The 143,137-nt window shown below is 44.1% G+C and overlaps 7 protein-coding genes and 2 long non-coding RNA genes across 11 annotated transcripts; 7 read left to right on the top strand and 2 right to left on the bottom strand.

The window, feature by feature from the left end:
• The first annotated feature begins 10,605 nt into the window (after window positions 1-10,605).
• LOC148841438 (homeobox protein Hox-C11a) lies at window positions 10,606-13,019 on the top strand. Its single transcript, XM_088916508.1, has 2 exons — window positions 10,606-11,314; window positions 12,787-13,019. Exons 1-2 carry the CDS (start codon window positions 10,621-10,623, stop codon window positions 13,017-13,019), a joined length of 927 nt encoding a protein of 308 aa, XP_088772634.1. The 5' UTR covers window positions 10,606-10,620.
• Window positions 13,020-24,025: 11,006 nt separating this feature from the next.
• LOC148841437 (homeobox protein Hox-C10-like) lies at window positions 24,026-29,242 on the top strand. The gene is made up of 2 exons (XM_088916365.1): window positions 24,026-24,829; window positions 28,744-29,242. The coding sequence occupies exons 1-2, from the start codon at window positions 24,073-24,075 to the stop codon at window positions 29,019-29,021; spliced, it is 1,035 nt and encodes a 344-aa protein (XP_088772491.1). The 5' UTR covers window positions 24,026-24,072; the 3' UTR covers window positions 29,022-29,242.
• Window positions 29,243-37,137: 7,895 nt separating this feature from the next.
• On the bottom strand, window positions 37,138-40,364 carry LOC148841436 (uncharacterized). Its single transcript, XR_016090814.1, has 3 exons — window positions 39,913-40,364; window positions 38,814-38,981; window positions 37,138-38,040 (listed from the first exon to the last, which is right to left on the bottom strand). It is a non-coding gene; the product is annotated as an uncharacterized LOC148841436 (long non-coding RNA).
• A 3,857-nt stretch (window positions 40,365-44,221) lies between these two features.
• Window positions 44,222-50,310, top strand: hoxc9a (homeobox C9a). Its single transcript, XM_088909319.1, has 2 exons — window positions 44,222-46,312; window positions 48,198-50,310. Exons 1-2 carry the CDS (start codon window positions 45,769-45,771, stop codon window positions 48,440-48,442), a joined length of 789 nt encoding a protein of 262 aa, XP_088765445.1. The 5' UTR covers window positions 44,222-45,768; the 3' UTR covers window positions 48,443-50,310.
• Window positions 50,311-54,019: 3,709 nt separating this feature from the next.
• On the bottom strand, window positions 54,020-58,027 carry LOC148841434 (uncharacterized). Its single transcript, XR_016091042.1, has 2 exons — window positions 57,933-58,027; window positions 54,020-55,283 (listed from the first exon to the last, which is right to left on the bottom strand). It is a non-coding gene; the product is annotated as an uncharacterized LOC148841434 (long non-coding RNA).
• On the top strand, window positions 56,956-60,400 carry hoxc8a (homeobox C8a). 2 transcript variants are annotated; one of them, XM_088915547.1, is made up of 2 exons: window positions 56,956-57,449; window positions 59,808-60,400. In XM_088915547.1, exons 1-2 carry the CDS (start codon window positions 57,110-57,112, stop codon window positions 60,107-60,109), a joined length of 642 nt encoding a protein of 213 aa, XP_088771673.1. In that variant the 5' UTR covers window positions 56,956-57,109; the 3' UTR covers window positions 60,110-60,400. The 2 variants fall into 2 exon arrangements, with proteins under 2 accessions (XP_088771673.1, XP_088771665.1); XM_088915539.1 differs by having other exon boundaries at window positions 56,956-57,545.
• Window positions 60,401-71,241: 10,841 nt separating this feature from the next.
• hoxc4a (homeobox C4a) lies at window positions 71,242-123,231 on the top strand. Of its 2 annotated transcripts, XM_088915527.1 has the most exons (5): window positions 71,242-71,387; window positions 71,617-71,717; window positions 109,489-109,531; window positions 120,627-121,488; window positions 122,089-123,231. In XM_088915527.1, exons 4-5 carry the CDS (start codon window positions 121,050-121,052, stop codon window positions 122,484-122,486), a joined length of 837 nt encoding a protein of 278 aa, XP_088771653.1. In that variant the 5' UTR covers window positions 71,242-71,387; window positions 71,617-71,717; window positions 109,489-109,531; window positions 120,627-121,049; the 3' UTR covers window positions 122,487-123,231. The 2 variants fall into 2 exon arrangements, with proteins under 2 accessions (XP_088771653.1, XP_088771648.1); XM_088915522.1 differs by lacking the exon at window positions 71,242-71,387 and having other exon boundaries at window positions 71,586-71,717.
• hoxc6a (homeobox C6a) lies at window positions 82,085-86,817 on the top strand. Its single transcript, XM_088917391.1, has 2 exons — window positions 82,085-84,628; window positions 85,548-86,817. Exons 1-2 carry the CDS (start codon window positions 84,229-84,231, stop codon window positions 85,850-85,852), a joined length of 705 nt encoding a protein of 234 aa, XP_088773517.1. The 5' UTR covers window positions 82,085-84,228; the 3' UTR covers window positions 85,853-86,817.
• hoxc5a (homeobox C5a) lies at window positions 88,978-91,530 on the top strand. The gene is made up of 2 exons (XM_088912512.1): window positions 88,978-89,546; window positions 90,557-91,530. Exons 1-2 carry the CDS (start codon window positions 89,027-89,029, stop codon window positions 90,769-90,771), a joined length of 735 nt encoding a protein of 244 aa, XP_088768638.1. The 5' UTR covers window positions 88,978-89,026; the 3' UTR covers window positions 90,772-91,530.
• Window positions 123,232-143,137: the final 19,906 nt, after the last annotated feature.

Here is a 143,137-nt window from a genome sequence, read left to right as displayed (position 1 = left end):
GACGTTTTGGGGTAACAGAGGAGTCGTCACGCAGTTTTTGTGTTTTACAACTTGGCCTGAAACCGGTTTTCAGAAATATTCACTAAGAATGTAGGAGGATTGCCGCAAGATTCTAACTTGGCATTGTATGACCAAGGAGAAACAGAATTACCTGGGGCGTATGGTACAGGCCATCCTATAAACACCGAGACGCACAATTCAACCCTCTCCAGGTGACCTCATCCACCACTGATTATAACAGCTGTAATCTTAGTTTCGGTAGAATTTGACAGCCAAAGAAAGAAAAAAGGCGACTACATGTTGTGAATACCCTACAGATAATGAGCTTGCTCATATTCATTGTTCTTGTGCATGCCTTCGAGAAGTTTCGGAAGGACGCTGTCCTCAGTATTTAGGATAGTATTTAGACATGTTTTCTGTGAGAATGTGTGCCAGAGAGAAAGTGTCTGAACAGGCACGCAGGTGTTGTAAATAAAGTTTTAGAGACTTTGCAGATGAGGCAGATACTGTTTGTTTGAGACGGCCTTGATACAGGCAGTGAGGTCCACGTGCGTCTCACCATTATTTCATATTTCTGGACTCATCACGCGCATACCACGCAAGCAAAACACACACACACACACACACACCCGAGATGTCTGTGCCGTCTGATGGTCAATACTTGCTATAAAATGGGTCTCCGGGTCCCTTTCCATTTAGACAGGTTTTACCACGCTATCACCTGCATTTCTTTCCATTGTTTTTTTCTGCTTTTTAACTGCACGCGGGGAACGGCGTAATGGGCATTATTACTGCCTAACCTTCTTTCCAAATCTCGTTTGTCTCTACCTTCTTTTCGTTTATTTTGTGTGTGTGTGTAGGGGGGGGGTATCCCTTGTGTGTTTACTACTGTCTGTGTGGGCGGGGGAGCCATACAAATTGAAGGTCAAGTTAGAGAGCTCCTTATATGGTGTGTCCCAGTGTCCACCATGGCGACGGTTTTGGAGCTGGACGCGAAAGACGCTTTTTTTACAAGTAAAGGGAGAAAAGCGAGGAAAAGAGATAGAAGCTGTTCTTGACGAGTCACGATGTCGTCTGTGTTTTATTTTGGAACAAAAAAAGAGACTGGCTTGTAATTTTGGTGGGAGGAAGGGACGAGAGGGGGGAGGAGGGAGGTGGTGGTGGGGGGGGGGAGTTTGAGATAGAGCGTGGCGGGAGAGGCGATTGTTTTCCGGGATGAGAATCCAAGATTTGATAGAAACCCTGTGAGATCGGGGATTCCGACATCAAACGCTACAGCGTCTCCACTTGATCCCGAAACGCGACAGAGTCTGAGCCGGGGAAGGAAATTAAACGTCATAAACAGAGCGTCGTTTAGGCCTTATGTTTTAGCGAGACCGAATCCTGTAGGAAACAAAGGAGGGTAGACGTGGTAAGAAAATCTCGGATACTATTTCCTAACTCGTAAATCTGTTTAACATCATATATAGAACAGAGGTGCATAAACACCCTCATTCGGAACTGAATTGGATTTTTTTTCTACTTCCTTCAAAGAACTACGATGGTTATACGGCAGTATTGACGTAGAGACGTCACGACCTAAACGTAGTCTGTCGGGTTTGTCCTTAAACAGAACACAGCGCTCCTGTGCGCTTGAATACTTGTTACATTACTCCTGCCTTCGCTGTCAGGGCAGCTCTTCCCGAGCTCATTGCACATGTTGTCTTGAACATTCCCTCCGAATGAAACAGAAAAACCGTCCTGCTTGTTTACGTGTGCAGTGACATACAGGTTAACCAGCACAGTGATGCTAGCTCTATCCTAGTTACTGCTGAGAGATTTTATTTTTACTGTTTACCTATTTTGAATGTACTCTAAGTAAATGCACGTGTACATATCTGTTTCTGTATGCAGGAATATATATATATACACACACATACTCACTTGTATACATAGGCGAGTGTGTCTGAAACACCAGTTGTGTTTTTTTGCGTTCAAAACAGACTCGTAAATCTACTTTTATATGTATCAATTTTAAAAGGAGTGAAATGAATTGTTTTGCCTAGCGTGTATACATATCTGTACGTTTGTATTCGTTTATTTATGGAGGTCTGTGGTATAATTTACTGAGCATTTGGTTACCATCTAACGCTCTACATCTGCAACCCAGAGAAGACACTTACGAATCTTTTTCGTGAGGAACAAAAAACGATTTCTACAGCACGATCAGCTATGAGAGAAATACAGTGAAGCAAAGTAGTTAGAACCCCTGCAGTCTGGTGCCCACGATCTGTGTAGCACAAAGTTCCCTACCCTAAACATGTGCTGAGTCAGACTCGGGGTTTTTATAGTTGTAATATTGCGATGCGTAATGTTGTAATATTAGGAAACTAGCACACTTACTGTACTCTTACAAGGGGAATTAGTCTCTTAATATATAGAAATATGCATCTTCGCAAATGTTAAGGTGAGGTGATGTGTTAAATGGTTAAGCACAACGGTCATTTATATCCGAGTTAGGGTCCTTATAGCTGCAGTTGGATTAGTCATTGTGAGGTTTAACTCCATTAGCTGTCGTTGTGTGGCTGTTGATAGTTGCACTGAGAGTTCAAAGGAGTGATTGAAAGTGTTTTCTGTCCTATGCGTTATTTCCAAAAATCAGTTTGAGCCTCTAGTTGCAGTTTTCGGGGGGAGTTGTATGAATAGTGAACATCAACACGATCACGGTGAACCAGGCGCAAACGACGTTTGGTCACGATAACTAGGCTTTGCAATCATGTTGCGACCCTGTTTGTAATTTCTGCCTTTGTGGAAAATATTGTTCTCTATTTAAAGGTGAGGGTGCTTTCAGGTTGAATCACGGCGTTTGCCAGTTTGTGCGGACTCTAGCAAAATTGGTTATAGATTTGCACTAAAACAACCGAAATGCATTTATCGACCATATAGTTTAATTCGTTTAATTCAAGGGCATTTGTCATGAATCAGGAATATTTGATACATCGTAGACCTATTTAGGTTTCAATGTAATATTTGCTGTATGCGTACACGCACACGTTCACTCGAAGCTTGTGTGATCTTTATTTCGCACAGACGTTGAGATGTCCAGAACCCTGCACTCAAACGTCTGGGACAGGAAAAGAGACGCTGCACGGCGGATGAGGTTAAAGCGAGCGAACCCAAATAAGGGAGTCACGAAGAAGAGATGATTAACGGAGGAGAGATTTGCGCCAACTTGTAATTCGCACCACGTTTGAGAAATAAAACAAATCAGTAATTGTGAGCTAAAGGAGCTGGTGTAGGAGCTCGTATAGCCAGTCAGCTGGGCTACAGAATCCTGGATTAAAACCTGGACACGGCCAGAGTTTTCCTGGGTTTCCTCCGGGGTGTCCCGCTTCACAGCGCAATTACCGGGAAATGAAAGGTAATTCTTCCGTGCTGTGCCCAGTTCCTCCCCCTTTAATTGTTTTTGGACAACAGAGATGGAAAAGAAAACGCATGTTAAACTTCCTTAACACGTTCCGGGTCTTGTGGAGTAACCTGTGCAGACGTGTCGGGTCTGAGTTTTGGGATGACTTTCTCTTGAAGGTGTGATATTTTTTGTTGTTGTCGTTTATCGTATACATCTTCATGTCTGCACAAGGAATAAAAAATCCTTTGCCGTAAAACTGCCAAATGGCTTTTAATTATTCTGGGTAGGCCTAACTCTGATCTGCTCATAAATGCTGCTCGTTAATTTGAACTGAACTGTACATTTAGTTAAATGTAGTTATATGCATGTGGTGAGATTAAATAGGTATCCAAAAATAAAAGAATGCAACCAGTTACATTAATTAAGAAGTTTGCAGTGCTGTTCTATCGCCGAAAGTTAATACTTCGCTATATTCGCATTTTACGATGAAACTTCTTCAAAAGTCTCAACTCCCCCCTGAACAAACATATTTTATAATATATTCTCTATGTTTAATTTTACTCTTCGTTATCGTTTTAGTTTGTTTCTAAGTTGTCATTGTGAAACCGATGGGCTTTCGGTTATTTGTGGTAGGATGAGGCGCTTTGTCAAGACTAGTCTCCTTGGGGATGATAAATCTGCAAAACTCTTCAATTTTCTCCTTCTATAACACCGGTTCCTTCGCAGTGAATCGGAGAGAGGGGTGTCCACAGAGGTGATTTAAAAAAAAATTAACAGTCACATTCATTAGTTTCGCACACACAGCTTAGAGTAGTAACTTTTTAGACACAGCTAGATTTTACATTTTTCCTATATCTAATTAAGACACTTTGTTCAGTTCCAGGAGAAGAGTTTCGTACTAGAGTCTGCATTCCGATACCTGAAGGCCAGAGATGATATTCGATATATATATAGAACATATATAAAATGCGAAAGATTATATATAACTCTTCTTTCTTTAAGTGAACATTAAATTTTGGGATAGCTAAAAAGCTGAGACTGGATTGATATGTGTATTAGATAGTCTATAAACTCCGATTAAGATTGTCATATCAAAGTACTTTGTTCTGGACATAGTTATAAATATTCTGCAATAGCATAAGACTGTTGGTGTAGCATGAGTCAATGTTTTAGTATTGACAGATCGGTCGGCTTTAGGAGAAACAGATTTTCATCATACACATGTCCTTCACAGATGTGATATAGAACGAAATTAAGTTTTTATTGAGTTGGATGTGTAATATATTTTCTATTCGACTCCTAATTGCTTTAATATTGCATGCCTAACTGCATAACCGAATTGACACAACCCAAAGTGTTTCTGCTGCTGAATGTCACCGAATTTTAACATATACGGCGGTTTAAACTCGGGACGTTGCAAGTGTTTGTAAATAAATCACTTGCATAAATAAACGCGAAACTACTGAATTAGTCCTTATTGAATATGATCTTTAATTTATAGTTCTTAATATGCATTGTCTAAATGTATTTTTAAATCACTTCCATGCTACTTCTGACAGTCAATAATAAACCCGCCATGTGTGGCCTACATATACATTCACGTGTAGATAATGTATACATACACGTAATGTATAACAGAAACATGAAGTACTGAAAACCTGTTTGGAGGTCTGATTCTGGAAAAGAAAGTAACTACAAAGTTCCAGCGTAAAACCGTCACAGCCTTGTGTTTATGAAAAAAAAAATCCGTCAGATTTTGGGCTGCTGATTGCAGATTGTAATAAAAGCATGGTGTTCGCCGCGTTTGAACACCAGCTTGTTTCGCTTTTAATAGTTTGCTCGGAGTGTTTTAATCCCGATGTAAAAAGAACAGAGCTGTCGGGCTGGAAAACGTGGCGCACAGGCAGAGCTCGGGCGCGCAGTTCCGTCCGTCTCTCATGCGCCCGAGCCAGTCTGTAAAGCTGCCGCTCTCTTGCGGTACGACGCTACATTAATTGGCAGTAATAAAAGTCTACGGCGCGAACGAAGCGAACAGTTTACAAATTCTACAAGCCCGCAACATTTTGCGCAAAGAACCGGCATGCACTCGCGACGGGGAGAAATTAAAAAAAAAAACAAAACTTTCGAGAAGGTTCCCATTTTAATCGTGACTGCTGTCACGGCCAAACTTTCGGCAGAAGTGGCTTTTCCAAGCCCCGCGTCTCGTGTGCGTGTCCGATCAAGCCGGGGCGGCGCACCCTCTCGTCCCTTCGCGAAATGTGGGTAACTGCTGGACGCAATTCCGTGATGCCACTGTTGGATTTTTTTTTTTCCTCCTTCAATTTCGTGGGAAGGGAAAGTGTGCGCGTCCCGTTGAAAGCGTCAGGCTGAAGCGGAGCGGGTGGTGTGTAACTCTGTCATTGCGTACGTCTGCTTGTGGCTTTTACAGTAAAACCAGCCGGTCAGCATCAGCTGATAAACCTGTCTGTCAATCTGAGTCTGTCTCTCCACTGGGTTTTTCTTTCTTTTTATACATTTGTATCTTGGCATTGCTGAAAACCTCTTTACCGCCCCACCCGCGTACATATATAATGTATTATACAGGCTAATATATATGTAACGAAAAGGCTTTTCAGTTTCAGTGTCTCCCCTTCATTTTAATGCTGCCCCCGGTTTATGGTCGCCAGACGGCTTAGGTGCGGTGCTTCAGACCTCAGTAAAACCAAGAGCCCTTTTTGTTGTTTCTTCAAACTGTTCACAGCTCATACAACCGCATTTAATAGCCTGGCTTACATCCACTTAAATTTATCTGGGCCATGAGGGGACAATAATGTTGCTCCTCACCCTTCCTGCACCGAAACCGGTTTCCTTTTTACTGTCACCGATTGGCCTGACATGAACTTCGCTGTTACCTGAAGGAACTTGGCTAGCTCTTGTTTTGGTCTGCCCTCCGGAGATCTTTTCATTTTCGCTTTCTATTTATTGTCTTTTTGTCTTTGAAGGGCCGATAAACTTCAGCGGGACTTTTTGGCGGGCCAGTCTCTGCATTTCATGACGTTTTACAGTCGTGAGCACAGCTCTGGGGTTTGCAGTGCGTCGCCGAGATTCCACAAACCCAGAGTCGTCAAGCCCTTTCTAGCCTGTGTCCGGCAGTGTTATCTGCAAAGCACAGAGAATGACAAACATTTACAGCACCGTTTTCAGGCTCTGGACTCAGGACACGCAAAAAAAAGGAGACCATCTCACCTTTGGAGTCTACCTGTGCTGGTTAGGATTAAGATTCTAAAGACACAGATGTTCGTGCGTGTCTCAAGTTCACAATCGAACTTGATTGGGTTTATGCAGCGAACGATGACGACCTGACAAAGCACCTAATCGCAACGTGAGATGAAATGGGCTTTAAATAAACATCTTGCATGAACGCATTTCAGGGTCCTTCTGCGAGAGTAACAGCTAGGCCCCGACCACAAGAACATATGTAAGCTTTCAAGGGGCGACGTCAATTTACTTATTTATTTGAAGAGCGCATAATTGTACAGTCATGCCTTTTTTTTCCCTTCTGTAGTTTTAACCCTGTGAATACTCTCCAGGCCGGTACAATGTGGATCACTGAAAGAAAATGAATAGCATGAGTAACATAACAGAACCTTAAAGGAATTTGATCGTAACGTGCACTTCTCTCGTTATCATGGCTTTTCGTAACGCGATTGAATTGTTTTTTTTTTTCAGAAAGAGACCTTGAGCTCACTTCGCTCTCACTTGCGCCCAGCGGCGTCCAGAACAGAATATTTTTTTTATTTATTTTTTTTGTTTACGAGTTCTACTGCTCTCCAGGTACAGTTTATGTTCGCGTTGACATCCAATCTAATCTCTTCCCTATGTGACGTGGAGATATAGAGATGTCGTTAAATACCGGCCTTATTTACAGTCCTACTTGCCATGAATATGGAATGCTCTTTCTATAAATTGTTTCGCACAGTGAGAGGGGATTTCTAGGGCTTTGTGGCGAATTTCTGCATCTTTTATATTCCAATAGTTAATGATCCCTATTTGCACCGCAGTGAAACAGCACTGCTGTTACTCCTATATTAAATCTAGCTGTAATTCAGCGGGAATTATACTTCCTACGGAGCGAAGCCTAATTAACCGAAAATCTATCCCAATTACGAATGCCTGGCTGCCTTGTTCGCTTCTTTATCAATGGCGTTTTTATTCATTTTTTGTTCAATACCCAATTAACCGTTGCATTAAACAAACATAAATGTAATATGTAAGTAAAACCTATCGACTTTGGGTGAGAAACGCAGAATGAACTGACCGCGAGGGGACATCAGTCATTGTATTTAGCTTGGTTTTTTTTTTTTTTGGGGGGGGGTTGGGATATTATGTTTATATATTTTCTTTTTTTACAGCCTCCAACTAAACTTGTCCTTCCTCGCTGTTACTCCGCTTTCCTCTCCTGTTTTCAGGAAGAACAAAGGAATCTCGCCTCACAGCAGCCATTCGACGTTTTATGGTAGTCGGGGAAAAGAATTTTAGTGGTCAAATTCAAGTGCTGTGTGTCTGGGCAGCTGTCTGCTTTTCTTTTTACTTGATTGTAGGAATCTCCCGGCCTAACCTTTTATCTGCAAAAAAAAAATGGAAAGAAGTAAAACGAGCTATCACCGATCTAGTATCAGTGACACAAACCTTTCTCGTTTTTTTTTTATTTTAAGACTGTGCGCGACCCCTGTTAATACTGACAAATATGTGTAATGCATATTAAATTGAGTGTATATCTCGAATACCACATTCCAAAGAAACACGGCAGGGGGAAATGTTCCTTGGAAGTATACAAACTGGAGTACAGAGAGGATTATGAACTAAAACATGTTGTTGTGTATACAGCGGTGTCTTGCGAGTACTTGGGGTTGATTTCCTGCCACATAATATTTTAATGAAGAGAAAACCTGGCGAAATAATTAGCCTCGTAAACAATTGCTAGTCTTATTAGTTTTACTTGGTATTAATATTGGTCTATAAAGCGCCCAGTAAAAAGGTCCTCTGACAGTTTAATTAAAAGTTCGCCCCCAAAGCTGTGTGAAGCGGTCGAAATTGTGTCAGGCGAAAACGCCGAGTCTTGCGTTTCAGAGCATTTATCTACGATTTCCTTGTTGAAAATGGAGCAATGGGAAGAATCCAAAATCTGATATGTATTGAATATTTGCAGGCATGAGTACGGGCAAATCGCTGGATCTCCAGGCGCGTCTTCTATCTATACCGCCTCTTTTAGTGTGTTGGGTTGAGAGAGTGATTTTGTGTCTGTGAGAGCACAGGTTATATAAATGTCTGCCGCTAAGAAGTCTGAGCTGATAGCTTATTTTATCTGCGAATAAATCAGACATTATTCGGCCAAAATTCAGAACTCTTTGTTTTCGCTCGGGTAGTTCTGCTTTTTCTTTTTTTAAAAAAAGGCAACATTGAAATGTCATGCCTTCGGCCACTTGAAATGATGAGAACGTTTTTTAAAATATGTTTTATGGGTTCTTGAACCTGGGAAACACGTTAAGAGAGTATGGTGGGGGCAGGGAGCTCAGTGAGTGTTGCGTTTTAAAAACACCTAAATATGCCTACACTTCACATGTTTCTCACAAGACCAATTTTCTGTCAGAATGGAAATGAGACGTTTACATACGTCTTTCGATCGCTGAGGGGAAAAAATTCACCCCAAACTGACAGAATTATTTAATTATTTTCATTTGTATTTAGTGGATACTCGCTTTCTCTGTTGTCCGGTGTATTTCGCACCCTGTCTGTCCGAAATACACCGGACAACAGAGTGTATTACACCAGACTGCTGTTAAGGCACCGTTGTAATCGTCTGTCGTCGTTTTAATTTTATTTACAGATGTTTAACAAAAATATTCCTTTAAACTCGACCATGGACAATGCGTCTATAATTTCTCTCGTGCCCAGGCTGCATCAGCAGGCTTTCTTACTCTAAATATGTGTTGTCCTCAGATAACTACCAGCGCAGATTTGTTTGCGATATGCATAACATATATATGTACGAGCAACACACATAGAGGAGAAAGTCGTTCCTCGTGTGTCTGCAAATTAATAATATTTGTGCAATGTTGTTTCGCACACCGTAGAGCAAATTAAACGGTTTGTATTTGTATAACAATCAACTAAAAATGTGTTGTTTACGTAAACCTGGGCTAAAGATCGAGAACGACGCGGCGGACTAAAGGCCTAACACACGTTAGCCTTTCAGAAGAGGCATTTTCTTTTCAGAAACCAAATTAAACTCCTCAAGTTAATAGCCGTGTTACGGAAGATAGATTACTTTAATAGCAGTCACTGATTTTATTTAGCATTACAAATAAGGCAGGCTGCATGTTCTCTTCCAACATTGATTGATAATAAACCCGTGCATTAAAGATTCAATGCGGTACTCTTATAATATTAAATATTAAAAAAAAATGGAGGGAGCTTTTTGCAGTATTTATTAAGTATTGACTGGAGTGCTCGGGTTAGTACAGTGATATATCTGGGTGCTAGTAGCACAGCTCATTGGGATGGCTGAAGAGAAGGTGTGGAGGGGCTGTGTGTGTTTTGAGGGGTATGGTGGTATTTTAGGGTAATCAGGGCACCACAACGGCAACACAAACTTGGCAAAGCCTACCCCTTTTGGGGTTGGAGTTTAGGAAGGTGGTAAAATTCAATAATCTTCACTTATGCGGCCCCTTTGTATGCGAGAGGATTTAAAGAAAGCCCATTGTATTTTCGTATTTTTTTTCAGCTGCATTACAAACACTTCCCAATTAATTTTGACATGAAAATCAAAAGAAACCGCTTGCTCTATCTATGAAATTCCTTAACATTGTGATGCGTGCTTGTAAATCTCTTTCACTTTGCAACATCGTATTTATAAGGGGGTGTTTTCGCTCTCTCTCTCTCTCTCAGCTTTGCTCGTCTCGGGTGCCTGCTAAGGGAGTTGCCTTAAAGAAAATAGGCAGAAATCTGCTATTGATTTTCATAATGCTCCTGCGGTGTTTTGAAACCAATCGTTTGAACCTCCGAGATCTTACCTAAGTGGACCACTCCTACGCATCTAAGTGTTCCAAATTGATATATGACAATATCTACTTTCGATCACGTGTCTCGGGGCGACTTAGACGGATAGCGCGTCATCTCGCCTTCCCAAATTTTCCCCTTCTGCAGTTCGATTCCAAAACATCTATCTATAGAGCCAGGCAACGGGGAGAAAGATGTTTAACTCGGTCAATCTGGGGAACTTCTGTTCTCAGACGAGAAAAGACAGGACTTCCGACTTTGGGGACAGAGCGGGCTGTGCCTCTAATCTTTATCTTCCGAGCTGCACTTATTACGTCCCCGAGTTTTCTGCCGTCTCCTCGTTCCTGCCACAGGCCCCGTCTCGACAAATCAGCTACCCTTATTCCACAAACCTTTCTCAAGTGCAGCCTGTCCGGGAAGTTTCTTACGGCTTGGACCCACCGAGTAAGTGGCACCACAGAAGCAATTATACATCCTGCTACTCAGGAGACGACTTGGTGCATAGGGAATGTCTTCCGCCATCCACCGTGACCGAAATGCTCATGAAAAACGAAAGCGTGTACAGCCACCACCACCACCACCACCACCACCCCAGCTCCAATCATCCGTCCACGGGGTTTTACTCCGGCGTGGGGAAAAACAACGTCCTTCCGCAGGGCTTTGACCGCTTTTTCGAGAGCGCCTACTGCGGCGCGGAGCCCCCGCCGGAGAACTGTTTACAGAAGAGCGAGGCGGGCAAGCTGGAGGCTGAGCACGAGCCCGGCGCTCTCCCCGGCGCCGCGGACGCGGAGAAGGACCCCGAGGATGAAGAGGAAAACACAAATTCGGGCTCCTGCGCCTCTTCCTCGGCCACGAAGGACGGCAGCGCTAGCAAAGGGAACCACTCGAGTAGGTATAGAGCCGTAAATGGGAAAGGTTAAGGGACTAGCCCGATGTTTTGTCGGTCAGATTTTATGTGGAGTTTTATAAGCATTCAAAGGATTTTATTATAACCTACAAAGCTCTTTCTTCCAACGAGAAGAATTTTTACGATGGGAAAATCGCTTTGAAAAAAACGGGATCTGATACACAGGCGCAGCTATCTCAGAGTCTGTGAAATTTTAAGAGCGCGATATTGTGACAAATGTTAACTTTGATCATGAACTTGCGTTGGGCATTTTAAGGGATTTTCTCGTTGGGCTGTCGAGGGTAAAAACCAATTGGGCAGAACAGTGCTTTTGGCGTCCTGTGAATTCCTGCGATTTTACCTCCAGCCGCCTGAGCGCAAACAAACCCAGAGCAGGAGGGCACAGCAGCGATATCGCACAGGCGAGACCGAACAATAAAATACACAACGTGGTTCTTTTATTGTAATAGAGAATCTACCCCCTGCTGTATCTTCAAAATTACCATTCACCTACCTAGCTAAATTCTCATTATATATAAATATGTAAAACCTACAAACCTCCACATTCGTTTAAATGAGAGGTGCAGTTTCTCTGTTATTAACACCCAATGCAGTTCCACCCGTGTGTACTTTACATTACTGCGACGTGTTTTACTGGGGTATCATAACTTATTCTCATTGCATTTACGGTCCTTAACCTTTTCAGTTGTTTTTTTAACGATTTCCACGTTACAAAGAAACACGCTTTTAATTTTTTACACTAGAGCGAACAGGCCGAAGCGGCTTGGTATAGTCTGATTCGTGTAGTAATGCATATAGGTCATTAAAACAATTGTAATAGTACAGCTGTACATTCTGCAGTCACTTTGTGTCTAAACCTTAGTCGGTCCATGGTCATTTCACCATGGAACAGTAAATGCTTTGGATGTGAAATGAAACGCCAAACCTAATTTGAATTTACCCATGAGATGGTAACAGAAAGAGCTACACTCTTCGTGAAATCTACTCTCACAATCTTTTTTCAAAATTTCGCTAAATAACACAGTGGTGCCAGCAATGGACACCATATATGTAGTATTGTCAGTAGTGCAAAATGAATAAAACCTCTGTCAGTGTTATTATGTTATTCACGATATGGCGCAAATAAATACACGACTATAGACGAAACACAGAGAAGCGTTCAATGGAGTCGAAGACTCTTGAATGTGAAGGTGAAGACGACCCAAAACCAATCACATTTTCTATTAAAATAGTTACTATAATCGTTTCCCCTCTTGTATTATTTAAAAGGCAGTTGGAGAGAAAGACAGCTCGCACGTCAAATGTCAGAGCATGTGCAACTCACATATGCCAAAATTGTGACATTTCTGAGCGCAAATTGAAAACAAGTCAGTCTGTGTGAAAGAAGCGAGGAGAAGCGCGAGACGGGTCTGTCCTTGACTTTCCATTTCCTGTTTGATTGTTTCCTGTGAAGGTACCCCTCGCACGCGGAAGAAGAGGTGTCCATACTCCAAGTTTCAGATCCGGGAGCTGGAGCGCGAGTTTTTCTTTAACGTTTACATCAACAAGGAGAAGCGACTCCAGCTGTCCCGAATGTTGAATCTCACCGACCGCCAGGTCAAAATCTGGTTTCAGAACCGCAGAATGAAGGAAAAAAAACTGAGCCGAGACCGTTTGCAGTATTTTTCGGGCAATCCTTTGTTGTGAACTCTAAGCATACAGAAATGCTAAACATCATACGAATTATTATTATTATTGGTATGAGTAATAATAATTTTCACAACAGCAGTTACAGTTACTCCTGTATCAGAAGGAAAAGGAGAAACATACTGACTTCGTCCAGCCTTGGACTGCGGAGTGACCAGAAAGAGTCGGGTTTTGTGTTTCTGCAATAAGAAATTGATCAAGAACCAGCAAAACGGGACAAGAACTCTGAGGTTTTTATTCAGAAAAATGTCAAAAACGACAGTTAGGAAAGCAGAAAGAGTGATCAAAGTGGAGACGCAAAATAGACAGATTTTGTATTTAAACAATTTGTGAATATGTGAATATACTTCATTTAGTACAGGCGATTCTTCACTCTCCTCCGGGTCCGCCATAGGGTTCATTGTTTTCATTATTCTAAATATTTTTATTTTGCATTTTATAAATATTATCTATAATATTGTAAGTGTTGAATGTGCTCAGAACAGTTTTATTTTTTCTTCGATTTTATATGTCACTTCTCCCTTCTCTCTTTCTTTCTTTCTTGCCTTTCTTTCTTAGTAAACACATTTGCTAAATGTTTCCATGTTAAATAAAAGTCTTGATCATTCTTGTATCATCCATTACATTGGAATGAATCCATGCAGCAAAATAAAATCGTGGCAGACCTGTATATTCTGCTATTACGAGGCCAGAACTGTGGCGTGAACAATCTGTAATAAACTCAGTCTTGTGTGGACGCTATGCAAAGTTACGTTTTTGATTGTATTTTGTTTTGGGGGCGTCTTTCTCCCATCAACCCCAAAAACAGATGAAAAAAAACAGGAACTGAATGATTCGATCCATTAACTTACTTGTTATTATGCTTGATCATGATATAACAGGGAGGCAACCACATTTGTTCTGTGCATTTTGGAAGATTATTGAACTATAAACTAAAATAATGTTTGGGTTTCTTAAATAAAAAAAAATGTTTGAAACAATAAGTCCAAGCACAACGTTTCGTCTTTTACACATTTGCAGAGGCAGAAGCAGTATGAATATTCGTGCCAGGCTGCAGCGACAGACCAGGGTTTCTTGGTTTTTGTTATTTTTCTCTCTGGATTGTTTAATTAGGTGGAATTTCTTTTTGACGATTTCCGTTTTCTTTTTTTCCAATAAAAGAGTGAATCCGTTTTGTCTTCCACTGTACTGCCCAGGCTGCTCATATTTCCACGAATCTAAGATGAAAACATGCAAGGCCATTTTTAAAAAAAATGGCTTTAAAAGCGAGGAAAGAAAACTACGAATGTCCGTTTCTCTCGGTTCTGTATGTAGCTATAGAACTATACAAGTGTTGTGATGTGTGAAGGGTTTTATTTTATTGCATTTTTGTACTGTCTCTGCAAAAATTGTGGGAAAAAAACTGCGATCCGAGTGTAGTGTTGCAAGACGAGAGTACAGAATTCAGTGCAAACCCCTTCTCTCGCCTGCGTTCTTGAAACCAAATCATCAAACAACAGAAACGAATAAAGCGCCGTCGCTGGCAAACACTGGGGTCTCGCGGAAGGAGAGCCTGTGCCGCTTTGATGTCTCTGGAAGGGAGACAAATTAAATAAATATGAGCAAATGTAATCGTATCACGCGTCGCTTAAACACACTCAAGACTACCACTACGGAGACAGTGATTCCTGACACATCACAGTCTCAATGCCAAAAGCTTGTCAAAGCAATCTTTCCGTTTAGGATGATTACTTACTATTGTTGCTGTTATCGTTGTTATTGTTATTATTACTGCTGTCGTAGTCACTGCTAGGTGACTAAGTCTAAGAGTTGTCGTAGTCTTAACTGTCTCACATATTTTTCTTTTTTATTTTCATGAATGACCAATGGCTTCGATCCCAAGCAACATTTGCATTGTTACCCAGTTTAACGTTTAGGCTCTGCATGTGCGTGCCCGTGTGTCCGAAAATATTCGAATCTGCAGAGTCAGCTTCGATATCCTTGGCATGTGTTCTCAAGGGAGATCCTGTTTGTGAAAAAAAAAACGGCGGAGGTGTATTTCTCCTGCTGTGTTCTACTGCGTAGGAGGCTACTGGCAAGAAAACTAAAAATAGGGAGCTTAAGAATAGAGTTTCTGCATGCAGACATTCTTATTGACACTGTTGCTGAAATGTTACCATTATTTTGTCCGTTTCCCTGTATGGTGTATATTTACACACACACTCTCTCTCTCTCTCTCTCTCTCTCGCAGCGAATTGCTCAGTTCGCCTTTGTTTTGTTTTTTTTTCCCAGGCAGTCTGCAAAGAATTAGGCGAGCGCTGTAATGCTGAATTGGTTTTCGTCCAGGTATGACCTCGATATTAAGGGAAAACACATTGTGTGCGCGCGCAAATGTGTGTGTGAACGAGGAACCTTCACATAGGTGCAACGCGCCGCACGGCGGGCCTGAAAGGACCCCCCCAAAAAAAAGTAGGAAGGAAAAAAGAAGGCCCTTCAGTTTTAGTGCCCCGGCTAATGTGATCGCCAATGACCATCTGAAGAACTCGTCCAGTCTAGACAAAGTCATAAAGGCAGAGGCACTAAAGAGTTGATTTTTCTCTCCCTCTCTCGCTCTCTCCCTCTGTCTTAATTGCGCCGTCTGTTCGGCGAGTGACTTCCGCAGTAAACAGTAAACAAGCAAGACTGTCCGTCCAACACCAGCAGACCCCCCTCAGCCACCACCCCCCCCCCATCCCCGCCCGCACGCGCACTCCGTCCCGTCCATTCCCCACTCCCAGACAGCTGCTCCTCACTTTGGGAATGACCACGGCAACTTAGAACTTGGACATCCAGTGCACACACACACCCCCATCGCCCGCCAACCCATTCCCACCCGCGCAGAGCTGCCAGGGACACCCGGGCTGATGGGACACGTGGGGCCTGATGTTCCTCCCGGGAGGGGGGCAGGGGGCCAGCCAAGACCTGAACGGGGACCGGAGCGGGACAGGCTGGGTGGCAGCGGGGCCGAGAGGGTCGTGCTGGCGGCGGCTGGTGCGCCTCATGGTTAAGAAAGGTTGGGTTGCGTCCCTGCCTTTGTGAAGCGTAAGTAATCGGGGAAACGTCTCCACCGCCCCCCCCCCCCCACACACACGCACACAAACACTCATATTCAATAAAAAAAAGGTTTCAAAGAAAAACATGCTTTCTTTTCCACGAAAATATGCGCAGCGGAAGCGCGTGTCCGTTTGCTGCGAGTCTGTACGACGCGTAAAACGTCGAGACAGAATATACCAAAATCTTAGCAAATGCTGCCTTTGAACTTCAATAAAGTCAAGGCCGTCACCTTTCACCCCCCCCCCCCCTTCTCCCTCCCGCCATAAAGCAGCATCAGGGAACGGCGGCTGGAGCTCGCGCGGCTGGGTACCCGGCGCTGCAGCACGCGGAGCGACCTCGCGGGCAGGTAAACCCTCCTGCGGCTGCCTGGGAGATCGCTGGCGCGCCCCGTAAACACGCTTTATTGTCCCTGTAAAAGTTTTCATATTTTCACGCATGAAAAGTTTTATAACTCGTTTGGCTTGTAATTTTACAAGTCGTGTATTTTCCGCGTCTCTCTGTGTGTGTATATATAAACAGACAAGGGAAGAGAGGCCTATATACAAATATTAAATAATAGTTGTAAAGGCAGGTTATTTCGTTCTCATGCCACGACACTTAACCTTTGGAACTCAAGCGGTGATGTATTAAAAAAGTTCACATTTCCTGAGAGAGAGAGCGAGCGGGCGAGCTCAAAGCAGGGAGAGGAAGATCAAGGCGGGGTTGGCTCTGATTGTCACACATACACACGCCCGCCCGATATCACGGCCTTTGTCTGGTGACGCAGGAGGCGATCGCGGTCTCCCGTGGCCAGCTCGGAAACGGGGAGAGGAAGCACGTCCAAGCCGAAGTAATTAACAGAATCAGGCGCGGCGTGCGGGCAGAGCGGTGTCGAGTGACACGCAAGGTGTGCTGACCCCCTACGCGCCGTTGACGTAAGCGAGAAGTTTGCGATACATAATCCGGGATGAGCCGGGAACGGCACCAGCGTGGGACAGACAGATAGACCTCGCATCCTGCCGCCTGACCCTTCCAAGCATCCTGCTCTTGGTGCGGCACAGTTCTAGAAGCCTGCCCCGTTCGCTGGCCGCGCTGTGGTGCCGAGGGCCTGAAGCTGCTGTCCCGGGCTGCTTCAGGAGGGCCGGACCGCGGGGATCTGTCGCCTTTCGCCGGAGGGGATCATGCGGGGACTGTGGACACAGCGAGATCCCTCCAGGGAATCCCGTGGTAACTGGACCTGGAAGTTTTGGGGGGCGTCGCCGCGCCGTGAGCCTGGAGTCTCAATGGCAAACGTCGCTTTTTCTTTGCATCTCTGTCTCGTTTTAATAAGATGTGACATATGTGTTACATTTAAGATATATAGCCACGTAGACAGACTGATTTATATTGGAGAGCAGAAACGTACCCATTACCGCACGTCAAATGCTGTCCAAGCAATAATGAGCCTTCTCCAACTTGTTTATGTGTTTGTGCGTGTTTCTGCGTGATGTGGCGTTTATTTATAAAGTGGACGTAGGTGTGATATTAATGAAGGCGTCTCGTTGCGTTGGTTACGTCTATGCCGGGACAGAACCAGCACTACCGCTCAGGCAGAGGTATATATTCTGCACCCTTTGTGTGCCGAGAATCACGTGAAAATGTGATGTTTTTTCCGCTCTCTCCTGTTCTGTAAGATGGCGTCGATTTGCTGCGTGTGGGGGAGTGTAGAGGTGTTCATGCTTGTGTGGGCTTTGTGGGTGGGTGGGGTCTGTCACCGTGGAACCTGCTGCGGATTACTCACAGCTCTGAACAGGAGGACTGGATGTAAAAAGAGGCCATTCTAGATGAACGGAAAGATACCTGATAGCGCGACAGGAGGTGCTGTCCTCTCAGTAGTCGGAATGAAACCCACTAGTGTTTTCTTGTAGATCCGTGGTTGTCTTTGAATGGGTTCTCCCGTTCTCGTGGGTGATCGTGACGATGTGGACCGACCCACAGGGACAGACGAGCCCTGGCTGGTGCTAAAAAGACTCCTTGTGGCGAAAACCATAGGTGCAGAAAGAATACGTGACTAAAATGAACGAAGAATGAGGGTGGGGGGGGGAGTTAAATTGAGAATGTATCAGCAAAACTCATTTGTTTCCCAAAACACGTCTCTTTCTCACCCCGCCGGTGCGGAGACGTATTAAAGACGGCGCTGTGTTCGCGCGCATATAAATGCAGGGCTATATGCAGATATACGCAGCCTCCTATGTAGGTGGTGAAAACGCTATAAATAACGTGTATGGGCTGCGTGTTGGAGTAATTTGTATGGCCTTTGACGATATTTAAATTTAATATAATACTGACGTGCTTATACATTACAGATGCCTGATTTATAATTATCTTTAAAACGGAACATGCTGCACGCATAAATTCTCAGTTGCGCATTGTCAGGACGCTGCAGTCCGGCGAAGTAAGAAAGCGAGCTCTGTACTACAGATAAGAAGGTTTTCGGTGGTGGGGGGGTCCGGTTCTTAGGCACCCCCGAGCTGAAAGCGGGACCTGCCCCAGCGCCCTGCTGTCAGATTGGTGTCACCGTACCCGGCATGCCCCCGCGGGCGCGTGGGCGGACCCCCGCAGCCGCTCCCGTGCCTGGCCGGCTCGCGGCTGTGCGTGGAAGCCGGGAGGCCCAGCGCGTGACAGGGACAGAGCGTGCCCAGTTCTGCCTTCCTTTCTTTAGTTTGCGTTCCGTCGCTTTGCCATAACGTGCACTCAGTAGAGATGGGCTTTATAACAGATCTCTAGGTCGTTTTTTTCCAGTTAAAGGCGTGCAACTAAATTATTATTATTATTATTTTTACATGGTATAAGGACTTGAGGACTTTGCACAACGCAGTTTTATTTGACTGCGGCTTTTAAATTCTCATCTGATTCGATGAGAAGTAAATGTACACCACGCTACTAGGTAAATACGCATGTGATGAATGCGGACATGTTCTTGTGTTATGCAAAGGCAAACCGGAATTCTCTGCGCCTTCTGAGCCCCAGTTGGGTGCAAACAATAATCTGCAGTTAATATATTTACTATATAAATATAGATAATACATACGTGGTGCTGTCGCTGTGGTAGCTCTTTGGGAGGTTATTTGAAATAATTTATTAACGCCGCAGAATTATGAGTTCCACTCAAAGAACATGAGGGTCAGCGTGTTCCTGCGTGAGAAGTGGTGGCCTGTGGTTTGGACTGGAGCAGGAAAATCCTTCTCCGGCTCTCAGCGCGCACGCATTGCATTGGCGAAGGGAAACCCCATCTCTATCGGCTTGTCTTCTTTTGCTTCTTGTTATAACTGTTTTAATATAATGTAGCCGATCGCTGTTCCATCGAGTGAGCTGTGTGACTTTCCCATAAACAGAAGCATTTTTATTGTTTGTATGTGTGTAGCAGATGCGGTTTTCTGAAGTGCGACTTAGCTGCAGTAAGCTATTTTGAGATAAATTTGAAATCAAAAATTGAAAATCACATTCAACGAACAAAAACGCAGGTTAAACAAATTTTTATATACATTTCGTGATATTTTAAATCTGCTGAAATAATTTATCCAGGATTTTTAATGCAGTTCTGTATTTTTTCTCTGGAGCGGAAATCTTCCCGTGTAATTGTTATTTTTAGAATAATAACATATAGAGTTATTGCATGATAGAATATTAATAGTAGTAGTGCCAGTAACAGTTGTAATGAATAGCCGTTAATGCAGCAGAATGGCAATTTATGAAAATCAAACATCAAATACAAATATTTCTCATGAACAATTAACAATATTTTAACAATAATCTCTTGTATCCACATCCAACATTCAAAGTGAATTTCGAGACAAAAAAGAGTGCGTTAGGCGGTGTGGGGTTTTTCTTGTGTCTGAAGAATGCATTAGCAGGGTACGAATTGTTATCTAGTCTCCAATCCGGGGGACGGTGGAACCAGGTGTGAGGGCGCTAATTGTTACTGAGAAAGAATTCTAAACTTGCAGACACAGTTGTACAGACCCGTTTTTTTCAGTTAAGCATAGTGGGGATTCAAAGCCGAGAAATGCTCTTTATGGACAATAAACTCTTCTCGGCTTTTGTGTTTATAACAAACGATCTTGTAAAAAGTAGCTCTCTATATGTTTGCGACTGTTCAGAGCCGATTTTCCATAAGTAGACTACAATAACCATACTTACGAAACTGTACAAATAAAATTCCAGGCTAAAAGCGATGGAAGAAAACACTTGTATAGATTATTTTAGTATAATGCAATTCGTTTTCAAATGCCCCGAGTCCATGCGTTAAAATCGTTTTCTTCGTAAATGTGCACATTTTTTAAATGCACAGTACGTGTTCAAGTAATGTTGTAGTTTTTAATAGAATTGGTTTGATTTGTACGCATTCCCCAAAACGAAAACATTATTATTATTATTATTATTATTATAATATTTTTTGTGATGATGAAAAATAATTGGGTTGGCCACTTGTAATCACTGCTTCGTTCTGGCAGTATTGTATCGGTTGTGACTCAGGAAAAGGCATAGATTCGCGTTTTATTGCAAATTCCCTTAGAAAAAAAACTTAAAAAAAAACAAAACCCCACCTTTACAAAAAAGTGTAATTATGCAATTTCTTCAGTCGTAAACAACATCTATTTATATTTATATAATGTTTTCGATACGTACATTTCCTGTATCTGAATTATTTTTAAGGATTAAAATCCTTCAAAATAGGAGACGAGACTCCAAAACTCTTTCTAATCCGTCTTTGACTTCATGCGCTCTGCCGCTCGCAAAATATTGCAGTTGCGTGCGATTTTTTTACTTTCCCAGTGAGGAAGAAAGGAGAAACGTTTTGATTTTTTGTAACACGTTTACACCCCCCGAAAAGAAAAACGGACAGCACGACAGACCAGAGAGACTGGACCTGACTGACGTGGCCCGAACCGCAGCACCACCGCGGCCCTCTCGAGCGCGAGCGGCTCCAGGAGTGTTGCGGCGCGAGGTCATTGTCGGTGACCCCCTCTGTCGGCGCCATTGAAACTGGAAACGGCACTTCCACGGTCACAGAGAAGCGCTGGTCCGAACCCCGGAGCAACACGAGAGGGTAGAATCGGACAGCCGGGGGGGCCGGTGTGTGCTTGTTGGGAATGGCGGGGGCTGGGGGGGGGGGTATCGGTTGAAAGACGTTCTAAAACGTTTTTTTTTTTAGTTGACTTTAACGAAACTTTAAAAAAAAACACAAGAAACTCAACATTTTCCAAAATAACTGAGCATCAGTGTGAGGGAATGAAAAGTCCAAACACACGTGCGCCTCTTGCAGTGCCGTTGCTTTCATTGTCTTCGTTTCCGGCTCTTTCCTTCCGTCTGTCCTCGGTGTTTCACGCTGTGTTAAATACACCAGGACACCCAGACTTCGTTCTTATTGCAGTATTGGGAAGCAGAGAGTTTGAGCCTGCAGCTCTGGAGGGGATCAGCGGAGCTGGGCTCCGCGGGAATTAAGTCCCGGATGAAGCGGATTTGTTCCCAGTCGCCTGTATCGCGTGTCTCGGCACCGAGTCATCTGTGTTTATTTAGAATTGCTGTTGGGGATTAAAACACGACTGAGCGCAAAACCGCGGCGCACAGACCACCGTTTCGAGCTCAAACTTCCACATTCACGCCAACATAGATATTTCATCCCCTTTCAGCAACGAGACTATTAGCGGTGATCAGGATAAAAAGCGTTTTCCGGCGTCTAAAAGCACTGCGGTAAAATAAAAAAAATAAATTAACAAATGAAACATACCATTATTATAGCTATTATTATATTTTAATTGATGCACACACTACTAATTAATGGCACAGGGTCGCCATGATATATTATTATTATTAAAATAAAAAAACAGTCCTGCAAAACGCCTAACTCCGGTGAAAGTTAAATTTCAGGTAACTCGATGGCGCGGAGTTGCAGGCTGCAGCTCCGAGGTCTGTCCGTGATGAAGCAGCCGGAGGTGGTGCACAGTCGTGCGGGCGGAGAAACCTTTGTGCTCGCAGGTATAATAATCACGCGCCACGGACAAGGACAGCAACCCAGGTCTCTGCACCGGCCTGGCTACTGCGCGCGGCGAGTCAACGACGGCAGCCCCTCGCGTCGAGCCAAGAAAGTTGAACGATTTTACACGAACCGTAAAATAATGTGTTTGTAAACATACAGGCCTTTTGCGGGGACACCAACTACAGGCTTCAATATCATGGGCGTAATGGCGACTTAATTACATGAAACTCATAGGCCTGGAGTTCAACGTGATCGTTCGCATCTTTGTTTCAAATTAAGGAGAAATTCTAACATTGGATTGCGAGTTTTTTTTTTTACTGAAAAATATTTATTATCCATCACTTCGCAATACATGTACCATGTTGTTTCAGTTCTAAATATGATTAAATTAACATAACATGTTTTAGGATTCGAAGAACGAATTTCCCGTCCTCGTATCTTGTATAAAGTACGTGATGTTTTTTTTATTAATTTTGAAAAGTAAGAAAACACAAAAGTCCAATGAATATATGAATCAGCGAGGTTTTGTAAAACAATCATACGAAAGGAGAATTAATTCATTCTCTTTTGTATAACTGAACGAACAGACAAGCCTAAATGAAAACTATTACAAATATTACAAATATCAAGGATGAGTTCACGTTTAAACCTCTTTACAATTAGGTCTCTCAGCATTACATTAAAAATAATTACATAATAAAAACGCACAAAAACAATTAAATTTGTTCCACAGATTTTTTTTTAATCGAAAAGAATAACATTATTAATGAAAATGTTAATAATTTCATGGAAATGTTTTTCATTAACAAAATATTAATGGAAACGGATATTGATTGCTTTTGATTAAAATAAAAAAGGTGGAGAAAGCATGAAAATAATTAGTGATTATGTAGCTAACACAAGACAGTAATTATTACTATTGTTCTGGTTACTTATAGGTTTTTCATTGTAAAACTTGAACCTGAAAATAAAACTATAACACTACTGGAATTGTAAGAATTCTAATGCTACTGTAAACGAGGTACATGCTAAATTTCGTACAAAAAATGTTTTTGCCTTAGCTTCTGTTAAATCTCTTAAACTCTCAGGTTTTTGTTTTAATTTTAATAAAATTGTAGTGTCCAGAAATGGCCATTTTCAAAATCAAAATAAGACACACATAAAAAACAAAAACATCCCTGAACTTTCTAAAGAATTGCTGCTCTTTTTACACACAATAATCAGCATATTTCAAGGCAGAACGTTAGTACATTTATCTTTGAATTATTTAGGAAACTTCACAATACTTTCGAAAAAAAGTACAGCGGAATGAATTTACACAGTCCAGATTTTTTTTAATGCGTTCAAGAAAGTTAATCTGTTTAAGGACATTACAATACGAACTCAAAAAGCAAGAAGGATATTTAGTTTGCATATTATTCAATAATGTAAGATGGTGTTTGGCTAAATAACCTGATTCAGCAGTAGTTTAATACGACTTTTTGTAGTAAACTTACGATGATTTTACCGACAGAACAGCGCTGGTTTTCCGTAGTGAAACAAGCCGTGATCGGATTTCTTCTCCGGATTCTTTGGAATCTGTGTTTTTTTTCCTCCACTTTCGATGTGAATTTGACATTCGCTTGCTTGTCGCGTGCTTGATTTACCCCTGTCGCCTGCGAGCTTCTCAACTGGTCGCGCGGCTCCGCTCGGGCCGAAAGCCTTTCTCTTTGTTCCCCGGCGGGAGGGTGCTTTTACCCCGCTCGGCTGGCTAGATGGCGCCCTTGCTCCACGCTGGAGCTCCGAACCGCTACAACTTGACCTCGCTGACGTCACCGCAGTCTGGAGCACCAAGGCCACTTTCAAAACCCCATTGGTCTGAAAATCACGTGGCGGGCGCTGTGCATCCATAATTATGTTGCTGATATTTTTTTTTGCCCCCCAAAAAGATGTCAGCTCCCAACTGCCGTAATCTTCCTCGCAGCCCTGACTCCTGAACCAACAATGTCATGTCCCAACAACGTAGCTACGGGGTCGTTTCTCATGGATTCTCTGGTGGGACCCTCCGCGTACCGAAGTGAGGGGTATTCGGCCGCCTCCGGGATGTACATGCAGGCGGGCGCCGAGTATGGCTGTACAGTGATGAGGAACTGTGGAATCCTGCCTTCCTCTCTCCCCAAGAGGGACGAACTTAGCCCGGTCAGCCTGCCTCTCGGCTCCTACCACCCCTCGCCTTACCTGGCGCAGCTGGACACGTGGGGGGGGGACCCCAAGGGCTCGTGCAGGACAGACCAACCTGTTGCCAGACCCTTGCCCTCCTGCTCCTTCCCGGCGGGCAACGTCAAGGAGGAAAGTATGTGCTGCATGTTCCGGGCGGATGTCAACGGGGCCAAGGGGCCGGCGGAACCGACCACCTACACCCGACTCGGGGCGGAAAGGAGCCCGCCAGAGCGCGCGGTGCCGGTGCCCGGCTACTTCCGCGTCAGTCAGGGTTACCCGGGGGAGAAGGCGCAGGAGGAGGGGGAGTTCGGCCCTGGTTTCCCCTCGGTGGGCAGCCTGGCGTCTCCCGGCGAGACCGCCGCGGGAGCCGGGGTCCCCGCGCCCGAGGCTTTCTCGGAAAACGGCGAGCACGACCGGAACTCGGGCCCCGCCGGCGTCAAGAGCGAAGACGCCGCGGCGGCGAAGAGATTAGCCGAACCCGAGCCGGAGCGGCTTTCCAAGACGGACAGCAGCACGGACATCTCGGACAGCGAAGCGAAAGGTAGCCGAACCCCCAGCGACAACAGACACACACCTTTACAGATTAGCGCCCTGCAGCTGCTGAGCGGAACCACCCGGCTACACACAAGTTTTACCTAGAAGACTGCATGCGAAAACTGTTTGAGCGGGGCTTATCGGGGGAGCAGTGTTATTAATATTTTTACATTCCGTAGGCCCACGTAAAAGGTCTAAGAAACCAAATGCAAAGCTTCTGTGTGTTCTCCCCTTTCCCTTCAAGTTTTTAAAGTTAAGGATACTGCTCTAAATCAAACGTCTTTGTGGTCGCGCGTCGTCTCCATGCGTGCAGTTACGCTAACTCTCTGGTTAATTTGCGTGCAACGAGGCGTGCTTTTCATCAACAAGGTGAGATACAGAACGCCAATACTGGGCAGGAGGGCCAGGAAATCTGCAACCGCAACCCCCCGTCCCCCCCACACACATACACACCTCCACTTATTGACAGAAAACCTCAAGACACTCGCTCAAGATCGACATTTCGTGGAAGCAGAATTATTATGGTTTGCGCGTTTAAAGGGAAATAAGGCGTTACGTGTTCGCTTTTCATATTATCAACACACACAGCACGATTAAAAGCACTGCTTTAAACGGAGCCGAATCGCCCGATAATGAATCGTGTAATTATAGGAGACGGGTCTGTGCTAATTCTCACCAAGGATGATGGAATTTCCCTATTCACCTCTAATCATCTTTTTATTTGACAGGGATAATGGCCGGCTGTGCCTACCAAGCACAGCGTGTAGAAAGCGCTAGGAAGCCCGCTTCACGGCTCGCAGGAGCGCGAGTAAATACAGTCGCAGATGACAGGGCTCGGTCTGGCTGTGACTGGTGTTACCGCGCTGTGAAGGCGAAGGGGCGATAACATGAGAAGTAATTGTGGTGGAGGAATCGGATACCACTGCAGGGGAACTCACCGGGGCCGGCTGCGGAATAAAACAGCCTTAACTTTTTTCACGCCCTCGGATACTTGATACCTTTATGTTTTCTGACGTGTTGCGCAAAAAAAAAAATATATATCTATATCTATATATTTTGAAAATGATCTGTCGCAGTCGAGGCAGGCCCGATACTCGAACCGTGCGTCTACATTTCACGATGAGAAGATCCAACGCCAGGCTCGGTCTTTCTCACATTACAAAGAAACGTTTCAGAATATCGACTAGGTAACATGCCATTTCCACCGCTGACGCAGAACTGATGAAAGTAAAAATCTGTGCTTTGGCTTTTATGTAGTATGTACTGGGGTTAACCGACACGAACTGCTATTATTCTATTCTAATATCACGTCCGTGGCGTTTGGGATGCGCTGCTCGATTCGCAGTAGTACAAGTAACACCAAGTATGTGGTTTATCCCTTTAAACAGCAGGTTTGTCTTTGCGGTTATTTTTTACGAGATCTTGGAAAGCGAATTCACAGCCAGGGCTCAATAAAAACAGAGGTGTGTTCTTTTTTTAGTGGAACTTTCTAATAATAAAAAGATAAGCCGTATTGCGTCAATACACGAAATAACTGATCAGCATTTTCAGTGTCTGTGAAATGTATGCGCATATATACGAACATATTAAATATTCATTAAAAAAAACTTTTTTTAAGAGGTTCAGTCATCTTCAATAATATTCCTCGAATCCCCTCAAAGCGATGCGTCATTTGCCCCACATTGAGCTTATGCTGTTGTTTATAGTCACTCGTTTTACTGTTTTCGAATGAAATATTTTAATTTTCTCGAAATAGCATAACGGAAAAATGAAATGTGCCAATTATGCTTCGAATACATAAAGAGAGAAAGCAGTAGACAAACAAGCAAGGTTCTGTGATAGCTACATGTGTAGCTATATTTGTTGTTGACTTTAGTGATAACGAAGTACAATTTTAATTTTAATATATCGATTAATTTGATTGAACATAATACGCACGAGTTACGCTCGAAATAAAGTCATAAAACAGGAAAACTGGGCTGTGAAACAAACTCACGCATAGACACAGTAAACAATACAGCCCAGTGTTCAGAACGATTCGGAAATTTTGGCACGCAACGCAGACCTGATACAATTGTGGTTTCAGGGCTGGGTTATACAGTAGTAGTACTGTGTGATAAAAATAGTGAGAAAAAGGAAAATGATTTTTATTGAACATGTGGTTTATAGTTTCAGCCTGCTGTGTCACATAATCCAGACGGGAAGTAAATAATACTTCGATAGAATCTCTCTTGGATTGTTTTTATGATATGCCTCGCGCTTAACAGTTCATATCGCCTTTAATGAGTGTTGTAGGCGAATTAACAGCTCATCTTTATGTGCCGATAATATTCACGAGGCGGGTATTTCTGCGACGAAGGAAATTATACCTTGTGAAGATCCTGTATTACAAAAAAAAAGTGTATCACTAAAATGTAAACACCATAACACACCCCGCTAACGGACACATTAATAAACCTTTAAAGAATCCAAATTTTTATATCGAAATCGATGCAACTACTACTGTATTATGTAACAATGCATGTAGTATATCAATTAACTGCAAATTCGTTAAGGCTTTATTTGAATATTAAAGTGCTATTAAAACCTAAAAGTAAAAAAAAAACTCCGTTAGATTTTTTGTTTTTCGTTAATGTTTGAATTGGAATGATTTAATAATATAACTACAACCTAATCGGTTTTTTTTTTATATGAGCAATATTAATACGTCACATTAATGGTTATTTTGTTAATATTTGAAAATCACACCCAGGGGTTTACTATTTGTGCAATTCCTGAAATATTAATTCCAGCACTATTCCATAATAATGCCTTAATTGTAGAACAGTTTGAGATTTCCTCACGGATAGGTGACTAGAATGTATGAATAGCCCGCGCGCTCTGCGTCTGCTTTGACGTTTAATTGAAAGCATTCGAATACAGAAGGATACGCCTGAAAATCTCGTTTAAAAACACCGACACATAAATTCTGCTCTTTGTTTTTTTGAGGGAAAGGGTAAAGTTGATAAAAATGGGGGTACTAAATGGTATTAAATTAAATGGGGGTAGGTATAAAACTAATTTTCCCTGCAACCAAAACGCGTACAGGCGGTTCCGATCCCCGATCACATCGGAGGAACTTGCTCGTTCGATCTTCCTGTCCGTCTGAGGGGAAAGTTCTGAGTCTCGTGACAACTCGCGGATGATTCTCCTCTGAAAACCCCAGAACGTCCGAGAAGAGCTCGAGACGGGTACCCGTGTCTGAAAAGCAAAGCCGCAGATTTCAGAGGAGGCAGACCAACATACTCCCCAAAATCACATTTTAATGTTCTTCCTCCGCAGCTGAAGGGCTTTTGCTCACAACAACCAAAACCATAATTTTACAAATTACGGACAGATACACAACCACACAACGTGATGGGTCGCTTTTAAAATATCCTTTAATATTTATGTGTAACAGTTATAAAATACGTGACTTTTGCGCATTAGCCCATTTTTTCACATCACATGTTTTTTTTTTTACTGAAATGGAAACATACAGTTCATTAAAGACATCAATGACATCTTTTAAAAACCTTAGAGCTTCGCTCGGAACCCCCAGCCTGCCAGGGGACCTGGGTGCAAGCTGGTGATGGGAAATGTGCGCGCCCTGCTCGCTCGAGCTGTCCCGCCGGCTGGGCGAGGGGACAGTGTCTGCTGGGCCGTCAGCCGGGTGTCTCGAGACAGGCCAGCAGCCTTTCCTTTCAGATTTCAAGGGCAGCCCGACACCGCGAGAACATCCGCTCTTGAGACGGATGCGCTTACACGCTCTTCCCGTTTGTGAGGCGTCTGTTTCTTGTTGATTTTTTTTGTGTGTGTGTGTGATTTAAAAAACAGAAACTCAAAATGCTGAGCCATTCGTGTGGGTGCTACATACGTCTCCGTCTTTGTTGTTCCCCGCAGAGAACTCGAAAGCCGAAAAAGTCACTGGAAACTGGCTGACGGCGAAGAGCGGGCGGAAGAAGAGGTGCCCGTATACAAAGCACCAGACGCTGGAACTGGAGAAGGAGTTCTTGTTTAACATGTATCTGACTCGGGAGCGCCGCCTGGAGATCAGCCGGAGTATTAACCTCACCGACAGACAAGTGAAGATCTGGTTTCAGAACCGGAGAATGAAATTGAAGAAACTCAACAGGGAGAGCCGAGTGCGAGAGCTGTCTACAGGTTACAGCTACACCTGAGAACCCTTCCACCGCTTCCAAACAACCACAACAACAACAGCAGCAAAAAGATTGAAATAAAAAAAAAAGCAGAGCATGCAGTTTACGTCGTCCGACAGCCAAAAACATAAACTCAGTTTTTGAAAATAAAACCGACGAGTAGCATTTCAATACAGAAAAAAAAATGGGCAGGTTCTCGAGTCAGGTGAAATATCTGTATAACCTTTCGATTGTTAAAGAAATATCTTTGTAAGGACTTTCTTGAAGTGTGGGACGCTGTTCTGACAGCGATACGAGTTTGAAAATGGAATTATATTGTTTGTGCATTGTGTCCAAAGTGAAAATGCGTTTCTTCCACTGTCTGTATTTAAAAAAAAACCAACTGATACACACTTTGCCCTGCAATTTCATTCATCGTGTTGAAATTTCTTTTATGTTATTTTTGTGGATGTGTTATTTGTAACGAGCTGTTGTTTTTTTTCTTCGGTGCACTATTTAATATGACCTGTTGTATTTGCATGTACTTTGCTTCACTGAGCAATAACATATCTGATATATATATAGAGCGAGAGAGAGAAAAGAAAAAAATAAAAAGACATTTTTTTTGTAGAAAATCCACTTGAATCAAAAAGACCGCACAGGGGATTTGGAAAGTTATTTTCTCCCAGGAATGTTCCTTTCCTAACCCGTTCCTGTTCCCCGCGCTCGTCCTTTATGGCTTTATGGGAGAAGGAGAGAGGGAGGGAGAGAGTGTGGGTGTGTGGGGGGGGGGGGGGAGAGAGATCGTGGCAGTTTTAATATAAGTGAGAGACCATAACGTTGATTTAAATATTATCCAGGTGACCACGATAAGTCAAGGTCATAAAACAGTAATGTCAGGACGGTCCTGGAAAAGCGCTGGAGGTGGTTTTTATGATCTGCAAATATAATGTGCCGCAGCAGTAAAAGATGCGTTAAAGGTGAGCGGAGGAGGGCTAATTCACAGCGCTCGGGCTGCGGTGTGTGGAATCGGGACTCACTCCGCAGGTTCTGGTATTGACGCGACATTTCATTTAGGATAGCGGCGCGCAACTCACAGCAATTGAATGGATACTGGAGACTGGAGAGGGACTGGCTGGCCGCCGCCGCCGCGCGTCCGGGGAAGCCGAAGGTAGGACGAGACATGGCGAATACTTTTTTCTCTCTCGGAGACGCTGAGGGCTCGTGCTGCCGGGGTTCTCTGCTCAGCGCCTCGCGCGTGGCTTTGATCAGCTAGCTGCAAGATTCTTTTTTTTGTGTGTGTGTGTGTCAAATAAACACCACCTTCGTGCACGGTTCCGCGGTGGCGGAGGACGGTGGGGGGAGATGCTCGTGGAATATTCCTCGCGCCGCTGGGAGTTTTTCCTGTGGCTGTTGTGCGATTGTGTCTGTGAGACTTTGAAGTTGGACGAGCCTTGCCTGCGTCTTTCCTAGCTGGTTGGCTTGTTTGTTCGTTTGTTTGTTTCGGTCAGCGTAAGAAAAAAAGTTGGGCTGTGCTGTCCCTGGGGTGTTCGGTGCAAGCGCGTGCAGTCTGATTTGCTTTTCCGTTGGCATAGCGATGCAGTTAGAGAGCGATTATTCAGAGCACGGAGGGATTACTGGCAGTGACTGATAGACACTTCCTCAGGTACGTGCGGGGAGTGAGACCGGGGCCGCTGACTGGCACTTTAATAGAATCAATCGCTTCCTTATTGAAATGTGTTTTTTTAATGATGCCTTTGCTGACTAGTAGTTTGGGGCTTTTTTTTTCCAGACGTTTGTGCGCTTAACGAAGCGTTCACTAGTCAGGCGGCGGAAGGCGAGCTTTTTTGGTCAGAGGCGATGTGGTTCTGAGAGGAAGGCAGCGACACTGTGACGAGATGAAGAAGCCGGGTAGTGCCGTACTCCGCGCGCGCCCCCCTTCCTTTGTCCATCTCTTTTTATAACTTCTGCGTCTTCCAACTCTTCGCCGGCGCTCCTCCTTCAGAGCTTGTCGTTCAGGCTGGCGGTGTATCAGAGTGACCCCCCCCCACCCCCCACCCGCACACCCCCCCCTCCCTCCCTTCACGTGCAGCTGGTGCGTGGTTTAGGTAGTTTCATGTTGTTGGGATTGACTTCCTGGCTCGGCAACAAGAAACTGCCTTGATTACGTCAGTTCGTCTTCATCAAGGGCGACAAGTTCCGTCACCTACACGATCCCAGTCCGCTACTGGCGGCGTACAACGAGCCGCGCTCCTCCGCGCCCGGGCGGGCGAGCCGTATCCCCTGCCCATCATCTCTTTTTATTTCTCTTTCTCTGTGGGAGAAGGGGCACTTAAAAAGGAAAGCACCAGCGAGAGGCGGTGGGCGCTCCGAGTCGCGGCGATCGAGCTGTACAGCAGCTAAAAACTCGCGGGGATTTCTGACCAGCAGCGCCTCTGTGACCGGAGCTGGGCTTTAAACAAACAGCCGTCAAAATGTCGTGTTCCCCCGTTGGAAACAGGCCGCGCAGAGTCTGGATCGCCTTTCATAGATCGTATCGTTAGGTGTGTGGTTTAGCATTGAAGACATGCACAAAAGAAAGAGATGTCCCCAGCCCTCACGGCAGCGGCTAGAGGAGGAATTTAGAGAGAGTTTGTTTACCAACAGCGCCTACAGACACCCTGTAATGTATGGGTGCTCGGGGGGAAATAAGTCTTATCGCACAGACAGTGGCAGCGCCACAATTGGCCTCCGTAGAACAGCGAAGGACAGGGGCGGATTAGTGGCGGCCAGCCGAGCACGGTGGGCTAGCGCGGGTCACTGTAGGTAGGAGGTATCCTGCCCCCCAGCACCGCACAAATCAGGCTGGAGCTAAATGCCACATCCAGCCGATTTCCTGCCTGCGGGCAGCCGTCTCGCGCGCTTCTCCGCCTGGCCGGGCGCGGGCGTAGGTGCGCTCACGCTCTCTTGCCCGCGGCTCGGCGGAGATGCCGCAGCCGAAGGGTGATTGTCAGTGGACCTGAACGGGAGTGAGTCACTGTTATAAATAAGCTGCAGAAACATCATGCTGAAGATTGATGGAACCTCGGCGCATCCATTTCTTTCTTTGCGAGGGATCCCAGCTTAGCTGGGAATCGTACAGTAATAGGCAGGCAGCAGGTACGCATTAGCAGTAATTGAAATTGAACAGTACGAGCACATTTCCCTGTCATCCAAAGGCACGCTCTCTCCTCCAAGCATTAGATGTCTATAAAGACAACAGTGAAGGATATATAACAGGACTTAATGTCGCAAACACAAAAATCTATATTATACATTATGAGGTGGTACTGTTATTGCTGAAAGAAGTAAAGTGTGTTCAGGTATAATGGACTGGTGGTGATGGAAGTGTTTCATATCTTGCAGAACACCCGACTTGGGTTAAATAAAATCTCAGTTGGACTCAGCCGGCTCTCATGTGTCCTTTCAAAAACAGGCATTTAACACAATAATGCCAGACACACACAATGGAGTGTCATCGGAGTTTTTGAAAGCCGCAAGGAACCATCCCCACGATTTAAAGCCACGTAACACCATGGGGAGTATAAATATGTCGCGTCTGCGAGTTGTCTCATTGCAACGGTGCACCTCTCCCCGCGTGCCGCCGCGCCGTGCCGCGCGGCCCCTCTGAAAGGTTCGGGTCTTCAGCGCGAGCTCGGTGTCAGCCTGGCTCACGAGTTTCAGTCACGGAAAGGAAAATCTCTTTCTCCCCTCCCCCCCCCCCCCCCCAAAGTCCAAGCAGAAACCGCTACCTTCAAAAACAGAACAATTACCTTCTGGTTATGCAGGCACTGCGCGGCCTATTGATTGAATGTCTGCCAAGGCAGAAATGTGAAGACGAGGTGGTTTGGGGATATTTCCGTCTTCTTTAGTGATATTAATGACGAGCGAACAGCACTAGCTAATTGTGAGAGTGTGTCATATATTTCATCTCGTGTATCACGAATGCACTGTGAATGTCAATGGGTGTCCCCTCGCAGAGGGTATTAGCGCGTTCATTTATTAAGAGTTATGGAATCCACAGAAGAAAAGGGACATGTTATGTTTGCATTTTATTGTCGTTGTTGATACTGCCTCAAGTGCTATTTATTTGACTGAACATGACATACGGAAATATCTATAGTGCATGAAAGATCTTTTTCTTGGCTTCAGAGGACACATGGCTGATATTTCTCTGTGCTTGCGTGGGCAGCAGCACAGAGATGTTGGGTGATATTAAGCAGCCCGGTTTGGCAGAGCGTGGCGGGCACCGTTTCTTTAATAATACCGGACTGCAGTGTAAGAGCGTCTTTTTTTTCTTGTTCATTTCAAAAGATGACATAATTAATCAAAAGCCAACAGACGCCTCCAAAATCCGCCAGGCACGTCGAGAAAGCTGCGGGCATTTTCTTCTTTTTTTACTTCAGCTGAGTGCTAAAACGATAGTTAAGTAAATCCTAACTTATTTTAAACAATAAAATACACTCGTGCCTATCGCCCTTTCCTCAGGTGCTGTAAAATTGCCTTTTTTTTGCAACCCGCGTCGTCTTTTGATAAACATAACCTGGAGAATTATCACTAGTAACTAATAGTATAGTAACTAATCGTTTTAGTAACGTAGTATTTGTAAATGCAGAACAGATGATCTTGTATTTATAGATGGGCTGGATTAGCGGGGTTCTTAGTATTGCAGTACTATTCTCATTGTGTCTTCAGCCCTACGTGTCTATGTTTTAAGTAATATCTGTAAGGTTTATTACCGAAGTTAAGGTTCTGTGACATGTCGTGTATAGTCCGAGAACTGTGTGCACACTGTTCCGATGCACGACGCTGGCAATCTGTAAGGTAGCCAATCATATCGCTTTTGTTTTGAGATTCATTAAAATATTTTAATGAAGACTGAGGTGTACACAGATGCACACAGATGAAAAATAAGATGGTATTAGACGAAATGGCACGTAGGAATAACAAGTATTCATTGGATATCATTGGATATTCGTCAGATTGTAATATCAGAAATATATTGGTATCTGATTGTATCATCGAAATGTTTGCCTTTCGGTAATGCTGTCGGCTGAAACTTGTTGAGAGAGCTGTAGAAATCTAAGCTGGTGTGGAAGTTGCGCAATTTTCTTAGCGATGCGTTTTTACAGATGTTTTGTATGTATTTGCCGCCAGTAAATGCAATCTGTTTTCATCACGATGGGCGTTCATTTTTATTCAAGCTGAGAAGAATTTCAAATTTCAATTTTTTGCATCATTATCATTTACAGCTGTTTTTCTTTATCCAAGTCGATATATGTACAGCTCCGTGTGCTCGTAAAGGGAATGTTAAAACCTTTTAGATGGTATCTTCGGGGGAAAAAACGACCTAGCGAGTTTTATATAAATATTAGACATTGAGAAAATACTCACTTCTCCTTAAAGCCATCTATAATAACTTTTTAAAGAGTTTAGCACCTAATAGTTAATCCACTGAGCTACTGTCGTTGACACCTCAGTATAAAGCACTCTAGACCAGATACACTTATGTACATCCCCCCAAAAGTTAAAATTCCATTTTAACTATGTATGGAAACCGCGTAAGCTATTGAACTGCAGAAGAACGCAATTTTTATATTTATATACTTTATATTTTAGTAGGCACAGATTTGTCCTCTCAGCACGGATAATTTGCCTCCTTTAAAACTAAAATATGCAGAGGATTGTCGAGTTGTGTTTTTCGGTGATCGGAAGAGAATAGAGTCAGAGCAAGGCTGGCGTTCCGACTCGGTGTGCATTTCTTACTCTACTACTTTACAAACCCTCTTTCTTCTTATTCGGGCTTATTTCCTAGCTCTGGTGGTGGGTTTTGTTCTATATATTTTTTTTTAAATTTCCAAAACAGATATTTTAATATAATTTTCAATTTTCGAAAACAATTTTTCCCCCCGTATTTCTGAGGACGGGAGCCACCGCGGACATTTTCGGAATCGGCTCTTACTCTTTTCCTGCTGCCACCCGAAACGCAGAACAGAAAAAGACATTTACTTTATGGTCGACCCATAAAAGCAAAGAAGAAAAACACACCAAACAACCCCAATTCTGTCAACAACCACGAAAGTGGCTGTCGCGTCATCATCACATCGTCTACCAAGGGAATCAATGTAAATACCTGTACATGTAACAAGAAAAGTGAATTTATATGAACGCACACACCATTTTAGGGCATTTCAGGACATAAAAATCTGCTCCAAAATCGAATCTATTGAAGAGAAAAATACAACAACGCTTTTTTAAAAAATACAGAATTGTGCTTGAGCCCTGTGTTTGGTGCTTTTATACACATTATGAAGTTATTATTTCAACAACAATCATTCTTAAACTTCCCATTATAGACGTTGAGCAGTACTCTTCCTGCAATGCAGTAGTCTGTATCATTCCCGGTGTCTGAAACGGGTCTCAGATGGCTGTGCTGTGTGTGAGTGTGTGTGTTTTCCTGTTTTTCCTGGACTGATGTTTGTGTGCGCAGAGGAGACAGTTGTCTGGAATCCAAAGTCATTTTCGCGCGGGGAACCTGCGCGAGCGGCTCTGAGGAATGCCGGGTAAACAAAGCCCAGCACGGCTCGCGGGCAAGCCGGGCGCGCGGCCGCTCGGGTGGGGGAGAAACATCGGACCCTCGCAAAACTCTTTCCCTTAGCTTCCAGCGTTCTCCGGTTTCGCCGAGGCTTTCAAATACTGTACCCCTGTCATTCATTTCGAGCAGCTCCGAGCCGATTAAACGCGTGACAGGCCGCTCTCTGTCTTTGAAGAAAATCTCCGGCTTTCGAGAAGCTAAACATTAATCCACAGACCTGTGATGTGTTGAAGATGGCGATACCCGCACTTTTCCGACAAGGAGTGGTTTTGAATTATAGTTACGTATTAGTGTTGCTCGTGTCGCTGTTTTGTTGGAATTTGAGTGGAAGATTATACTTGAAATTTACCCGGGATCCCTCTCTCCTTCCTGGTGTAATTATTGTTAATGTACAATCTCTAGGTTTTGTTATGTTCCCTTTATTGAAAAAAAGAGCCAGAAATCAAATTAATCAGAATCCCATTAAATTCTGGATGATAATATCCTGGTTTTCCTGGTTCATAAGATAATTGGGGATTTATTATAGATGAACACTGACGGGCTGTGGGACGATTAAGGGAATGAAATCGTTTAACTTAATTAATAAAACGAATCCGCGCGCTGCCGAAATAATTGAGGCTAATTAAAACCCTGCACGACTACAAAGCCGGACAGCTCGTGCAATCAAACCAGCTCATAACTTTCTCGCTTGATAACTCTTCGGAAATCGAGAGCGGCTTTATCGAGATCAGCTTTTTGTCCATTGTAAATATTCAAACCGCTCAGACAGTTGTGTTTGCTTTTTTTTTTAACGCTCGTCTCATCTTAGTCTGTGGCACAAAATCTTGAGCCGATCAGCTACCACGCCGGTAACGACGACTCGGCGAGTGCGAGTTAGTGGTTCTGGTTGTGGGGTTGGCGGTGTGTTATTTCGGGATCCAGGAAATGTAGCAGTTGGAATTTTATGTTGGTTATGAGTTCAAACGTTTATGGTAAAAAAAAATGAATATTATTCACTAATGTTTTTTGTTGTTGCTGCTGCTGTTCTGCCTTAGTATAGGACATACTGCGCAGGGTAAAGGTCTTTTCCAATAGGATTTGCCCCCCTTTTCTCCATTCTCCTCAGTCTCTCTGCGGTCAGGACGAGCTGCGAGTCACACAACAGCCACACAGTAGCGAACCACCAGCTACAGTGCACGCGCACGTACGCAGGAGCGCTACCGTGCGACCTGCCCGTGCGCACTGTGCACGAGCGAATTCCAGCGGGCGGGGAGACGGCGTTATTTTCTGTAGAGCGACCGTGTGACTTTCGCTACACATCAACTAAACACATCAGCAAGAAATTCCCTTTCCCATCGTATGGTGTGTTAGCACGGGACAGTGTGTTAGAGTTCACGTTCAATTTCTGACATACACACACGAAGAAATAATTATAAGAAGAATGTAACATCGTTTTTTTTTAATTAGCATAATCCCCTCAAATCTCTTGCAATTTCAAATGCAAAAACAAAACAAAAAACACATGAGCAGATCCACAGGGATAATTTTTTATTACGTTATGTGGTTGGTGGAATGTTGAACACACATATCAGAGTTGACGTGTCTGTGTATTGTCGATCTGAAGAGCGGCAGAGACAGGATAGTTTGTTTTTGAAATCCCATCACAATGTGAACTTGACAGTGCACATGTAATTGCAGCAGAATTCGATATTCCCATTCAAATAGCTACTGCTCATCGGATCACGTTCTGAACTGCCACACAGATAGAAGCGCTTTGTACTCATTTTATCTGCGATTTAACACACAACGCAGCTGGGTCTTATTTTTCTCTTCTGCTGGAACACGTTACCCGGAAGAGTTATTGAAGCGTCTGTGCAAAAGGATTACAGTGTTCATCACGGCGTTTTAGAAGTGACACTGGAGCATAAAGGCTAGAGATTCTGGCGTAGCGCGTCCTCAGCAAAGCTGTGGTGGGATTAAGTTGATGGACCGAGACAACCCATTCAAATTATGGCGATATTTATGACAATTAATAACAATGCAGAGTTGTACAATAATGGATTTGTAGTGTTTTACGAGGCACAAACGTGGGATCCACATCTAGGTAATCAGGGCTTCTGCATATATCACGCTAATGCGGAGAACGGGGCCTGCAAGCTAAATTACGGTGTGCCTGCGACCTCTGACTGCGGAGCCACGTTATCTAAGGTGAACACGCGGTGCCGAACTCAGGTCCTGCTCCCCAGTGGGTCGTTTCCAGCGCAGGTTCAGCATGCCAGCGCAGGCTCCGGGGTCGCGGTGACCTGAGACACGCTCAGGTTAGAGAGGGAGAGGTTAGCGGCAGGAAACCGGAGAAGGGCGACTCGGCCGCGCGAGGTTCTCCGGAGACACGCACCACAGCCCGCGAGCCGGCTTCAAAGGTTACAGATCCATCCGCCGCGGGCGGCTCCTAGACTTGAACTCTGCCTCCTAAAATGATTAAAAAAACACTCTAGTTTTCCCTTCTTGGAAAGTTATACGATTATAACTTAAAAAAAAAACATCAAACAACAACAGTAGCAATAATAGCGACATTTTTTCGATATGTATTTTTATTATTTTTGCCTATATTTCTGTTTTTTGAACTAGTGGATTTAGGCTCCGGTAATTAAATATTCTACAGATATTTGCATGGCGTGTAAATACACATAGGCCAACAACAATTATTAATAACAAAATTAAAATTATTAATAATAGTTAAAGGTGTTGTTGCAGATATTATTGTTCTATCAATATGATAGAACTGCTATCATATGTTTATCTAAGCGCTTTTCAAGAAGGTTAAAGTGCTGTGTAATCGCACAGACGTACACCAATACACGTAAGCGAAGTAAACAGAAGGAGAAATAAATTTTGGGCCTTACAGAAAAATAGAAATAGCATCCCGATCGCCCCATGTGTCGTATGTGTGTGAACTTTCAAAGAAAGTACGTTAAAAACTCCATATATCGAAATTGTGCTGGAATCGAGAAATTTCGCTTTTGTAAAATAATTTAGAAGCCCGAGGCGGGTCATCTCACAGAGACAGACTGATAAACTGTGTTCCACAGCCACAGCGTTTTAGAGAAAGGCGACGTTAGTGACCCATTCCTGAAAGAGGAACGCGACGCCAACGAAAGTCAGAAAACAATCATTTCTAGTTCCCTGTTGTATACACGCTGTATGCGATCAAGTTCGGTACACGGACGACTTACGGTTCTTACCCTATGGAATTAGAACAACGACGTCATCAAATTAGTGACGGAGGGTCTGAATACCGAGCCCACTGACCCCAAAGCCTAAGAAACAGCACGGGTCAGACCCAAAGAATCACACCCCGATTCCAGCGCGCATCGCTGTGCTCCCGGTTTCTGGTCTTTAATTAGCTGACCCTAAAAAGAGGACAACACTATTGTTAATAACTTCAATTTCATATTTTTTTTGCGCTGCATATTAGGTCATTTCCGGGCACATAAAAAAAAAAGTTTTGCGGAAGAATATGGTTAGCATGAATGAAAAATAAACACATTTTCGAAATATAAATTTATTTTCATACACACAGAGAGACATACATAGACTAAATACTTCCACACACGTGTATACATGCATCGGCTATGTTCGCGGTGACTCTGGATTACAAAAACGACGCTGATACACTTGTTTAGTAGACCACATTAATTGGCGCATTTATTGCTTATAAACCTCACAGCAGGCCTTCGGATTTTGTCACCAGGAAACCTTTCGTAATTACGCTGCATTTAGGACTTGTGTTTAATCACGGATCAGGAAGCGCTTAATTAACACAGACCGCGATCCCAGGACACGGCTGCAACTGAAATTCCCGAATTATCTTAGAAAAACAATATAATAACATTTACTAAATTTCTAATAATAGTGATATTTTAAAATAAAATAAACTGATTATGGACATAATTACCAACAACAGCGATAACATAACATAACAACAACAACAACAACAACAACAACAACAACAACAACAATAATAATAATAATGACATTTTTATATGTTTACAGCGAGACGGGAATTTACATGAAATCGCATTCATTTAAAAAAATCTGAAACGGAAATATGGTATAATAATAACTAACAAGAAATATTATTTGAAAGGGAATACAACTGGAGCCCAAGAAATACAAAGCCGTTCCTGCTGACATTATTGTTACTGTTATAAAAAGAGCTAATATTTCAGATCCTTCCCAACTGCTCTTTTCTTAGCGTGCTCGGTTAGTCTGCGTTTCCTAAACGGCTGCCCGGCTCGCATTACCAGACAATTATTATTTTATTATTATTTGAGAAAATACCGAAGGGAGGCCCCGTTGCTCCTCGCTGATTTCTGAAGAGCCTTAAATTTCAGTGGACAGTTCTCGTCCCGCTGAGCCGAGAAACGGGCGACGGGCGCGAGTGGAGCTGGGCCGAGCCTGTCGTCGCGGGGGGAAGTGGACTGCGTGTCCCACTGCGGGAGCCTGCAAGAGCCTGCGAGAGAGCGTCTCTCCGCCCCGGGGTTTCCTGAGTACTTTATAACGTACCGTTATTGCAGGGAGTGAGGATGGGATCCATCACGGGTGAGAATTTCATAAACCCTTCACCGCCAATAGGCTGTTCGCTGAGAAACGCTAACCCCCCGTGTTCGATCTCCAACCAAATAAGACACTTTTATTTTCCACGTTTTTCGTTAGTTTTTGTCTAAACGTCCGTAGTGTTTGCATGCGTGTGATTTCTTTAGGGGGGGTGGGAGGTGTATTGGAAAGGCTGTTTCTTGTTACTGCAGGAACTATCTTAAGTACAAGGTCATCTGCTAAGAGAAGTCGAGCCCGGAGTCCCGAAGTCCTCGTTTAATTCCTACATTTCTGTAGCGTTCGGCTAACAGACAGGGAATATTGCAGAACTGAAACAGTGCCTCATTCACAAACCTGCAAGCTCCCACTCGGGCACACCCCACAACACTGTGCGGGCATATATCTGAGCTATTTGGCGCTCATTTGGTGTTGTGTTTTATATATATATATGATTTTTGTTTTCTTCCTCATATTCGTGCCGTCGTTTATGTGCTATTTTTTACGTATCCTCTTCTTCGCTTAACATTGTCCTTTTTTTTCTTACCATGCTCTGTCTGGCCTTGATCGGTTTTAATTAACCTTGCAAAACTACAGGCTATGTAACGGAGCGAACTGCACAAATTCAAGACGAGGCTGCTCTCTCTCTCTCTCTCTCTCCTCCCCCCGCTTGCTTTAGAAATGTAAAACGGGGAGAGGCATGACATTAAAATAAGAAATCGAGATTTCTATGTCTAGAAATTGATTTCTCACGCCCCCGGATATCTCCGATTTGAGAAGCGTGATCGGCCGGGTGCGCGAGCCGCAGCTTGATTATATGATTCCCTCCGACAGACTTGAAGGAATAAAGACAGGAGGTCCTTTCTGCTGCAACTAGAGCCGTACATTCATGTTGCCGAACACACACACACGCATAGACGCGAAATAAACACTTCATAATCGTAAAGCGGGTGCAGTGCACTGCCAGTTCTCTTTATTGGTCATTTAATTAGCCCTTTACAACACAGGGAGAAGTCGATTGTAGTACACAGCGTTTGATGTAGTCTGTACATTACAGAATGAAAAGCAAAAACAAAATAGCTGCAGATTGTTACCCGTACTTTTCATTAAATAACGAAGAACGAAAAGGGGGCAAAATGACTTCCGGAGAGATAGATCAACGTTACGTTTAACAGGGTAAGCTGTTTTTAACGATTACAAGCATTAAACAGTCAAACCATTTCCTTTTAAAATTTTCACAACTCACAGAGGCAAATAAAACCCCCGTTTTAAATCCACAGCTTTTGCTGCGCTGCGCCAAGACGTCAGTTTGGCAGCGTTCTGTAAAGCAGTCCCGATTTTCCACTGCAATGAAACGCGCCGATTTGTTTCACATTGATCGTGGGTGTTTGTTTTTTTTTTTTAATTGATTGTAATAGAAGACAGAGGCCATGAAGCCGAACTTGACGCCGGGGTTCGTCCGCGCCAGCGGAGAATCCAGTGTCCGGAGTCCGGCTCTAGAGACCCACTGCTCCTCTCGGGCGGCCGTGCAGCGTTTGATGAGAAGCCTCGCTTGTCATACGTCCCTGCGCGTTCCCGTAACGTAATGCATACAGACCCCCTAACAACCAGCTTCCCGGCGATACTTCACCTACTTAAAACAAAGACACGGGCATAAAACAACTGCGAATCGCCGATCACGAGCGTGGAGGCTGCGGGACGTGAATTTGTTATTTCAAGAGAGAGTGGACTTGACTCCACGTCTGTAGCAGTGCCCTTGCGGGAGCCAGTCAGGCCTACAAAGATCGCAATGGAGGATTAGTGTTTTTAGTGCTAAATTGACCAAAACAGAGAGCTGTGCAGCAGGTATGCACGATTGTTTTCACGTTATTTTTTTAAAATAACGCGAGCAGTGAAACTCATAAACCACCACAACTTCCAGGGACCACGTACAGATATTGTAAAGCAATTCCAAGTGCACAGATACATTCGCACGCACTTCCTGGTCCAATATTCGTCTTCATCTACAATTCTTTATGCTTGTTTTTTGGTGACCATTATTGTGCTCCCCAGAAGCCCGTGCACGGCTCGCTCGGAACTGAAATGGCAGGACCTGACTACAGGTTGGGCCGCGGTTTAGCACGTTTTTATGCATCTGCGTGGGTATTCCTGCATTTGAGCCGAGACAAATGGACTGGAAGGATTTGTATTTTGCCTTTGTTTCCAGGTTTCATGTAAAATGTTGAACGAAATCATCAGAAATAGCGAACTACATTCTTCCTATAGATTTTATTGAGTTAAAGTCCTTGACGTTTATACAGAATGCTAGGACACAACAGAGGTTTTTTTTAATCTGTTTTCACTACACGAAATAAATATTGTTCATCTTACAACGATTAAATCTGACTTTTTTTCTTTTTCCAAACAACTTAAGACAGTGTTCTTCGAAAGTGCACAAGCAAACATACTTTTGCCTGAACACTTGAGAAACCCTTTGACGTCTTAAGGCGGACAAGGGGGACGCACGCTTTCGAAAGATATCAAGATGCAGTTCTGTCGTTTGAAACAATTTCTGCCAACACCGCTTCTGACCCACAGCTGGTGTGAGGCATTTCGGACACCTCAGACGCAAACGGGCCCACAACGACAAAAACCACCAACATAACAAAACGTCGAATTGAATATCTTAAAAAGTAGATCAGTATCTTTAAACTAAAAATCCAGATTTCTCTCCGCTTTATGGACCGAAATCTCTTCAACGCACTTCAATCGCCACTGTTACTAACGAAGAGGCGTCCCTTTCCTCCATTATCCCGACAGACATTTTGAACTTCAGTTAATGAACACTGTAAACAGTTTAAACAAGCACGGGTACCAGACGTTTATTTTAAATTATTGTCTACTGAATAATAGTATCGATATCCCCGGGCCAAACGAACACGAGTCGTGTAACTGTTGGTCAAGTTGAAATTCAATAACTAATGTGCACTGGATTATTATTAGTAGTGGTATCAGTTTTAACTTTTCTGCAACGTCTCTTATCGAATTATCCCCCCCCCCCCCCCCCAGCAGTATTTTTAGCTCACAGCGGGAAACTGCCTGCTTCTTGAAAAAAGAGAAGTCAGTCGTACCGAGGTCGTACGATTAAAAAAAAGCGGTTTTATTCCAGAAAGTGTTGCAGCTGCTGCTGTCCGGACCTCTTTAATATCCAAATCTGTGGGGGGAAAAAAGACACACTCGATCAAAGGAGAATCGCCGTGCTATTTCTTCCTGAAGGAATACCACAGTCGCTGTTCTGTTTACGCCTGAATTTCTGATTTCGCCCGGCGCTCGCGGCACTGCGGAGCAGGCGCGTGACGAGAAGAGCCCCGGAGAGGCGAGCCGAAACGAGCCGAGGGCCTCGCGCTGGCTACTCCCCCCCCCCCCCCGCGTACGGCGCCGCGCGGAAGTCGCCCACGCAACCCCCTGTACGACAGAAGAGGAAACTGAAAGCTTTTTTAAAATACATATGCATACTTAGCCATTGAATTGTTTGTTTTTATATTCGTGGACAAAAGGCTGAGCCGGTGGCAGGCAGAACTGCTTTCACTTTACGAGAATAATACAACGCGAAATCAAAATAATCATAGAAATAAAAAATAACATCTATTTCCCTTGCTGAGGTTATGGTGTCCTTTCCCTCCGACATATTCATTTCAATTTGGTCGCAAAAACAACTCGCCTGGCAATTAATGCCTCTTATCTAACAGATTACACATTAATGTCATGATAACGACACGCCTTAATCCAGCTCTCATTCAGACACGCTCGTGTGGACGGAAAGTAAAGCGACACGGTGCAATTTCATCATTTCGAATCGTCTAAGAAAGAGCAGGGCTAATGTTTACGCCCGGGGAGCCTACAGGAGAAATTCTGGTTGTCAGTCAGCCCCGCGCAGCACGCCTGTGCCCCCAACCAGCAGCACAAGCCGGCAGAGGCTGCAGCGAACTTCTGTCATCTCTCAACTCGGCCCGCCCGAGGAAAAGTTGGATCTATTTGTTTTTCTGCTCGTACCCGAGTGCTTATTTTATCGTTTATTTTTATTTATTTTTGTGCTCTTAGTTACGTTTTGGTGTGTATTTTTTATGCTCGACTTCAATACAGTTAAAGCAAAGAAAATATATCTATATCTATATATATATGTATGAAACCCCCTGTCTGGTCTCTGTAAGAGCGATTTCGGCGTAAGTACAAGACCGGTCTCTATCGCACGACGGTACCGGCCTCCGTCCACAGCTCTTGTCACCGGGTCCCTTCTGCGCTTCAGCAGCTTTATGGCACAGAAGAGCCCTTCGATTTTTCCTTCAGTTCCGGCCTTGTTTTTCTTTTATTTCTGATTTCTTTTTCAAAGTCTTGGAAATCTGTTTTTAAAAACTCGGAGCTTACTCTTAAATTACCTTCACACCCTCGACTAATATTTTTTTTAAAAAAAGTCAGAATGCAACGTTCAGTCTCTTTTCTCCCAGCGCTGATTTTTTTTTTCTTTATCGAGCCCCACGAACAAAATGAATCAAAATAAAACTTCCCTCTCTCCCTATGTTCCTTCCCCAGACGCACTCGTTTTCGTTCCAAATCCCGGCTGATCGGCGCCTGTTCCACAATCGCCGCGCTGTGTTTTTTTTTTCCTGCTTTACCAGGAACTGGGCTGCAGTTTTTATTAACGACACGTTTATGAACAATCAAATGGTCCCTCGTAAAAATTTATTGAAGGACATAAAATCATCCCCGGCCACTTGCCGAATACAACCCGCTGAAGTGTTCATGATTTTCAGCGCCTTACGATTCCCAGCTCTCCCAGTTTTGCAAAATAAAAAGTCCCGTTTTTTTTTTACGAGGGTTATCCCAGTAAGATTGTTTGGATAACGAGGGTCTTTCCTCTCTGTTTTAGCGTCGTAAACAGAGGACTGTCGCACATTAATCCACTTGACATTGCAATTAAACACCCCCCCCCCTCCAAAAACCTTCACCTACACCCCATCCAAAGGAGCAGACCGAAAAGGATATCTGTTAGGAGAAATCGAGAAGACTTCCTTATAAAGAGACGTCTAGGTGCTGCTTGCTTGGTATGTGTACGTGTTGATTTTTAATCTAATATTGCCAAACACCCCAAGCGACGTGTATCAGACTTTGACGAGCTCAACCACGGACGGAGATTAATTACGGAAACAAATAGTGCCTTCAGTGGGCTTCTCCACATACCTCGTGCTCCGTGATGGGTGATTTTGTCCTGCCTGCAGGAAAGCTTAATCGTTTTTTTTTTCACCGTAACACGAGGAAAGGATGTGTGGTCTTTTCAACGCCCATATTTAGGTGAGATTAAAATAAATAAACACACACACGCTTTTCCCCCCCAAAAAAATCCCGAAACCTTGAACTGCACGGCTATCCCAGAAAGACTCGCGCATTGATCCACTGTGTAATTTTTGGGGGGTAAATATAGTCACGTGGCGCCGGGCAGCCAATGGGAGCCCAGGAAGCCCGGAGAAATAATTACCTGGCTTGATTGTTCTATGAGCAGATAAAAAAAAGTACACATAGACTCCATACAATAATCGGACGCATGTAAAAGAGACAGGAGGCTTCGTCATGTCGGCCACGGGTCCCATAAGCAACTATTATGTGGATTCATTGATAAACCATGAGAGCGAAGAGGTGCTGGCTGCTACTCGGTTCTCCGCTCCCGGAGCCCTCCCCTCAGCCTCTCGTCCGGCAGGGCTGGTACCGGAGTGTACCGACTTTCCCTCGTGCAGCTTTGCCCCCAAACCTCCTATCTTTACCACCTCCTGGGCCCCCGTCCAGTCGCAGTCCTCTGTCGTTTACCACCCTTACACCCACCAGCCGCACTTAGGCGCAGATTCCAGGTACGTGCGCTCCTGGCTGGAGCCTATCTCGGGAGCCGTGTCCTTCCCCGGCTTCCCGGCGAACAGCAGGCACTACGGACTGAAAACCGACGCGTTCCCGGAGCGGAGAGCCGGCGACTGCCTGGCCGCCAGCGGAAGGAACTACTCGGATTATCTGTACGGCTCTTCGGCTGACATCCGAGACAGGACGCCGCAGAATATCCCTTCTCCCGAGACTGAGGTTTTGGCTCCCAGTAAGCACAAAGAAGAGAAGGCAGAGATAGACCCGAGTAAGTCGAAGTCATTCCTGTTTACAACCTGGTATTAAGGGGGTAATACTGTTTGCCTGCTGTCCTCCATAAAACCAAATGATCGTGTTTATTCCCCTCGAACCGTCGCTGCGAGGTGACTGCAGGCACTAAAATAGAAGAGAAGGAAGCCTCGTAATGTTAGGCTGTAAAATTGGAGGCATGTTATAAAAATGGAAAACTCGAAAAACAGGCTTTCTTCGGGCTCAGGGGGAAGTTGGAGGCACGGGACGAGTCTGCCTTTCTGATCCACCTCCATGTTACTTGAGCTCGTGCTTTGTTTTGTTCTGTTTTGTTTTGTTTTGTTTGTTTCGTCCTGAAGCTTCCCGTGACCAGGACTAATTCTTGTTAGTATTCTAGTATTATTGTAGTCTGAAACTGCAATAGTATTGCAGCATTGCTGGGTGGGTGAAATGTAAAAACCTTGCAGTGAATAGGACTCCGTGCAAGCTCTGTTGTTACTGTAGACCTATAGGAGTAGACAACAACAATAATGTCAACATCATCATCATAATAATAATAATAATAATAATAATAATAATAATAACAACAGCAACAATAACAGTAACAATAATAATAATAATAGACCATTTCGAAAGTCAGTTCAAAACAATGTAGAACTGTGGGCACACACCCTTCTCTTATTGTAGTGAGGGTTCTGTCAATATACTGGACTTGAATAAAATTATTTTTAGGGTGAAATCTGTGTCACTCGAGCCTCGGTGCAATGTCACGAAATCACTGCCGCAGAAAGGGCAGAACTGGATCTACACGCCACTGCGTTTCTAGGGCCAGAACAGCCACCAGTACTAATAACAATAATAATTATAATACTGTGCCTTTGGTGTAATACAATTAAACGTTATGTATCTGTATCTTCTTTTTGTGAAAAAAAAATCCTTTACGTTCCTACACTGAAATATTAATAGCAACTATGAAATAAATCAGAAACTTCAGGGCTGAGAGATTTCAAGACGAGGAAGACAAGGCGACAGAACGGAGCCCACACTGCCGAGCTCCAGTCAGTGCAGACAGGTCTGCCTTTACTGACTCCCAGGCCTGCAGATCGGTTTCCGGGCAAGCGAGGCTGTGGCCCGGGCCGGTCTGGCAGTGACAGGCTCCCGGGCTCCGGACTGGGCCGGCTAGTTCACCCCGGCTAGTTCGGCTTCTCCCTCGGCTTCTGCACGTCAGAAACGTCCTTTTCCCGACGTCTTGTCTTTAAATATGCGGCTGTACAACATTGTCATACGCGCCCATAAACACTGACAACACCGCCTGTCTCCCCTTTCCCCCCAGAAATCGTACTAATTATAAGGACAGAATATAAAGATTTAAAGTGCAGAACGTGAAGCATTACTATAGGGATAAGAGCTGGAGAGAGGTGGTGGACTGCAGTCGTTCAATGACTGAAACCAAAGGCGTTTACGTCTGTTTATGGGCCTATAAAGCGAATGAGCGCATTCACGATTTTACGACTATCCCTCCTCAGCCGTCTTAAAACACGGCACAGATATGACAAAAAGACTTCATTTTTATTTAGCCCCTAGCTATGAAAATGGACATAGTGGGAGGCTGGCTGTATTGTACTAAGCGGGGGCAGTTTGATCTACATGAACATAAACAAAACGGCGCCGTATCATTGAACTCAAGAGTAGACCGTAGGTGTTGATATGTGTTTCAGGCAGGCCAGAATTATGAAGGGCAGCGACGTTACAAAAAAAAACCCAGACGGTTTTTAATGTTAAAAAAAAATAGAGACATGTTTTAAACAAATGCATTTCACCTGTCCTCGGTTTCAGCAAAATATTAAAAAAAAAATACAATTCTCTTCCCCGAGTTAAAAAAGTCTGTGTTCTTTTTTTCCCAGACAATCCAGTGGCAAACTGGATCCACGCGCGCTCCACGAGGAAGAAGCGGTGCCCTTACACGAAATACCAAACGCTAGAACTGGAGAAGGAGTTTTTATTTAACATGTACCTCACCAGGGACCGACGTTACGAGGTGGCCCGCGTCCTCAATCTCACGGAGCGACAGGTCAAAATCTGGTTCCAGAACCGGAGGATGAAGATGAAAAAAATGAACAAGGAGAAGAGCGAGAGCAATGAGCAGTGAGAGGCGCTCGGCCGAGGCGCCGCGAGGAGAAGAGACCTTCCCGCCCCGGCTCGCACCCAGCGGCAACCCGCTCCTCTCCTTGTCGCCTTTTCGTTGTGTTTAAATGTAACGTTTTCCTTTCGACCGAAGCCGTTTTATTGACTTTGAATGTGCAACGTTGCTCAGATTTTTAAAGCCCCCCCCCCCTCCCCATTGTGTATCCATAACCGGCTGCTTGGACGAGGGAAAAAAAACTGTTTTTCTGTTGTTGTGTTTCGCCTTCAAAGCTACGTCGAAATGCAAAGAGACAAAGTGGCGATAAGGAAAAAAAAAATCAACTTCTAACTCGTGTAACAAGAGGAACGTACTTGAATTTTCTTTATTCCTCTTCGATTCTGCGATTTCTTTTCTGTTGAATCGTAATTTATGATCGTCCCCGTCTCCTGTGTTTCTCCCTCACGGCTTTTAATTTTTTTTTTGTAAAGTGCAAATCTTGCATATTTTGTACAAAAAAGGAAAGAAAACAAACAAACAAAAAAAAAACGGGCAGATACCTTTGTCTCTGTGTTGACGTCTGTGGTAACAGTTTTTGATGTACTTTATTCGTGTATTTTTACCTTAGAATCGACCGATTCTGTCACTTTCTGTTCTCCTGTAGATTGTAGCTGTATTTAAATATATCCAACGACCACACGCTTTTTTCCACGTGTTTTATGATTTCTTTGGACACGAAGTAGGAATGGCGCTATGATAAGACGGACGGCAGTGAAATTAACAGCGGTTCGAGAGGTCCGCTGATAAGCACTCTGGGCCAGGGGCAGGTTTTCTTCACGACCGGTGTCCTGACCGCTCCCTGTGCGGAGCTGAAGAAGAGTTTCAGTGTGAACCGCCCCGCAGAGGAAACACGGGACAGTCGGCCCGGGCGGAGCCGCTGGCAGGGAAGCGATCAGGCTTAGCAAGGCAGGCTGTGGGGTGCGGACAGAGGCCTGAGAGGAGATTAGAAGCAGCTGGCAGGCCGGTCCATTATTCTTTGCGTTTGATTCTTTCCTTAACGAACATTTCCTGTGCGGCCTTATTAAACCTTAATAAGAGGGACGCAGGCAAACAAGGGGGTGAAGAGGGCGACACCGAAACCAGGCCAGGCACACAAGACACACTCCTCTACTACAAAGCGCCCTTAATGTCAAGGAGCACACACACACACGCAAACCCCAGTCCTAAAGCCCCGGCCCATGTGTGCCGTCCCGGGCGTGTAACTCCAGGCAGGCAATGCATGGGCCGGCTGAAATGGCAAATCGTGTTTAAAATACGCATCGATTTGTATTGGTCCTAATCGGCGATATGGAACCTCACGAAATCGTGAAACACAGTATGTGCTTCTTCGCGTCGTGAAGAGAGAACTCTTTCGTTCACCAGGGTTATCGGATATTCTTTAAAACTTGTATCTTGCATTTTTATTTAGGCGTTCGCACAAGGGAGGCCGAGCTCGTTAAAATGCCAGTCTGATCGCTCCTTGTTTTATAACCTAGCTGTTGCAGTGTAGCACTTTGATCGGCTGGTTAAATCACGTTTTCATTACTTGTTTCGTATCGTTGTAACTGTTTCCCAGCCCTATCACGAACGCCACTGTAAAATGCGGATGTGCAGCTTTTCCTAGGCTCTTGCGCCGCCGTTACAGCTCTGAATATCAATTTCACTGCAGGCTAATCAGCTACCGACGCCGTGCTCGCAAGCTTGACAAAGGGGCGCTTTCTCACACACTGTAGCGTGACTTGTCGAATATACCGCACAGGCAGTGCATTTTCCATACTGTTTTTATATGATATCATGTGAAGCGTTGTGACTCAACAAAACATTTTGTGCTAAAATAAACAATCAAGTGGACGAGGAGTTTGTGTTAGCAAAAACGTGTCTTGCTTGTTGTGTTTTTGTCCTCATGACAAGACTGGGGTTGCACAGCTTGCAGACGGAGAGCTGTCATAACCCCACACAGATGACCAGAGCTGGGTGAAACAAGTCCTACGGAAGTCGACGTCTCAGCTGCTGGATATTTGGAGATATTCACGCGCGGCGCGAACGGCGTGTATTCCGTTTTGCCGCCCCTGTCGCGTGTCTCTGTGCTGTTCCCCAGGACAGTCCCCACGATAACCACCCGTCCCCAGATCCCGATATGTGCCTTTCCGGGAAAAACACGGAGTTTGTACCATGGAGAACTGTCGGCGAGAGCACTGACCGCCCTTGTGTCCCCCTCCAATCCCCCTTCTCCTCTTCAGTGCTCCCCGGCGGTGCCGTCATTTCTTAGTTTTGTGTTAGGCCGAGTAAAAACAAAAAATGTGCTTTACCAAGCAAATACGTGTCCTCAGGTTTCCGATCATTAAAAAAACACTCAACAATACAATGCTGTAAATATGCATTCAAAACCATTATCAGGCCTACAGGCCTTTGTATGTGTTTGTGGCTCTCTTCCCATTTACTTAATATATGTAGCATTTTGCGGAATTCCACTCTATTTTAGTAGTTTTAAGCCCAGGTTATTAATCATCTGCCTACCTATCTTTAGCTACACATACTCGCTACACGTCCTTGCCTGAGAGATAATGTCTTCAGTAATCACGGCGATTGTGTTTATTAGTTTCTTTCTACTTCCTGTAACAATCTGCGTGCGTTATTACTTTAAAATTCCTCCTGGAAGAACGGCGCCTGCCCGGGTCTCGGGTTTGTGAGTGGTGAGGATGATTCAAACCAAAACCTTTCTTTCTTTTTTTTCCTTCCAAGGACGGATTTTAAGTCGTCACCAACGGAACACAAACAAGGAACCGAAAAACAGCCTCACCCCGACCCATAATTCTCAAGATAAAACGCATAGAACAGAATTGCCATTAATATCAATATTGCAGCAACACCGAGTCCCGCTGTTGGTGCAGCAGCTCCGCGCGTTCACTTCCCGCCTCGTGCCTAGTGCAACACAACGACACACGGCACCTATAAATATACACGAACCGACATTGTTCTCACCAAAAATATTACCTTGGTGTCTTGAGCTAATTGACATGGTGTTTAGAATCTGGTTGAATAAGTGGTTTTGATTTAATAATACTAACTCTGATGCAGATGCCAACACAAACATCAATACTAATATTATTGATGTGCTGACATTAATCCCGACAGTAGTAATTTTGATAGGTGTATAAACATAATCACACATGCACACACATGCTCTTGTTTGCGTCTGCGATGCGGCTGTACCCCGTGATATCCTTTCTTTCACGGCTGCATTATTTATGACATTTTACTTTCTGTTGTCCGTAGCAGGGCTGAGTGGCATTATTTATGAATGAATATTAAATGGCTTTGCTACAGAGGTAAGCAGTACATGGATTTTATGGACTCAAGTGTTGTTGTTGTTTTTTTTATATATCCGTGCGATACACAGCACCAACACATACTGCCCCGCTAAACGACTCGCCTGCCAGCTAACCAGGGGGTTAGATATCGTGTGCTCTCTCCATCTCCGTCCCCAGGATATCGGTCACATTCGTATCATTCCACACAGTTAGTGGACAGTTCTCAATACGCGTACGTGTTCGTGTGCGTCTCCGTGTACAGCCGCTTCAGCGTATCGTACATGCACCTTAATGCTGTATGGTATTCTTGTATTGATTGCTTAATTGCTTGCTAGACTCGGGCGGTTCCTTCCTGGGAGCTGCGTGGACGAAACTGCCTTTTTGTAAGGGCACAACAATACCGGCAGGATGCAGAGATTTTTAGAGCCCAATCCATTTGCGACATTTCCGCAGCAGAGCACAAAAATGCGGCTTTTTACAGCCCTGTTTGAGCCGCCGGTGTTTGTCTTGAATGACGGCGAACAAAGCAGGCCCAGGGAGCTGGCTAGACGTCTGGACTAAATTGCTTTATGGTTTTAGAGGACGCTGATGCGCGACTGTTTCAAAGCCCCTGCTTATTGCGCTGTTTTGTCAATGCCTACTGCAAAACATCAGACCTTTCCTAACCTCAGGGGGAAAAAAACAGAGAGCAGAAAACTGATAAAGGCACTAAACTTGAAAGCACCGAGATCCTCCTTCATGTGGGCCTGCACTGTTTTAGTCCCCCCCAACTCCACCACACACAATCACAAAACATGCACAGGACACGGTCTTGTAAAAGAAAGACTTTAAACTGCTCTGAACTTCTGCAGATAAACCCGATGAAGGTGTTGTTGCATTGCAGTTTCGCTGTTGAGATTGAGGTGAGGCTCGTAGATGAAGATATGGACTGGCACGAAAATATCGACACGGAATGCAAAAGGAGAATAGGGATTCTAGACACGGCCAGACCCAGGAGTACCGCTAAAACCAACGGAAGATGCTTCAGTCTTTACCACGCAGGATATTTATTACCGATATTGATACACACGCCAGAGCAAAGCGATTCCAATACTCTCGACGAACACTAGATGTCGCTGTTGCTTCATATTTCGCTCGGGTTCCGGGCTTTCTCCGCCCTGGATCTGGTGTTTTTCCGAGTGGAAAGCACTTCGGCGAAGAAGACCCGCAGTGATCAGGCCCACTGAAAGGATATCAATCACGAAGAGAGAGAAGAACAGTCAGCGCCGCAGAACATTAAGGTTGAAACAGACTTTTTAAGGTTATGAATTATCACTTGCTGAAATCCTATGTGGTGTTTCGTTCGTGTTATTTTTTTAGGGATGTGGCTGAGCCCAGCTAAAGATAACGTCACTCTGCTTCACTCCTCATTATTCCCCTTTTCTTGAGCTGGAAACTGAAGTCGCCCCAAAGTCAGCTCATGAACCAACCTCCACAGAAAATGTAACAAAAGATACACTAAAATAGCAGCCTAATTTCAGTTTAGGTCTAAGGTTCTAATACTAATTTCTGTACTGCTCGTCAACACAACAGCGAACTTATATATATATCTTTATTATTTTCAAAACTGTACTCTAATAATTCATATTCGTGGTGAAATTAAATCAAGTGTACGTCTACGTATAAATGCAGGTATGTCTGGGTGAAAAAAAAAGTTTTATTGGAGAGAACATGGTATATTTATTTTCCCTTCTTATGTATATGTGTGTGTGTGTGCGTCTGTGAAGGGCCCACATTTATACATATATGTGCTCTATTCAAACAAAGGCTTGTTAGGGTAACCACTTATTTTAGTAACAAATGGGATAAAACATATGAACTAATGGTAGGGGTAAGTTCCTGCTATATACACCTTTATATAAGTTTGTGAAAAGCAGAAAATCTTTGGAAACTGTCAGTTCCATTTGGGTTGTACATGTAATCCTGGAAGACATCTGACCTTCAGTCTAAAGGGGTCTTAACAGAGCGTGTTGCATTCGTCCACGCCTGTAAACGAATGGGTGTGCCCAGTAACACTGCTGCCGTGCCGTGCCCTACCTGCGGCGTGTAGAACAATAAGTAATGTTCCCTGACGTGGCGTGAGTAAGGCTAGATACAGGGACGCGTCTTGAACTTTTTAAGTATTTGGGAAAGCAACTGTGTTTAGTGTGAATCGTGGTTTGTTGCGTCCACGGTTGGAAACCCCTTCGTAGGAGACAGGAATACAAGAACACACAGACGCAGGGAAAAGAAGAGCTTTTAATTAAAGTAAGGAAACTGAAAATAAAAAAAATCTTAAAATTCATTGTTCCGTAGGTTCAAGACAACGCACTGTTAACTGTTAACAAGTGAACTAAATTCGATTTGGAAAAAAAAACCCCAACATAAAACAGCACAGTCGCTTTATAAACAGAAGAGTTACAAAAGGTGAAAAAAAAACGTAGAAATTCATGCTTTTTCACACAGACTGCTCTCGGTTGAATAAAGAACAGCGACACTGATACATCTGCAGGATTTCGGACAGGTGCCGGCCGCCCGGATAAGCGCTTGCAGCGACTGGCAGGGCCTTGTGCGCGAGGCTGTGCCAGAACTTGAGCGCAGGATTCCGCCGTTAAACTCTTCCGTTCCAGGGCTTCTCCTCGTGCTTTTACGACGCTGTGTAAAACTCGACGATGAATCCACACACACACCCAAAAAAAAAACAGCATCGGGCGAGGGAGGTGGTGAGGCGAGTTTAAGGCCCAGTGACAGAACACGCGTAGAAACAAAACACTACATAAACATTTATGTGCCAATTGAAATAATGAGGCTTATAATGTACTTTTTTTATTAACTCCCCGTACGGATTTACTACAGCGTACGAATAGATTCGACGAGGCTGGAAGACTCCAGCATGTGTAGAATTCATTTTGCACGCTAATCCTCATCAGCCTGTTCCTTAGTTAGAGGCCAACAATCTCCTTAAATGAGGGACACTCGTTATATTAAATGTGTGCACATACAGTATTCACATATATATGCACTTGCAGTAACTATAATTCATATTTGCAGGGGTATTTCTTTTAAGCTCATATAAAATAATGAATCGATATCAATATTTTAAAAAATAATTTCAGAGAAATGCAAAAGGGAATTAAACACAGACATATGTAACAAAATTATTCAGATTAAACTAAACGTGTAATGATTTCTAGCCTTAAATCATATTCTTTTTCTTTCTGAATTGATAATTGATGTTTTACTATTGTAAAACAGTCTACGAATTTACTTTCGAATAATTGATAGAGAGGTTCGTCATTGCACCTCTGTAAAACTCATTTTTTTCAGTCCACGTCGTATTTTATTTATAGTTTCGTATTGGATGTGCTAGAAGAGATTCTCTAAGTCATTGTTATATCATAACCTTGTGGAGTCCTGAAGTTGTCAGTTCAAGAGTTGGGACGTTTGATCGAGTCCTTCCTGAAAGTTTTCTTGTTGGTTCTGCCTCTGATTCAAAAGATCTAAAAAAAAAAAACATAAGGGAATTCAAACCACAAATTTCATCTCTTTCGGTTCACAAAGCTATGTATACAGGTTTACACGAGGGAGTCTCGAATAAAGGTCAGAGATCGTATTAACATCTTATTCCGCATTTCATTCGGCAACGTAATGAAATGTCTAATGTATTTATGCGTACGTGAAAATAATATCTGCAAGCTCAAATACAGCACAAGTTATTAATAAATGAGAATTGGACACAACCAACGTAGTTCTGTTACCTCCAGTCTGTGTCGAGGAAGCGATAATTCAGTGAAAACAAATTTACCGTGTTGCTGTTCTGGTGTTTTGACACGCTCCTGTCCGAAAGGCACGTTCCGAATTCGTGGTCACGAGCAGCTCTCCGAACTGCGGGCGCGCGAGGCTGCCCGGGCTGAATTTCGAACGCGAAACACAGACCGTGCAGGCCCCGCGTGCATCAAATACAACAGGCCGCGAAATCGTGCTGAAAGAGCAACAATCCACTACGTTTTCCTTTCCTGTGTAAAAGAGGTAGGCTTGCTTACAGACACCTGCATAAACCAGAGGCTCAAGCTAAAATGAAAAACACGTCACTCTCTGCCTGGTGTTTTTAGCTAGAGCCCTGAACAAAGTTCTCTGAACTTTATATTCCCTTATAAATCCCAATAAGACGCACAGTTTCTCAGCGCGTCGCACAGGGAGTGCGAGGGCTTGAGGTATTTCCACATTTCCACTCCGGTCTTGGAGATGCGCCGGGAAACGTAAGACAACAATGGTCGCACGGGCCTTGAGAGTGACGTAGACAGCGTGGTATCAATGGCGCGTGGTCGTGTACTAAACATCTCAATGCTCCTGTGTCCTTGTGTACCAATACACATACACACCTTTACGAAATGCTTGTATTTTTTTTTCTCTAATTTAGGGTTGAGACAGTAAGCATGGACACAATTAGTTCTTCTGGGTACGACCGTGTAACTATGGCTGCTCGGGGCATTAGTTTTTTTTTATATACTGATATAGATATATACGTGTGTGTGTGTGTGCGCGCTTCTCTTAATTTTCCTTCACAATATCATTCTCTGTCCCTCGCACACGCACTCACACGTGACCTTTGCTCTCAAGAGGCCGTGCCTTCCTTTCAGTAGGTGTGTTTGGAGCTATTTTGCCCCGCACGTGTGCATTTATCTATACATGCACACACACACACAAAAAAAAGAAACCCTTTAATCGTCTTCTACTGTAATCGCAGCAGCCGGAATCGTGAAGAATCGACCGCTTGCGCTGTGCAAGGTAGACGTAGGAGAGAGTTCAGAGGAGGGGAGGGTCGAGTGGGGTGGCGGCTGTGAAGGTTGTGGTGGTGGTGCTGTGTGTGGTGGGGGGGGGGATAGGAAAGAAGAAAATTATCTCACGAGCTCTGACTGTTCTAAGTCCGCTTCAGCTGTAGCCTGTACATTCGCACTCGCCGTGAGCCGGATTTGAGGCTCTGCAAATAGAAAAAAACTAGGGGTGGCGGTGGTGGTGAGGGAGGGGGGACTGAGAGAGAGCAAGACTCACACGGGAGAAAGAGAGAGAGAGAGAAAGGAGAGAGCGAGTGGAGAGAGAGAGAGAGAGCGGACAGAGATTGTCCAAAGGGGCAGCAGCCGATTTTTTTTTTCTCGGGTTCCGGTTGCCGAGACACTGGTAATAGTGGCGGCGAGGTGATTTGGGAGAAATGAAGGGGACCTTTTTTCTCTAAAGGAAGCGACACCGTTGACAATAAAACAACCCGGCAACGGCTACACCTCTCCAGCACGTTACCCCCGTTTTCCGCCTCTTGCGTGAGAAAGCGATGAGCTCCTATTTCGTGAACCCTCTCTTCTCCAAATACAAATCCGGCGAGACGCTGGAGCCAGCTTACTACGACTGCCGGTTCCCACAGACCGTGAGCCGGAGCCACACGCTGGTGTACGGACCCGGAGCCGGGGCGCCGGGCTTCCAGCACGCGTCGCATCCCGTCCAGGACTTCTTCCAGCACGGCCCGTCCGGCATGGCCAACGCCGGCTACCAGCAGAATGCCTGCGCGCTCGCCTGCCACGGGGACGCCGCGAAATTCTACGGCTACGAGTCTCTTCCCCGGCAGTCGCTGTACTGCTCGCAGCAAGAGTCCGGCGTAGCGCAGTATCCCGACTGTAAGTCGTCTAACGGCGCTAACTCCGGCGACGGACAAGGCCACTTAAACCAAAATTCGTCTCCGAGTCTCATGTTCCCTTGGATGAGACCTCACGGTTAGAGTCCTTTTGTGTTTTTACTTGTGCTGTGTGACTTGTGAGCCGATATGACAGAGGTTGACTGTGTGTGTGTGTGTTTCTAAGCAGGGTCTTCGTTAAACTTCCTTCATGAAGCCTTAGTTTCTCATTATTTTGCAATCCATCCTCTCTGCGTCTTTTAAGATGAAGCAAAGTAAAGAAAGCTAGGGTGGTTGGGTTTTTTTATTTTGTCCTCTGCGTTGTATGCTTTTTTTTTTCATTAAAACTCGTTCATGGACGTTAGGTGAACCCAACCAGGAATCGTTTGACTTAAAACAATGACTGGAAAAGGCAGTTCTTTACTTCGCCTCTCCTTCAAGACTTCTCCACCAAAAAATAAAAACACAAACGAAAAGGCATACGCACCCCCCGCCGTCAAGTTGGGGATTTCAAATCTGGAAATGTGGAAGAAAGCTGGCGACTTTCGTGGGTCAGGAACGGTCACTCGCGTCGTTTGCCCTGCAACATAAATAGAAACAAAAAATAATGAAGAGACGAATAACAGTCTGTTGACCAGGGCTGGAACTGGGGGAGACACTGACCGTACAGGTAGTCAGGAAGCCGAAAGAGGGGATCCTCGGAATTGTGTGCCCTCACCTCTCATCTTCTCCCTCGGGGTTGAAGATCGCATCAGTGACAGGAGATTTATAATTCTTGCGTGGGGTAAAAGTCGCGTTCTTTTATTGTGATGACTGTTGAGGTTTAGAGGGGTCGGTGTAACAGCACTGGGCTGGAACTATAGATCTCCCCAGCGATGCACACATCAACACACGTTTCTAGTGCACAACATGCCACACGTGCAAAAAACAAAACAAAACAAAGATATGTCGATAGCCACAGCCGCAACTTTAGGGCCGCGGTAATAACAAACGACAAACCGATACCAATAAACCAATAAACCGTAACTATTTCCGTCGAGCTCCGATCGCGTGCAATTTAAAACTTTAAATCAGCACGAGCTACACTTGCTCCGTTTGAAAGCTGGGAGCCCAAAATCCAGTTCTAATTATTTTTATTTTTTTTCAGATTTGCTTTTGCATTTACAGCCGTCCCAGTTAATAGTGGGGTCGCTATGAAATCCGGTTCCCCCAGAGCTTCCCTTGCGCTTAATCTGGCACTGGAAAGAACTTCAAATAGCACAATGAGACGTATTCCCTTAAGTAGTACGAACGCGAAAACCTCCATTAAAAATCTTTGACCGCGCACAGTTTTGCAATCACTGAAGTCTCGCTGTGTTACGACCCGAGATTATACGATTGCCGAGATTTATTGCCCTTCATTAAAACTGTAATGAGGACATTTTTTTGTGTAGCGAATTGAACTGTAGGGTACATAAATTGTCGTGTTTATGTTTGTCGAAGCCTGCGATGCACTCTTGAACGTAAAGCTGGCCAAAACAATAACCCTCTGAACCGCGTTAGAAGCGCCGGCACTCCGGCCCCCTGCACAGCGCAGCTCCGCTGACATAACGAGCTGCCTCTGTTGGAAGAGTTTTGATCTCATAAAAGAGACATTAACTTGGTTTTTTTTTATCCTGTAATAAAATATTTTACGAGTTCTCCTTAGGCCAGTAAATAAAATCTCATTCATCCAGCTACCTACGTAAGACAGTTTAAATCGCAGCCTGTAACGTTCATCCAGTCCTTTACTAGAAAAACGTGGGCGCTTGTTCTTGAGGCCTTGGACAAATACATGTATGAGTAGCCACATAACGAACTAATGAAAAGCATGAATGATTTTTCCTCTCATCACGTACTTCCTGTGCTCTCCCAAAAACACGACCCTTCCAGGTCAGACGCTAGCATTAACTCGCGGGTCTCGATGCAAGTCGAGTAAGACACTTCAAAGGGCAACGGGGACATTCGCTTTTAACCACCAGGACACTATTTTTCAAGACCAGAAATGCTCAGAATTTTTAAAAAATAAAAATGCAAGAGCCGGACTTCATCTGGGAGAGTCTGGGTGCGGGACGGCAGGTCTCAAACATGCGCACGTTTCATTTCAGAAATTTAAAACTTCAAACCTGACTCGATCAATGCTCATTCTCCTGTGTTTTTTTTTCTTTCTTTCTCCTTTTCCGGGCCTTCTCGTCCATGTGGTATGCGCGTCGTTGTTGGGGGTTTTTTTTGTGTGGAAAAAGTGGATAGCTTTTCTCTTCTCCCCCCCCACCTCTCTCTTTTAGCTGGTGCACTTTCCGTAAACTCGGCACTACTCTGCCTCTATGGTTCTCTCTTGTCGCAGCTCCGGGCAGGCGCAGCGGCAGACAGACCTACAGCCGGTACCAGACGCTGGAGCTGGAGAAGGAGTTTCTGTTCAACCCGTACCTGACGCGGAAGCGCCGGATCGAGGTGTCGCACGCGCTCGGACTGACGGAGCGCCAGGTGAAGATCTGGTTCCAGAACCGGCGGATGAAGTGGAAAAAAGAGAACAATAAGGACAAGTTCCCGGGCCAGAGGGGAGAAGCCGAGGCCGAGGAAGACGGCAACGAAGACGGCGACAGAGAGGAGAAGGACACGGAACAGAAAGAGGAGGCCAAGGAGTGATTGTGCGACCTCCTCTTTTATGGTTATATTGCTTAAAAAAAAGGAAGAGAGACGGAGAGGGGGGGTGAGGCGGGAAGAGGAGAGAGAAAGCGCTAAACTTTTATGACCATCGTTTTTGTTATTGAGTCAACATGTGAAGAGAATCCCACGGCCATCGCTGTCAAAACACATTTCCCCCTGACGACGGAAGATGCGGAGTGTCTTTTGACTGAAAAGCGTACGAACGGGCCCGGACTGAGTGACTGGACCCGACACGATCTCCAGCGCATTACAGATGTGTCCTTTCTCGGGGGGGGGGGGGGGGGGGGTAGGGAAATTAAAATCTCGAGGATCTGGAAATAAGGTGCTTCCGAAATAGTCAGGGAGTTTTTTTTTTAATCAACACCGACAAAAATAGCATGAATTTCAAATTACTTGAGAAACATATTTTTTTTTCTTTAAAAAAAATAAATGTAGACCTCAAATATGATTTAAAACACTAACAGGAGCAAAGCGGATATATATATAAGCCTATGTTTCCATGTCTAGGTGCGAATCACAGAGGTCTACACCGGACTCCAAAAGAGGACACGGACAGGACTTTCTAACTACTTCATACTTCACAGGCCAGAATAGCGCAGGAGAAGCCCAGACTGACTCAAGATGAGAATTTAAAACCGCCTTTGCCGGCTAGTCACAGATTCACCAGAACACTAGTCTCTATCGTCTATTGAAGTCTCACTTGGAGGCCTCAGTCTGTATTTTGTGCCGCTGCGCCAGTATTAAACGTGACACAAGCTAGTTAGTATACAGTACCTATTTATTTCCTACGGTTGCAGGCATTCGTTTGCTGAAGTATTATCGTACTTGTTATTTTATTATATGGGTGAGCAGAGGGGTGGCAGGGCGGAGAGAATTGGGGGGAGGGGGGGGTGTTCTGACAATATTTCTTGGTATTAATGTTATTATGGTCACTCAAGGATGAACCAGGGAACTGCAATCACGTGAAACCCTTCAGATACTACCTAAACAAAGGGAGACTGCAATAAAAAAAAGAAATATTTTTTTAAATGACCCTTCCGAGGGATTTCATGTTATTTCAAAACGAATTCAGTGTTGCTGTTTTTTCTTGAATAACAAAAAAAGAGAGAAAAGGAAAAAAAGTGAGAAAAAAAAATGATGAGAGTTTTTGAGCTCAAAGCCAGCTACCAAGTAGCAGAGATTTGATGAATACACCTTCCGCCACTACCTAAATAGAAAACGTGCGTTGTCTGTTTCAGTCGGAGTGTAATTTGCCTGTCTGTGGATTGTTGCTGCTTTCATTTCCTGTAGAACTTTTTCCCCAACAACTTAAACTGCCTAGATAAACGCACATTTCTATGTTTATATTTAGAATCGTTTTATGATTATTATAAGGATTATGATTTTATCGTGCTGATGGTTTAGAATTAGAACTAAATTGCACTGAGTATAATCTTATGTATGTCTTGGTATATATTGTTGTTTGCGATATGCTCGTTTCGTTGTTTTTGTTATTTTTGGAAGAAAAAAAAAGTTTGGAGTGTTTCACTACCTGAATGTTTAAAAAAAAACAAACTTGGAGAAAGACTTTCCCTTCGCTCGCCTTTCTCTTTTGTCCTGTATCGGTGTTGCGTTGAGTAAATAAACTCGTTTTAAATGAAGAGCGATGTCTCGGGGCTGATTGTGTGTCTGGGGCGGCCGCGCGCTTCCACTGCTCCATTGCGACCATTGCCGACTCGCAACGTCAAGGCACATCCGCTCGCGAGCCAGCGCCGGGCGCCTCAAAATGAACGGCGCCTTCAGAGTGTCAGCGCCGCGCGGTAATGGAGGCAGAGTATATCTTCATTAGTGATGTTTATAGCCACATCTCTCTCCCCTTCTCTCTCTCTCTCCCTTCTCCCACGCTCTCTCACTCTCTTCTCCTCCTCTCCCCACGCCTTGGAGAGTCTATTTCCAGAAAGCAGATAAATGTGCGGGTGGAGGAGGACAGACTAATAGATGGCGGACAGACAGAACAGAGAGAGAGCGATAAAGACAGAGAGAGATACACGCGTTCCGTCTTCAGTAGCAATCAAGTCTATTGACAGCCCAGCTAGTGCCGCGCAAACTTTGGAGCATCATAAAGTGACGTGCTGGTTACTTTTAAAGGCCAAGAACACACGAAGAAAGCTACTGAGAACAACATTGGACATTCATTATTATCACGGTTTTAAATATATAAAGCACGATATAGCAATACAACTTACACGCTGTCCTATTGAATTCAGGCAGATAAAACTGTCCTGACGCGTTTCTGAACTTTGTGACACCGTGAAGAAGGTTCTGATGGTTCCATCACACCTGGCTCTGTTTTTATAGACGGGATCCTGTAGCGACTCGATTTTCACACTGTTCTCGAATTTGTTCGAAGTCGATAAGTCACCGCAACACTTGAAAACAACAACGTAGAGTCCAACACGGCTACACAACTAAACTTCATTTCCACCCCAATCCCACCCCCGTCCCATCCCAGCATTCGTGCACAGGTATATCAAACGTGGAAAAAAAAACTATTGGTGGTTTATTCTGAGAAACGGGGGACCTTCACTCGCCTTCCGGCACGTGGGATCGACCAGCCCGAACCCCTCTACTGTACCTCATTGTTAAACAGCTCAGAAATCTGGGGTTGAATGACTCTTTCCTGCTTTCATGATCCCGGCTTTTAAATAAGATCTTTAATCTAAATAAGGATTTAAAGGAGAGAGAGAGAGACAGATGAAAGCCACGTCCTGCGTCCGAAAATATCAGTCAAGGTCAATTATAACGAGTTTCATACTTAAAATGGGTTGTCTCTGGTCAAATGTCAATGGAACACAAGCGCCCCCCCCAAAAAATACTGTAACCCCAGAATGATTCACAGACAATATAAATATTAACCGTGACTTTTCACGACCAAGTACATCGGCCTGTAATGCGTTTCCAGTCTTGGGCCGGTGATGAATCGCCGGTATCTGCGAGCTATTTGGGCTGAAGCGGCCTGGTTGTTTATATAGATGGCAGAGATAAGCGATCGCTGGGTTCTCGGAGAAGTGCCCTGCCTATCGCACTGAGCCGAGGATGAAAGTTCGGGCTTTTGACAAATGAAACCGGATAGGAGTTTTAACACAAACAGCCTGCACGGTTGATGAATATATCGGAGGAAAGTTAAGTGCAGTAAGCAGTCCTTAGCTCCCTTTTAAGAACTACCTCTTATTCGAGACGTGAATGGCGTATTATGTGACAGGAAGCGGGGACTGGCTTAATTTATACTTTTTAATACGAGTAGCGATGGTGACTGGGGGTTTGCTGTTGGAAATGGGGGTGCATCCGTTTTCTCCAGAAACGTCAAGGGCTAAAATAATAGCAAAAGCGTGTTCGAGCAGGGAAAACAACGCAATCCTTGAGTTAAGAAATACTCGAAACACAACAATAAAGTGTTTTTCGTTTAACTCACACGTGTTAAGAAACGGTTTTGGATTTGAAAAGCTCACCCCTGCGTTATACTGAGTCTTTATCTGAGCTGAAAAAAAGGAATAGAAGTTACAAGGTAATCCGCACTGAAAAGCAAAAAGTCGCTGTTTAGGATGAATGTATTGGTGCTGCTGTCTTTAATTGTTCATTTGTTCGACGGCTGTTGTGGGGTTTTAGTGCCCCCGGAAATAAACAAGGGTGCTGACACCAAATTTAGGGAATGTAGACCCTTTTGTGTTCATTCTGACGCAGTCTTACTTTCATCAGTATATGCCATATTGAAAATGAAAGTTTTGAAGGACGGGGCGTTATTATAATTTATAAAGCAGCTTGCTTTTATTGGGATCTGACTCTTGTTCTTGTTCATGTATCTATATATACGTTTTAGGCTCTGCGTTAACAATAAATCATTCGAGGGCGCTGGTTGAATGCCTAAAAACTATATGATCTTAAATGCAAAAAGAAACCCGGTGTTCTTTTTGGAATGTGCCTTTGAATGACTAATTATAGCTGGAGTTTTCTGTGGCTGCAGGAGCGCCGCTGTGATTTTTAATGAGCTGGAATGCAGAATGCCGTAAAACGAAAGTCTTGCTGTACTGTTTGTGTAGCACGTGACCTCAGTCGCGCGCCCACGGTCGCAGAGATGCGCTGCAGGAACGCGCGGCTTCTTTCAAGCCTTAAAATATTATTTTTTGTGTGAACGACGTTTTCCACAGGAAAGGAAAAAAAAAACGCTTCTTGGCTGCTGCCTGTGGGACGCGGCCTCCCGGTCGAAGGAAGTTCACTTGCTAACGAAGCCTTTATGAGAATGTTACGGTTACACCAAAAAAATCGGGATAATTGAATTGCATGTTAAGGCCCGAATCGTTCAAGGTGAAAAGCAGCTTGCGGTTTCCCTCCGATAAACCGCGTTTGAAACGATCAAAATGTATGTAACCCGCCCCGCCCGCTCTCTCTTAACAAGAGAAAACTCTTTTCCTCCAATTAGTCGAACCTGCGTGCATGCTCCCCTATCTCTAATGATCCTGCACAAGGATTCTCTCCATTCCGGGTAGCAGCAGGGTAGAGAGCCGTCCGTTCCTATTTTGAAACGGTGTCGAGACCTCCTGTAGCACAGCACTAGGGGATAAACAAAGGGCTTTGCCTGCATTAATGATATCCTTATTAAATTACCTGTACAGGCTGCGGGCGGGGCGGAGCGCTGCCCGGTCTGCAGCAGCCAGTGGCAGGTTCATTAAGACCTTGAGCTAAAGGCCTTGTCTTCGGTTCTGAAACGGAAGAGAGCGAAAGCTGGCCTTCAGCTTGCCAGGCAACCTTCATTTCGAGAAGACACTCAAATATACCTTCACCCCCCCCCCATTAAAGGTATGTTGTTAAATTGGGTCTCTGTCCTTCTCAGCATCAAAAGTATCAACACGCAGGATTAACACGTCTCGGGTTTTCTGCACGACACACCAGAAATCAAGATTTTCTAAGTGGCAGAAAAAAAAACCCACGAAGACCCCACTTCAACATGATCGAAACGGGGGCAATCGATGACGAATGACGACGAGGACATCGATCTGCGAGCGAAGCAGTGAACCCAGAGAGTGGGAACTTGAGAAATAGGCATATTCCGGCGAGCGCGCTCTGCGTTTGTTTCAACCTTACAGCGTCACCGGCTCTCTGCCTGAGAAGTTGAAAGGTCAATTATACCCTCGCAGATTTGCATGAATTTGACCTCATGCGTTCCGCAGGGGCAAAGCGAGGCGCCCAGAATTCGAGAGTCCTGAAACCACGGATTTTGAGCTTTCCTTCCTATATAAGGTACAGCAGGTCTATTTAGTATTTGCGGCTTAATAAGACACTTCCAGAAAATTCGGAACGAGGCTCTGCGTGCAGGAGTTTTTTTTAATTCGGGGAGGCGGGTTAGTCAGTTTCATTTCATTTTATTTTCTCATCGAAGCGTCATCAGTCCTGGATCCCATCAAAAGTTCGCCTTCAGAACCATTTTTGGTGACTGGTTGCTGTCAACTTTATACCGCCCATCACCCGAAACAGAACACAATGGCAAAGCCCGGAAATACAGGCCAATAACAATAACTAAGTTCATAATTTCGTGACTGTAAAACAGAGCGCACCTGGCTTCCTTAAGGCGATTAGTAGCCTCGCATTTAGACACGTTCACTGTGGTTGATTCCTGTCATTATTTACAGTCTTAGAATGCACAATATAATATCGGTATTAAAAAAAACTGTAGTTGTAACCATGGCCTCATCAAACGAAAATATTATATTCTACAGAAGATTCAGAAATGCAGATTGGTGGCCCCCGTGTACTTTAACTGTAATTCGATCAACTTATAGTTAAAATATACGAACAGATACAGAACGGTCCCACCGCTTCTGTCACCTGTCAGAACGACTCTAAAAACCCCTATTCCTCACACTTTCGCACCATAGTATCTGATACAATAAAATATTGTATTGTAGGTTCTTAATTTTCCTAAATCATTTGTTCTGGTTGATTGCTGATTATAATGATTATTATCATTCATGAAAATTCTGGGGTTTATAATATATGCATGCACTGCAAAAAAATAGAAATATCAAAGCCGCACAACCGCACATATATTCACAAAGTAAATTAAAGTTGTCACTTTGTTCGAAGAAAATAACCCCTAAACGAGTTAAGTCCTGAAAAGTGATTTCAAAAACACTGTCACAGTTTTTCATAGTTTGCATTTTACGTCCAGAACGGTTTTGTATCCGTTGTAAAATTACACATTGTTTATGTGATGTATAAGGTAAAACTATTATACTAAAATTATCTTAGATATTACATAAATTATATTTATATATATACTTATATGGGAACAAGTAATAGGTTTATTCCATTCTGAAAAGAGAAGAAAAAACACAACGTTTCGTCCGAGGAGGCTCCACTGCCGAAACGTTGTGTTCTCTTTCTTCTCTTTTCAGCATGGAATAAACCTATTACTTGTTCCTTTGCAGCCTAGGCATGCTGACGCAGCTACCCACCTGAACTATATACTTATATGTAATAGTTATAATAATGTTACGTACTATATGCACTTTCATAATTCGTAGGCGCGTAGCAAACAGTGCATTCATTCTTGTGTTTCAGAAACAACACAAACCAAGCTGGGGGAAAAAAACAGCATTAAAAATACGTTCAGAACACGAACTGAACTAAATGCAAACGAGCACTTTAGTCAAATCTAAGACAGTCGGCGACCGTGTAGAAAAAACAAGCAATTCGCGTTTTTCCATCGAACACTCGGGTTCCTTAAAATATTTACTTATATAAATATTAAATATTTCCTTCTTATCCGAATGCAAACACAGCATTCTCCTGTGCAAATAGATACAGAAGGACCTAAATTCCTATTCGAGACATAACTAGATGTCCAATTATACTATACATTATATGTACTATACACATAGTATGTATACACCTATTACATATAAATATATAATAATCACAAATAAGTAAATAAATGTTAACCTACGAGAATGTATATAATTGCATTATAACTGCTCGTATACAGCCTGTATGTCATCTATAGATACCCTACGTTTATACTGAAGACTTTTTAAATTTCGAAATTTAAAAACTCGCATAAAAATTCATTGGCATTTAACGGACATTGACACTTTCAAATGCAATTTTAAATGTGTAGATTGAATCATGCTTCGGCGTGTTTTCAGTATTTCAGTTCTCATAATTTGTTACTTGTAATTTTAATATTGTCAGTTAAAAAAAACAAATATGCTATTTTGAGAATTTTCATATTTATTTCCCGCTGCACGATTTTATGATCAAATATTGACATCTCAGAAAGAGCATGATTTAATATCACTTAGATTTGGTCTGTCATTCCATATATGGTTATATTTTCTTTTTTTTATTTCAGGTTTATTTCTGAAGTTCAGACGTTAGTACTTTTGCAATCGGATCACCGCGACGCTAAATCGTGCGATTCAGTAGAATGTCTAGACAAAATCTGGGAATTTGGATTCAGATATAAGTACAAATACCAGCACTTAAAAACGTAACATTTAAACGCATTTAAAAACAACAGTCTGTAACCAGAACTATAACAATATACAACATAAGGGGTATATTTAAATAGTATATTCCACCTACCTACTTTAAAAAAAAGGAGAAAAGTGACTGGAATTTCTGCGGTCCAAAAGCTAGTTTTTTCCCCCTCAATATGTGTACTACAGTCTCTCTTTTGAAGTGAATGGCGAGCCAGAGATAATGGTTTATTGGAAACACGGATGATCTGTAATTCGGAAACACCGAGCGCAAGACTGCGTCTCCCCGGAAGGTTCTGCAGTGACAACTGTCCGCGAGCATTGTCCGCCTCGCGCTGCCCATTGTCTGTTATATTGCTGTTAGGAAGCCCGGCTCCCCAATCATGTCTAACTACCTGCAGTAAACTTTATTGGAGGTTTGTAAAGCCGGCGGTGTGCTCGTATCCGGTGTGACTGATCTTTTTTTTTTTATTGTACATTGAGCTCCATTTCTCTCCACAGGCCATTCAGCAACCTGTAAGGACAGGCCGCCGTCTGCCCTAGCGTATGTATTTCCTGTTTGTTGCGTTTTGAAACATGCATACTAGCAGGTAGAACTTATGGACTCGTGAAAGATTTGTGAATGCCTTCTGCACGCAGAGCCTACTGTACATCTTTCTACTCTGACGAATCCCTTCTTTCTTCTTCCTGTCGATGGATGAGCGCAGTGTCCTTAGAGAGGAATATTCAAATCCGAAAACCGCTCGAGGAAGCAAAACAGACCACTCGTGTCACATAGCAGTGGCTACAGCGTCCTCCGTGCACGTATGTAAATTGTAAACCTTCAGATAACTGTACACGGTCGTACAATGCAAACGGAAATGCTGCTTGTTATCAAGGATGTTTCTTAGTCCTTAGTCCAACTTAGTTTAGTGGCGATATCTAGGTAAAATAATCAGAACATGTGTTTCTTATATATAATACCGCTGTGTTGTACATCAGCATATATGTGTTGAAGATAAGATTGGACTGCAGTGTACAAAAAGTGTAACATGATGTTTGTTTTTTTTTGCAGTTGTACGCGAAAGGTTAAATATACACACGCATCTTCATAGGCTCATATATCATTTTTTTTCTCGGTAGAATATTGCAATATAAAACACTCTTTGGAGACGAACATAAATTCAGTTTTGATTAATTTTAGGAACAGTTAACTCACAGCAGTCTAAGCGTAGAAACGTTTTTAAAGACGCGTATATGTTCTATAATCTAGCGTGTTTGTCACCCGATGGTTTGGGTTTATTGTACATCAAGACCATCAGAAAAAAACTGACATGTGCATCATATAGGACAAGCGGGATGTTTATTCAAGCACACACACACACAACTTACAATTTAACGGAGAACAGCGAAAGCTCGTTCTCCGGACATTAACACGAGTTACATGTGAATTTTGTTAATACGTGGATTTTATACATTCAACTGGATAAATGGATCATTTTCAAGTAAACGTTACACTGGTGTCCAAGTCTGAATATCAAATGTCTTAGATTTAAAGGTATCCCGTCGAATCGTACTGACTATCGTAATTCGGCTTCTGTTGAAGTTTATCCTTTGTGTGTTTGTTTTGGTTCGGACATTAATGTTTAATAATGGGAAAACTTGTTTACGTGAATCTGTACACTCTGTGTGCATTTAAAATAATTGTTTATATATATATATCAATACGTGTATCAGTGTGTGAGTCTTTGTAAAGCAATTTATTTTTTTCCCGTATTTTATTTTTTTAGTTTTTCAGGCTTTCCTTTTCCTATAACAGTGTGATCCTGTTGCCATATTTGCACAGAAGGCACTGGAAGAGTTATCCACTGTAATCTTACATGGAATTGCAATCTGAATTCCTGTTTCGATACACTTAGCACTCGAACTGCCGTTTCGTGAGCATTTACTAAGCCAACGCATTTTAACGCAGCTGATCAATTTTAATTTACCGTCAAACGCGTCTCCAGATTTCTATTAGGAACTAAGAAAATCTTCATAACCATTTACAGATAAGACCCACTTTAAAGAATCATAAAAATCAAATGCCTACAAAATCATACAGTTTTCAGCTTTATTTTGTTACTGATCCTAGCATTTCAGTTGATACATGATTCCAACCAAAGCAGACTTGTATAATTCGGCTTTTAAATTATAAACATAACACAATAACTTTAAAGGTTACGAAAATATATATGTATATATTGCTCATGGTAACTTATAAGTACGATTGTGTAATGTAAATAATGAACACAGACATAAGCATATCACGGTGAATTATGTTCAAACCTATCTAGAACATCGTATTAATTCATAATAAAATATGTCTAGGCCTACATATTAGACTTGGTATAAAAATGTCTCTTGTGACAGTGAAACGTCATTGGTGCATTTCCGGTGCATTTCGTGAGCATTAGTTATTTATTTCAAATAGCATTTGGAATATTTGCATCGGACTCTTCTGCTACAAGTATTTGAAGTACGCGTGGACAGCGAACCCGAGTCTCCGGCGATGACGCTGTATTCTAGAAGGCCCGTATCCTGTGGAGTTAAATAGAAACGCCTGAAGGATTCGAATTTCCTCAAAAAGGAAAAATAGTGCTGGTTGAATATTACTGTGCTGCTCACACTATCCGACCCCCCGATGGTGGCAATAAGAAAGAATCTGGTGTTTTAGTATAAAAAAAAGTTTGAAATTGAATCTGCAAATATCGACACAACTGCATTTCCTTAAGCTTACTAAACCGACGTTATGTGCTGAAAAGGAGACACTGCGGTCCTGTTTGTTGATGTTACTCTAAAATTGTGCTGCCCTCTTTTGAACACTTTCTAGCCGGGCTTGTGGTGTGAACTTCCTCCCTCCCGCGTGTGACAGGGAAGGCCGGGGTGCCGGGAAGCCGTGCCGTGTCCTTTTTTGGACAGGCTCTCCTGTGCATATCGCGGGTGGCAGGACCGTCCCGTTCGGGTCTGCGCGTGGAGACCCGGCCCAGTCCGCGGTATCAGGATGAATTTCATCGCGATGGGAGTCCACTACCTGCAGGGAGACAGACTCTCTGCTTAGGAAAAGCGCAAAGCTAATCCTTCAGATCATTGCATCCAATTACTAACAGATTTTAATTCAAACAGATTTTCCGTTCAATTAGACTTAAGAGATGCTAAAATGGTGATGCAAATTCTTGTTTTAATTGAATTTGCACTCTCTTATTTAAGGATTTAAAGGTATTGATTTGCACCTAGGGATAAATAAAGTGGTTCTGAATAAATTGTGAATACATATCCAGGCCAGGTCATCCGATAAACAAACAAATTTACATTTTCAGGGATGGGGTGGACATGTTGGGTTTTTTTTTGGGGGGGGGGGGTTGTCATGTGTTCACTGAAAGAGGCATAGAAAGAGAGCGAGGGCAAAGAGAGAGAGAGAGAGAGAAGCGCAGCGCATTCTTGGTTGTTTGGGAGAAAATTTACTGCTAAGTAATAAAAGTTTACGACTGGAGCGGGGCCGAGATTGGCTGCGGCGGGTCACGTGGGCCCCTCTCCGTGAACGTGAACTTTATTGTGTTGTCTTTATCCCGGATCGCACGCTCCGTCCTCCGCGGCAGTCCAACCGGTGTCAGCGACAACGGGTTCGCCCAAAAAGACCCTCCTTTTATTTTCGAAAGGGAACACGTTTATTTATTTTTTTTTAAAACCAAACGAACGTATTCTTCCGTGCTGCGGAGCCTCCAGGGGTAGGTGTAGTTTCAGCTCCACCGGCCTTCCTGTCTGCTCGTAATGACTTTAATCCAGTCGCCTCCCCTCTCTCTCTCTCTCTCCCTCCGGCCCCTAGAGGCGAAACAGCTGAGCGCTTTTTTTGTTCTGCTGAGGACTGGGAGAGATCAGAGCAACAGCGGGTTGTAAATACCTTCTTTTTTTCGCACATTTTTCTTCTTGCACGATGCGATCGTCTCGGACGATAAGGGGATGTTTTGTAGTCGGCGGTTCGCTCACCTCGGCTTCGCCTCCCGCCCTCGTCTCCGGACCTCCAAGCGCGCGTCACTCGAGTTGCCGAAAGACCGGGGGTAAGTTGGAAATTTCAGCGTTCCTTATTGGTTTAAATGTTTATCTAATGGCCCGTATCCATGGGAGCTCGGGTAATGATGCAACGTTTTTTTTTCCTGTATTGAAGGAATGACGAAGCCACAAAAATGGTGTGTGTAACATGGCAATACCGCTGACGGGGTCTGTGCCACAGAGCATATGTGGTCTTACTCGTATTTTGTAGATATGCGAGTTTCTCCTTTGCATTCCGTGTCCTTTTTTTTTCACTTTTGCGTGTTGACTTTCGCTCGCCCCTCCACGTCTTGCCCCTTTCCCTCGGACTGACTTTATTGGTCGAACCCCGCGCGGTGTCCTCCGGGCGTTTCGCTGGTTTGGTAGCAAATGTCAGCGCGATAATTAGCAGATAGCAGAGCGCCGGGTCCGGCCAGCCTGCAGGCCAGCATCAAAGGGGTTTTAGTGTGGAGTGTACGGGGCCGGCGCTGGCCAACAGGAAGCAATGCAGAAAAGACCCTGTAAAGACCAATAAAGGGCTAGACAAGCGCTGACAGTCTTTTATTTCCACACATTTGTTCGCTGGTGTCTTCGATGTGCGCTACTGACCTGCCACACTTCATAATTTGCGCTTAGTTAACATGCACATTAAATTACAATACTCACATACACTGCCTACACGTACAGCTCGACTGAGACTTTCTTGCTACGATTGGAGAGTACCTCCCTCTCTTATATTAATTATTGTTATATCTCTTTCGGTACAACAAGCACTTGCAAATGGGGGGTCAGCGCGAGCAGTAGTGGCTATCTTTGCACTTTTTTTTTCCCTTGCAGCTTTATGACACTGTTGCTTCATTAGCGGTAATTGGTGTGCCAAGTGTTCTGGGTGTTTATGGCCGATCGATACTGTTAATCCTGAAGCCGGCTCGGCCAGAGTTTGCGGGGAATCTATTAAACAGCTCGCTGTTTTGGAGGCTTGAACACGGTCTCTCCCCCAGCCTGATCCCCCCCTCTGTTCTGGCGAGGGCCGGGACGCATTAATTCCTGAAAGGTGACCCAGCGAGCGGGGAAACCGAGCGAGCTCCACTCGGTTCGCTTTCCCGTGATGTCTGGGGAGGGAGGAATGTTGGAGTCATTTTTATGTCCTGTGAAAAATACGGAAAACATTCCAACGCTGCTTTTAGGCGATTAAAGTGGACATCTGGCTATCCGTCACATAGTCAACCCGAAGACTAGGTCGGGAATTCTGTGTAAAATGTGGGAGAGAAATGCTTGTATTTGGAATGCGCGGTCTGTAAGTTTATATTGTGTAAGTAATGTTGCCAGACAACTGTGTTACGGTATCTGTGTCGATTTGAGTGACTAAATTCAGAGCTCTTAATTCAGAGTCTAATTTCGGCGTGCCACAGAGAGGCCTAGCCCTACTAGACACGTATCGCAATATTACGTTTAACTATCAATCAACAGAGGTGATTTCTGAAATATTTTGTGTTGGATTCAAACAAAATACTGTAGTAAAAATAACCATTTATTCATGCTTTTGCGGAATTATTAAAAGAATAGGTTTCACGACAGTAAAGGGGAATAATTATTTGGCATGGAAAATGCGCTATGGAACTGTGTTGTCTGAATTAAAGATCCGTGGTCTAATTGCTCTGAATGTTTTCGTTGTAAAAGAGGTTTAGTTATTTTTTTTTCATAAAATGCATCGAAATATCTGTTTATCTTTTGAAATGAAAACACAAGTGTTCGCTGTGATAATATGCTGTACAAATATTTTTTTCTAAAACGTATCGTAAACGTACGTTTTTTTTCTAAAACGTACCACGTTGAAGACACGACATGCTTGTGTGGCCTTCATGCACAATTTTAAAAGAAAAGAAGCACGTCAGAGTTTGGTTCTTTAACAGTGTTTCACGTTCATAATTTTTCTTCAGTGTGTGTCTGTAATATAAATACAGGAGTAGTGTCGATGCTTTTGATAGTTTGCACTCTTTTGTGCTGAAAAACGTATTATTATTATGTTCGGAATACGCGAACATTTTTCATTTTAATATGTATTTGTGGAGACATGCCATGCTGTCCTGAACTGGTTTTATAATGCACACGGGATGAGCGCGGTGAAGTTGTCATTTTACACTTATTACATTTCTTGCGTCGTTTGAGTCGAACATTCAGAATATTGGAGGTCCGGAGCAGCGCAGAGTGTGAATAGGACGATTGTCGTTAAAAGGCAGACAGCTGTGGAAATGAACCGGTAGCGTCGCTCTCAACGACAAATCTGAAATATTTCTTGGTTTTATGGGCCAGCAGTCCCAGGACTCTCAGTTTAATATTGCAGAGATAGTTTGGGCTGGGGGGGGTGTTATGACATTTTCCTGTGGTGCAGAGGAGTGAGAATAATTCCGAAACCAGTCGATATGTCCTGTTTTAAACGAGTCATTCTCAGCTTGGTGTACGTAGGAGGCTCTGTAGTCACCGGACTTCATTATTTGATCATTTTCGATGTCTTTCTAAATCTCATGTAAGAAATGGAAGTACTTCCCCCACACACAGCTCGCCCTTTTCCAACCAGATTTTGTGCGAAGCATTTGTACACAAAGATAAACTGAATATATTCAATTACTTCCTTATTGTTATTTGAGGGGTGGAGGGCATCGTTCCAAAACCCCACTTCAGAAAAATACAGTTTAACCATTAGAAATGATTAAGTTGCTGTATGGACATCTATCGCTGTGTCTATCATTCTGAAACGAAAAATGAAGAACAGTTAAAACAGGTCGCTCTTCAATATTGTGAAACAGTCTGGGTCTTTTATAGAAGGCGTGTGCTTCTCTGATATGTCTTTGTTTTTTAATTCATTGTTTTTTGAATTAATTCAGAGTTGTTTAACTTTGTACGGGAAATCAGATTCTACAAATTAGCGTGTTTGCAGTAGATTTGTCTTTCATAGTGGCTGAACGAAATTGTAATGACTGATTCAGAAATTATTCAACATTTTCATGTTCCCTGCACCATTTTCTATGATTTTTTTGCGCACTGCTTATGACATTTTGTAGGTTTGATGTTTGCAAAATCTTTGCAAGTCCGACAATTCGCTTATTTTAGGAGCAGAGTTTTATTTTTATCTAAGTTGCTGGATGTTCTGTGCTTGGAGAGTGTGTTAAATTTAGTGTCTTGGCTACAGCACGATCAATCCAATCCGACTGCAGTTTTACAAATCAGGATTGTTTGTCATTTACGACGGTCGATGGCGCATTGCTCAGTGTTTACACACGCAGTCAACACCGCCACCTTGTGTCCGCTACTGGTCACGACACCGACCTCTCCCCTTGACTGCGTGTCTTTCCGGAGAAGGAAATTAATTCATCCCAACCAGCAATAAATTTAATCCCGAGCCATCATTTAACGCCAGGGCAAGGTAATTGTCCACAATTATTTAAACATATAACCGAAGAGAGGAAGGAAAAAAAAGTCACGTTTGGGATTAAAAAAAAAACAATTCGCTTCCAAGGAAAGTTTGCAGTGGGTCTTGAGAGCAAGAGTCAGGCAGAAGCGCTGTCAGATGTCATTTGACAGTACTTTCAGTGATGTTAAAATAAACTCATTTGAGTGTTTGCCCGCCTTAAACCTACAGGCCTTGGGCGCTGCATGCCGGGAAGTCTGAGACAGCGCGAGCTCACCTGGGAGACAGCTTGTTTTGCTGCATCTGAACGTGTGGCGCTTTGTTGTCTGAAAGACTGGTTTCGTCTCTGTTCTGGGCTTTCCTGATTCATTAAGACTTAACATGCTGGAAACTTCAATACAGAAATATACGCCCCATCCCCTCCCAAAAATAACGAGCCTGCACATTATTACCTACAAAATGCAAATGAGTAAAACGTGAAAAAATGGTCGAATACAGATATAGAGGAAATAACAGAAGCTTAAAGGCGCGTTTTAAGTGTGGTGCACCTTTAATTTTTCGAATAATTAGCACTTACATGTTTCAAAACGAACAACATAAGAAAATATATTTTCCATGAAGGAGTAAATGAACTCACGTTATTTTTTAAATAACTTTTTTTTTTCCAATTACAAAGTTTGTCACACACTGTAATGTACACCGGGCTTTTAATGATCCAATAAGGGAAAGGGATATTAAAATATTGTCTCGTTACCTTTTTTTGACCTAACAGAAAACTGTTCTCTTCTTCTTATCCTTCCTTTATTGTCCCAGATGGTAAATGTGCAAGCCTCAGTATGGAAACACAAAATGTCGCCAATGCAGTTAGTTTTCAACGTGTCTTCGGGTCAGAACTCCGCCTGTGCTCTTCTCCCAGGTTCGGCACCGAGTTCTGGGCGCCACCAGTGTGTGGATCCGGCCAGTGGAGAATTGTTTCTTACCCATAGGTCTCCGTCTCAGTTTCCGGAGAACCTGCTGTCTTCTGGTTTGCGTGCAGATCGAGACCTCAGGGACACAGTTGTTCTAATTATTGGGACCGTGCCTTACACATTTTTCTGCATATTTGTAATGCGTCTGAGCAGGTTTCAGATTGCTACAGCTGTACCTTTTAAGGAGGCTTGTGCTTTGAGCCATTGTATGTAACACAAACTTTAGGAAAAAAAAAACAACTATATGTAAAAGAGAGAAATGGTGAAGTTTGTGGTTCATAATTGACAACTCGGGTTGGGACTGAAATCTGAAGATAGCGGGCTCTGCATTAACTGGGCGCGAGGCGCCTGCCCCGACTGCAGAAGCCCCGTTCCCGCAGCGCCTGGAGCACCGACGCGGCGAAAGCGCGTGAGCAGACGGGGGGGATGCAGGGTTCTGCTGTTGAGCAGGAGCGATGTTCTGCAATAGTGACGTCACCTTCTTTTGGGGCTCAAACGAAAAAGTGTGGAAAGATCCAGAACTCCCGGGCCGGACGTGTCAATCTGGGCTGTGTCTCGCGGTGTCAGGCCGGCCGCGTTCTGCAAAACAGAAGGACGCAGGCAGAGGAGCCGAGTGCTACATATATTACAGTGCTACATATATTACATGTGACCCATTTCCCTGGGTAAACCTTTCCTCGTTTTACTTGCCAGTGTGGCACCCGATGACGTTGCGTCTCAGACAAGAGTGACCTATATAACTGTTGTTGTTTTTTTTTTTACAAACCCTTTCTTCAATCGACAGATTATTACAGGAAAAAGAAGCAAAAACTGAAAATAAAAAATGAGTAAAGTCTACACAATAAAAAACACTAAAAATAATGCTCACGAAAATATATGATATAAATACGCGATTTATTCGGACAGAAGGAAAGATTATAAAGGCAGGACGGACAATTCACATTTCACATTGAATCTGTATCGAGTCCCGGCTAGCGCTTCCCTCGCCTTAAGCGCAGGGACAGAAAAATCTATTGGGTCATATTTATGGATTTATTGATCTGCCATTACTGAGAGTGCCTTAAATAGCGAAAACACCAATACCAACAGTTACAAGTACAAGAAGGATATTAATGACAATGCAGAAAAAGTCACAGGTACTTAAAGACGGAAGAAGGGTTACAAATGAGAAACAAACTTCAGTCCATCTAGATCGTTTTTAATCTTACTTAACCAAAAATACAAATAAATGCTTATAATAATAATAATAATAATAATAATAACAACAATGACAATAATACTAATAATAATTATAAGTATTTAAGAAATTGTATTATTTGTTTAATTACACCATAAGTATTATGCAAAAAGGAATAATAATAATAATAATAATAATAATAATGCTGATAATAATAATAACAATACTACTACTACTACTACTACTACTACTACTACTACTACTACTACTACTAATAATAATAATAATAACAAAAATAAAACGGGTGAGCTTAAAAATATAATTAAACTTTTACTGATTCGTTCTTCTGCCTCGTGTTAGAAAATTCCTAAGAGAGATTTCTGGAATACTAATCATTTGTTTTTTTTAGAATTTGGGAAATTCCCGTTAAGTAAAGGGCGAAAGATACCATAGAATTATTTGCGCCTTGTTCCTCATAGAAATAGAAATATACAAAAGAAACATTCTTCTCATTTGCGTGTACAGATAGTGCAAAGAATTCAAACGCAGTGACACTCCCCAGGCACGCTTCTCTGAAACCCCGAGGTTTCCTTCCAGTGAATAAGACCCAGCAGAGGAAGAGAGGAGAAAGAGAAAAAGCAGTCCTGCCCTGAGCCTGTTTTCGCCACAGAGACAGAAATATTTACAACCCTGGACGTCAACCGCAGAGCCGCGGCTTAAAGCGAGGTTACTGGCGTTTTAGGTTTCTCGCTCCAGTCGAGCTTCTGAAGCTCCTTGAAATCTCTTCAAGAAAAGAGAACCACACAGATAGATTGTGATGGAGTCGAGATCTCTTTTGTGATATATATATATTTTTTTTAATAAAAGGGCTCGGGGTTTGACGACCCTTCAGTCCTCCGACGGTCATTGCCGGAGTGTGGGAGCTGATCGGGGAGTCAGCCGGTCGGGGTCGTCGCTCTGCCTCGCGCCTGAGCGCGACGCCCGGCGCTGGGGAAGGGTGCGTTGTACATCACATCAGCAGCACAAAGCCAGCACGGGCGATAGGAGCAGTCCGGTGGCCACTCAAGACAGCAGAGGGAAGCTCCTGGAGCTCTGCGGGGCCTTCTGGACGAGACCCGTCTGTGTCTGTTGGAGGTCACCACCTAATGCTGAATTGTACATTCTGCTTCTTACCAGTTATAGCGTTAGAATGACCAACTTTTACAGTTTAATTCACCCTTTTAATAATTTTGAAGTCATTATATTTGTTCCTGTCTTGCCATGGATGTGCATGCATTTAACGTCCTACTATTGGGCAATTATTATTATTATTATTGTTATTGTCATCATTATTATTATTAGTAGTATTCATATTATTATTAACAATAAAATGACATATAATAAGTAAATAGTAATAATAAGTAATCTTTGGTTCTTTAGTTTTCAGTTTTCAAATTTCGAATATCATCTCTTTCATTGTTATGTTTCCGGTAGGGAAATATATACGCATTTCTCTCATGCGGTATTTCGAATGACTGCCTTTAGCAATTGATTTTTTCCGAATTATCCGTGTGTTTCAGGGGCTATATTGCACTCCAGAGACCAGCTAAATAAGGATGAGTTCTTTAATTATAATTATAACAGAATTATAATTAATTACATACATGCAGTCATTTCTAGAAAGTAGATCATAAGCGTTAACTTTTGTAGACAGTAAAAAGTGACCTGAAAGCGTGAGCCGTTGGGTTTCGGCATTGATGGTATTTATTGAAATAAAAAATGTGCTGTAAACGATAAAAAAAAAAACACTTTTAAGGGAAACGTGTATCTGTTGTTACTGCTACTAGTAAAAACCACCAATGTGGCCTGCACAGTCATGTCTTCAGCAAAGCATAACCAGTGGTTCATACTGAACTCTGCATCGCGGCTTGGGCAAATGGCAAAACTTACGATTAAACCGCAATGCAGTTTCTGAATTCTGTTCGGCTCTGCAGCTCTCTCGCGGAGTGCTACTGAGCCACGTGCCGAGCCACAGGAACATCAGAGAGATCCGGTTCTGTGCATTAGGCTTTTACAGATTATTCGGCGGTCAGCTGTTTTGTTGTTGTTGTTGTGGTTGTTGTTGTTTTACCGCTTTCGGAAACCGTCTGAAATACAGTGTCTCGAATAATGTGGTCAAAGTCTCTCGGAAAATCGACGCGCAGGCCTTGCGAAGGGCAAGGTGGTAGAACAGACGGAGCGCCGAAAATTTACCCGAACCACCGCGTTTATTAAGCACTTTCCGTTAAGTGTCTAAAATACTGACTGTGCTTTTCTTCCACAGTGCTGCTAGCACTTCTAGCACTGAGAGGAGAGCAGGCCTTCTCCCCTTCACAGCTTTATTTATGGCGCTATAAAAGATGGTCGGGCGCTGAGAGGGAATGGAAGTGGAGGATTAGACCGGGTCGCTGCGATGGACGGGTCTCATCGTCATCTCGCTCGAGATGTCAACACGAATTGCCTTTGCTAAAAAGACAAATAGCGCAAAAAAAAAACAAAACAACAACATTTCTTATCCAGCACATTTCATTTCGCTGGAGTGCAAAAGCAAAAAAAAAAATATATATATCGCTGTGAACACAGGCCTTTATTACTTAATATTCAACTTTTTCTGTGTGTTTCTTAACGACTGTCACACAAGGCGTTCTCGTTTAACGAAATTATCATTAATTACGATCTTATCAATAATATTAATATAAATCATAAAGTATCTCAGATTTACAGCTGCAAATGTTCAGATTGATATCAGCAAAGGCAGCCCCAGTGTTCGATTAATTAATCATGCCGTTAAAGTCCGTGTAACGCCAAAACGCGGGGTGTACTAGTGATTAGAATTAGGATGGGTATCTGCCGTGGCAGTCGTAGGGACTTACTGTTACGCTCTGACACGAATCGCAGACGGGCGAGTCGAGAGCCCTAAACTGAGGCTCTGTGTGTGTCTGAGGAGCTGGCAGCTCGGGAGACGGATCAACAGTTCTAGTAAGTGGAGGAGTGAGCGCGAGGGAAGAGTCTTTAAAAGTGACCTTTTTTCTCTCTCTCTCTCCCTCCCTTTCTTCCTCCGAAGGAAGTATCTATTTCAAACAATACGAAAGCTCGCAAAAACGCGTATGATTGAACCCAGGCCTAAAATGACAAGATACTAGATAAACTGTAATTGCTCCTTCTGTTCCGGCTTGTTGTACATTCCATTAGTGGTCTGACCGCTGCCTTCTAGGAAGAAATAAAAGGTTTAACAAGGACTAAAAGAAAATATTATAATATACATCGCGGAGTGTTTAAATGAGAATTGGGAGTGTGGGTTTTTTTTTTCCATTTCTTTTTTTTTTTTGCACAGTTTTTGCAGCGCCGCGTTTCTCTGCTTCGGGCTTTGCTCTGTGCTGTGTGCTGTGTGATCCCAGCTGTGTTTTCATCCTTTGCAAACCCTTCGACCTCTCTGTCTGCCTCGGCTTTAGGGCCGCCATAAAACACTTGAGCTCTGCTTTCACTGACTCCCACGTCGACTTGGGATCCATACGGGTCCTGTACAGCTCCAGTGTGTAACCTTCAGCGCCCGCGGATAAGCCTCTCTCTGCTCTCCTCACATGACTGCTCTTCACTGGGGTGTTTCATACAACACCATCGTCAATAGAAACAGTGGGCCCACAATTACAGGGCTAGGAATAGCAAGAAGAATATTAAGACTAATAATCAGAACAGCAGCAAGAAATAGCTTTAAACAATTAAGACAAAGAGGTAAAATCGTGACCGGTATGCTTACAGCGCTAATGATGACCTGTTCATTTCCTAGCAGCTTTCGTCATATGGGACAAATTAAAGTCGGCACCTAATAGGTACTTCTCAAAACATTTATCATTCTAGATCAAAACTTTAAAAAAAAATAAAAGAAATCAATCTCCACGTTTATATCCGCTGAAATCCGGCAGGCTGGAGCGTTTGAACTCGGCAGCGCGTTTGTGGATACGTGTGTACGTGAAGGGAAAAAAGAGCATTCTGATTTAGATTAACGCTGGAGGTCTTTTTATCATAAAGAAAATCCGGCCTCGCCTGCGGAAATGGGAATAAGAAATATGTCTCAAGATGAAAAGAAAGCGCTCACTGGGTCTCACACTGAAACGAAGCTACGTTTTTAATCGTATGACGCAGCCCACGTTAGGTGTATAGATTTTTAATGTGTACTTGCAACGTATTAATAATGAAAAAGGTAAACGAAATTGGAGCTCGAAAAACCGATACAGTGACCGGGGTGCTGTTCTCGCTTGCAGATGTTGGACTAATATGATACTCAGTGTCGATTGCAATGCCTCAGAAATCCTGCGCATTCACACATGCATTGACTAATCGGTCTCATAACAGCTGTAGTGACCCAGGAGAAGGAGAGCAGAAGAGAGCACTATCTTAGAAGTAGTATTTATGCATGATGGACAACACTGTGTAGTAGTCCACATTACTCACTATCTCACGGGCAGGGTGAGCGGCCTTATTTTCTTCCTCTCCATATTTAATATTTAGTTATTGATTCATTCCGCTGTTGTACCCTCACCTCTGTCGGCACAAAGAGCTGCACAACCGAGTCCCTCACCCACCCACCCACCTCCCTTCAGGACTGCTGATGTTTTCAATTCTAGTTCTGGTTGTATATACATACGGTAGAAGCCGTAGATCTGGGTTCTGCAGCCCCTGCGACTTTTACATTGCCTCCCCCCCCCCCCGTCACACACAACTCTTTCCAAGAAGGTTTTCCTTTGATGAGATAAAATCACATCCCCCCTTACTTTCCCACTTTTCACTTTTCTGTCCCCTACAAAATCGATCCCATCGCCTATGCCTCCGATCAGAAAATCAGACGCGCCAATAATCACCGCCTTATTCTTTTTAGCGTTGCGTTGATTGTTAGGCTACTAGCAAGGGGCACTCTAGTGGTTTATTGTCGAGGAGGAAAAAAAGTGTATCGCTGACCCTCACGGAGTGCGAGAGCGGTGCGGTTGTGTCAGCACGACTTTGTGTTGTTGTAGACTCGGGCTAACGCAATAACGTCACGCCGGCACTACGTGTGGTTGGAGCACCTACTATATTGAAGCACCTATATTGTTGATTCAGCCAGACGATTTGAGTGAAGTCCATACACACAGAGAAACGCGCGCACACAAACGACAACAGCGGCATAAACGCGTCTAAAATATTTACCTTCAGGAAGCGGTAGTTACTAACGTATTTAAAGAATGCGTGTGTCCTTCACCTTCGACTTCAAAAGAAAGACCTTAAGTGCGTCTTGCGGTGCAGGTTTTGCATTCTTCGCCAGCAATCCGTTTTCATTAAAAGACGAACCAATGAGGCATTCCGTCAAACGAAAAGTCTGTGCCAAAACGTAACTGTAGATCAAGAACACAAAGAGATTCTTTGCCATAATTAAAACGCAGAGAATCCGTGTCAGAATATTTCCGGCGTAATTTTATCACAGAACTTCGAGCATGATTTATCAGTTTAGTTTTCCCATGCGAGTGCAGCGCCCGCCGGTTGAATTAACAGCGGATGGCTGTAGGGATAGTATTTTGACTTGTTTGTGTGCTATAAGCTTACAAACCCATTACACAGGTCTTCCTGACAGGGACCCGGGTGCACCCGGATTTACAGCTCTGAACTGGAGGCAAGACGGTGGGGTTTGGAAGTGTATTAGTCCGGGAAATCCACTCTGTAAAGCCTGCAAACTTGCAAAATACAATTTTAACGATCACATCAGATTTCACTAAAATCCACTAATTGATGCTTCCCCTCTTATCAACGGCACCCAGCCGAGCGTGGTATATACCGCTGTAAAAACAGATTTAAGACTTTTATCGAACCCGTGGAGGAGAGCCTTACCGGGTTCTTTAAATAATGATTGTCCCTCTTTTTTTTAAACATTTTTTTATTAAGTTATCAGTTTCCTGTCACGTACCTTTATCACTTAAATGAAGCAGCACGCCCTTTACATTCAACTAATGCTACCGCAGCGCGGCCGTTTGTTAAGAAAAGGGTTGTAGACAATATTTAAAGATGTAAGTAAATTCAATTAGGGGGGGAAAAAAAAAGAAAATGCTACTATATCGGTTATGTATTTCACATTGATATACAAGCACGGCCGCAGATTCAGATTATTTTTTCTGGATGTTGAGACGTTTTTTCTCAACCCCCCAAAACTCCCGTGTCGTCTCAACGCAACCACTCTTCGTTAAGGGGAATGAAATATAGAGAGTTTAATACCAAAAGAAAGAAACTTTTATCGATCCCGGAGTCTTTGAAAAGCAATATCGTCAGGAATATTCTATGATGCTTAAAATAATTCGATTACCGCGCGTGCGGTAATCTTATTTTCTCCCAACCGCGTCCCATTAAAGCATAACTCTGCATTACAGAACAGCTGTCGTTGTAAATTAACACAGAAGCACTCGCATGCAAACAATCCATATTTAGTAGATAACTCCTTGTGCTTGTCAAATTTGTGCAGGCCTGTCCGTATTGTTTTAATTTCATTTACTTGGTAGTGCAGTTCTTTACCCAGTATTTATTGAGATGCTATAACAATCGCTTTTTTTCCTCGTTGAGACAAATCTCAATCCAATTATATTCAGTCACTGGCTTGCACAAATCCGTTTTTCTTTTGAGTTTTATATGCATATCTACTTTCAGCGAGGGGATCAAAACTAGCGAAGACGTTTTTTTCTTTTTTTCTATTTTTTTTTCCACTTTCCCTGCGCTCCCTGTTTGCTATTGGTGGAAAACCGGTCAGCTGACTTTGTCATTTTGTCCGTCTTGGAGCAAAGCCTTAGCTATAACATTCCGGGCTGTGCGTCTTTTACTGGAGCCCTGAAATAAATAATATAGAAATCATTCAACGCGCTTCAGGAGAGAGAGAGTGTGAGACTGAGAGAGAGAGAGAAAGAGGGAGAGAGGGAGAGAGAGAGTGAGGGAGAGAGAGGGAGAGATAAGGTATGAATTCCTATTTCGCTAACCCGTCGCTCTCCTGCCATTTAACCGGTGGACAAGACGTTTTGCCAAACGTAGCCTTAAATTCGACTACATATGACCCAGTCAGACACTTTTCCTCGTACGGCGCCGCCGTTGCCCAAAACAGGATATATTCCTCTCCCTTCTACTCGCCGCAAGAGAACGTCGTGTTTGGGTCAAGTCGCGGACCGTACGAGTATGGATCTAACGTGTTTTACCAAGACAAGGACGGGCTACCCAGCTGTCGGCAGAACAGCATGGGACAGAGTGCCCAGAGCGCGCTCGCCCCGGACTACAGCCCCGACCAGGGCAGGACCGGCTCGCAGCAGCAGAAAGGCAGCGTACAGATCTACCCGTGGATGCAGCGAATGAACTCTCACAGCGGTAAGTATTGCAACTCGGAGAGATAAATTAAATGAATTGGCCCTTTTTACGACCGTCCCCAGCAACAGAACAAGCTAAGCTACTTTTTATGACCTCATAAACCATTACCGCAGCTCCGTCTCGCGAGCTACAGAGGCCTTTTACCTGAATAGGAAATCCCTTTTGGTCGAGCGATGCAAGCAACCAGCCCCCACCCCACACCCCAGACACACACTGACATCCCCTCTTATAAAAAGTGTGTAGGTCGAGGATCTATATTCCAGAAATACAAGTATTCTTGTACATTGGCTGTGACTAACACCAGTGCGCTAGGAATACACGTCCAAGTTTTATTTGTATGATTTGTGTGTGCAAAACACATAGCTTACGACCCACGTACCGGCGTGTGGCAACTGTAAAGGAGACGATTTCCTCGAAAACCTATACAGTTTCTCAAGAGAATTACTGGGAGATTAAATCTGGCCGTAACGTTTCGAATAACCGTTCTCGGGCTGCTGTTTTCTGCTACATCAGCCCGATGGTTCAGATCACAGAAACCCACCGAAATAGTTCTAACAAAACAAAACCGTGTCCGGCATGTATTCAGCAGTAGGAGTGAGCTAGCTTGTTTGAAGCCGTGATTGCAAAACGGGACAAAAGTGCCTTCTGATTTGCACGGTATTTTTTCTGCACACCATGATTACATGAAAGATTAGACTGGAAACACCAGAAACACGCGCACTCTGAGCCGTGCAGCTGTTTTTACACGCATGCCTTGTTATCACAGTCGTCTTTGCATGTAGCTGCGGTAATGTCTTCCGCTGGGGTCGACCGCATGCACGGGGTGAAAAAAAAACCCGAACTTGCAGGGTGAAGTTTCGGCGGCGTGTGCGCGTAAATCGAGATTGTAACCTCGTCTTTGCAATGCATTTCTGCGCAGGAGTGGGATACGGATCTGACAGACGGAGAGGGCGGCAGATTTACTCCCGGTACCAAACTCTAGAACTCGAGAAGGAATTCCACTTCAATCGGTACTTGACCCGCCGCCGGCGCATCGAGATCGCCAACGCGCTGTGCCTCACGGAACGGCAGATCAAAATCTGGTTCCAGAACCGCAGGATGAAGTGGAAGAAGGAGAGCAACCTCACACCCGCGGTCACGGGCGGGGGCGCCGCCGGGGGCTCCCAGGAGGAAGAAAAAGAAGGGATCGAAGAGGAGACGGAGGACGAGAAGAAGAAAGAATGAAAAGGAAGGCACCCCTGGCTTGCGGGCAGAGCCTCCGTTAGACACATTAACGAAAACACAAACCAAGCGCCCACTTTTGCGTTAACGAAACTACCTATGTTGTTGGCACAACTATATATGTCTATGTATATGTATGAACACACGCACACTCTCTCTTTCACACACGAATTAATAAATCGCTGCAATTACATGCTAATTCAGCCACAGTAACTTCTACCAGATAACATCTGGCTTAGGGCATAAGACTCATTCTCCCCTCAGAAAAGAGTCACTTTTCCCCTCGCTTTGTACTCGTTGTTAAACCCCCCCCCCTCTCTCTCCACCGATCCACAGTGTGGGCAGAATTCCATCGCAGAAAACAGCCTTTCTCTTCTGTACGCGAACTCATGTGCTGTGATGAAGTAAATAGTTTTTATGTCGCCTTCATTGATTGATATATATATATAATTTTAAGTGCAGTTACAACCGCTGTGTCACGATATGTATGTAAATAAACATCACCCTGTATTTAGCAGTTGTTCGTGCGCTGCTGGGATTTCGGGAGAAGGCATCCCGAGTTTTATAAGGGAATCAAAGCGACAGACAGCGGCTCCTGAGTGTTGTTTCATTTCATATTATTTTACGTTCTGAAAAATAGCTTCAGTCCTGTGAAACATTAGCCTACAAGGTGGGAGGAAATGTTGTCACCGGCTGTTTTGTACTACCAGAATTGTTAATATTTCTGTATATATGCCTAGAGTTCATACTGTCAGAGCTTCCGTGTGTTTGCTGCAGGCTTAAATTGTGGTAGATGTTTTATTTATATTTAGCGTTGTATTGAATAAGAACTGATAATAAAATAATGTTAAGTGGCTAAAAAAGTAGTGTTAGAAGACAAAAAAACAACAGGTATCTCTATCCCTCTTGTACTGTACGACACCAGTACGACGTCGCGCTCAGTCGCCTCTGTTCAGTATTTAATAAAATTATTTTTAAAGGTTAAAAGGTGTTCCACTTTGATTTTCTTTTCTCGCAATACGGTTTTTTTTAAATTAAGAATGAAAAAATAAACGTCCCCACTTCCTGTTCCTTTATCTCAAATATCCTGTCATATACAAACATGCACATCGCGTCCAGGAAAAAGAATTTAAAAATTCAGACCAGTAGATCAAACACCTTTGTTGCAGACTAAATATAGTTAATCGTATAAATGTCAGCGGTAGTAACATGTTCCAATATTGTGCTCACGGTTAAAACGTACTCTCCTGTCCAACAGTGTATTTTCTGAAATCAAAATAATATATACTGACAACTGTACGTACTAAGGACTTTGTAAAACTGCTAAAAAATTACACAGAAATATTATTGTGTGTACGTACGTGCAATTATGTGATGTGTGCTGGGTAGTTTGTGCTGTGTATAAATTCATGATAATTTAAAACTGCGTATTTTCAACAACAGTAATATTGTTTATGATCGATTCGTCTCAGTTTTGACTAAATTCGTGTTTCGGTTAATTTCCACCGGTTTTTAGCTGGGAATGTTTTATTACAGTTGGTGTTGAACTACGGATGAAGTTTCTCAAAAACGTTTTCTGGTCACTGAGCAAATAAAGATCATGCTTTCAGCCGAACCTGAATATCACAACACCAGCGACATCAACAATACTTGCAGCTTGCTCCACAAGACACACGAGTACAGCATAAACATTCTCACACAAAGACGCCATTGACGTTTCATTTAAAACATTAGAAAAGTCAAATATTACATCGATGTATTGTATATTATATCATTAATATATTATTGAAATAATTACAGCGAATGAATGTCGCATACGAAATGTAACGCAGAACGTCTTTCATTTAAATTGCAATTATCATTTTTTTTAAAAACAACCATTATAAATAAATGGCACCACGCGGCGTAGTAGTTTTTTTTTGTTTAAAGTGTACAGCTCATTGGCCGATCAAATAAGGAGCTGTGTGGGAAATCCTTTCCTCATCAAAGCCCAGAAAAAAAAAACTGGATAAAGTAAACAAGCGATCTTGAACAGGAACGGGCCAGGACACTCGTAAATACACTTCGAATACACAGCATGTAAACGTAGATAACACTTAAGCGATCGCTTAAAAAAGATTCACTTCGTATATCTGAATTTACATGTACTGTATGAGCGACCAGTTTAGGCGATGTGGAGCAGTTCGGTGTTGTCAGGAAATGTTAGACTCGCGACAGTCCTCTTCCTGTATGAGTGCTTTTCATCTGATCACTGTCAGGAACAATAGTAACAGGAGTTTTGTAAGTTAAGACTTTTTAAGTGGGCCTGGCATCCTCTTAGTTTTTTCCCCCCTAGATGTAATCATGTGAACGATATTAAATGTACTACAACTATTGTTTTGCAGTCCAAAACAACGATCATGAACGCACAAGAGTATGCTGACATATTTATTTCGTGAGTGCTTTTCTTATCAGTATATATGAAAACGCCAAAACGGTCTTTTAAGAGAGTGTGGGGAAAGGGGCACGGTCCCCCGTTTGCTTGTTCTGTTTTGATCTGCGTCGAGTCGCGGCAGTGTGTGCCGTACGGTTTCCATCGCTCGAGGGTGGCACTGCGGCGCGTCAGCGTCGGTCTGTCGTAGGTACAGGCGTGCAGTGTGCGGCGTTGCCGACTCCAGGTACCCGCCACGGAAGGCACTGGGCTCCTAGCGGCGCGCTCTGCTCCCCGACGAGCGCCAGGTGACGCTCTCGGCCCGCTGTCCTCGCCTCTCCGACCGGGACTTTGGAGCGGATCCTCGCTGCCAAGTTATCAGACACGTCTCTCGGAGTTCCATCAGTAACCTCCTGGGGTGATCAAGCCAAATTTATGACTGGCCAACACGAGCACGTGATTCTATTTAAACATCCCATATTTGGGCAGCGCACGTAGAATCAAGAAAAAAAAGCGACGATTTTTTCCCCCCCAACTATAAATCCTGCTCTTTTTTGGGACAAAAGCCCCTTGAACTTCCAAAGGGCCACAAATCAAACGTAATAAATAATAATAACAACAGTAGCTGCTAATGAAAAATAATCAGATTTTTAATAGCGGAGCGGCGCATTGTTAGGAGAGTTATTATCGCTAATTAGGCTGGTTCGGCTGTGTCCTATTTTAATGGTTTTGCTTCCAGTTTGGTGCCTTTTTGGTTTTTCCACAAAATGAGCTCCTACGTAGCCAATTCCTTCTACAAACAAGCTCACGAGGCTCCGTCTTACGCCATGCACAGCTATGGCAATTACGGAGCCGTCTCCGAAATCCACCCGTCCAGGTATTGTTACGGCGGGCTGGACCTCAGCGTGTCTTTCCCTTCACCGGCCTCCGCGAACCCCCTCAGCCGTGGGGAGATGAGCGGCAGCCTGCGTGGCAGCCCGGACGCAGCCGCCCCGCCGCCGCCGCAGCCGCCGCCGCCTCCTCCTCCTCCTCCTCCACCTCCGCCGCCTCCCTGCTCCGGCGCGGGCGGGCAGGGCTCGCTCGCCACGGGCATGTTCTGTCAGAAAGCCGAGGGGGACCCGGAGCTGCAGGACGAGCCCGGCAGCAGCGGAAGAGCAGGCGAGATCAAAGTGGAGGCGATGCAAGCTGTCCAGGCGGGGAGACCACAGCACCACCCGGCTCAGCCTCAGCTTAACCAGCAGCCGCCTCAGATTTACCCCTGGATGACCAAACTCCACATAAGCCACGGTAAACTTTTGTTTTTCTTTTCTTTTCTTTTTCCTGGGGTGTGTGTGCGTGGTGGTGGTGGGGGGGGGGGGTGGTGGGTGAGCATTCCCACTCTCTCCTTCTGTCTCTCTTTCTCTCCCCCCTCTCTCTCACTCCACAGTCCATTCACAGTTTTTTTCCCCCTTCTCTCCCTCTTCTTCTTTTTTTATAGGCCGTACGGGGGAAATAATAAAACTCGCGGTCGTAAATTTTATGACAAAGGCATCAATTGCTCGTAAAACTGTCCTGTTACGGCGAAGAGGCGATCTGCGCCCGAATTTATGATCGCATAATTGGATCAGAGAAACAAAACAGCTTACCAAAACCACCAAACAACGTCTTTGATATATATAGTAGATACTATATATATATATAGACACACACACATGTTCGGGGTGTCTTAAAAGAGAGGTGCAGAAGTATAAATTCGGGAATGGCTCGGCCCTGTGCACAAGCCATAACTCGCCGTGGGACCGGCTTTGACGTCTGCATAGGTCCCCGTGCACGAGAAAGCGAACCTGGTGGCCTTCAGGTGAACCTGTCTGGTGTGCAGTAATCCACGCGCGCAGAACGAAACCGTCCCCTAGCCCCTCACTTCAATAGTCTCGAGATTAGGGGGTCTTGCTTGGCTGATTTCTCAGGTAGTCGTCCTGTACGGGCTGTCTTCATTTCTGTCACCCCCCCCCCCCCCCCCCGTTTGGAAGCGCAAGTGTCCGGGATAATGGGACGCCCGTCTCGCCGTTAAAAATCTCGTGTTCTGAACCAGTACCCTAAACACAGCCCAACTCGCGCTGCCCGCTCGCTTTGTCTACCGATCGATCTCTCCTTCCGCGTCCCCGTCTGCTCGCCGACAACTTCGTCCCTCGAACCTTCAACAGGGTGCCCCTCACAAGCGCAAAGAAATGCGGTTAGAAACGTGCGATTGCTGTTGGGCTGAGATGGGCCTGGCCCTCCCAGGGTATGATTTTAAGTGCTGTTTTCATTCACTCCAGAGTCGGACGGCAAGCGGTCTCGGACGAGCTACACCCGCTACCAAACGCTGGAGCTGGAGAAAGAATTTCACTTCAACCGGTACCTGACCCGCCGCCGGCGCATTGAAATTGCCAACAGCTTGTGTCTGAACGAGAGGCAGATCAAAATCTGGTTCCAGAACCGCCGGATGAAGTGGAAGAAGGATTCGAAGATCAAACTGAAGGAGTCCATATAAACGGCTGGGATTACAATCTGGCTTCAATCCGAATTCAGTTTAAAACAAAAAAGAAGGAAAACAAGAAAGCGAAGCGTTGTGAACGCTGGAACAGTGAAGACACAGAGCATTTGAAACCCAATCGTCTTATTTTTAAAGCAGTAAATTATTTTCAGTTGTTTTTTTATGTTTATATGTAATATATGCCTTTTGTTTTTTAAATCCTCTTGTTGGTGTTCTTTTCTTAACGTCATTTAAAATGTGAACAAATCAGCAAAGCGTTTAATTTATTGTAAAAAGAATTCGCAAGGGAAAGGCGTAGAGGGTACTTTCAGACCTTAAGTGACCCGCTGACACGTTGGCATGTTGTTCTTCTAAAGACGAAAAAGACACATTTTGCAGTTTAATCGGGCCGATGTCTGGGGATCTGGCACGGTATATTATAAGCACTTTTTTGTTCTTGTTTAGTTGGGTATAGAATGTGATTATTTTGAACCCCCAGAGTTTTAAAAAGTGTCCGCCGGATCTTTTTTTTCTTGGCCTTTTTTTAAAATACAGATTTTTAAAAAGATCCCACACTTTTCAAAAAAACATACCGTCCAGTGGCCACCGCAGACATAACACGAGCTGACAGTCGGTATCTGAAACCCTGTAAATCACCAATTTATTAAATGTACGAGAGATAATGTGTTTCTAAGGCTGCCAGGCTTGTTCTCGCGGGCAGCAAATGCTCAAGCAAATTAGTTACGTTTAAGATAAATGGTGGCAATGCGTGCGCCTGCAGTTGTGTTACTTGTACTTTTTGTAGACAACGACCTACAAGTGCCCACAAACGACTGAACATTTGACATGTCTCGCCTGTAGTCACTTAGACACAAGACTTGGGATGAATTCAAATAGCCCAACATTTGTAATGTAGAAGCTGAAACCTAAATAGTCTAACGTATTTAGAAAAGAAGAAAAAGGGATATATACTTTTTTTTCTTCTGCAGGTATTAGTTTAGATTTGGACACACACCACCTTTCCAGAAACGGAAGAGAAACATCTTCCTTTAGTTCCGGCTAAGGCTGTGCTCGTCCAGAGAGACGCGTCTCTTCGCTAGTGATCTCTGTAATTACATATCTCGCATAGAGAAGTCAAGCGTGGAGAAATTCGAAGATCTTGGTCACCCCTTGTGACAGTACAGACATCGGCTGTGGCTTTAAAAGTTGCGCACACAAAAAAAAGCTGAGGGTAGTTTAGAAAGCGTTGTGCAAGCAAACAATATAAATAAAACTGATACAGCTGTAAAGGGGCCTAATATTTAGGTAATGTTTAGCCATCGTAACGACTTACAGCTGCAAATGGATATTATAATAATATCACGTTGATGGTCGAAACTACAGTCTGACGTACTGCTTGGTCACAGTGTACACAGCTGACCTTTAATTTCCAGGGAAGCATAAATTAAAAAGTTAACACGGGTTTCTCGATAGCCTTAATGGATTGTAATTAAAAGTATTAACCTCAGCCTTCCGGCTTTGTGTCTCCAGAAACTCTGTGTACCATCAGCACAAACCTTCAAGCGCTGTGTTAGGGGTAAAAAACAAATACGGTAGATACATTTATTAATTAATTGAAACCTGCAGGATCTTCGTCCTTTTTGAAAGCACGAGACAGCTCTCATACGACGCTAGCTTTTATCGAGATTTTTAGATGTTTTTAATATCGAAATAGTTTCTCACGTGATTTGAACGTGAGCTGTATCTCATCCCACGTGAACTGGCAGGCGTATAATATGCACCTATTCTGCGAGTTCTGAGCCTAAGGTTAGTTTGATCTCCGTTTTTTTTTTCTAGAGAAAAGACGAAAGAGCTTTCTTTGGAGGAAATATTCCCCAAAGTCTCCTTTTCTGGCGCTCGGTGAAAAGGGTTAACACGTTTGAAATCGCGCAGTTTCTCTCTCGAGTTCTGCTGTAGGAGGTGACGGTGTCGAGATGTTATTCTTGTTCGTGTTAATAGTGTGTCCGCATTACCACGTGCATCCAAGCAGCATGCTAAGGAAAATAACTGAACTGGTTCCAATTTGTATAACTGTGTGTTCCATAATAAAGTGTAAAGTATCCAAAGTGAGTTCCACCGAGTGCATTTTTGTTCGCCTCTCTATGCTTTTAAATGATTGCTTTTTCATGCTAACCTTGCAACAACAACAACAAAAAAGAAAGAAAGAAACTTAGACTTATGATGTAATTTTGTGTGTGATGGGACAGATGACGCAGGTGTCAATACTCGCAAACGATGAAAACAGCAAACTAGCAAACTTTACTGAAGGTGGAGTAGGCAGCTGCAGCAGAATGCGTAGGCTGTAAAGGGATACGTAAAGGTTTACTCCGTGAGGAAAGGAATAGAGACGCAACGTTTCGGCTGTGTTGCCTCCTTCAGGTGTGTGAAGACCTGAAAAAGGCTCCACAGCCGAAACGTTGGGTCTTTTTTACTCCTCAGTATTAAAAATAAACCTGTACGTGTCCCTTTGCCGAAGTTGTGTTTAGCTCGGCCCGACACTGTTTCCAAGCGCAGACTCAAGTGAGTTGTCCTCTGAGCGAGTCGCATATTTTCGACAGGCCTGCGCGGTCCGCCCGACATCCGAGCGTGTGCGCCTGCGGTGTGCGCGGACGTCTGCAAACTAGCAGAGCAGTCCTTCTCCACGTTTATGTATTATAGACGGGGACGGGGGGGGGGACAGCTTTTTAAAGATAACGAGAGGGAGATCTGCGCGGGGGACAGCCCCGGAGGTGCGCTTACAAAAACACAGCCTTCACACAGCACTGCAAAACATCCTTCCCGCTTCGCTTTCAAGTCCTTAAACTCCGCCGCGCTCGCCGTGGCTCCTGTCACCCAGGCTCGCACCGGCCCGGACTTTCCTCGCCCTCGGAGCGCTTTCAGTCCCTTCTGCTTTGAAGACTGGCCTCTGTAGAAACCGGTCTTCCGCGTCGGCGCCTTACATTTCCTCTGGCGTTCTTTTCTTTTTTTTTTTACAGCGCAGGCAGATGCCAATAAACCTTTTGCGGCCCGCAATAAAAATTTTATAGCGTTTCCTCGCACCTCTCAAACAACGAAAGCGATTTCCTGTCGGCGCAAAGGGAACAGCGCGGAGGGAAGTTGCCACAGTTTCAAAAGTGACAAATTAACAGCTCTTGCCTTTGAAGTGAGATTCAAATATGAAACTCGCTCTTCTCGGGCGCGATAGGCAAGAGGGGGCTATATGAGGTTTTATTGCGAAGCGACAGGGGCGCTTGGCTTGAACTGAGGCTCTGGGAGGAAATACTACAGGAGCTACAAGCTGCCTGACAGGAAAAAAAACCCAGAAAAAATCATTTGATTTTTACTTAGTGTTTAAAAAGAATATGTGATAACTTGTAGTATTTAGTTCGCAAAGGGAGAGGGGTCTGTTCCTAAAACAAACAAAAAAGACTAAAACCATCCTGCTTTCGAAAAAGCAAAAAAAAAACTTAGCACATTAAGACACGGCTCTTAACAGATCACCCAAATCAATCGGTGTAGCACGGAGAACACTACTAAATACCCACCACTACTATGAAGCTGCGACGCACCATTTGAAGAAATGAACAGATTCACTTTGTTTTGGTCAAATGAATAAGAGTAAAATAATTATGAGGTATTACAGCTGATGAATAAAGTGCGCACTGACAAAAAAACCCAAAACGCGTTCGTCGAAAGATTTAAGAGTCCGGGTCTGCTAGCAAAACGTCGAAAAAACCCGAACACCGGTGTATTTAAACAAAAATATGCTTTATATGTGTGTGTGCGCTGAACAGTACGCAGATTTAAAGCGTGGTATTGATGATCAGCGTATTTCTCACTGACAGTACAGGGCACAGGGGCTGCGGGGCTCAGTGAGGTCCTGTGTTCTGTCTGCTTTCGCCTGAAGTAAATGTCACGCCTTCCCTGCTTTTTCAGTAACGAGCTCATTACCAGAGTGGAAAAAAAACATTTTTTTAAACTAAAGCGAAGCATGAAAAAAAAAACTTTGAAGGGGGCTCCCGTGGACTGAAACTTCCTACCACACCAAATGTACCTCCTTTCAATTAATATAATCCTAAACAGCAGGTAGGAAGGTGATTAATTAACCTTTTCTCTTTCGCCCCTGCCTTGCATTTCATAATGTTCAGGCCTGTTAAAAGTCTTCCTGTCTGCGATGATAAAAGCATTTTTTTTTTAAGTCGCTGCGCTCAAGACAGTAGCGTGTTTCGCATTGCTAACAGGTCTGGCGAGGTCTCAGAAGTTGTTACGCTTCTCTTTCTTTGCTCAAAGTTTTTTTTTCCAAGTTGGGGGAAAAAAAAGCCACATTACTCACCCCTCTGACTCGCAGTTGTACTTAAAACATTTGTGAACGAGACCGGGACGTCCTGCAGAGTTGTGGGGGAAAAAAAACGAACCTTATCCTAACTCAGCCGCGTCGTTGTCACTGAACTTTAGAGTTCAACACTATAGGGTACATTGCTTTTGTGGACGAAAATCGGTTTGTTTTGTTTTGTACTTTTAAACTTTTGAAGGTTATTTATGCCGATTGCCTGGAGCACGGGCCCTGAATGGCCCGCGGCGAACACGTGGTGTCATTAAAGTAAGTTTTATGGTTTGCGAGAGCTGACAAACCCTCAATATATTTACATCATATATAATCTTAACTGTCCGGAATCACAGCTGCTCGCTTCTCTTATCTCGGGGACCGCGGGACCAGGCGTTTAGTGTGGATTACCTCGCGCCAGACTCTTTACTGTAGCCCTCCTGCTCCACTTCACAAATGGATCCCAGACGGTTTCTGTAAGTAAATGTCTTGTTTCTCGGCTTAATGAAATAGATACCTGCCCCCTGGTGACCCGTGGGGGCTTTAATTAATACTGTAATGCAATATTTCGTTGACAAGCACGTCGGTGTTGTGGCGCTAATGGTTTTCCAGCGAGGACTTTCCATTTTCGTGTGGTCTTAAAGCTATTTTGTCTCCCCCCCTTCACAGTTCGAGCTGTAGAAATATATATATAATGTTTTGTCTCTGGCCCAGGCTTTATATTATATCGCGATGGCTTTTAGTCTGTGCGGTTTTCTATGTGAAACGGGAACAAAAGGGAGAGTAAAGTTTCTCAAGGCCCCGCCGGTGCAATTAAAGCGCGACCAGAGCCCTCCAGCCTCCTCCGAGCCGTGCGACCGTCTGCTCTGCGGCCACCAGCAGGGACAGAAACCGAATAACAGAAACGGCAGGTCGTGTCTTGGCTGTGTCCTCGCTGGCAGCACAGCGTCGAGAACCGCGCCCGGCCGGGGCCTCTGGGGAGAGAGAGAGAGAGGGTGCGAATGGCCGGAGATAGTCTGTGTAAACTTGTCGAGTTTGCGAGCGGTGTGTCCGCAAATAAAATGGAGCTCTTAGCACCTGTATTGGAGGTGCTGATAACGGTAAGTGCGGTGGGGACAGCTGGTGGTGTTGTTGCGGCGGTCGCTTGAGAAGGTGTGCGAGGGAGGAGGAGGGGGAGAGGGGGCGCGTTTCTCCCCGTATCTGTGACATCACAAAGGTGGAATGTGGCGTTTGTTTGCATCAGTCAGTCGGGTCGTGGCGTTTTCTGCTGTTATAGAAACAAAACACACACACACAAAACCTTCGACTTTTAACCGTTGCGACAGTTTATTGTGAATTCCCCTTTAAAACGCGTGAAACACCTTTAACAAAACGCTTTCAGGACAGCAGAGGAAATTCAGTAATCCCGAGCTAAATTCGCAGACCAATCAAAACAGGACTTTTTTTTTCCCCCATTCGGACAAAATAGAGTTCTAAATGGGTAGATTTTAAAGGAAACGTCCCGGTCCACTGTCAGTCTGTCTGGAGAAGATTCCTCATTCCGCATTCATCAAGATTCATCACTTAATTGAACGGAGCCGTGTCTCATTCACTTCCGTTTTGAAATTGGGATAGTTTTTACTGTCCTTTCTCTTCTGTGACATCAAAGGTGACATTCTGAGAAAGCCGAAAGATTCCTGGAAAAAAAAAATACAGAAGTGTATTAGAATTCTGTTTCTTAAAAATCACTTACCATTTCATCACGTTTTACATAACGTGTAATTTTCAGTCTGAAATAATTATGAAGTGCCCCAAATGTCTAAAATAGCCTTACTAAAAGACATCTTGTCTAAAATACGAGTTTAAACATTCGGTAGCATTGGGCCCGATCTATAACCGACATTTTAAATTAAGCATGTAGGCCCTTAATTGAGAAATCAGACTTAGTCGAAAGAGTTTCTTAAGAACGTTAGTCAATATTTCAGCATCCACAGGTACTGATTCGTATGTTTGGCGAGTTTATTAACGATTGAGTTGTGTTTCGTAAGGTGTAATTGAGTTGGAAAAGACATCAAGAAAAGAGCGTAAATAACACAAGCGGATTTCCTAAGAAGAATAATGTGGAACTTAAAAGTCATGCCTTCATCTCCGTCTCCAGGTGATACCTGCAACAACAAAACGACAACAATTATTAAATCATAGTAACATTTGATTTATATAGCGCCTTCCGTGGCGCCTCATGCTAAGGCGTTGTAAAAGTTTTATTTTTACTTTCCCATTAGGCACCGTTCACGATTTATTGGAAATGTAAAGGAAAGCATGACCACAAGCGCGCTTGTTAGCACCTCCACTTGTAAAAGACTTTTATTTGAGACCAAAGACTATGAAAAAAGGCTGTTAGACCTCGATTCGGAAACGGGGGTTAAAGTATCCAACTTGAAAACTGTAATCCCACGCAATAACGAGGATCTAAGTAACATTAAAACATGCATTCGAATAATTCAAAGAATTGTTTTTAATTTGAATAATTAGCACGGCCTTATTACGGGCGGAGGTTACTTATATATCTATTCATTTTATTAATTCATTCAATTCATAAATTCATTTTATTGTACGCGGATGCGCATCAGACTTTCATACGAGTTACTTAAAGCTTAATTACCCGGTGTTGGTGCATTTGGACATAATTAAACCTGAAGAACAATGTGAGAGGTATGGTTCTTTATTAATAATTAATTTACAGAAATACACAATTAGTTTGGCCATACACAGACCATAGCTCAAATTTAATGTAGTGTACCTATCAATAATGTATTAATCCGTAAAATGAATCAGTCAACAACTGAGTTAAAAAGCGCCATGCGGTTAAATTAAGAAAGATTGATATTACAGGAGCGAGTCCGCATTCTTACACTAGTATTATGAATTCCACTACGATTAGTACAGTTAAAGATACTACTAAAATAAATTTCTCCTACAAAACAGTACTCTAATTGGCAAAATCATAATACAACTAGACTAATCTTATAGTAGGAAAATGCAAATAATGCAATAAGTTTTAATTTCCTCCTTTAATAGAGTGTTTGTAGTAATTTCGCATGTCTTAATTTATTAGTTTTACAGTCTCTTGTAGTTGTTTTTTAATCCTCTGTGAACATATAAGCGCAGGCAAATACTAAAATCTGCCAGATTTGTTAGAATATTATTTATGTAGCTGGATTATTTCATACGTGTTTCAAGGTGCGCGTTCGTGTAATGTTTATTAACTGCTGTTTACTCTGTTCTGCGAGTGGAGCACGATTCAATGGTGGTATTAAATGGTTTACAAAATATGACACATTTATACGCTCGTTTCAACAGCTGTGAGATATAATTTCATTAACGATGTGTAGATTTTGAAAATTCAGAAAAGAGAGGAGCTCCAGATTTCGTTGAAAACTGCTCATGTGGAGTGCTTCAGTTTGTTTAGGTGTGTGCTAAAGTTGTTTTCGGTTTCGGTAGACTTCCATTTGAACAAAAATATTTTTTTCTCAATAAATCCATTCGGAACTTTCTGGTTTTGATTACAATGACTATTGGTTAACGTCCAATCACTGATAGAACGAGATATGATAGTTGCCGGTTTTCGATGCATTATGGTTGTGATTCAAAACAGAGGGAATGTAACTGTGTCTTTAATGTTTTGAAATAAAACATTTATTAACACGGTAAAAGGTTGGCTTCCTCTGGCTACTGAAAACTGTTTTTCACATCTAAGCAGTTCCCAGTATCTACACATACAAACTTTCATTCTTTAAACTCTATGGATTTTATTAACCACATTATTGCCAATTACACGTAATGGTAATCGAGCACATCAATTTATTAAGGTATGGTAAAGAGCCTTTTCCTTTTCTATATTAGGGGTATGCACTTATGGGGTAGATGATATTATTATCTTATAAATCTATATATATATCATATATATTATATATTTATATTCATATTCACATGCTGCTTGCTGCTTCTCTGCTTTGGTGATCTCCCGGGTGCCTATAATTTGTTATGTTGCTACATATACAAAAATGTCAGATTAAAGGATATCAGTGACGGCCCTTGTCTCGTTATAACAACTAGTGCTGGAGGAAAGGCTCACGAGAAAAGAGAAAGCAGCCACGAGCTCCTTGCCCTCGGGCCCTCCCGCGCCTCCGATCAGACACGTGACCCAAGCGAGGGGCGGGGTCACCCGCGGTTACCGCTGGGCTGGTCTCGCCACGAGGTCGGCGTCTTTAGTTCACCCCGAAAACAACGTGTGTTCAATAATTTTTTTTTTTATTTCCTTCTATAGTGTTCCGCTTGTAAGGACTATTTTAAATGGTATTGTTCTTTCTACAAAAGCGCGAGCAATATTGGACTTCATAGTCAAAGATTTCAACCTACCGTTGGCTGAAGCTCGAAGATTGTTCTAGACGGTTTAAAATGTGACGGAAGCTGGGACAAAATGCCGTTACGATTGGTCTGAGGGCGGGAAGGGGCAGGTTTTGTCAGTCCCGTTTCCATTTCCGATCCCCAAAACACACGGCCAGCAGGTTGTCCGTTCCGAGGCTTTTCCAACGCTGCGCGCTTAACGAGCAGGTCCCGGGTGTTTCCGAAGGGAAGCTGAAGCCTCCCACACTGAGATCCTCTCCGAACAGGCGGGCTTTTCCATATATGAACGGGGCATTCTTGAAACCGCGCTTGGTTATAGCTTAACTAAGGCAAAGGTAGTGCGGTCATGCGAAAGCGCATAGCGTTGGAGAGCCCGTCTCTCTGCCCGGTGTTATTAGCTATTCTGAGCGGGATAAGTGTTAGTCAGCTGTAGTCTAGGAGTAGAGGACTGGAGAGCCGGAAGACGAAGAGAGACGTTTGGAGTCGTACCTAGGTCACAGCTCTGCTGGGATGATAAGTCGGTCTCAGTCACAGACAGAGGGGGCGCCACTTCAACTACGGAAAACGGAATCATGTTTTTGGTCCTTACATTAGCACCAGCACACATTCGGGTGGAGATGGTCCGAAACACAACTCCTGCGTGTCCATAAGGAAGACATTTTGCTCTAAATTGTTAAAACAACCTAAAAAGCCGTTCAGTTATTATTGCGCACACATTAAAAATATTTGCGTTTAGCTTTTGCCATTCGACGGTTTTGCAAAGTTTCATCCCCCCCCCCCCCCCTTCCTCTTCCTGAGGAAAGAGCGGGGTCATGGCGAGCAGAAAACGGGATGGGGAAAATGACGTCAGGCCCACCGTTACCCCGTGCACTAGCTGGAGCACTTACATCCTGGCACTGCAGAATGGTTTGTAAACCCTAATGAGAAATAATGGGCTGAGAGCGCAATAAATTACTGGATTTGCTGACGTCGAAGATGGTGGCGGTGGGAGTAGTGTGTGTGTGTGTGAGAGAGAGAGGGGGGGTTGGGGGCTATTGGTGGTACCCTTTTCCTCGTGGCCACAGAGCCACGCTTTCAGCACAGGGGCGCGTGAGATTTACCGCAGCCGGCCTCGTGTCTTCAAGAACAGATTCCACCTCTCCCCGCGCGCTCCACCCTTCTGGTGCGTCTTCTTCTGCCGCCTCAGATCCGACTGTGAGTTTCCCTAGAGAAGACACGAGGAGTACCTGTGTTATTTCCAAATGCTGCATCAAAGCTCGCTTGTTTACGCCGTAATTCCTATGTATCTTAAAAGTATAATGCCTGTTGTGAATGGTGCCCGATTCCTGAGTTCTGTGGTGCAGCGCTTTGCGTTTTGTTTATGAAAGACCCAGTCTAAAATAGAATTCATCACTAATACAGCCGAATGCCCAGGGTGGACCTAGAAACCTATTCAGCATGTCTCTTATACAACCTATGAATGATAAATGACACTTGTTTTGCTCTTTTCTCAGCACAAAATACTACACGGGCTAAAACAATAACAGCTACCACAGTGATACCCAACTTTAAAAAAAATCAGGACTTTTTAGCTTTCGACCGGCTAGATGTTCCAAGTTCAACTTTGCGCCTTAAAAGGAACTGAGAGAAAACTGCAGAAAACTATAACCCCCGTGTGTGCGCTTGATGTAATCAAGAAGGGGGGGTTAACATACTCGAAACGTCGGGAATCTCCAGCTCGGGGAGAGAACAAGGTGTCAGAGGCGAGAGAAGGACGAGCCGAGAAACACGACCTCCATCAGCTACAGCTGTGCAGCAGATGCCTCACTGGACTGGACTCCGTTGTTTTTCCTTGTAGGCGCTGCCTGTACTTTGGCGAATCTCAGCCTCGGTGGGGGAACAGGTCACGAGGAAATAACAAAACACAACCGCCCCCACTCCCCGCTCTCTAAGAAGAGGCCAGAGTAGATAAAGAATCTGCCCGTAAGGGGGCGCTGTCGGGAACACGAGTCCGCAGTGCAAGGACAGGGTTCAACAGAACTGGGAAAGACGCTCAGTCAAACGGCAGCTTCCGCTAGGCGGAGAGGCGCGGTCATTTTCAATATGTAAGCGTTTCTGAAGCTGTCCTGCTCAGGCAATTCCTTCTGCAAAGATCTCTGCTCGGATACCGACCCTTTCACTCACACACACACACGTGGAAGCGAGTGGTTAGCATACTGGAGGCTCAGATGACAATCTCGGCTATAAAAAAATCTGCTGAATAAAAGATGTGCGTTTCTTAGCGCCCTGTGCGCATGTTCTCCTTGCAGCTGCGATCGTCTGCACGGCGAAACCGTCACGGGTCCCGCCGACACGCGTGGCTTTTGGCTCCCGGTGTTGCTGCAGCACGTTGCTTTGGCAGCCGACGCCTGTGGGCTCGCTCCTGTCCACCGCCGCCTCTTGGCTCTCGGTCGTCCCATGATCCTCCAGTTGCATGCCCCCTCGCTCCTCTCCTCACCCGTCCCAGCACAGGGGTCGTCCTCGTTACTGGACGTTTGCGTGCTCCCGGGGAAACTGGAGCTGACGTGCTCGGTTTAGGGATAGGGACGTGTGCGGCGGGGGTGAGATTAGCTAGACGCCGATGTCCTTGGGGAAAAGGGTGTTTGTGTGTCTCCTCCTCGCTGCGTGTGTACTGCTCGTGGTTCCGCTCTTCAGAGACGATAACAGAGGCTCCTCCTGTACGAGATGTGTCCAGTCCTCGCTAAGCTTCGTTTGTTTGTTTTTTTTCTTTGCTGAATGTGTTTTGCGCAGCAGTGAATCACGACAAATGCGACAGGCCGTGGTCTCGAGTCCCGTCCATACCCTGGGAATCCCACCGAGATTCGATATTTGCATGACAGTTTCCGTTTGCATTTCCGAGCCGTGTCGAGTAACAGGTCCACTTAACCTGGGGTATGAAAGACAAGTTCTATACCCGCGCTACCTAGAGCAGTGAGATGAGGAATCGTGTCTGGGGGCCACCTGTGCGTGTTTATGAAATCCCCGGCTTTGGACGTTCTTGGCTGGCGGTGTTGTTGGGGCTGTGCTGTGGGCCCAAGGCTTCTTTGAGGTGACAGACGTGGGCCTCCACACGCTGGCCGTTCCCTACTGCTGTGGGCTGTGTGGGGGCTTCAGCGTGGGCTATCTATGTCCCTGTGGGCTCTAACCACCCGAGTCTCGGATCAGGGGAATCGCCGAAGCCCTGCTCAACAACAGCAGTGCTAACGCAGGAGACACGTCGCCGATGACGTGATCAATGCATAGTTTACCATCGGAGTAAACATTTACTCATGCTTAAAGGGCTGCTGGAACATTGTCAGTGGATATCAGCCAGATCTTACAAGAGTGATGTATTATTGGCTGGCTGAGGCACGATCGTGGCACACTGCCACTCCCTGAGCTTTGTGTTTTAAACACAGAAAAACCGAAGCGCAGCATGGGAGATCCTTTAATTCTGCTCAGAAACGATTTCCCCTTCTGTGATTGTGGCACCTTTCTGTAGCTGGAATTACGTCCCCTTTTGAATCCTGCGCGGGTTCGTGAACGGCTTGGCAGAACACGTATTGACGCGGCTGGCTGGCATTCAGCAGGCTGTAAGAGCCACGCTTTCATTGTGGCCGGTATCAACTGGACTCGTTGTAAAGGCGCTTTGAGATTGCGCTCGCCACGGGGGGGGTGGGGAGGATAAAAAAAAAATGTTCTTTGTCGTAAAATATCACAGGATCGCTTGGTTAAATCACGATTGATTTCCCTGGTGACTCGAACCCGGCGTGTAAAGGAGGTTGAGGAACAAAGCGGTGAGAAGGAAGCTGTACACCACATGTCCCAAGCACAGGGCCCTATTACGCTGTGTCGTGCAGGATGACTCGATTCGCGCCGACATGGCTGTGCCTGTGACCCCCCTCGCGCGCTCCTCACCGCAGCGCGCGCGCGTGCCACCGAGGCCGTGCCGGGGCTCCGGGGGGCGCCGCGAGTCCCGGCTTGACTGTCCCTTTCTGTCTTCCTGTCAATTAGCGGAGGAAACAGACGGCTGTACTCTCGCCCCCTCCCGCACCCCCCCCAAAACATCACCCGTGCTGTTAGCACACGGGGAAAGCACTGCGGAAGCATTCGCTTTTAATCTCACTTTCTGGTTTATTTTAAAACACACCGATTCTTCGGAACGGTCTTTGCAAGGATTTGTCTTTAGTCAAACGTCAGCGTGAGGGGTTTCGTGTTTGCCTTGTTTCTTCCGTGGCTGGCGTGACTACAGTAACGTGCTCTGCACACAACGCGATCTGTCACTGGAAGGTAATCGAGTCGGTAAAAACCGACATGAAGTTTGCGTCAACAGTCTCGGTCTTGCAAAGGCCTGTATGTGACCAGCAGAAAATGTATTTGAACAAAATGAGGGAGACATTGAATCTCAGGATAATTGACCATTCGTTTTCTTTCTCGTCATGAAGAGCAGGAAGAGTACTCGCATTGTTACAGGGCCTGTGGGTACAGCAATGACTGTGAATCGAGCCGTATGTAGTTTTGTATCTATGTTGCTGTGTTGACTTCACGGGTCTTTTTTAACGAAGAAAAATAGTTTAACTTACAAAGAACAGGTTGCAACCGGATGTAATATCCGTGTTTATCCGCATGCGTTGGTATTATCGCCTAACAATCATAATATATTCCTAATAAAATATTACAGGAACTATTTTTAGCGTAAATGATTTTTGCCTTCGCGCGGCAGTCTCTGAATGTGGAGCCAGGATGGTTTGGGCCGATTTCGTGCCGAGGAACAAATCAGTCCCAGAGAACACAGTAATGTGTAGCAGTCGTGATCTTCAGAGGCGTTCGGTCAGGCCTCACATTACTGTAATAAAGATCGGCCTGCGCCCTGCTCAATGGGCTCAATGAGTTCCTACCGGCGACAACCCCGGGCATCGCCAACCTGAGAGTAGCTGCCACCTCATGAAAGGTATTGGGAAACCCGCCCTCTCAGAACAGTATAAGCCCCGTCTCCGCCATGACATTAACTGCCCCGGCCTTCTGTCTCTCGTTGTTGGTGTGGTTATTATCTAAACAAATTCACATCTTCCAAAAAGAAAAAAAAAAGACAACCCTGCCAAGGTGCTTAGAAAGCCAAAATTAATTTCTCCTTTTTTTTTTACTCCCAGTGTGGCCTTTTAGCAAGACTGCAATCTTTCTCTCTCTGAATGCAGCGACTTGCTCCAGAATTGTGCTCTCGCGTCCCGTTGTGAAAAGTGTTGTCGTGTCGTTTGTTACCTTTACAGTAAAAACGGCGGTTCACCTCTTCCCTTGGGCAGAGAGGAGGGGTAAGAATGAACTCAAGCCCATAGGAAGCGTCCGTAAACGTCATTCCATCGTCTGTCTGTCAGTACATCTACTATTTAGTTGATATGGATTTTTAAAAAATATATATATATATTTTTGTATTGCTCAGGGTGTTCTGCTGCGAGTGATGTATTTTTATTTTCAGGTTTTGTAAGACGTGATTTAAAAGAAGGTGGGCTGTGGAAATCAATGTGTTATCTAATGTATGTAAACATTCAAGTTTTTTTTAAAAAAAAATTATGTTATCTGCGGCTCCCTGGTAATTGGGATAAAAACGCTCCACCTTTTAAATGTATTAACTGTAAGAAGCCTGTAAAGAGATCCCTTTTATAGTGGAGAATGTCTGAAATCAACGTGAACATAATGGTGTCAGACCAGAATTCAGGATTCATTATTTTTTGCTGGCTACATAAAAATATGCATTCGAGTTGACTTGTGAACAGGACGGCGAGTCAGTACCACCCCACTTTCCCCATTAGGGCAAATAACTGGGCAGGAAAACCGACACTCGACACTAGCTGCAGCTCAGTGCTGTGCTCTGTCCAGCGAAATTCCTTATTTTCGTAACAGTAACTGTGCTCTGTCACCGAATCTTAATTAGATCCAGATTAAGGAAGTGAAATATGTCTTCTTCTTTTTAAAAAAAAAAACCCAACATATTCATTGGGAATTCCGGTGAAAGTGTGTGACTAATGTGCTGGTGCTGGAATTCAGGAGGGATTTGCATAGACTGGGGTAACCTGATATTCCCCTACGATGACTTCCTTCAGATGACTTATTTTGCTATCTCAGCTGGACAAGTGCTGTAGTGAGTACAGCGCAGTACCCAGCTGGGGAGCAGAGCATATCTCCTGACTTCCATTTTGCCTGGCTTCGTAATGACTTTATTGTCGCAGTTAATGCCTTAATTGACAGCAATGATGACTTAATTGGTGTAATTCACGCTATGATATGGAACCTACAGCCCCCTGTACTTCTGAGACCAGGAGGCATGAATCACTCACCTAACCCATTCTGAATGAAGGGTCTCCCCCATTAATTCAATTGATTATTGCAAAGACTGGCCACCAGCTCGACCCTCTCATTGAAAGCCATGGTCCATGTTACCGGTTCTTTTTTGATGCCCTCATCCTCCTTTTTAAAAACTGGCCTGGTTGTAGCCGTTGTGGTTCGGGAGAAGCCCAGTCTTGCAGATTGGCCTTCACCTCCGGTTTTAGCAAGACGTGGCGCAGGCTGGTCTGCGGGGACCGCGTCGAGCTCTCGGAAGCTGCAGGCCTGTTCCCGATTTCAGCTGAAAATGGCTGCCGGCTCGCTCCAGTAACGGGCAGAGGGGTGCAGGCGGGGGCGCACACGTTTGGACACTGACGGGCAGCAGGGGGGGACCCACGCCTTGTTCCTGAGCTGTGGCCTGGGTTGAGGGTCCGACACCCTGCACAAGCAGTGACCAAGGACCCAGCCCGCATGGGCTTCCCACCTGCCGGCGGATCACCGGCACGGAAGGGGAGCCCCCGGAATCTGTCATGAGACGGCTCTCCCAAAGGGCATCCGGACGCCATCCCAGCCAGTCAACCGGCTAATTCAGCGAGATCCTCCCAAATCCCCCGGTTTACGGTTTCTGCACAGATCAGTTAAGAAGGTGCCATGCGGGATTTTCCCAACGCTGCTCCGCGCCCAGTCTTATTTATGGCCTGCGAGCGGACGCGTTCCCCTGATCGCCCCACGCAAACGGCTCGTTTTTCAATCAGCGAAGTATAGCATATTATTTAACACTTAAATATTTATTTAGCGGTAATGCTAAAGTTTAATCTTTCCGGACAGAACTAAGTCCCCCCTGATGCTTATTCTCAAAGAAGTGAACATATCTCTCTGGGCCTTTCGCCTGTAACTCTCCCGAGATGACAAATCAAGATCCATCGATTATTTTATGTTGGCAGTGTAAAGGGCTATATTTTACTTTAAGCACACCCCTAAGGATTATCGTGTCACATTCCTTGTATGTAGCAAACCCTAAATTTACATTCCTGCAGAACCATTTCCCAGCCTGCTCATCGCGGTGGCAGGGACTCGTAAACGATTAAGCTCAGCTGACCTACAAACCATTGCTGCAAAGGTCTTTATGTGTGAACAACTATTTCACAATCACCTGTGTGCTTTTATTATTTAAATATAATGATAGGAATATCCTAACATAATAGGATTGTCACAAAATCTCCTTCTTCTTTTGGGGCTGCATGTAATATGTGAGACGTAGTTTTCACACAGATTGAATACAGGGGGAATCGAATGGGTACACACATGATGCAATGTGTTGCCGAGCAGCAGGACGATGCGAGTTTAGGGGGTGAGGAGGGAAAGGGGTGCAGGAACTACTGGACCCGGTCTCCCCCTGCCACCCCAGGGAGATAGGATGTCGGTGTCTGTGGAGGGCCTCTCCTGCCAAGGTGCACCTTGACAGACACTGAAGGCTTCCCTGCCGAGCCCATTGCGTGGCCGAACTTGAAAGAGGCCCAGGCTCGCGGGGTCCCACGCGTGGACCCCAAAAAGCGTTCGGCGGCTAGCTCCTTTCATCGTCATCTCGCCCACTTCCGGTTCTAAACATAATCGTCAGATTAAAAGAGCGGTCCACGGGACTTCACAGCCGAACCTAAAGGGGTGTAAGGCCAGGGGAGACACCCATGGATTTGGGTTATTAGGATGGGTGGGATATCCCACCCCCCCCAACCATATTGGTATCGTCCATTTTCCGGGGTCCGGTACACGTGAATGAAACGAGACAACGAGGTAACAATGAGTTGCAACACCTACAGGCGACGCTATGTGGGTGTGTGTGTGTGGGGGGGGGTTATAGACCTCGTTTACAGCACGGTATTCAATCGCTCAGTAATGTTTGGGATAATATCAATCTGTTAACAGATTTATAAAAGAGGCGGTTCCTGTAAAATATTGTCCTGGGATATCTGGGCACTGGGTGGGTGTCCTTCAGTCCTTTCTCTTCAGAGAAGCAACAGCCAGATAACTTGAAATGCCCAAACTGTTGCGACGCAGGACGCAGAGGAGAAGTAAAGATGAACCCCCGTTTTAATGTCTGGCTGCCGCTTTTTCCAGCCGGCACGTGTCGTACTGCTTCCCAAGTCTGGTTTTACAGATGCCTTACAATGCCAGGAATATCTCGCGAATGAGGAATACTCGAAACGGATATGAAACCACGTGTAGGCACAGGAGAACTTATTGTCTTACAGGAGGAGTAGACCCAATAGGAAGTGAACAGCACATGAATTCTACTTTTCCACACGTCGCTTGTGTAAGCTCCACGTGTTGGCCATTTCCTCCTCCCGAATAAGTCAAACGAAGAAAGCAGTGAAACCACACAACCCCTTTAGCACAATCACCGTGTAACTGCGCACAGGCCGGACTGCGCTCATAAACACATAAACAGATACACAGCATAAACATTTGTATACAAGAAAGCTGCTGTTTCAGAGAAATAACAAAAAAAAATGGATGAGGTAAATAGATACTAGCCGAGACTATTACAGTAATATTTACAGATAAATAGAATTAATCACTCGTTTTCTCTGTGCTGTTTGTTTTCCTTCGAAAAGTCGTAAGTTAAGACTTGTCAAATTGTCAAAGAATTATATAATAGGTTACATTTCACCGTCCGCATTTTTCAGCTCCGAGTTTTACAGAACAGAGGAAAACGGACACAAATCCCTTTCGATAAATACACCAGTCACAGCATCGAAATTTTAAAACATTAAATCAGTGCTAGAAAGATCTATCCATCCTTAGATACTGGACAGACATTGAGATGCATTAGCTATACTCAGTTTCTAATGAAGAGTAACTTACATAGCCACACGTAAATTAACAAATTAGTATTGCCCTACCGAAAACTTAAAAAGAGGATTTCGTTCGCTTTAAATATTTGTATTGTAGTTATTTGTGGTAAAATATCATATCATGCACGTACAAACGAAGGAATTTTTGTTCTGGGTTTTTTGTTAATCGGTATGAATATTTCGATTGCTCATATTTTGCAACATGGTGCCAAAACATACAAGAAATGGACATTATTAAGTATTAACATTTAATATAATATAATTACTAATAATTAACACCCATGGTTATGACTTTGCCTTTTAAGTGTATGTGTGCGCTTAATGTGACTTACAACAGACGAAGAAGCATTCATTATCATCGCTTCTATTACTTGGTTTAGTGAATTAAATTATTTCAAACGTTAAACATCGGTGTTAAAAAAAATTCCTTTTAAATACTTGCCGTAATCCCGGTCTCATGTTTAACGATATAAATACTTTGCCCTGGGTATAAACAATAGACAACAATATGATTTGGCAAGAGGTTTGGCCTGCAGGACTCTGCTTAAATTCTATTTCTATCGCACAAATAATACGACTGCACAAGGTCATTTCGGGTGTGTTTCACTTGCACCGGCATTTCTTCGCGTCTGCTTTGTGAAAATAATGTGCACTCTTGATTTTTTTTTCTTCCTTTGCGACATACAAGGCGCCATCTCACGACAAACACGAATCGAAAATTGTGCGGTTAAGAGAGAGACAGCAGATACGCTGCAGGGCTGCGAAGGTTTTAAGACGCTGTTTTAGAACGAGCCTGTTCTCGAACGCATCCTAATTCCGGTCTCTTTGTTACGTCCACAGCTGTGAAGAAGAGGGGGGTGAAATGTCGGACGTGACAGAAGCAGTAAGTGATATTTTTGTCTCTTTCTTTGGGGTTGGCTGTTCTGTTACCTGTTCCTGTATGTACCCCCCCCCCCCCCGCCGTCTCGCTCCACGGCTCGTGGTGATTTTGCAAGTCAACACAGAGGGCAGTGTTCTCTGACAATCGAGAGAATCCCAGTCAAGATCGCACAGGGCGCCGGAGCTCGGGCGCTACATTGCGGGATAATTTGCAGATCTTTTTTGTTTTATCTACAGTGTGCAAAAAAAAGTCAGGCTTGGCAAGGCTAAAGACCTCCCCTTTCCCTAACCGACAACCCAAGATTTACGCCTAAAAACCTAGGCTCAGCAAAGCCGTATTGTGAGACATTAAAACATAGCAGGTTAAATATAAATCACTGAAGGCTTTTCGCAGTTCATTTGCTGGTATTAATTGTGAATCCCAGGCTATGCAAAACTCCAGATGCTCACTGCGAACCGCAACTGTATGTTTGTCCTGGAGTCACAGTGTTGGCTCGCGTTTGAAATAGAAAAGACGAGCTGGTTTTGACCAGCCAGGGTTTGACAAAAACATCTGTTACACTAATGTGCAAAACTAAGTTTCCGAGCCCGGCACCTGCAGTAACACGGAGTTTTCCCCGATAAGCAGTACAGCCTTTATGGGCGGAAACAGTGCTTCTGAACCCCATGTGTCCTTTTGGTAGGATGTTATTGTGCAGGGAGGGGTGCTCTTCGCCGCCAATGCTCTGCAATGTTTTAATGTGCCACTTTGCTTGTGTTTCTAGTTTGCATCCTTGCGTGTAGGACAGTGTGCATCGCAGAAATTGTATTCAAATAAGACGTCATTGCTTAAAAAGAGAAACGGAACTTCTCGTGTCGGAAATCATTATCATTATTATTATTATAGTCAGCAGATCAGAGAATCAGATATTTGCCAAGTGAGGATTTAAGCATAAAAACGATCCTCTCATTGGTAATCACGTCCAGAAATAAGAAGCATCATCTGCACAGCTGCACCGATACTCTCATCAGTCGGCTCACATACTGTATATTATTTTAAGGGCAGTTCAATATAGTCCCATATATACATATAGATATATATGCAATACATAGTAGTTCAGGTGGGTAGCTGCGTCAGCATGCGTAGGCTGCAAAGGAACAAGTAATTGGTTTATTCCATGCTGAAAAAAAGAAGAAAGAGAACACAACGTTTCGGCCGTGGAGCCTTCTTCAGGTATGGCTCTTCATATATATTGCATACATATATATATGTATGCAATACATATATAGCAATATAGTCCCATATATATATGAAATTTTTTTATAACAGTATAGCCCCAGATGTATAGCAATACACTCTGATACATACACATAAAGCAATGCAGACCCATATATACATATATCCATATAGCACTATATATATGCTTACAGTACAACGGAGATACGGGACTTTCTACCTGTCATTCGCATGACGTGTGTGTGTCTAACTTAGCACACGGGTGACTAAAGTATTTAAGTGGCCTCATAAATGGTGATAGAGCAGTTTAAAGACCCTGTTCCACTTGAAATCTCGCGAGCTCCAGAATCAATATCGCTTATTTTCCTATTTATTATGTAGAAATTAATGTGTTGGTCGGATACAGGCTCATGTCAATTTGACACAGTTCCCCGTACCGTCCATCTCTCTCTTCCTATCGTCTTGTGATAGATCAGTCGATTGTTTGATCGATTTGTTCACTGGTGGATCGACTTATCGATTGATGGATTCAAAATCTGCGTTAAAAGCACTGTGACCCGCTGAAACCAACTCGTTTCTCTCACAGTACTGCAGAACGCGTTCTCGCTTGCGAACGTTCATTTCCGAAACAAAAAAAACCCCAACAGTTCTGTGTTTAATAATACTACTTACAGAACCGCAAAACTTGTACGGCTCCTGTCTGAGCACAAATGAGGCTGTTTTCAACAGTTTTTTTTCCTTCTACCTCTGTCTGTACAGACAGATGAAATGCGGCGCGGGGTAGTGATTGATAACTGGAGCGCGATCACACGCAACCCGTTTGCGCAGAGAACACAGCTTCAGCTCGGCTGTGGAACCAGGTGTGGGCACAGGAAGTCCTCCAGAGACGGGCAGGATTTTAGTTCTGCTGCAGTGCACGAAATGAGACTCACTCCCACCCGTCTCCACCATTCGCTTTCGGTGTGTGTGTGTTTTTGTCTTTTCAGACTTAGGTCTGGTTAGTCTCCTTACAGGTCTGCGATTTTATTCCGCTGGTTATGGCGAAGGTGGGAAAATAAAGGGAGGAGGGAGGAGGGAAGAGGGGGTGCAGATATGCCCCAATTAGCCTGTTCTCTCCCTGTTTCAGAAATAAGTGGAATGGATGCTCTCAGCACAAATCTCTTCTGCATCGCGACCCGAATCTCCTCCACTATGCAGCGCTTTTGTGGTGGTTGACTAATGACTACTGCACGTAACAAAAGCCCAGAGAATTCAAATAAAGCCGACTGTAAAAATACTAATGTCAGCTCTGTCTTCATATACCGATAGCGAGCTAAAAGGATTTCCTTGGAGGCTGACAGCGCTGTTTTTTTTTTCGCTTTAAAGCGCTGGGGCTACGTTTTCTACAAGGACGGATTGTCTGTCCGATTCCCCCCAGATAATTCAGCTCTCCAAACAAGTTGCACTCACTGTGACCCTGCCCGTTAGAGATACCCGTGCATTAAGACCTTCGTGGTTTTGTTGTAACACCTCAGACGAGGCATGCTTCAATGTTTTGTGTTTTGTTTTCGTAACGGACTCATTTTTGTAGAGCCACTTTTTAATTTGACACCAAGGGCGGTGGTTTTGAACTGATTCTGCACCTCGGCTGAACAGGAAAGTTGTGGGGAGGGAAAGGATTGTGTCACTACGAAACGATAATGCGATTACAAACCAAAGCGGGAGATTAAAACTACGTGCTCATAAAGTACATATGACAAACGCGCAGTGGTGGAATAATTGAATTAGGCTATGCGTTGCCTTTTTTCAAGTATTTCAACAAGGTGCGTTTATGTTTTTGGAAACAATCAGTCAAAGCTGACTCGGTTCTTAATACGCCTAAAAAGACGCCACCCCAAAAAAGGAAAATTGAAATATGTATTGTTTTTAATTTTCAGAAAACGCGTTGACTATTTGCATTCCACCAAAACATCTGTACGTGCGTCCGAACTGTTTGTCTTCTGCCCTGCAATCTCGCCTTGGATTTAAAAATCGAAGGACGCTGGAGTTTTGTGAAAACATAACACAACTACTGTTTAATTACTGTTAAACTACGCTCGTCGTGAATTTTGATGTCTTTTGAAACCATAAATAGGGCGTCAGGTAACACATAACAGGGAGGACTGTAAAGATTATCTTAGTGCTTATTCTTAGTTCATTGTGTGGAAAGCTGCAGAAAATGTGGTAACAGCGAAATTGTACACATAATACTTCTTATTGCCATTGTTATTTTATAATAATAAAATAAAAGAGTATCCCTGTTAATAGTATTTTCGTAATCGTCAGCCCCTGTCTTCGTTGAAGTTATGCAGTTCTAGGTTCTGACTGCCTGAAAGTAAAATTAGGTTATATCCTAATAACATTCGATCCAATAGACGTGTCTTTTGTTGGTGAATATCTCGTGTTTGTTAATTTGAGCAAATATGCATGTTTTAAATTCACGTAGACAGAAGTTGTAAAAGCTAAAATAAGAGGAGCTTGAGAGCTACCTCTCTTTGAGTATAACTTGCATATTTAAGTGTATTTTCATCGGAAAACGATGCATCGACTTTTTGATAATACAGAACTTCACTCCCTTAAAAAAAAAAAAGAAGCGAGAGCGTTTTAACATCTTTCCACGACGACAAATAGCAGGCGTAAAGACTATTAGAATGTAATCACGGCAAATATTAATCACCCATTAAGCGTCACATTATCTGTTAACCGAATTACTGTTTATGTAATGGCTGGAAAAGTCCGGATGCAGCCCAGTTCTCTCCCTGTATGACTTTTTATCTGTGTATCGCGTGAAGCCATTAAGGAGCCCAGGGTAGTTTGAGGGTCAGTCTAAAATACTGCTTTCTAATTAATTTTTACAAGTCCCAGCTTCCCTGTATTGAGCTACGGGATATAGCTCTAGTTAAAAAAACACATTCTGAAAAATAGACTCACAAGCGTGACCCGAGCTAGATAAATCCCCTCTTAACAATCCTGTCTGTCTGATTAGGCTGAAGAGTTATTCTATCGTGTATGGATGTTTCTTCGTTTTAAACCACTTTAACGTGTCATAAAACCCAGTGTGAAGCTTTTTGAAATCGGTAATCGGTGCCAGATAGATTGTTGACTGTTTTTTTGTCTTTCAAGTGTGTTTTTAAATTAATTAACTTATCATTGCTCTACAGCCGAGTGCTGCTAGTGTTTGCAGTATAACACAACTTTGTGTGTAGTGTAAGCAACGACAACGTTAACGCGTTGTCCTCGATCGTAAAATTTATTTTTAATGCATCTAATGAGTTTTTAATCCCCATAGGTGGCAGTGCTAATCTCTAAAACTCAGATCTGTAATTTTCCTATATACTGGAATGAGTTACCTTTTGATCGGTTTAATCTTATATATTTTTTAAAAATATATAAATATTTAGGTCTTCGGTGCAATTTAATATTTAAGGCACTTGTCTAAAACCAGGGTGATGCAGCAGAATTTTGTGAGATTTTTTTCTTTAGATAGCTCATCTCCAGTGTCCGCGAAGCTGCTAGTCAAATCTTGGACTGTGTAGGCCCATTTACAAATCTTCTCCTACAAATAATTCGTCAAGAGTCATAAAGCACATTAGGACAAGAGAGGGTGGGGTCCGAGCTTGCGAACGGGCTATTAAGAGCGAAAACAAAACTGGAATATGAATTGATTTGACAGAATAAAATCCAGAGGTGAATAAAAATAAAAATATTAATTGCCAAGGATAAAAAATAAAGCGAGTATTGTTTGGACGGAGATTTCAATGAATAGTTGGTAGTTTTGGAAACCAATATAATTTTCGACTAAACATGAAAGACTACTACACCATCTGAGATTAAACAAGCCACAGTCATTAGTAAAGGGTTTGTTCATAGTCGACTTCCATTCACTTGTGTTCAATATTTCCTTTCAGCAACACCAACGCAATTACAGTCACACGTGATCGGTTATGAATTCTATAATGGCCATTACTGGTTTATTGAAACATTTTTATGTCGTTGTCAACATCTGCAACTCAAGGCACATCTCGGTGCCTATTGGAACGCCATGCTGAGGACCCGGCACCTGTAGAGCGGAGAACCACCTTGTGCCCCAGCCTACCGCTGGGCAAGGAAGAGCAGTCTGTGCCCCTGCACTCCGGCAGCGGCGTGGCGGCCCACAACATTCAGCAAACACACAATTCACATGGCTGATAACGGCAGTGACTTCTTAACCTTCACAAGAGAGTCGCAATTAATCGGCGGCGATCGCAATATAAATGGGCTGATATACTCACACATCACAATAAGACGCTTGCTTGTTAAATATCCATCGCTAAACTGAACTGTTAGTAGTCAACTTTTGTTAAGCTATAATCAGGCCTCCACACCGAGTTTTCTACCAAAACGCAATAATTAAATAACTGTTTTGCAATGCTGAAGGTAAACCCAATTTACGTTTATTACGATCATGAACGATTATTATTTAAAAAACACACCAAGAAAAGCAAAGTACATATCCATGTAACTTGTGTTGTTCATATGGTTTGTTTGACTGCCGGTGTTAGTATGCAGAATCAATTATTTCTATACCTAAGACGTAAAAGTAAGAGTTTCACGTTCCTACCAAAACGCACTGAGGACGCACGAGTGCTCCTGAGCTCTCCGGTCTCGAGTTCATGAACCTGGGGGTCTCTGTTCTGGAGTCATAAAGACCCCTAATACAGATTTCACTGTCCGCGTGGCTGATAACCATGTGTGTCCATAACGATGGGAGTGTGTGTGTGTGTGCGCGCGCGGGGGGGTAGTATATCTTTCCACGGAATCAAATATTTGTCGGAGGGGACGGAATAGGTCCAAAAACAAAAATCTGAAATAAAAACGGGAGGTGTGTGGGGTGGGGGGAATCACTTTTAGACACAAAAATGAAACATCAAATTAGTTTGCCTCTGGGCTTCATTTTTCTAGTTCTGTATTATAACTAGTTATTGAACTAGGTACAAGATCTAAAAGCCATTTGTGTGGAGACAAATTTCATTGGTGTTTCCTCATCAATAACTCCTTGGCAGTGAACTATTGGAATGAGTCAAACGAGAGAGGTGAAATTCGGGTCACGCTGTCTAAGTAATATTAAAATGCGCTCACTTCGAGAAAGGGGGAGGGGGAGGGGAAGGGGAAGGGGAAGGGGCGGTGAGTATACGCGTTTATGCGAGCGCTTAGCGGGGGGGGGGGGGGCAGTAATTTTAGGCTGCAATCGAAATTGAAATGGGGCAAAATGACCAAAAACACATGCGCGCACACAAATCCCAATTTCGGGCTGGCAAGGGTTGTTTCGGTAGCCCGTCGAACATAAAAGTTCAGAGATTTAAAAAAAAATCAGAAGACGGTTAACGTAGTACATCAATTAGTGTAATCAGGTAGACATAACGGCATAACCGCAGCTCCTATACTGGACCAACTGATAAAATCAGTTTAGTTTGATTCATTATTCTCGCAGTACAACAGGACCTCGAAGAAAACAAAGGAAGGGTAGAGCCGAAGGAGAGATCAATTATAATTCATTTATGAACTCTACGAAAAAAATCATAGCTGTTTTTTTTTTAAAAAAATACATGTATTGTTGTTGTTGGCGATTGGTGTTCTTCAACATTCTCCTGCTTCTAAAAACGACTGGAAGCCCACGAGTTCAGAGTCCCCTCGAATATGACCCGGAGTGAGACAAGGACGGCTTCAATGCTTTTAAACCACCGCGTTCAAAATGTCATAAAAGACCAAACCATAAAACAGGCCGTGCGCGCGAAAATACGACACACATAGAGTTGCGAGAGAGAGAGAAAGAGAGAGAAAGAGCAAAAAAAACAAACTCGTGTGACATCTATTACCTGCTGGGGATTAAATACAGTTTATGTGCAAATTTAAATATTTTGCCTGCACTTTTGGAAAAACTGATAAACGTATACCCGTCACACACCCCCAACACACACACACACCAAAAAATGGCCGATTTCTCTCAATTCTCCGTTTGTGTCCCATATGCCAGCGTGTTGTGCGAGGAGGGACGGGTTACCGGGCGGTCAACATGGTAATGACGAGCACAATGAACCCGGGGGGACAATGGAAACTTATTTCTCTTCTCTACTGTCACGAGACTGCATTGTATCCCGCGTGCTTGTGTCGCTGAGGCGAAGCAGATATTGTCTGAATATTTATATATCGGAGGCCACTCCGAAGGTTGGGATTGGATTCGATTTTAAAGACGATAGCTCGCCTTTTGATTTATTTTTTTCTTCCTATTGCTTTCATGTGTGTTTCACACACATCAGCATGTATCGCGCACATACACGCTAGTGAAAATCTGTGTCCCTTGCACTTAACACGAGAAAAAGAGTGACATCAATATATTTTTTTTTATTTAACGTATTAAACATCTTAATTTGGATTGGGATGATGTTTATAGCCCCGGAGGTGAGGACTGGGGGGGATCGTCCTGTTTGTGTATGATTGCAAAAGAAAGCTGAACCCACGTCTCAGACTGAGTGTTTGTAATTCACAGACACTCGTGCTCTGATGAACATTTCTAAACTGGAGCTAAACGTGTTAGGGACGGCGGGATAAAGGCCGTTGTAGGTTACTAAGGCCCTCAGAGGACAGTAGGTCTTTAGCTCTGGTGTAATTTATTTGATTGGAGGCTGACATTAACGCCTCGCACTATTTGTGTAGACCTCTCAAATATTTTCATGTTTTGAACGACACTGGTAAGGTCCGGGTTGCAACGCAATGAACTTGCGCAATAAATTTCCAGCCTTTTTGAAAGACTTAAAAAGTCAAAGGGCTGTTGTTGGCGACCAACAGCTTGAAATCGTCTTTAATTTACAGCCTGTTACCTTCAGTCTGCTAGAACATTTCTTATTTTGTTGTTTTCATTTTTGTTTTGCTTTTGCTTCTGAATGGTTTTGTAATACATTCGTGTGAACCACAATCGGCGTCGCCAATAATAATTCCGCAGTTGCTTGTAAAGCTGCAGGTCACAACTCAGACAGCGTGTTGAAAACACTCCAATGTTCTACAATTTTCAAATTAATTTTGTAGATAATGCGATACAATAAAACAAGTAATTCATTGTGTTAAACAGCGGTGTACTACTGAATGTTGATTTTGTTGACGAACGTACGTCGCCACTGAAATACCTAAAATATTTTATTTTATCTTTTCTGAAACTTTTGAGTGAAGTGAATTGTTATAAAACGAGTTATTGTCTTAAAACAAATATTTTTAAAATAGAGGCTTGATCTTTTTCTTTTCATGCGGTCTGAGTTTCTCGAGGATTACATTTTGTTACAGATTTTATTCTGAGATTATTGTTTTGTCGAGTGATTTAATGTCTGAATCAGACACAGCAACGTAAGGTGATATTAGATTCAAGTAAAGGTCTGTAAGTAAAGTAAACATTTTATCAATAACACGAAGGATACCAACAGTTTTCCCACCGTAACGTAGTTTTGAACATTAAAATATGTACATTTAATTTTCTTTCCAGTTTTATGATAAATTGTATCCACACATCAATTCCAGTTGCTGATGTTGTTTTCGAATTAACATTTGCCGTGTCAATTTTATGTATTGAAATTTGAAGATCTTATTATCCTGGTGGTTAGTCCTTCAAAAGCGTCCTTTCGTGTCTGAATTTAAATATCGAGTTTATAAACAGTAAATACGACGTCAGAGAAGATCTCTGATTTGCAAAATAAAAACTGTGAATCGGAAGCGTTTTGCATTTTCTCTCTTACCCCTTAAAAAAGTATTGAATTGGACTGAAATGCCAATTTCTCTCTCTAATTATACTGGGTTTTCGAACTTTCGGGTTTGTAAATTATCGGGCAAAAGCTCCGCAGTCAGAAATGAACAACTCTGTATTAAGAAAACACAGTGTAGCAATAATACACATTCGTGTTGACTTCTCGTGTTAACACTCCAGTTGGTCCCATATTCCACATTTTCAAACCCTGTGGGTCTGAAGGGGTACTGGGATGCAGCCATTGTTAAATCGGTCTCTATGAACCCGCACCACACAAAAGCTCGCCACAAATGGACACACAGTTTGAGGCGATTATGGAGACGGGAAAGTGACCCGTCTGTTTAGTGCACACATGTTACAGCACCTAGGATTTCCGTTTCACCTCTCTCTCATTCTCTCTGCTTAAGCTTCATGAGCCCCCATTCCATCCCAAAAGCAGAAGGAGGCTTCTAGCAACTTTCCTACCCTCATCAGTCGTCTATATGTACCCTGTAGAACCGAATTTGTGTGAGCAGCAAAAATCGCAAATTCGTCTCTAGGGGAATACATGGGCGATGCCAATACCGCAGTGGCACGAACATGGTCTAAACTCTTGGCTTTTGGTTTTTCTCCATTTCGCTTCAGCTTGGGCGTCTCATTCTTTTTTTTTTCACTTCTGAATTCACACACACTCCCAAAAAAAAAAGACAACCAAGAAGGAGGCGCGCACTCAATAAATCCCTGTGTCCGAGCTCTGTAATTCGTGCTTCCGCGACGTTTACCTCACCCGCATCGGCAGAATTAATCCGAGTTGTTTTATTTTCTCTTTGTAATTAAACAACTGCGGCGGCCCGAGCTCATAGAACGATCAGCCCGGCAGAGAGGCGCGGGCTGGGGACCGTGCTCGTGCGAGAGGGGAAGCCGAGGGAGCGGGCGAGGGAGCTGGGAATCGCTGGAAGAGATTGATTTACGGGCTTCTCGCAGCCCCAATAAAACACACACACGCACACACAAAAAAAAACCCCGGCGAACATCAAAGCCAAAAGCCTTCGACATCGCTGGCGCGCGCGCTCTAATAAATAAACCATAAACAGCCGACTTTATGTGTCGTTTTTACTATAATCCAATAAAATATGACAAATCAATGATGGCGATTATTTAGAACTTGGAACGGTTAACGACGAGGTTCTGTTTCCTGATCCTGGGAATCGCCGGCTGGCAACATCTCAGCACGCGCTGGTGTCGAGAGTTCTTTTTCTTTCCAGTTTTTTTTTTTCTCGTGTCCCCGGATATTGTTTAATTATGGGGCCTGTTTGAAGAGCGTTGGTTAATACTTGGCAGCAACGCGTACGTTATCACAGTTTGCGTTCGCGTTGCAATTTACTTTTGTTTATTTATTTTTTTTGCATTGTTTTTAATAGCGTTTAGCCTTCAGCATCCCTAAACCAAGGGGGACTGACGACGTGCTTAACCTAATTTAAGCCCCTTTAATGCATCCTTTGGTGATATCTTAATTTAGAATGCCTGTCGTTGTTCTAATTTTGGACCACAAGGAACATGGAGCGTGCCAGAGTCGTGCTAAGGACCGCTACACTATCATGGTTTCTGACATCCCAGCACACACAGTCCAGCAACCTCCCCCCCCCCCCCACACACACACCCATATGCTATACACCTGTGAGAATGACATGATGCCAACCCGCGCAGACAAAGCCTGTGGGTGACTCCTACTCCTCTTTCCAGTATCATCTCGTTGGACGAATGCGTTGATCTTCACCCAAACCACTCAGGCATACTAATGTAAAACTGACCCTTCAAAGTATTAAGAAATAAGCTATAGGATGAAGACTTGAGGGTGTAGATGATTTTTTTTTTGGGGGGGGGGGGGAGAGAGGACGAGTCATGTCCAAGTGAAGGTGTCGCCATTGACACGAGTGCAGGTCCGAACAGGAGAAGGGATATTATATTGCTTTGTCTTTCCGTCTTTAGAAGACGGTGCTTGGCAGACCACTGGAGCTGGTGTCAAGGACTGTGAGCGGGGTGGGTGTGATGGGTGTGATAAATCTCTCTCCCTTCCTACGCATTTCAATCAAAGACGCTCCTTTTTGTCTCCGGCAGTCCCCAGAGTTGGTCAAGTCACCTGTACCTGCTCCAGTCCTCGACGCCTCGCCGTCCGCAGCCGCTGGCCCGGCGCGCCACCTAGTAAGACACTCAATCGCGTCGCACGTTTTATTAATTCAATTTTCATATCGTTATGTTAACCCAATTAGAAGGTGTCGGTGCCCCACTTACACAGGGACACACGCGCGCACACAGGCGCGCACACACACAAACACACGAACACGACGGGGAGAAGAAAAAAAAACAGGGTACATTTGGAATAAACCTTCGGTTCCTTATCCGGGGACTACCTTGCACGTTCTCATTGGCCCGCCGTGTCACGTGGTAAAAGTAACTTTACAGGGTCGCTCGCTAGTAGGAGGGCTTTATGGAGCAGAAAAACGACAAAGCTAGAAAAATTATTTTCCACTCCAGAAATTAATGATCATGAGCTCGTATTTGATGGACTCTAACTACATCGATCCGAAATTTCCTCCATGCGAGGAATATTCGCAAAATAGCTACATCCCCGACCACAGCCCCGAATATTACAGCCGCACGAGGGACACGGGCTACCAGCATCATCACCAGGAGTTGTATCCTCCGCGAGCGAGCTACCAGGAGCGCCAGTTTAACTGTGCAAGCATCCCAGAACCCGACACCCAAAGAGGGCATGGGCTCCCTCATCCCGGGCACCTGCTGGCTGGGAAGACGCAGCCGGCTGCCTGTGAGCCCCCACCGTTGCCCACGTCCCCCTCAACCCCGCCGGCTGTGCCTTCCGCCTGCAGCCAAGCCACACCGGAGCATTCAAGCAACAACACAGCCTCCTCCAAGCAACCCGTAGTCTATCCATGGATGAAGAAAATTCACGTCAGTACCGGTAGGCAACTTGTGTGTCTTTTCGTACTCACTCTCTCTGCCTCTCTCTCTCCCTCCCTCTCTCTTTTCTCATTTTGTCCCCTATCTGCTCACCAGCTCCCGCTACGATAGGAGAGGAGCTTTTGAAATAGCACAATTGAGGCGGATTTACGACTCGGCAGTGGTAATTACACCCACCATAAATTTTATAGCCGAGGTACAAGTCTGGGCTGCCGTGTTGCCATGTGGCTTTTTTCCTGTTATGTATGTGTGCGCGAGCAGGGAGAGGGAGAGCGAGGGGGAGAGAGAGAAAGGAGAGGGCGAAGGGGGAAAGAAAGCTCAGCTTTGTAACGTTGCATAAATAATTCAGAGATTCTTTCAACGCCAATGTGCTCTTCATTAGGATATAGTTAGGCGAGTTGTTGTAAAGCGCCGGAGTTGTTTAATGCTAGAGAAACATACACACGGTCGCCCCCCACCCCCCTCCTAGTCTCACAACCCCTCTTCCTTTCAAATCTCGATTCATGCCACTCTTATGCCTTTTCTCCGTCTCTGCTTCCGTCCCCCGTCCCCCCCTCTTTCCCCTTTTCTCCTTCTTTCCTCTGTGTCTCTGCCTTTCTAGTGAACCCCAGTTACAATGGAGCGGAACCCAAACGGTCCAGAACTGCTTACACCCGACAGCAGGTTTTAGAATTGGAGAAAGAATTCCACTATAACCGCTACCTAACTCGGCGAAGACGCATCGAGATCGCTCACTCTTTGGTTCTCTCCGAAAGGCAGATCAAAATCTGGTTTCAGAACCGGAGGATGAAGTGGAAAAAAGACCACAGGCTCCCCAACACCAAAGTCAGATCCTCGGCTTCCTCGGGCTCGTCCGCCGGCTCCTCCACCACCAGCTCCGCCGCCGGCGTGGTCCCCCCGGCCGGCAACACTGTCGCGGCCGCCAACACTGTCGCGGCCGCCGACGAACTCACCCGGGTCTCCGCCGCGGAGCGAAGCGAGGATATTACAAGGTTATAAAAACAGATAACGACACAAGAGAGGAGGCAGGGAGAGAGAGAAATGACTGATTATTTATAGAATATAATATATATTTTGGTTCTTCGTAGTTTTCTTGTGCGTAAAAAGAAGAAAATATGGAAAGAGAGGTCTTCCTTTGAGTCCACAGTTATATAAAATTGCATGTTATATAGCATGGATTAATGCGAATACCTACCGATTTTTTTTACGCTACATCAGGGTTTAATTTATTTAAAATAAGATTTTAAAAAATGGTTGGAGGAGGAAGAAGGACGCTGTTTTTTTTGTGGGTTTTGTTAAAGCTTTAGTTTGGGAAGGGTATCACAGACACCACGTCTGCCCGTGCCAATAGGTTAAATGCACAATTGTCGTTCTATTTATTTTTATTTAAAAAAAAAAACGACTGTAGAGACTTTTCTTTTTTTATTTTATGTGAAAAAAAAGCCAGATGATGACAAAAACCCACTGAATCTTGGACGTACTTGTTTCTGTTTGAAAAAAAAAATAACATTAAGGGTAATGGTAAAATACTGTGAGTCATTTGGCGTAATTACAAAAAGAAAACGAGACAAAGAAGTTAAGTAGTAAGTTTTGTGGTGACGTTGTGTTTTAGGCTGATTTTACCTGATCATTGTGAAATACAATAAACGAAATTTAGTGTCATTGTGATATTCATAGTGGTCAATAAAACAGTGAGTGTCAATATTAGTTTTAAAACAGGTTGGCGTGATTTTCATTTATTTTTAATCTGCTCAACCGAATGCCCACCGTCTTTGTGCTCTGTATCATCTCAGACTTGATTGTACCTCAGGGTTAGTTTGACCAAATGAGGTCTACAGGAAAGATCCATCGGCGTGGATTCGAGGAAAAAAAATGTTAAAACAGCAGAGAGAAAGGGGAACGCGCGGATTATATACAGAGAGGATGTTGAAATTAACAACCTGGGGTTGAGGTTTTAGGTGGCGGTGTGATTTAACGTTAACAGAGAGGCCGATGTGCCTCCAGTCGATTTAGTACAGTGGAATGTGTCCTCCAGCCTAGAGTGTGATTACCAGATAAATATAGAGCTGGGAGACAACACGTAAATAAAATTCAAAACCATACGCGTGCAATGCAGTCAAGTCCGCGTTCCCATAACGATCAGAATTTATTTCCTGGTGACAGCGAAGATGAGCGCGGCGCTTCCTCGGCGTTTCTGTTTTGACTTGGGAAGGGAGTCTGAGAAGCAGACCCTTCTAGACGGCGTTTTCTGCTTGGTTACCTGCGAGGCCTTAACCGTGGCAGTCTGACACCGTTGCCTACGCTCAGCCAAAATAAATACATGTTTATTACGGCGATAAATACACGTTTCATTAAGAGCAGCAGACGTTTCGTGTAAAAACGTACAGGCAAGCAACTAGTACACCGTGTAGACGTTCCTAATCGTTTATTCAGGTGTGTTCGAATACCCTGCTAATAATTTAGGCCCTTCACGATGAGGCGTTGTCATTCTTCGGGAAGCGAGAGTTGCAGCTAGTGTCGTTTTGTTTTTAACCTCGCCGGAATGCGCTGTACAAAAACAAAATCATTACTCTTCAGCCACATCACCTACGTCGTATCTCTTACCGGCATGTTCACTTTTCTGACTGTTTTAACTGGCTGGGGGAGGACTCCATAGTCCAGGCCTGGTCAGTGCAGGAGATCATGGCTGGTTCGTTTTAAAAAGTGCTTGTTGACTTTTCTTCTTAATATTTAATAAGCACCCTTCACCGGGGTCAGGGAGGTTAACATTTTGTAAACTCTCCGTGGTCGTTTATATAAAGTACTGATAACGTACCCTTAACAGGTTTAGCTGTAAGTACGTGTTCTTTTTTATTCAACAAGAATTCACTTGCCTATTCATTGAAATTTAATAATATTTATAAGGCCACTAGTCGTGGAAAGTCATGCTTCCATGTCATTTCGTCACCCTTACTGATTCAGAACTACAAAAACTACCTGTAAAAACCAGAAATGTTTTTGTTTTGTAACACTCGGAACAGCAAGAACTGCACTGAACGACACTCGCTTGTCAAGCTTTTGAAATGTACAGAACAAAAACATGACTGCTTACAAAAAAACAACAACAACGATTAAACATCCTCCACAGTAGCGTTCATCAATATGTCCAAATTACAATATGCGGTTTTTCTTTGCGTTTTTTTCTTCGGAATTGTCTCCTGGGTTTATGGTGTTTCAAGACAAGTAAAAAGGGAATTTAAAAAAAGAGAGAAAAGAAGATTCTTAATTCCGGATAATTACTTCCCCCTTTTCTTAATTACTTTAAATCAAATCTCCCAGCTACCGACGCATTGATCGCCTTCAGCCTCGTAGAGATAAAAACCCGAATGACTGGTGCTATTTGGGGGAAAAAAATCTAGCTCGATTTTTCAGCTTAATAAATAAATCTCGGGCTCAGAACGTCATCTGAACCTTGAACTCGCCGTGTCAGCAGCTCCAGACAAGTTGCACGTTTCTATTCCTGAATTCTGTGGCAATTTCTCCACCGTCTTCTGTGTTTCGTGTTACTGCGGTTCTTTGGTTTACTGTGCAGAAAATTCCAAGAGCACGAGGCCGGTCTGGGAGAGGGAGACGGCCTGAGCCTCACATTCTATTTATTTATACGTCATAAGACGAATTCAACGCTGTTCCGATATAAAGCAAAATTATAAACGCCTTGCCATCTTTATCGGTTCATATGGCGTACTTCTTCTAAAGCAGTATGTGATACTTGTTCTTGGGGGTGAAAGTGTCTCTTCCGCCCTCACTCAAAAAGTGCAGTTTCCCGAGTTCAGATGAAGCAAACAGTGAGCCGCAGAGCACAGGCGCAGCTCTGGGTGGTTGCTGCTCGCCAGCACGTTTTGAGAGATGCGGTTAAAAGGCAGTGGAAGACCGCGGGGCTCCAGTGAGAACTTTATAAATTAAGAATAGGTATGCGACTGAAATGAGATTCTGCAAACTTCGGCTTCCTAGGTAGAGGAGCTAAAAACACAAAAGATACAGCTATTTGGAACCATTAATCACGCGCGGCCTCGATTTTGAACGATTTCGTGGAGTTTCTGCACCTCGAATTGGCACCAGTTCGGGCGGCACAGAAGGACCAGCCCCGGCCCCCGCTTCGACTAGAATGTGTTTAAAACCAGACGACTTTTCTCGTGTTCCTGAGGCTGTTATTTTAAAAACACACACACACACACACAAACACAATCCACTCGGCTTCTCCGTGTCACTCTCACTTGGCCGTGACATTCGAGGGGGAAGAGTTGAAAAAGCAGGGTCTCACACCCGCGTTCTCAAGGCTTTATATCGGCAGACAGGGCAGAAAAATGATCGTGCGGGCCACAAAACGAGGCTTCCCCGCGATCTCTTTCTAAGTGCTGTCGCCTCCACGTCGCGAGGCTGAAAAGGTGCTTTATTGAAGTTTCGGGCGAACGGCGAGAAGGCCGAGGTCACGCGGAGGCCACATTTTCTATCCCATTAGGCATATTTCAACCGGCCTGCCTGACCTTTGCACCCCGATGACCTGACTGGCTCTCTCAACGTGTACCTTCTGTGTGTGCGCGCCATCCTAAAGGTTACCGGGCTCAGTCAGCGCTGTGCCCCCTTTGTAGATATTTTTTTTCCTGGGAGGGGTTGGTGGGGGGGGGGGGGGGGGGAGCATATTAATGAGTCAGGAGATGGGAGGCAACTCAATGCGTGTTGGCGCATTGTGGCTCTCCGAGGTGACCCCCGAAAACAAAAAGGAAAGACAGTGCAAGGGGTGAACTAGCGGACAAGCCCGTCCTTAGTCGGAGCCCTGTAGCACTCGGCAGCAAACCCCGAGGGCCGGGATGGGGCTCTCCGCGGTGTAAAGCTCGCGCGTGACAGGCGCCCCCGTGCATGTGAGTACAGAGCTCGACCTTAACTCTCGGCTTGTTCAACCGTCTTGTTTCCGAACAGAAGTGGCCCTGCAAAGTCCAAATGTGGCAGTGATGACCACAGTTCTGGAGAGAGAGGGAGTGTGTTGGAGGTGGGGTGGGGTTTGGGGTGGTAATTGCGGGTGTTATCTGTGGCAAACCGGTCGAAAGCGAGCCGTCTAGGACACCGGTTTAAGATCCTTCAGTGCCTGTAAATTAGTACGTTAGGAATAGTGACGAAGACTAATAAACAGACAGACCCACACATGCGCACAGAAGCCTAGGGTCGCTATACAACAGAAACGATTCTGCAAAATCTGATGCTCATGAAAGTTGCATTCTCATAGGATTCATTTTGTGGGGGTTTTACTCAGATGTGCCAAAAAAGAAAGATGTCGAGGATCTGAAAGTTTCTTTTGAACAGCCATTTCGCTGTATCTACCTCTTACCTTTTCTTTATATAAAGGTACTGACTTACTGAATTAAAGGATTTCTGGTAATAAATCTATGCAAGTGTTTAATGTGTGATCAAAACTATCAACAAAAAATAAGTTGATAGCTGTGCGTTGATTTGTACTGTAGCCGTTATCATTGTGGTAGTTTTGCCTAAACTTTCGATGTTTTTTTTAAAGCAATAGCGGATTGATACCGTGTGTATTTTTAAGAGGTGGAATGTCTTTTAAAGATAATTGTCAATGCCTGGTCACAATTTCTTCTGCGTGAAGCTTTGTACTCCTGACGTATTCGTCTTTCCAGAAATCTCTAGCTGTCCTTTTTGTCCCGTCAGTGCGCGTTCCTGTAGTACTGTTTTGTTTTTCATATAAAAACCCGAAGATCTGATTAGATGTTATTTTTCATTCCGAAAACAGTTGAATCTGTTGTATGATCCTGTCTCCTACAAAATCAGCGTCACATCCTAACAGACACATCGCACAATTATGTCAAACAATTCTATAACACATCGAATTTTAAATTCCCCTTTTGCATATTTGCAAAACCAAAAAAATCGTCACAATCACGTTCAATACACACATTAATCATAGCATTAAAGTTTTGAAACGTTAAACCAATGCTTGAATGGCCTCTTCATCAATATAAACGGGATAGATACTATTCAACACTATTACTGTAATATTTACAGCCATCTAGGATACATCACTTGACTGCTTGTGTTGTTGTTTGTTTTTCCTTCGATGGGAATTACACTCACTAAATTATACGTGCGGCAGCCAAGTTGCGTGAATTACGATATTACAACTGGAAAGTGCCACAGGAACGCGGGTGTAACTCATCTTTATGGTGTCGTCGTATATCAAGATCGAGTAATAGAGTTGTATGGGGTTCCTAATCTGCCATTCTGATTTATTTGAGCGGGCAAGAAACCAAAACTTTTCTTCCTAGTTTTTTTTAGGAAACGGGACGCCTTTTGCTTCTCCAAACTGTAACACTGTAACAGGGATACGAGTACATAGTATGGCGCTTTCTAACGCGTTACATCGCTCTGGATTCGGCGTAATGGCCCAGAGCTCAAAGGTTAAGATAATGGTTTATTCTCGATTTCCTGCGAGAATTACTTAGGCTCTGACACAGTGACCCTGCGTTTGCGGTAACAGAATCCAGGCCCGTTTAAAACGCAATTATCTCGTTTGAACTGTATTTAGTCTCCTATATGTGATTTTTCACAACAACGCCCCAAAGCTTGGATTAGACTTTATGTTCAAAGAGTTTATACTAAACAGGGATTAAATGGCTGTATATCCACGTCTTTGAGAATTTGATCTTGTGAATTTCTCGTTTAAGCAACAAAGAAACGCTCCCTAGAGTACAGATTTTAAGCAACTTACATGCTAATATAAGAAGTGCGCGGACTTATCACGAATTTAAAAGGTTCATTCAGCTATGAAGGAAGAAACCACTGTGTTCTGCGTATCTCCTCTGAAAATGTATACTTTCTAACTCCACAAGAGACTTTCTTGTGTTGTAACAGTGTCCCCCAAAACATTTTATAATTTGGTGTCAGACATTTATTAATTTATTAATTTACTCTTATTTTATTTAGCACATTTTACACAGTGGTTTAAATATAAAAATTCCAGAATACAGAAATTATTATTAATATTATTATAAGACAAATAGTTACTGTCGATACAGTGGGTAATGGCTGCCTCCCACACGCACACAGACACACCCCTCCGGCTTTGATAGAACGCACAGCTACTAAAAAGTCAGACAGCGAGTTAAAAGTCAACACAGCGTGTGTTGTCATGCAGTGTAAAAATATGTAGACCTCTCACATGTTAAAAAGGGTGTGCACTCCGCTAAGCAAACAATTACAAAAGCCTGCCTTTCCACAAAAAAAAAAGAACCGCAGAATGCATTTCCACAGGGTGTGTCTCTTGGGTCAATCCCCATCTTCCAGGGCTGCCCGCCGACCGAAGGAACTGAACCTGCTGCTCAGAAATGACATCAGGGAGAGGAAGCAGAAAACCGGACATGTGCTTTACAGCGAGAGCAAGGCTGTCTGGTCAGTGCCCGCTTACAGACATGCCCGCGAGAGTCCTCGGGGCCAGGCACCCCGCAGCAGAGCGGTGACCTGTAGTAAGTAAATGTTCTACTGTACGGGCTTTTCATACCTGTTAAAACGTCATGTCACCGAAGGGAGCGTGAATGAAGGCCAACCAAAAAGCTTCGCGGCGTTGCTTCGGAAACACTTCATGACTTACTACACACCATGAATTTAAAGTATGCATATTACATATTGACCCCGGAGCAGGGCCTGAGGTATACCACAAAGTGTCACATTTCGAAGGAGTTTGAGATTAGAAAACCCCCCCAATAAAACAAAGCTCCAAAGCGTCTATAATACACTGTAATGCAGTATTCACAGCTTTTTTCTGGAAAGGCGGATGGGGGCGGGGGTGCGACTGGTATATGAGCAATAAGTCTTTGCCTATCTACTAAAACCCTAAACTGTTTCGCTTGGTTCATTTGTTTCCAAAAGCGCATACCGGCTTCTGAAGATTTTTGGTTTCTGAGACAGGAAAACGTGTTGAGTGTTACCTGCACGAGTGCATTCTAGGGCTCGTGTTCCCTCCCTGCCGGTCTGTTTCAGTACATAGAGAGGCTCGAGCTCGGGACAGGAGGTCCCCGGGACTTCCAGTTTTGTGGCGCTTCCGATAAATATTTGAAGAGTCAATCGGGTGTTTACTCGTAGGTCGGGTGTCTGGCGACGCAGGGGTCGTGACCTTACTTTGGACATGAGGATAATTAAAGATCGTGGCGTGGACGCGCCGGCTTCAGAATGGAGAGAGAAGAAAGGAGACAGGGCCCGGGTGTGTTTGTGTGATGAAGGAGGAGGAGGAGGAGATGGAGGCCGCGACGAGGAGAGAAGGAGTTTGGATGAACCACAAAACACCAGGTAAGAAGAAGATCGCGGGGCAGGTGATGGGGCTTTTATTTCTGTATAGCACGTGTTCAACACAAAGTGCTGGCGCTGCGACAGTGTGATGGCTTCACATACGTGCACGGTTTTGCTTTAAAAACACGAAAGGAAGAGATCGATACCTATCTGGAAATATCAGGAGTTTGAGAATAAATCAGAACTTCAATCCACCTGCGTGGAAATTTAAAACCCTCCGTCGCCGCCGGAAGTTGGTGTTTTTTTTATCTTTTGTTTGATTCTGGCTTCTGCTCAGTGAAACCCCACATCACATATCAAGGGGCTCACCGTTTGAATCCGGTGAGGGGGCAACTCTTCTAACGTCAGCAGCTGCCACCCACTGCATTGAACTGCGCAACATTTAGGAATAAGGGCAGCGGTTAGGAAAACAAATGCTTAATTTGTTTTAATTAATTGGTTAATTAAAATATTGGTGGTGGTGTTCACTCATTACCGACACGGCGTTGCGGACGAACACTCTCGGTTGGCTGGCCGGGGGACAGAGATGACCACTCGCACCAGTGTCTCCCCTGTCTAATCGACACTAACGCCCCACCCGCGATCAGAGAGGCCTCGGAGGCCCCGCGTGGGCGCCCCTGCAGAATCAAACACGACGTCACGAGGTTATCGATAAAGAAATGGCGTCGATGCTGTTGAACACGGCAAACCATGTCGCTCCACGGTCACAGTCTTGAACCATCTTTCGCTCTCCTAGTACAGATAAAACGCTGTAACGCGCTCCACGATGCAAAGATTCGCGAATTTCGAGTTTTTCCAGTCATCGCTAGATCTCCGCACAGCATCCAAGCCACGTTTATATACACTGGCAGACAAAAGTAACGTATGAAAATCCAGTCAGGACGACTTGTGCAGGCCGACCTCATAGAATGAAACAAGACAAAACTAAACCGTGTCATTCCACAATTCGAGATATTCCAGCTTTGTGTTGGAGCAAAGATTCGTAGAAGTGTGATTGAACCCAGGACACTTTAAACAATCGGTGTGAACTTGATCGAGCTCAGTAGCCTATTCTTTGCAGGCATCGAAAGAGTAAGAGATTCAGTTTTAATTTCTGTGCTCATTTCCAAGAATGTAATTAAAACAGGTGTGCAAAGTAATTATCTAAAATGTGTGCCTTCGTTTACACGTTCACAGAGGTTTAAGTATAAAGAGAGTGTTTGATTTTGAACCGTTTTTTGTAAAAATATGAGATTCGTGTTTAATAACATCCAGTACCCTTCGAAGCTCTTTTATTAAATAAAAATAAATAATTGCTACAAAAAAAACTGTATCACTTACTTCAATAATATAAATTAGAAAGCATAACGCCTTTCTGCCAATTATATTTATCCCGTACGGAGATCTTGCTTGCTCGTTTTCAATAAATATTTTTTTTCCACTTATCTACAATTTTTAAACAAGTAAAAGAAAATAGAAAACACTATGTACCGTGTATTGCATCGTATCTGTTAATGTTTTTATCTGCACGGCTATAAATGTGTCAACATTCGGTAGTAAATATCAGAAGTGGATATTTTGGGCTACAAGTTCTGTCTCCTGAGGTTTTTGAAAGTATTTCAGTAAACTTTTCAGTCTGCAGCCGACTGACAACTGAAAAATCAAGTCTTCAGCACACTATTTATAAATGATGTGTGTGAGATTTATTATAAATAGTTTCGATCTGCGCCTTCATGTGTCTTATGTAAGAAAACAAAAGCGGACAGTTTATTTCGATGGCTGTCAAGGCCGGATTTACCTTCGGAAAATAATATTTTAATACGTAACTGCAAGAATATCTTAATATTTTCTTTGCCACGAGGGGAATGTTTGTAAATTTAAAACCAAAAATGTTCAGTCCTGACTTTCCTCGTTAGTGACGAAGAGGACTTGGTGACGTCACAGTCGCAAAGCGAAGAGTGGACTATGCCTCTTACAGGCCTTTCAATAAGTGGACTTTAGCGCTATAAAGACATTAGGGACAGACAGAGAGGGGACGTTCTTCCCGGAATCCGATGTCTTGCCAGTTCTCATTTACTTAGAATTAACGCCAGGTCGAGACGGCTGACAAGATGCTGCGTGGATGCATATTTCACCTGAAGTGGGTAAAAAACACTGCTGCACAAACACACAAAATAACTTTCCATTGTTTTTTTTTTCTGTACCCGTTACTCCCCCTCAAAGAAAATGAAATGAACGACGTGGGCTTCACTTTGCTTGACTACCTACATTGTCAGCGCCTCGCGTCGTGGAAGCCGTCACACCTGAGTTTTACAACGCGTCTTGCCTGGTCGTTTTACGTCACGGGTCTCCGTTCCGAGCAGTACGCGGTTCTCTCGTTTTGTCTTGGGGGGGGCGACTGCGCCTTGTACTTCTAGACGTCGTGTCACGGATCTGACCTCCGGGGAGCGGGGTGTCCCGAAACCCACTAGTTCTCAGAGCCGAGGAGAGAGGAGAGTTAACGGGGAGAGGAGAGAAACAGTCTAGCGGAGTCGCTTGAAGAGACAGAGAGAAGCCTGCGGCGCCCAGTTGGTGCTCGAGCCCCAGGCAACACATAGACCTCGATGGAGAATCGATCACGCGGATGGAACAGAGGAACACAAGGACGTTTTGCGGAGACCGCGCTGTTGGTTTGCTTGCAAAGACAAACCAGTGCGGGCGACGAACCCCGAGTGTGGAAGAGTCAGGATCAGGTTTGTGACGTTGCAACGAAAGCGGCGTTGCTCTCGGTATAAACAGTACGGCGGAGAACAGAATGAAAGCGCCGTTTTCAAAAGTCAACTCCGTTTCGTCAGAAAGGGGCAGGTATCCTTGTCAACGCACCCGGCCACCCCACCCGGGCTGTTTCCCGGTGTCCTGTCCCACCAGTGACCCCTCGCTACGGTTCGGCAAGAGCGTCTCTCCGGGTCTAGCGCCCAGAGGGCGTGAAACCGGCCCGTGTCGTCGCCTGGTCGCCAGACGTCCCCGTAGGCTGAAGGTGTTCACGTCGCATTGAATTGCTGAACGGGACCTTGCTTGTCTCTGTCACCCCCCCCAAAAAAAAATAAAAACACCAAGCAAAAAATCCATGATGTGAATTCTTTAAACTATATCTTATCTTATCTTATATTTTTTTTCTCCAAAATTGATCCTCAAAGAGCCCGACTAGATAACGCAACAGATCTCGCAAACTGAGCTCCGAGAACACGGTGTGGGCAGGGATGGTCTGTCACTTCAACACTTAAGTTTGTTTTTTTGTTAAACTGTTGGATTTCTCTCTGCGGCCAAGACCGGTTAAAATCATTCTGCCTATTTCAAAAAACCTAATGTGAAATACTGAAGTTAAAAACGATCCAGAACACAAAACCCTCCTTGGTATGATAATGATTTTGATGTCACTATGCTACCCCGTTCACATTCACATTCTTACACTGACTTGTCTGAACCGACTGATCTTCTGTCGTTTTTCCTCGGAGTTTGCCTCCTGCGAGCGAAAGTTTTCTGGTAGCCGAATCTCTCATTTCCACCCACCTACCCCCCTCATAAGCCAATAGTCAAATAGTAGATTTTTGTTTATAATTTCGCATTTTTGATGTTAAATAAAATCAAAAAACTTTGTATCTGTGGGAAAGCTCGCAAACTGAACTCCGAGTTCGAAACAAAACAGGCAGAAAGTAATGCAAACTTACGGGAATGTTGAGCAGATATAATACGTATTATCAAACATTTTATTTAAAAAATATTTTTTAAAACATCTGTATAGAATAAACGCGTATTTTGCTTTACAGTTCTTTGCTTTTATGATGTAGTTAAATAAATATATTTATGATGCTGTAATGTATCCTCAAACATATGAAACACTGCAAAGCAAAATTTTGCTTTATAGTCCTATCCGTTTACTAACCGTTTAAATAAAATACTGCAAAATAAATTGTTTTTTTTAATCAATCTTAATATATAACACATACTAACAGTAATAAATACACAGATCTCTGGTAGGCTGCGCTATTAGGGAAACGAATGTAGTTAGCACTTTGTGCTTTTACAGTGTCCAAAATTAGACGTCCCAATGCGCTTTCAAAACGTTTTAATTCCTTTTAAAAACAGGTTTTACGTTGGGTGATCCTAACTTTTTTTTTAAAAAGAAAGGTTTTTGTAAAAGAGGCCGTGTTTTTATCTTTAGGGTTTTACAGCAGTACTAGCGATATCAAGCAACAGAGCCGAACTGTGTCCGTAAACACTAAACGTCCGCTTGGTCTTTTAATACAGGATTAGACAGGACAGGAGGTTAGTTCTACAAAATTAACTTTAAAAGGGAAATGAAATCCTGGGAGGTAACTAGTATTACTGTTTTTACCTTTTGTACTGCTGCTGATACAAATATAGGCACCGGTATTGCTTAAAATATCCTTTCAATGTCCTGTTGTCGATCTAGTCCACCAAACCGGGGCGTAAATCCGAACCACAGTCTTCTCAACTGCAGTAAAACAAGAAGCTGTAAAAACGAGACAGTGATTTAAAAAGTAGGCTGTCTGCCCGTCTGCTAACTAGGCTAGCTCTTGCGCTGCATTTGTAGCCGCTTTTTTAATAGAGGCATGCTTTTCAAGACCATCTGAGAGGGGTGTTTACTATTATAGGAGTTTACAATTTCCCTATTCACAGGAGTAATAATAATAATAATAATAATAATAATAATAATAATAATAATAATAATAATAATGGTAGCCCTTCGCTATTTATCATAAAGGTGACAAACAGGCTGCACAAATACCGCACATGTGGTGTTTCAGACTGCTCTGCGCACAGGGACCAAGCCGCGGGTGTGTGAGAGAGCCCGGGCAGCGGTAAGGAGGACTGCGCTGGGAGTCTCGGCCTGTTTTGAATCGTACATTGTCTCTCCTGGACATCTGGGAGCGCTCTGCAGCTCCAGCCCCACATTCCGCTGTTGCGCGCTGATTTATGGCAGCTGAGCTATGCCTCGCCCCCACCGCTTGCTGGCCAGAGCTGCGCCAGAGAACCCGCACCCCAGCGCGACCCACACGCATACATCTGGGGGTACAGGCGTGGTGGAGAGGGGTACTATTGGGGAGGGGGGGCAGGCATAGCCTTTTCCTATTAAGGTAGTGCTGTACTAACTGAACTAGGCCTCCTGTGACTTTATAAAAAATGCAAATCTACACATCCCCCAGGTCACGAATCAGTGCTTCCCCGAGAGGGTCGCACTAGCACACGGTCAGACTAGAGCGGCTGTTGGGTGGCTGGTCTGTTCGCCGGGGCTGCGGAGGCGTGCCAGGTAACCTCAGTCGAGATGAACGCCGGAGACGGCGGCGCGCGGGGACTCCCTCCCCCGCCCGCGCGCCCCGGTCGGGTTGAAACTCGGGTCGCCCTGCTATTGTCCGCGCGGCTCTGGGCGGCGTCCGAGCTGCGCAGCGGTGGGGCGGAAGTGCCATAAATCCGCGTTCTCTTGTAAAGCCCGAGGGGAACAGATGTTCCAGATCTCACTGGACTGTCCCCCCCCCCCTCTCTCCGTGTACAGGATGAGAGCCAGGCGCCTTATCATCGGGACGCTTGGGGTTCTCTCTCGCCTTCACCTCTTTGTTCTCAGATTACTGACCCCCGACTTCTCCGGCATTTTTTTCCTGTTTCAGCAAACTGCCTGTCCCGACCCCTGCCATAACACGGCGCCATAGACCCATCTGTATGTGTGTGTGATGGATCTGTAGTGCCGTTTATTCAGTTCGCCGCTTCAGTCGCAATGACGAAAACAAACAGTCCCGAGACGAAGCATCTTAGCTTGTTAACAGACACTGAAAGTAATAGAATTCAACTCGCCTTGATGTGCAACGATAAAATCTCCATTTATTAAATTAACAAGAAACATATCTTTGTAATTCAGAATGTTTTTTTTTAAATTATTCCTCTTCTTTAATCTGGAGCCGGCTAATTGTCCTAAAATGGGTTTTTACATCCTTCCCAAGCATTTTGTGTGAAAATAAAACATCCATAAAATAAAATGTCAGACTGAAATGATAATAGCACCATAAAACTAAACTAAAGGAGAAATAAACTGCGAGGGGGGAAAAAATCTTTGCTATAAGAAATAAAGATCCCTTCAATGATAAATTCTGCAGGCACCGATCTGAGATTGATGAAGTTCTGGGATGGTGGATCTTGTTCTCAGATCTCTGTTCTCAGTGTGTTAAAAGCCAGTGTTTGACAGCCACTGGGAATGGGGCTCTAGCTGGCCAGGGCTGCAGGAGATATAAACAATTGAGTGACCCCTGACCTCGTCAGAGATGACAGTAGAACATACAGAGAACGTGAAGGCGGAGTGTCGGGACAGGAGGGGTGTCTGTGTGGATTTGCCAGGGCTGTGAGATGGGGTGCTGGGGTGTCTGTGTGGATTTGCCAGGGCGGTGAGTTGGGGTGCTGGGGTGTGTGTGTGGATTTGCCAGGGCCGTGAGATGGGGTGCTGGGGAGTCTGTGTGGATTTGCCAGGGCGGTGAGTTGGGGTGCTGGGGTGTCTGTGTTGATTTGCCAGGGCCGTGAGATGGGATGCTGGGGTGTGTGTGTGGATTTGCCAGGGCGGTGAGATGGGGTGCTGGGGTGTCTGTGTGGATTTGCCAGGGCAGTGAGATGGGGTGCTGGGGCATCTGTTGGAACAGCAGGCTCCTCCCACAGGGCAGACGCCTCTCTGTCCACCATTGTCCATCAAGACCGAGGTGAAGGAGATTCCAGGCTAGCCTGTCGCCCTCTGGGTCTGTTGACCAGTTTGCACAACAGGACGACAGAGACTTCCTCAGGGCACTTCTCACCTTGTGGTCAGGACGCAGGTGTCCCCAGGGCACAAAGACGCTACCTCCCCCCCCACCCAACGAAGCTCAGGCTGTGGTCACTGAGAGGTCATGACCCATGAGAACCCCTATACCAGTGTTACAAAGAGAATATGGCACAGAATCCGGCTAGCGCGAGCAGTGCGTGTGGATCGGACACCTGGACCAAGCATTCCTTAGGTGAACGGGAAGGCTAATGTCAGGAAACCAATTGGTAGAATAGGAGGATCCTTCTGCGGAACCGTGAATCCCACAGAATGCACAATAGAACAGGTACAATCCGAAAGACGTTATCCAGGGGCTTGGTCAATTAGGGAGGCAATGAGTCCGGTAACCAGGGAAATCCGAAAGACAATCCAAAGACAAAATCCAAAAAGGCGTGGTCAAAAGGCAGGAGCAAAGATTAGGTACCAGGAGATCAATCAAAAGGCTTGGAAACACACAGAGAGAATTCTACAGGAGGCTTTTCAATAGTGAGCATGGGTTGGTGTGTGAGGGAATTTTAAATACCGAAGGAAAAGGGATGTGGTTGGATAATTGGTCCAGGAGTGAGAATTTGAGGAATCAGGTGCATGTGGGAATGTGATGGGTTCAATTAGGAATGAGATTGTGAAACAGTGGAAATGCAAGGGCGTTTGCGAGGGAGAGTGTGGGGCGTGACAGCTAATTCACGTAACCAATTCGGCACTGTACGAATTGAGTGAGGGGACTGTATGAATTGAGATGCCAGGCCTGAGTACTGGATACTACCCAGCTGTAGTAGAGACTGACACCTGAGCTGTAACCTCTCCCAAAAGACAGGGAGCTCCACCGGCTGCCAGAAGGAATGTGAAGGGGGGGCTGGTGGTGTTTCACTAAACCCTGTTCTGGAAAGACGTGCATGTGTCGGACGAGTCATCAATTACTGGCCAGTGTGTGGCTCCGCCGTGCCGCCCGGCCCGCTGACAGCAATGGGAGAGGTGGCAGGCCAGTGCCGGGCGAGGCCATCTGGATGCAAAAACCTCCTCCTCTGTGATGGGGTTTTTTTTTGCCGATAGTGATGCATTACAGCGCCTCGTTTGGGGAAAGGCTGTGCTGCTGAACATGTTAAAAGGCCCCCCTGTTCATCTATCTGCTTTGTGTCAGTGTGCGTCTGTGTAAACCTATTTGAGCATGGTGTGCAACATCTAACGCTCCTCCATGCTTTCTAGGGATCAGCGTGACAAGATATTTACGTGTGCACATACAGAAGGTGGGTAGGTGAGCCAGCCCGAAACACGAGACGATAAATCCCGAAGGGATTTTATTAGCAGGGGCTCTGCTGCTGGCATGCACTTAGCAAATAGACCTTAACAGTGATGGAGCACTCGGCTTTCCTGCACTGCAGATGGATCCAGATGTTATCAGCTGTATAGATTATCTCCATTGGTCATTCCTGCTGTCTGAGCAGTCTGAGCTGCTTCTCACCCTCCCTGTGACACCGCAAGGAATAATGTCATTCATTCCCAGGATCTCTGTCAGCCATTCAGGCAGGGCGGCCGAAACCGATTCGTTGATTATTTCGTTTTGGGGAAACCAGGAGCAGTGAAAAAAGTCAACCGATTAACTTGGCTTGAAAGAGTTTGTGCTCACCCCTCTCCCCCCCCCCCCCCCCGCCCAGATCCTGAGTGTAGGTTGTCCGTTTCTGCCAGTGATGCAATCAAGCAAATATTTACTAGGGGGTGGGAAAGAAAAAAACCCAGAATAGCAGCTCAATTTGGATCAGCACAGGCAAAAGTGACAACAGGGGTTCACGTGAAGAACTCCGTGCGTGGCTCTCAGACAGGTGAATCAGGGGTCTCTCACTTCACCTCCACAAAGGGCTGACTAATCAATACGAATGCTTGCAGCCCTTCTTCAGTTTTACTTGTTAATCATCTCTGTCAGTGTCTTTCCAAACCTCTTGTGCCGCAGAACCTGATCTGAATAATGGAATAATCTCTCTGTGCGACTCTGCTTTCACGGCAAGCAGTTCTTAATACCCGCACACGACTGGAGGGAGTCTTGTTTCTTCACAAAGCAGGTAAATAAAAGACTGGTAGAACAGGTAATGTCTTTAAAATCAAGATTGCCCTCCAGGACCTTTGTTTCTGCTTCATTATAACTGTTGTGTCCAGGCAGCTCTCCATTTGTCACTAGGGTGTGTGATGAGGCTGTTTGATAACCATAAACCTTCCAACAGATTCTTTTAATCAGGAGCCCACTCTGGGAAATAAACTAAATTTGTGCTGAGATACTGAGGAATTGGAAATGATAGTTTTGTGGAGGGTGGAAATAAAAATTATGTTTGTGAGATAGGCCCTCCTTCTTTCCTATGTGGTAAGAAAAGAGCTATGTGTTGAGCTTTGCAGGCACGATATTGGTATACTTTGATTTCCTTTAGGACCAAGCTCTGTATAATTAATTTAAAAAAGGCAAGTGAGGAGTAACTTTAAATTCACATTTTTGATTAAAATTAAGATCATTCACAGTCTTTCTTAGCTTCATTACATCACCATGTTTAAGAGGCACTGGCAAATCTTTCCCTTTCTCAGAAAATCGTGTTGGTACCTGGTGAACTGGAGACAGTAGTGTCTAAGCCTGCTGGTTACAGAAACAGAACAAGATTTGGCTGACGAGCTTCCTAGCACAAACAAAAAGAGGAAAATAAATAGCTACACTATCTTCCAAAAGGCAATTGAAACAAGCCGTCTGTCTCTAAAATGGAGTAATAGGCGCTTGGAAATTTGCCTCACAGAAAATTGGGGTCTGCAGCTTGAGAGTGTTTGAAATGTGGGGGAAGATGTAGCTTCTTTTATTGTAGCTGTTGCTGGAGCCATTTCTTTGCTTTCAGAGCTCTGAAGATGAATCAGGCTAATGAGTAAACGCTTCCATGTGGACCAGGTGTGTTTCGTACGATGCTGGCAGTGTTAATCCTGTGAAGCTATTTTGTGCCATAATTACAACCATTAGAACCAAGTGAAAACTAGGACTGTGCAGTGATTTACGTGTCACTTCAAAAGAGCCGCACATTGCACCTTGCTACCCCAAATTAACCCATCCTCCCCAAAAGTAACTGAGCATGTCTCCGAAATCTTGATTTGGAAAACAAGTTTCTTGTTGGAGGGCGGCACGGTGGCGCAGTGGCGCAGTGGTCAGCATTGCTGCCTCACAGAGCTGGGGCCCAGGGTTCAGGACATGGGGTGCCATCTGTGTGGAGTTTGCATGTTCTCCCCATGTTCACATGGGTTTTCTCCCACAGTCCAGTAGGTTTCTGTGAAATCGGCCTTGGTGTGAGTTTGCGAATGTTTGTGTGAGTGTGTCAGTGTGTCTGCCCTGTGCAAGACTGGCATCCCATCCAGGGTGAATCCTGCCTTTGACCCATTGCTGGCTGGGATCAGCAACTCTGTACTGGATAAAGTGGATAGAAAATGGATGGAGGGGTTTCTTGTTAGAGAACTGTCACACTCTTCAGACACTCCAATGGGTCTTGCTGCTATTCTCGCATTGTCTGCCTGTGAAAAAAGCACTGAAGGAAACAACATTTGTTTCTCCCATCTCTCATCGATTGCCTCTCAGGCCCTTGTGCTTATTTCTTTCAATAGTCCCACAGCTAGAATGTACCACGTACCCTTGGCTCCCCCCTTTTAGGAATGGGACAGTTTAGAATAGCCAGTGAAACGTCATGTGTAGTTTCCTTGGAAAGTGGAAGGAACACAAAGTGCTCAGTAGAAATTGATGTCAACACGAGGAGAACATGCAGACTCCACCCAGACAGGAACTCCAAGCTGGAATTAAATGCGGGACCCATCAGCTGTGAGGCAATAGTAATAAACGTTATGTCACCCTGCTGCCCATGGATAAATTTATCTTGAGTTTAGTCCAGAGGTCTCCAACCCCAGCCCTTGACAACTCCAATCCAGTCAGGGTACCTGCTCCTAAAGATTGGGAGCACTTATCTAAGTTACTGAACCGCCAAGCAAGTAATCTGTTCAACTACTAGACACCTGATCCTGAAATTACAGGTCAAATATTGATACCAGATATTGGTCCCAGAAATTGTCTAAATTGATCAATTTTAACAAATAACCTCCTTAATTGATTGCAATTAAATTGATCTCTTTGGAAGGCCCGGGAGAATCCTAATCCAGTAGAAGATTGGAAATCCCTAGTCTATCCAAACTGTACTTCCTGGATATAAATACACTTCAGGTGAATCCCAGTGACATCTTGATATGTCTTAAAATTTAGAATGAAATCAAAACTTTCAAAATGGAAAAGAACACTGCGAATAACACATGCTGAGCTCTTGGACTGGGTTTATGTTGCTAAGAGCAAAAACTCCAGTCACCAGCCTTCAGGTGATTCTGTCCACACATTGTCGATCTGCTGATCACAATTGCGCAGCGATTGGATATTAATTTTTGAGACCGATCCATTTTAAAATGATCTTTTAAATGCATTGAAAATAATTCTTTTTGGTAAACTACACAATGGAGAAATGCCAAATATAAAATATTTTCAGATTTATTAAATGAAAAAGTAGTTTTATTTGTAAAACACTCAAATGGCGATCATGAATATTCCTGCTCTCTATACATTGTTAAAAGCTTTTTTCCTATGGAAAATCCGTGCACACCCACCTTTCCTTTTGAAAATAGCCTGAGCACTTAACCTCCCCTATTATTACAGCGGACAGATCTCCTATCAGTATCCGATTTGAATTTGAATGTAACCTGTGGTAAATTTGTAACTCCACGTGCTGGCAGGAGCCCTGTCATCATCCCATCGCCTTCCGTTTTTATTTTTTGCAAACCACTCCGTTTATTTGCATTTATAAATCGGGGAATAATTTGACTGTGGAGGCCAGAGTCAGAGATGCTAAGCCCTGCAGTTGTGAGTAGCTCGTTCCTGCAGTTTTCCGTTCCCCCAAAATATGGACTGTTTTCCTGTCCATCCATTTTCTGACCGCTTCTTCCCATCCAGGCTTATGGGAGAACTGGAGTGGGGTATGCTGTGGACGGGACGCCAGTCTCAGGCACACACTCACAACCGGGGACAATTGGCCCAGAAGCCAATTATCCCACCAAAATGAATTTGGACTGTGGGAGGAAACCCACGCCAACACAGGGAGAACATGCAAACTCCACACAGACAGCACCCCAGGTCTGGAATTGAACCCAGGGCCCCAGTGCTGTGAGGCAACAGTGTTAACCACTGCATCACCATGCCACCCATGATTTTCCCCAATGGCTTCATTCAATTCTATCATTTAGATTCATGAACCTATGACTGGAGATTTCTGTGCATTAGGGTTCATCAGTACTAACAGTCCTGAGATCAATTAGCTACTGACTACCAAACAGCCTGGCTGGGCAACATGGCCTCCTTTTGTTCATAACCTCTTTCTGTGTTCCTATGACTTCATTCACATATGCTTCGCCCTCTCCTCTTCTGCTTCACACCCCTCCCCTTTTTCAAAAACCAGTCCTCGTGTTTATATTGCACTTCCCTCCTCTGCACTGTCTGCCTCCGAGGGAGCCGCGCGCCTCTTACAAGCTTCTTTCGCAGGGCGCTCAAGCAACGCGCCCTACTGCCACAGCGAGGCGATCCCGCGAGTGGCCACAAGGGGCCGCACAATGGATTTGCTCCTCCGGGTCCCTTGCGCAATTTCGGCCAAAGCCCCGCTCCAGCTGTCGGAGTCCGCTGTGGTACAGGATATCCTCACAATCCGAACGGCCGCGGCGGAGAGGGAGGAGACGGCCGCCTGTGTAAATTCAGTGGCTTGAAAAATGAAGCGTCGTTTTCAAGGGAAAACGTTTGGCGTTTATTTCGGTTGTTTGACAGTGGAGAGCTAACAAGTGCCCGCACAGCAGTTATGTCCCAAGACTTGTACTGAAACCGAGTTACAGGACCGCCGTTAGCGGACAAATCGCACAACGATCAGCACTAGCTGAATGCAATTTCAGATCCTTGTTTTTTTTTGTGGAGGAATTATCTTCAGCAAGAGCTTGAATTAGGAGATATGTTTCATGGCATGTAGGCGTTCATTTGACAGCGTGTCGACGTATATTAGAAACAAATCGAAATATCCAGCTAAGAGGCTCAAATCAACCGTTTGGCTCCTAATAAACGAGAAGCTCTTGGCTTTCCGAGCACAGGGCTTTTGTCGGACCTTCTCCGAAACTGAAATTCTGCAAACCAAAATTCATTTGAACAGAGTCACCCCGCTGTTTGTGGGAAGACGACCATCGCTACTGCCGCTAACAATGACAGAGGTGAGAAAACAGAGATGCGGCCAGGTGGTGACGTCACCATCGTCTCGAGCGAGTGAAAGACGGCATAACTTAAAGGCCGAAAACAAAACGTGCATTCCGCTATTTCTGATATGTTGAACCGTAAAACCCGCGGGTTGATTAAAAGTCTAGCTCCTGGGCTGTCGGGTCCTCTGTGAAAGTTGGGGGGGGAAGCACTCGCGCGCAGGAGAGCTAT

Source organism: Atractosteus spatula, chromosome 1, assembly GCF_055471065.1.
Source record: "Atractosteus spatula isolate fAtrSpa1 chromosome 1, fAtrSpa1.hap1, whole genome shotgun sequence".
In the NCBI taxonomy this organism is placed as follows: Eukaryota; Metazoa; Chordata; class Actinopteri; order Semionotiformes; family Lepisosteidae; genus Atractosteus; species Atractosteus spatula.
The sequence above is the reverse complement of the archived record's forward strand: the minus strand, read 5'-3'. Positions and strand labels throughout refer to the sequence as shown.

Coding starts and splice junctions, on each gene's coding strand:
- LOC148841438 (XM_088916508.1), top strand. CDS start 10,621: ATGTTTAACTCGGTCAATCTGGGGAACTTCTGTTCTCAGACGAGAAAA. Junction 11,315..12,786: donor TAGCAAAGGGAACCACTCGA/GTAGGTATAGAG, acceptor TTTCCTGTGAAG/GTACCCCTCGCACGCGGAAG.
- LOC148841437 (XM_088916365.1), top strand. CDS start 24,073: ATGTCATGTCCCAACAACGTAGCTACGGGGTCGTTTCTCATGGATTCT. Junction 24,830..28,743: donor CTCGGACAGCGAAGCGAAAG/GTAGCCGAACCC, acceptor TGTTCCCCGCAG/AGAACTCGAAAGCCGAAAAA.
- hoxc9a (XM_088909319.1), top strand. CDS start 45,769: ATGTCGGCCACGGGTCCCATAAGCAACTATTATGTGGATTCATTGATA. Junction 46,313..48,197: donor GAAGGCAGAGATAGACCCGA/GTAAGTCGAAGT, acceptor TTTTTTTCCCAG/ACAATCCAGTGGCAAACTGG.
- hoxc8a (XM_088915539.1), top strand. CDS start 57,110: ATGAGCTCCTATTTCGTGAACCCTCTCTTCTCCAAATACAAATCCGGC. Junction 57,546..59,807: donor CCCTTGGATGAGACCTCACG/GTTAGAGTCCTT, acceptor CTCTTGTCGCAG/CTCCGGGCAGGCGCAGCGGC.
- hoxc6a (XM_088917391.1), top strand. CDS start 84,229: ATGAATTCCTATTTCGCTAACCCGTCGCTCTCCTGCCATTTAACCGGT. Junction 84,629..85,547: donor GCGAATGAACTCTCACAGCG/GTAAGTATTGCA, acceptor ATTTCTGCGCAG/GAGTGGGATACGGATCTGAC.
- hoxc5a (XM_088912512.1), top strand. CDS start 89,027: ATGAGCTCCTACGTAGCCAATTCCTTCTACAAACAAGCTCACGAGGCT. Junction 89,547..90,556: donor CAAACTCCACATAAGCCACG/GTAAACTTTTGT, acceptor CATTCACTCCAG/AGTCGGACGGCAAGCGGTCT.
- hoxc4a (XM_088915527.1), top strand. CDS start 121,050: ATGATCATGAGCTCGTATTTGATGGACTCTAACTACATCGATCCGAAA. Junction 121,489..122,088: donor GAAAATTCACGTCAGTACCG/GTAGGCAACTTG, acceptor CTGCCTTTCTAG/TGAACCCCAGTTACAATGGA.